The sequence below is a fragment of the Vulpes lagopus genome, chromosome 6, assembly GCF_018345385.1.
Source record: "Vulpes lagopus strain Blue_001 chromosome 6, ASM1834538v1, whole genome shotgun sequence".
In the NCBI taxonomy this organism is placed as follows: domain Eukaryota; kingdom Metazoa; phylum Chordata; class Mammalia; order Carnivora; family Canidae; genus Vulpes; species Vulpes lagopus.
In genome coordinates, this window is record NC_054829.1 from 115,860,259 (window position 1) to 115,987,877 (window position 127,619).

The following is a 127,619-nucleotide window of genomic DNA, read 5'->3' on the forward strand; positions in this document are numbered from 1 at the left end:
TCGCAGCTTTGGTGTCCCTAAGGGGCATTTTGAGACCTAGTTCCTTGAAGGTTAGAAAATCTGCAAACTGGATTCAATTGTTTCTATAAAAATAAAGTGTCAGAGATGATTGAAGCAATGAGATTGGTGTGATATTATCAAGATCCCAATTTGACAGTGAATAAGGACCTTTTTCTTCTTTCTCCTCCAGCTTTGCAGTTCTCTCTAGTGCCCCCTATTGTCAGAGTCTGAGAGCCAACCGGCAAAGAAATTCTGTGAGTGGAATCCAGTCCTGATATCACAAAGCAGAAATTCAGTGTGAATTTGGACCTGAGACATAATCGCTGAATAATCAGTGCAATCTACTCGTTTGGCTACTCAGCATCCATTCACACTCTTTCTACATATATTTGTCTTTTTTTTTCTTTCTACATATATTTTAACCTTCATATAGCAACAAAAGAAACTCTCTATTTGCACCTAACATGATGGAACTCTCTCTTAGACAAATTAAGGCACTCTCATCCTCTCCTCAAAATATCCATCAGTCATTGTATTCCTCTCTGAGCTATATTAATTATACTTCAAATTCAGTCACAGCCACATGTAAACGTTCTAAAGACTTAGTTGCAAAGTTTAGTTCCAACAAAACTTCCATACAATTGTAAAGAAAAGGAAAAGAAATGAAAGTATATATGTACACATACGCAAGACAATATGTATAGCCACTGCAGTCTTCATTTCTGTAATGGTCATGGTAGTTGATATTTATAAACCCTTCCTTCTACATCTCATTCCTGTTTCCTTTGTCCATATCAAGACCTCTGCTAGTCAGGATTCTCTACATAGTGAACAAAACCTTAATTTCTTTCTTTTCTTTTCTTTTTTTTTTTTTTTCGAAACCTTCATTTCTGAAGATACTAAATTTCTAGTTCGTTAAAATTTCTAGTTAAAATTTCTGTCGTTTTCTATTAACTTTTTACTCTTAGAGAAGAAGTACCAAGAAACTCCAAAGAATTTCCTTGGCTCCATATTCCTCTGCCATAGTCTGAATTTTAGTTTCCCCCTACAAAATTCACATATTGAAAATCTAATACCCAAGGCAATGGTGTTAGGAGGTGGAGACTTTGAGGTGTGATTACATAATAAAGGCTCCCCTCACAAATGGGATAGGTGTCTTTAAAGAGAGATCTTGGATCCCTGGGTTGTGCAGCGGTTCGGCGCCTGCCTTTGGCCCAGGGCGCAATCCTGGAGACCCGGGATCGAATCCCACATCGGGCTCCCGGTGCATGGAGCCTGCTTCTCCCTCTGCCTGTGTCTCTGCCTCTCTCTCTCTCTCTCTGTGACTATCATAAATAAATAATAATAAAAAAATTAATAAAAAAAATAAAGAGAGATCTTTTGATTTTCCACCATGTGAGGACACAACAAGAAGTATGCAATGCTAAAAAGAGCTCACACCTGACCATGTGGACATCCTGATCTCAGACTTCCAGAACTGTGAGAAATAAATTTCTGTTATTTATAAGCACCCCAGTGTATGGTATTTTGTTATAACAACACAAACATACTCATTGCCCCTTTGTGCAGCAGGAACTCAATTTCCTATTGGAAATCAGGATCAATGCCCCCAAACAGAATAACTTCCTTCTGGACCTGTTAATTCAACGACATGAAGATCCAAACAGTAAAGTGGCAGTCTCAACTTTTAGTTCAATAGAACCATTGTTGGGTCCCCCTTGGGAATCAAGACCACCAAACCATCTGTAAACCAGGCCCAAGTTTTGTTCCCCTTCAGTCGTAAATTCACAAGAAATTCTCCATGAAGTCATAGATATGGAAGAAAGAAAAAGACAATACAACATCAGTTAGTGTTGAAGGAGTCTGAGGTAACCTCTCACACAACTTCCTGTGCCTTTTGGCACAGGCTCAAGCTCAATTTCTTATTTGCCATTTCCATTTAATAACTGATTTCTGTTTCTCATGCCTAACTTTATAGCTTGGTAGCTCAGAGAATATCCAGTTAATGATGGAATCTTAGGTCACCTAGTCACTTGATGTCCAATGATTAGACATTGAGGCCTGATAGCAAACCTAGAGCAATTCCTCTAAAGAATAGTTATCCAAAAGAGAAAGCATGCAGGAGCACCTGGGTGGCTTAGTCAGTTAAGTATCCAACTCTGGGTTTTGGCTCAGGTCATGATCTAAGGGTTGTGAGACTGAGCCCCGTGATAGGCTCCACACTCAGCATGAAGTCTGCTTGAAATCCTTTCCCCTTCCTCTTCCCTCCCACTGCTTGCTCACACTCACACACTCTCTCTCTCTCTGTCTCATAATAAATAAATATATATTTATCTATATATATAAATGTTATAAATATATGTATATATTTATAACATTTGGGAATAGTTCTTAAACTCTGATAAACTCTGATTACTAACTGTAATATAGTTTTGTGAATTTATTGCATGGATGCTGGACCTTGTGGTATACCTGTCCCTAAATAAGTGTTGTTTCCCCCTTCAATATTACTGTAAACAATGGCACTCATTGTGGCATATTTTTTTTAACTGTTTAATATGAAAACTACAAGCTACCTTAATTTTTATATGTCTTTCCTTATTATAGATAAGCCTGTCTTGCTATCTGGACTTTTCTTGTGTATATATGTTCTACCAATTAACTACTTTTGCAGTTTTAATCTTGTATTCTTCTACTTTTTTGTGTGTAAACTGGGAAAAATAAAAACAAGATGGAATCCCTCAAAAACAAATATATAGTTAAATAATATATATAAATATATTTATATATAAATAAGAGACACAGAAAGAAAGAAAAGAAGGAAGAGAGCAAGCAAGTTTTCATTGCAGCTTGGACTTGCAGCAGTGCTTTCTTCCGCAGTCTGCATTCAAAACCAAAGACCTACAGCTTATTCAGTAGGAGGTATCATAAATAGTCAAGTATATGCTGCCTCCAAAATCCAAAAAAGTCTATCCAGTATTGTGCCTCTTTCTGTTGGTTGGTGGTACGAGGTGCAGGGAACTTGTCTTTTACCCTTGAGATGGTGTCTCAGAAATCTCATTGAGCTAGTAGGCCTCTGAATTTTTTTTCATGGGGTTTAGATGCCTTAGTAAGACATCCGAGGAACAAAAAGTGGGTCATAAACTCTTTGAGGAAGCTCCACACAGTTTTCCAGAGTGGCTATACCAGTTCACATTCCCACCAACAGTGCAAGAGGGTTCCCCTTTCTCCACATCCTCTCCAACATTTGTTGTTTCCTGTCGTGTTAATTTTCCCCATTCCCACTGGTGTGAGATGGTATCTCATTGTGGTTTTGATTTGTATTTCCCTGATGGCAAGTGATGCAGAGCATTTTCTCATTTGCTTGTTGGCCATGTCTATGTCTTCTAGAGATCTGATTTGTATCATCATACCTACATCTTCAGAGTCTTTGCTAGTGACAGTAATCCCTGCAATTTCTAAAGAGATGTGGTATTGCTTTTGTTTACCATCCTGGCAGGGAGGGGAAATTCTAGGGGCATCCATTTGATTCTTCCTAATGTCTTTACTTTACAAGCCAGAGAACCTTTGTAATGATTCTTCCAGTTGATAAATGTGCCCATTCAAGTTATACATTCAGTAACTTAGGAAAGAACCATAAGATTCTGCAGATCTATTAAGCAGACAGTAATTCAAATTTAGGCCAGAATGATAGAGATATATCACTTGACCACCATGAGCCCTACTTTGACCACAGTGGGATTTTGGTACCCTTAGATTTAGCATCAATTCAGAGCCAGTGTGTAACAATCTCTTCAAAAGTTTGGTATTTCCTTTTTCCTAGTGTTCATTCACTCTAGTAAAATGCTACAGTACCCTTTGGAGAAAGCTTGGAGGAAGATTCACATTCTGAAAATTTTTCTGACATGATTTTATAGATCAGAAATATGTGGGTTTTTGGTAAAAGCATTTTGGTAGAGCAAAAAGATGACAAAAATGTTCATTTTCTTTCATTCAAAAAATATTTGTTGAGTGCCCACTATGTACCAGGCCTCGTTAAAGTTGATGGATATAAAGAAGTATCCTCCATGATCTTGCATTTTAGTAAGAAGAAAAATAATAAAATACTTCAGGTAATTTTATATTATGATACATTTACCAAAAGGAATACACAAGATGGCTTATTAGAACTATCAAAGGGAGATTGAAGGGGAGGCATGTCAGATAGAGTGGATGGCAAAGGCCCATCTGAAAATGTGACGGAAGCAGTGGAACCATCATGACAGGAACTCAAAGACGAAATCCCCAGGCAGAAAAAACAAGTCTCTCAGAGACCCTGGGTTGGGGTGTGCCTGGGTGCTTGAAGCACTGTGACACAAAAGGGAGGTATGAGAAGAGGTTAGAGTGACAAGAGGAGGCCAACATGTAGTCCCTTAGAAGTAAGAAATTTGTGTGGTTAGTTCTGCTATAATAAAGCATATGCATTTTTCTAAAAGATTTTATTTATGTGGGATCCCTGGGTGGCACAGCGGTTTGGTGCCTGCCTTTGGCCGAGGGCGTGATCCTGGAGACCCTGGATCGAATCCCACATCGGGCTCCTGGTACATGGAGCCTGCTTCTCCCTCTGCCTGTGTCTCTGCCTCTCTCTCTCTCTCTCTCTCTCTCTCTCTCTCTCTCTGTGACTATCATAAGTAAATAAAAATTTAAAAAATAAATAAATAAATAAATAAAAAAGATTTTATTTATGTATTTGAAAGAGAATGAGACAGGCAGGGAGGGGCAGTAGGAGAAGTAGACTCCCCACTGAGCATAGAGCCAGACCTGGAGCTCAATCCCAGGACCCTGAGATCATGATCTGAGCTGAAGGCAGCCAACCAGGTGCCCCAAGACATATGCATTTCTAAAAACCACTCTGCTATGCCAAATCATATAATAAAAACCACAGGTTTTACTGGAAAAATACATGACTAAAGGTAAAACACTTAAAATTTTTGTGACACCTTAAAAACTGATTAAAACCTAAAAAAGACCACTTTGCTCTGTGGAGAATGATTACAGACCAGGATGAATGGCATGTACTGAGTTGGAAAACACTGAGAAAGGGGCAGGTTTCAAGGGAAGAGGTAGTGGGAATGACAAGTAGGGAGACGGGTCTGCTCCAACCTCACAGGAAAAGTCAGATTAGAAATATAACCTGCATCTGTGGAATAGTTAATGTAATGGAACCACCTGAGATAGTCTAGGTGGGTAGAAAGCCCAAGGCCTTTCTTATCACCAAAAGCATGAATTAGAGATACTACACAGTTCTACTTCTCTTATTCTAATTGGGTATCAGGTTTCTACATATAGTCAAACAAACAAACAAAAAAAAACAGAAAAAAGAAGATGGAAGGGGAGAGAAGTAAAGGGAAGGAAGGAAGGAAGGAAGGAAGGAAGGAAGGAAGGAAGGAAGGAAGGAAGGAAGGAAGGAAGGAAGGAAGGAAGGAAGGAAGGAAGGAAGGAAGGAAGGAAGGAAGGAAGGAAGGAAGGAAGGAAGGAAGGAAGGAAGGAAGGAAGGAAGGAAGGAAGGAAGGAAGGAAGGAAGGAAGGAAGGAAGGAAGGAAGGAAGGAAGGAAGGAAGGAAGGAAGGAAGGAAGGAAGGAAGGGGAGGGAGGGAAGGAAGGAAGGAGAGGGAAGGAGGGAGGGAAGGAAGGAAGGAAGGAAGCAAGCAAGCAAGCAAGCCAGCCAGCCAGGTCTCTGATATACAATCCACTTTATAGAATAAAGCTGTAATAACAGCACAACATTATCCACATTAGCATGACTAGTGCCAGGTGCATCGCACTTTCAGACTGAGGTCCCTGCATCTAACCCGCAGTCTTCCTTTCTTGACAGCCAGAACCACCTGACCTACTTGCTGGCCCTCCCCTTTCCATCTCTATGTACAATCCAGACCTTGGCTCTCTGGGGCAAGCTGAACTTTGGCATTCAGTATCAAGCCAATCTTGCCACCACACCAGTCCTTTTAGCCTCAGTTTGAGTCATTGGTCACTATCCCTTATCTTATTATGTCTGGTGACCTAATCTAAGACAGGTGGTCTGCCTGGCTACTACCATAAGTACCATACTATCATACTAGGACAGTGCCACTGTTAACAGAAGTGTCATATCTGCCATTTATCTTCCTTGACTTTTAATAACCACCTATTTCTAGATTCCATATCCATAGCTTGCATACCCCTGCTGAGATACACAGTTCTCCCCTAATATGATACAATCTCCCTACCTTACACCCTCACAAAGATTAATTCAAAATGGATTAACTCAAAAAGACTTAAGACTGAAAACCGTAAAACTAGACAAAAACACAACAGAATAAAAAGCTTTTCGTATTGGCAATATTTTGGATGTAACATCTAAAGCACAAACAACAAAATAAAAAATTAACATGTGGGACTACATCAAACTACAAATCATCTGCATAGCAAAAGAAATGAACAAAATAAAAAGACAACATACAAAATTGGAAAGATATTTACAAACCATATATCTGATAAGTTGTATAATCCAAGATATATGAACTCATACAACTTGATAGCAAAAAAAAAAAAAAATCTGACTTAAACACAGGCAAAGGAAATGAATAGACATTTTTCCAAACAAGTTATGCAAATGACCAACAGGTACAGGAGAAGGTATTCAACACCATTAATCATTAGGGAACTGCAAATCAAACCACAATGAACTATCACTTCATGCCTGTCAGACTTGTTCTCATTAAAAAGACAAGAGAGGGACACCTGTGTGGCTCAGTCAGTTAAGCATCTGCCTTCAGCTCAGGTCATGATCCCGGGGTCCTAGGATTGAGCTCCATGTCAGGCCCTCTGCTCAGTGGAGAGCTTGCTTCTCCCTCTAACCTCCCCCCCCACCCCACTCATACTCTCTCTCTCGCTATCTCTCTCTAATAAATAAATAAAATCTTTAAAATAAAAAGGCATCCATTTTGAGTTTATCATTGTGTATGGTGCAAGAGGGTGGTCTAGTTTCATTCTTTGTGTGGATTCCAATTTTCCCAGCACCGTTTATTGAAGAGACTGTCTTTTTTCCAGTGGATAGTCTTTCCTGCTTTGTCAACTATTAGTTGACCATAAAGTTGAGGATCCACTTCTGGATTCTCTATTCTGTTCCATTGATTTATGTGTCTGTTTTTGTGCCAGTACCACACTGCAATGTCCACAATAGCCAAACTGTGGAAGGAGCCTCGGTGTCCATCGAAAGCTGAATGGATAAAGAAGATGTGGTCTATGTATACAATGGAATATTACTCAGCCATTAGAAAAGACAAATACCCACCATTTGCTTCGACGTGGAGGGAGCTGGAGGGTATTATGCTGAGTGAAATAAGTCAATCGGAAGAGTACAACCAGTATGTGGTCTCATTCATTTGGGGAATATAAAAATTAGTGAAAGAGAATAAAGGGAAAGGAGAGAAAATGAGTGAAAATATCACTGAGGGTGACAAAACATGAGAGATACCTCTGGGAAATGAACAAGGGGTAGTGGAAGAGGTGGGCGGGGGTTTGTGGTGATTGGGTGATGGGCACTGAGGGGGGCACTTGGTGGAATGAGCACTGGGTGTTATGCTATATGTTGGCAAATTGAACTCCAATAAAAAATTTTTTTAAATTATAAAAAAATAAAATAAAAAGACGAGATAACAAATGCTGATGAGGATGTAAAGAAAAGGGAACTCTTGTTCACTGTTGGTGGGATTATAAATTGGTACAATCACTATGGAAAATAGTATGGAAGTTCCTCAAAAAATTAAAAATAAAACTATGATCCACCAATTTCACTTTGGCAATGTATCCAAAGGAAATGAAAACACTATGGTAAGAGATATCCGCACCCCTATGTTCATAGCATTATTTACAATAGCCAATACGTGGAAACAATATAAGTGTCCACTCATGGAGAGATGGATAAAGAGGATTATTTCTACACACACATGCACACACACACACATAATAGAATAGTGCTCAGCCACAAAGAAGAATGAAATCTTGCCATTTGCACCAACATGGATGGACCTAAAGGGTATAACACTAAGTGAAAGAAGTCAGACAAAGACAAATACCATACAATTTCTCTTATATGAGTCATCTACAAACAAAACAATATTTTTTAAAAAGCCCTCATAGATGCAGAGAACAGATTAGATTGGTGGTTACAAGAGTAAAAGAGGGTTAAGGAGTGGGCAAAAGTCAATCTATGTGAGTCTGTTGTCTCTATGTCTGGTGCCTGAAGTTCACAGGGCAGGCAGCTGGGAAGGGAAGATGAGCATGAAGTGGAGGAAGTGAGAATAAACTAGAACCTGCTGTCAGAGTCTAAGATTTTAATCTACTTTCAAGCTAATAAATTAGCCTTTTACTGTTCCATGGGTTCTGGTAGAAGACACTATATTCCAGGGTCAGAGAGGAAATACTTGTTACTCACAGTACAGCAAGCAGCAAAACATCATGTTTGTCTCAGTTCTTCTCACCCTCAAGTCCTATGGGTGCAACACAGAGCTTCTCAGATGGATACCGCACCTAATGGATACTGGAATTTGCATCATAGGTGAGAAACACTGAGTTTAGAGAATTCACCAAAGTAAGCACGTATAGTTTACTGTTTAGTAAGCAAGTCTGATTTTTATCCCAGAGTAAAATATTATCTAATCCTCAAGGTTACTCACAGTAACCTAGAGGGGGATCCCAGGACCCCACGATTACTCCCTAAGCCGAAGGCAGACACTCAACCACTGAGCCAACCAGCCAACCATGATGGGAATAAACACAGCCCTGAGAACTGCACAGGTAGGAGGAGCTTGTATTATCAGCATACCCAGCAAGAACATCAAGGGACACTTAGAGATTGTGAGGGATTTCCTCTTCCAATATTTTTGAGGCTGAGCTGGAACTCCTTTAGATGAACTGGAACCTGCCTTGGTCTTTCAGTACCCCCAAGTCTTCACCTTTGATGATGAATGTATTCCACAGGAGACACTGGTACCTTTCATCATAAAGCTAACCATGCATTTGGCCCAGGAGTTGGGGAGGCTGAGGCAGGAGCTGTAGCTGATGCAAGCCCAGATGCTGACCTGTGCCAATCAGATGAACCAGTGGACAAGTGACAACATGCATGATCTACGACAGCACCTCATTCAAACTTTAGAGCACAAAAAGCAAGATAACTGCTGTCCCACTTCTGACTTCCAAACCTTATACAAAATATCTCTCCTGACTCATGATAACCCCAAACCATATAGGAAAAGGAACTCTAGAAAATATAGTTTCAGGTTAGCTAAGTTAACCTAATACAATCTACCATAGTCCATAGACAAATGACCTCCATTTTACCTTCCTTCTGAGTCTCTTAAGTCTCACAGTCCATTTTTGGGCAACTCCTATAATTCTTATTTCATGGAGGAATGGCTGAGAATCAAAGGAACAATTGAAACCACTAGCCATGTTATTTCAGGGGCCCATAGGAGCACTGCCAGCTTCAATGATTCTCCAGGAGGGTTCACAAGTCTCAGCATATAATCATATTCACAGCTAAGATGGATTACAGTGAAAGGAAACAAAACAAAATCAGCAAAGGAAAAGAATGGGAAGACATGTGGAAAAAAAAGGAACAAAGTTCAACATAGACCACATTGTTTGTATAGTTTAGGCACAATAAAAAATTCTAATCAGTTGTAGGCATGATGGGAACCCTCTCAAAGTAACCAGAGGACAATCTTGCAAGCAGGCCTTTTTTTTAAGGTTTTATTTATTTATTCATAGAGACACAGAGAGAGAGAGACAGAGACATAGGCAGAGGGAGAAGCAGTCTCCTCACGGGGAGCCTGATGCAGGACTCGATCCCAGGACCCCGCGATTACACCCTGAGCCGAAGGCAGATGCTCAACCACTGAGCCAACCAGGCATCCCTAAAGCAGGCCTTTCTAAGGACAGTAATCTCAGTGCTGCTATGTTAATTGCTTTCTGTGCATATTTCTTGACAAAACAATAATCATGGCTCCATCACAACCATTGAATTGTTCTTTTTGAGTTTTGAAATACTACACTCCTCTGGGGTTCTTTTGTTGGTTGTAGGAGTTTTTGTTGTTGTTTTTACTTGTAACAAGAAAACACCCTTTCTACTCCCATTTTCCAAAAGGAGGATTTTTCTCTATGTTGCCTTGATAAACTGCCCTTTTCCCTTTACTCATACTGGTCCTCGAGAGGAGGAGGGAGCTAACTGATTGCTAGGTTTAGGAAGAATAAGTGAGTGTGCTTCACTTAGACCACCATCGGTACTGTCCTGGCTTCAGGGTAGTGATACTCCTCTGATGTATCAAGGGTTCTGCTCCTTCCTGGGGAGGACTCCTCTATTCAATACTGCTGGTATATCTGCTTAATTCTGGGGTTCAATATTAGCAAATCCATGTGATCAACCTAGAGTCCCTATCCCCTATTCCATCAATACAAGTAACTTCTGAACCTCTTCTGCCTTATTTTTTGTTGTAACTTACTGACCTGATCTAGACCAAGTAGAGAAGTGGGTTTCTGTACATTGGAATCCCCTGGGAGACCCCAACAAGAAGAAGGAAGGATTATTTTGGAAGGAAGGAAGGAAAATGGTATACATTAATTGTTAGAGTGGTATCTTTTTCTTTCTTTATATTCTTAACCTTCAAGAATATGACCCTATTATTTTATAATTATAAAATATTATTTTCATAATAACTAAATGAAAATGTTATGCTCCAAAAAAGTTCCTGATGTCTTTAAAGTCAGAAAGGAACTATAGCTCATCTTCAGTAAACGGCAAAAATCACAAGAATAACATTGAATACTCCTTAAATCATAACTGCATAAGGAATAGGATATATGTGCTTAAATGGATAACTAAAGTATAAAGTGTTATGCAGGGTGCCTGGGTGCTCAGTCGGTTAAGTATCTGACTCTTGATTTTGGCTCAGGTCATGATCTCAGGGTTGTGAGATCAAGCCCCACACTGCGCCCCATGCTCAGCAAAGAGTCTGCTTGAGATTCTCTCTCTCCCTCTCCTTATACCCCTCCCTGCTACTCCCATGCATGCATGTGTGTTCTCTCTCTCAAATAAATAAATATAATATATTTTTAAAAATAATTAAAGTGTTATATATTTTGAGGTTGAAGCAGATTTTAAAACAGATTTTAAACCTTAGTTGGCTTTGAATTCCTGCTTACCTCCTTAAGCAAGAGATCTGAAAGCAAGAAACCTTTGTAGATATGTATTGTTATCAATTGATTCATCTTTGTGATTCAATTTTTCAACCAAAAGTCCTCGCTAGCATCTTATCCAAGACTTGTTTATTCAGCTTAGCATTTATTAGAGCACTTGATATCAAGATTTAATAAAGTTCTCTCTTTCAAGCAGGTAATTTTTCTGAGCTTTGGATCAAATTGCTATTACTTCATGAGGAACCATTTTTTATGAAAAATACATGTTATTGAACATTAGAATCAGATTCATTGTGGTGGGGTGCTCAGGCTCTGAGAGCACAAGGGAATGGATCTCCCCACCCCTTCCTATTACAGGTAAAGAAGTCTTCAACGTAATGTTATGTGGAATCACCCAAAGCCCTTCTTCCCAATATTTCTCTCTCTCTCTTGGTTAGATTTGATTAGCTAAATATTCTATGATGCTATTCCCTTAATAGAGCTAGCAATAGGGAAAACAAACTGCTTTCTTATTGGGACTTTCAGGTATATGGCTGGCATCACACCCACTACATACTTTCTCCATTTTTGTTTGCATTAACACAGAATAAAAGAGAAGATGTATGTTGATCATCAGCACTCATGGTTACTATGAAAGAAACTAGCTTAAGCAGAGTTCATGTAGCTTTAGGTAGAGATGGATCAAATTGCTTAGAGCACTTCATCATGACTTTATCTTCTCCATCTCTTTGCTCTGCTCTTTTTTGTGTTGGCTTCATTCCCAGCAGGCTTTTCTCCATTCAGTGGTAATGATAGCCACCAGCAGATCCTGGTTTAAATGGTAATCTCAGCATACAAATTCAGAGAAAAGATAAGTAACCTGTTTTCCCCCAGGATCCATATTAAGCCCATTTTTCCTGGCATTTCCTTCCTTAAGTGTTTTCTAAAATCCCACTGGAATTCTCACTTATTTTAAAAAATTTTGCTACTTATTTTCACCAGCAAGGAGGTGATTTCAGCAATGATTTTCTCATTGGCCTTAGCTAACTGGGTCTCTGATGACAAAAGGAAGGTGTGTACATTGTAGGAAATTTGGAAAATAGAGTAAAATACAAAGACAAAAAACAACTATAATTTTACCATTAAGAAACAATAATTTTATGAGTAGCTTAATTTCTTTCTAGTATATCCAATATCTTTATTGTGAAATACACCTGTATCTAAGTACACATAATGTAAGTATAGAGTTTGAGAAATACTTACAAAACAAACTTCCAGTAACCATTATCCAGGCCAAGAAATGGAAAATTACCATCACCTCTGTAGCTTCCAAACATCTTTCCCCAGTTACCACCTTCTTCCTCCCCCATAAGTAATGACCAAATTAACTTTTGTGATACTTATTTCTGTTGCTTTTCACTAAAATTTTATCACCTAAGGATATATCACTAAAAATTTCATTTCAATTTTGTCTGTTTTTAAACTTTATACAGACTAAATCATATTTTATGTATTTTATATCTTGATTTTTTCACTCAATAATATGTATGGCAGATTAATACACATTATTGGATGTAGCTGGAGTTCATTTATTTTCATTGCTATATAATAATCCACTGCATTATATATAAAAATTTAATTTATCCATTCTACTCTAGATAGACATATTGGTTATATCCAGTATATTTCTTGAATATTTTCTCTCTTTGGTGGAATTATACTACCTCTAGAGTTGTATATTCTACTTTCATCTTTTAACATTGTAGGGTATTTTCTCTTGTTACTAGAAGTTATTTAGAATGATTATATCTAATTGCTGTACCACATTTCATTATATGTATGTACTATAATGTACTTAACCGTCTCTCTAGGGTTCTCATTTAGATTGTTTCCAATTATTTGTTACTATAAGTAATGTTATGGTTAACATTTTACACATAAGAATTTTTATCTGTATTTCAAAGCATTTTCTTAGGTCATTTCCCCAAAATAGAAATACTATATCAAACAGTATAAATATTTCAAAGTCGAAGTTCTTTCCAAAGAGTCGTATTAATCAGGAATGAATGAGAGTGCCTGTTTCACCTCTTCCTCACCAGCATTAAATATATGCTCATATTCTCATGCATGTTTGTGCTCACTTGTTCTCTCTCTCCCTCTCCTTTTCTCCACCCCCCCCCTCACTCCCTCCCTCACTCCCTCTCCTCCTACCTCCTTTTAATCTTCTTCAAGGGTTTTGTTGCAAACTTTGCACTAGAGCCTAATCAAGTACAAAAAAGTCTTTTCATGTACAAGAAATGACTAAATGGGTTAGACCTTCAAAAGGAAACAGCATTAGACCTAGTAGTAATTAATAATAAATTAAAATTAAAATAGCACTGTATTTTAAGAGGAGAGAAAAATAAAAGAGGAAAGGGGAATAAAATTGTAGCAGAGACTGACAAGATGTTCACCAAACACATTTCCTCTGTCGACCACACAAGATTACATTAACTAGTCTTCCTTATACCTGAATCCATAACAGACTTTTAGCCACTGGAATGTGGGGCAGTGATGTATGTCACTAGAGACTCCCACACTTCATCTTGCTTCCTCCTTCCTCATCCATTGGCTAAATGAGATGACATAGAATCACCAAATGGAAGAAGCCTTAGTTCCAAAATAATCACACTGAATACCACCCACCCAGAAATACTCATATGGAAATGAGGAAAGAACTGATTTTATGAAGTTAAGTGTCTGAGAATAGTGGGTTTGTATGCTACAGCAGCTAGGATGGTTTGCCCTAAACATCACAAAATATTTATTGGGTAATAACTGCATTCTAGTCACTTTGTTAAATAAGTTACTTATGTTTTCTTATTTAATCCATACTGTAGTTCTATACAGTAGATCTTATTAACAGAATCTTAAAGATAAGTAATTCGTCCAAGAAGAGTCAGAATTTAAACCTCAGTTCCTCTGACAACACAGCCCATGCTCATTGCATTTTCTCATGCTGTCTCCTATAAGTTTCTATATAGAGATTATACAAGATACATAGGTATTATGGTTCATTAATTTAGCAGGCAGTCATCAGGTTCCTGCTACAGAGCAGGCTCTGTATCTGGCACATACATCGAGTCATGTTACATCTTTTCTAGATTATATCTCTTTTATAAATATAGAAATAAAAAATAAATAAATAAATTTAAAACAAAACAAAACAAAAATAATAAAAAATAAAAAATAAATATAGAAATAAAAAATTTTTCATTTTTATATTCAGCTAATTTGATGTTAAATTGTATTTTTTATATTTTAAATATTAGTGCTACATATTTTAATACCTTGAGGAGAGAAAGATGAGGTGAGGACATAGAAGGGCAGGGAAAGAGAGAACCCTTCTTGACAGCTTTAAGCCTGTATCCCAGTTACAGTTCCCATGAGGTAGGCTGGAATGTGGCAAGGCCTTTGAGATAGCAGTTGATGGAGGGCAATAGGGGATAGGGAATGTTCTAGAGATGCTCCTTCGAATCAACCACCTAGCAAGCACTACAGCACTCTGTTAAATCACTATGGCATGTTCCAAAGTATCTGTCTGCCTTAATAATAACTTACACAAAGAGCAACCTTCTTTCTAAGGAGAAAATAATCTGTGAATATACACCTTAAAACTGCAAATTTACAAAGCAATGCCTATTATCAAAAATAGTTTTAAAATCTTCAATTTATGTCCAGCTTCAGTGAATCATCAGCTAAACTGAATACTGAGGATGCTCTATATGTGGCCCACAATGCTAAGCAGCAGAAATTTCATGCTATTCTCTTTTTCCTAGTCAAATTAAATACAAACTTAAATTCTCCATCTTTCATAATGATAAGAATTTCAAATCATGTTTTGTAAACCACCCCCCCCACCCTTGATATCACACAAGAAACTGGTGAGGCTTACACAATACAAAAAAAAAAAGTTTTTAAGGACTTCTGTAGTGATCACTTCATTCTAATTTTCCTGAAAGATGCTCTTTATTTAAGTGGTTCATTTGAAGGAGCAACTCCAGAACATACCCAATCTTCATCCTCTACTGCCCTCCATCAGCTGTCCCATCAAAGGCCTTGCCACATTCAAGGGCACATCCTAGGACGCAGGAGGGGAGTACAGACCCAACCCCTCAAGAAGGTTCCTCCTGTCCTCACCCTCCATATGGCCCCCTCTCACCTACCTCCACTGGAAGGCTGCCTTCCCATTCAGGACTGATCCTACATAATCTGCCCATCCCATTTGCATCCCTGCCTCCTTCATGCTGAAAACACTCCTCACAATTCAAACCTGGAGGAACACAAATGCCAACCTTCCCTTTCTAGGTTGGGAGGAAGAAATCAAACCTTTGTTCTTTCCTAGTGAGTGTTCAGCACCAACACCATAACCAAGGAAAAACAAGAAACAACTAATCATTCTCCTTGGCACAGATACATAAAATAGAACTTAGCAATAGACTTTAATAGATTAAAACTAGTCATTTTACTTTAAGATTATCTTTTAATAAAGAGCTATTGAGATCAGGATCTTTGCATTGTCATTCTCCAAAGACTCGCAAAAGATCTAGTTCATTCCTCTCATAGGTAGTGCCACATTTATTATTCAGCAAATATTTATCATGATTTCTACATGCCATCCATGGCACTAGAGGCAAGGAATATTAAAAACCTTCATGCTTGAGAACTTACTCTGCCTAAGTATATATTTATAAGTATTAACACATTTAATTCTCAATAAAGTACATACCTATCATCCTCATTTTACAAATAAGGAAATTGTGTCACAGAAATCAAGTGACCTACTCAGAGTCAGACAGCTAGTCAACAGTGGAGAAGGGATTCTAACTCAGGCAGTCTAGCTCAGGAGCCTTGCTCTTAATCATTACCCTAATGAGATAGATCATGTGTCTCCTAACATACAGCATTCATATTAGCAGATGACGTCAGAACCCTCATTCACATAGCCACTGCTGCCCCCTGGGATTTTCCTTGCCAGCAACCCTTCCTTGAAGGCCCATCTACCTGAGGTGTATCCCATCCTCCAGGATCCTCCAAAATAAGAGCCCTGATCTTTACTTTCTCCAGGGAAGAGAAAAGTCTCTAACATCCTAAGCATGTTTTGATGAGTGTCCCCACCCAATATGTATTGAAAAAAACACAATTTTATGTTTTTTTTAATGATATAAAACTTAATTATGCTATAAGAAAATAATTCTTTCCAAAATTTTTAGATATAAAACTTCTACAAGGGGATCCCTGGGTGGCGCAGCGGTTTGGCGCCTGCCTTTGGCCCAGGGTGTGATCCTGGAGACCCGGGATCGAATCCCACATCAGGCTCCCGGTGCATGGAGCCTGCTTCTCCTTCTGCCTATGTCTCTGCCTCTCTCTCTCTCTCTCTCTCTCTCTCTCTGTATGACTATCATAAATAAATAATAAAAAAAATTTTTAAAAATAAAAAATAAAAAAAAACTTCTACAAAAGTTTATTGAAACCAATCAATATCTCTTCTCTCTTTTTCCTTTTCTATTTCTTTTCTTCCTCTGTCTGTCTATCTCTCTCTCTCACTCTGGTATCCTTACACAAGTCTAATCTTCATATGAGCAATTCAGTTCAACCCAGCCCAGCACTGAGATGGAATTGGGTAGGGTCTTAAGGTCATGCCCATCAGTGGAGACTCTCCCATTGCACTGTAAGTTCTTCTTACACAGAGATAATTGCTCTCCACAAAGAGAGGTGATCTTCATTATTAACTGTTTAATACCGCAAATATATGCTGTTTATCTGTTCATGTACAATATGCATATATCTGTGCTTTATATGCAAAAGGAGTAAATTTTTTTCAGCTCCCAAAACCAATGTCTACCCTCTTAGGGATGATATTGCCCTCACTGAGGATATATAGATTGTAGGATGTGGAGAATTGGAGGGTGATATGTGAACAGATGAAAGTACAAAGTATCTCTGCTTTCCTTGTAGCAGCTCAAGCAAGCAAGAAGTGGGGAAGATGGCACCTAATGAAAGAAAATAGGTGAGGTCGAAAAAGCGGAGTAGGCAGACTGAATGAACAACAGGAAGGGCAACCAGGAGGACAAGGACATGTTAAAAACAGGTGGCCACATCAGGGACACGCAGATAGCAGCTTGCAGCTAGATTTCCAGGAGAAGGTAGTGAGGGCCCAGTGACAGAGGTGGTACACAGTAACAGGGAATCTGAGATGGTGGTCAGGGCATGCTAGCCATGATTATCTGGGAGGTGTGCTATGGTCTGGCTGGCTCACAAGACTACCAATGGACAAAGAGAGGAGACCAACACAAGCCAAATTGCTAGAAACAGAAAGAAAGCACAAGTAAAGTCCCAGGAGTCTGGGGCATAAAGGGCAGGAGAAGTCATGTCATCAGGACAAATCTGGGACTCAGAGATCAGAACAAGGACTCCTGTCTACAGCCCCACAGGGCAACTATGATCATCTTCAGCCAGGGAGGTACTGAGGTGGTTTAAATACTATGGTTGATGCTTAAAAAATGTGGGGGTTAACTGTGCTGCCTCCTGTGTAGTCAAAAATCTATACAGACTTTTGACTCCCCCCAAAACAAAAACTGATAGCCTACTGTTGACCGGAAGACTCACTCATAACAGTTGGGTAACACATATTTTGTATGTTTTATGAGTTATATTCTTATAATAAGGAAGCTAAATAAAAGAAAATGTTAAGAAATTTTCTTATTAAGAAAATCACAAGGGATCCCTGGGTGGCTCAGTGGTTGAGCGCCCGCCTTTGGCCCAGGGTGTGATCCTGGAGACCTGGGATCGAGTCCCATGTCAGGCTCCCGCATGGAGCCTGCTTCTCCCTCTGCCTGTGTCTCTGCCTCTCTCTCTCTGTGTGTCTCTCATGAATAAATAAAATCTTTAAAAAAAAAAGAAAGAAAGAAAGAAAAAGAAAATCACAAGCAAGAGAAAATACATAAACAATACTGTACTGATTCATAGAAAAAAAAATACTACATATAAGTGGACCATCTCATGAATAAATAGACAAAATATTTTTTTTAAAAAGTGGGTTCAGGCAGCCCCGGTGGCTCAGCAGTTTAGCACCAGCTTCCGCCCATGGTGTGATTCTGGAGACCCAAGATCAAGTCCCATGTTGGGCTCCCTGCCTGCTTCTCCCTCTGCCTGTGTCTCTGCTTCTCTCTCTCTCTCTCTCTCTCTTTCTCTCATGAAGAAATAAATAAAATCTTTTTTTAAAAAAGTGGATCCATGCAGTTCACACCCATGTTGTTCAAGAGTCAATTATACCTTCTTTTTGTCAGCCTCCTTGGCCTGGAAATAGGAACAGGACTGGGGCTTCTGGGAAGAGGGCACAGCAGTTGCACAAAGGGAGACAAGAACACGACAACAAGGGCATGGGGAATCAGGCAGGACCTGTAGAAGGCACCATGAACAGCATGGGCACTTGAGAAGTCATTCTAGAACATCGGTTTAAGATAGCAGTCTGAGAAATTATGGGCCCTGGACACTATTAAATAAGAGTCAAGGCATTAAAAATCTTACAATAAAGAGAACAACAGGGAAGCTGTGAGGGTAAGAGAAATGTCATCAGATTCCTGGGAAATGGAAAGCTGAAGGAAAAGTGACAGAAAGTGATGAGGTCCTAACTGAAAATACACAGAAGAGAGGCTGCAAAAAGACAGCCTTCTCTGTGGCACCCCAGGAAAGTTGTGACACAGATGTCAAGTGTCATGAAGGCAAGAATGACATGCAGGTAGGTTAGCTATGAGTTGATAAGCTGAACATCTCTATTTCCAAGTTGTAGAATCAATATACTGACAAATATAGTGACTTCACTGGGGTTATGGAGGAGAATGTAAACAGAATCAATGCTGACAATCTGAAAAGCAAAATTACAGTTGACCAGAGTTGGGAGATGGAAAGGGGAGAGGAGAGAAGAAAGGTAGAGAGTCTCTGGTACCTTAGCCTTTCAAAATGAGGGGTCTAGGGATTCTTGCTGTAATAATTGTTGGAACAAGAACTAAAAATGTAAACATATTGCTTTAAGTTACATAGATAAATATAAAAGGCACCAAAAAGAGTAACTTAAGGATGCTGAGAGGCTGTAGAAGAGAAGATGAAAGGTGACTATTTAATGACCTTAAATAGTCATTTATTATATTAGGAAACCAATTGAAAAACGTGAAGAAGGAAATAGTAGTTTTTATATGGGTGGCGGGGGTGCCTGGGTGGCTCAGTCAGTTAGGCGACTGTCTCCAGCTCAGCTCAGGATCCCAGGGTCCTGGGATGGAGCCTGCATCAAGACTCCCTGCTCAGTGAGGAGACTGCGTCTCTCTCTACCCCTTCCCCCAGCTCATGCTCATGCTCTCACTCTCTCTCTCACACACAAATAAACAAAAATCTAAAAACTTGTTTAAAAAAATAAAATTACATCCAAATAAGGAATATGGGTGGGGAAAAGGTAGGAATTGGACTTCAAAATATCTTGAGGCAAAGGACAAAACAGTGCTTTAGGGGGGGAAAGAAAAAGAATACCCTAAGCCCAGGAAGACAGGATAATTCTAAACCAAGTGACAAGTAATCAAATAGGGGATTAAAATTTAAATTGACTTTTTGTCTGTGTGTTACAGCAGACGATTAGAGGAAGGCCCTTCGACGCTGATAATTAAGTTTGCTGCTATTAAACAGAAGTGGGTTGAATGTGGTGAAACTTTATGCCAACAGCACCACCCAGTGACCATAAGGCAGACCTCTGCAGGCTTGGCAGGAGATTCCTTGGGGTGCACTGCGCTCAAGTACTCACACTCATACACACACAGAGGTGAATGAGGAAGGAAAAACTTGACCCCGGAGGGTTTCGATGATTTAAATTAAGTACTCTGGGAAATGAACAAGGGGTAGTGGGAGGGGAGGTGGGTGAGGGTTGGGGTGACTGGGTGATGGGCACTGAGGGAGGCACTTGGCGGATGAGCACTGGGTGTTATGCTATATGTTGGCAAATTGAACTCCAATAAAAAAAAATTTTTTTAATTAATTTAAAAAATTAAAAAAAAAAGAAATTAAGTACAAGTAAAAAAAAAATTTAAGTAAAGAAATGCTTTCCCTCTTTTACATCAGCGGAATTACCGAGGGTATACTACATGGCAGCTGTGTTTATACCTAGAATGTGGAGCAGCTCTACTACCTGAGCAGAGACCATGGGGTGTATATACTCCACAATCATTTCCTGAAACTATCTGTATAGTGGCCCCCACACAAAAAAATATATACATCCCTGTCTTCATCCTCAGAATCTGCGACCTCATATGACAAAAGGGAATTTGCAGACGTGATCCTGAGATGAGGAGAGCATCCTGGATTATCCAGGTGGGCCCAATGTAATTGCCAAGGGTCCTTTAAAAGGGAAAGAGTCAGAGTAAGAGATGTGAGGACAGAAAACAGAAAGTAAAGTGAATCGATTGCTGGCTTTGAAGATGGAGGAAGGACCCAAGAGCCAAGGAATACAGGTGTCTTCCAGAAACTGAGATAGACAAGAAAATGGGATTTTCCCCTAGAGCTTCCAAAAGGGAACACAGTCTTGCCAACACCTTTATTTTAAACCAGTGAGACTTATTTTAGATTTCTGACCTCTAGAACTATATGATAATTTGGGTTATTTTAAGCCACTATATTTGTGATCTATAGGGGCACCTGTGTGGTTTGGTGGTTGCACATCTGCCTTTGGCTCAGGTCATGATCCTGGGGTCCTGGGATTGAGTCCCACATTCAGCTTTCTGTGGGGAGCCTGCTTTTCCCTTTGCCTATGTCTCTGCCTCTCTGTCTCTCATGAATAAATAAATAAAATCTTTTTTTAAAAAATCTTTATATATATTTTAAAATATAGATATATATTTGATGTCTATATATTAAAAATTATATGTAGTTGATTTTTCCGTTTAAAACCTTCCCAAAAAAAATTCCAGGCCTAAATGACTTCCCTGGAAAATCTACCAAACATACAAGAAAAATTTTCATGCCAATTCTACACAAATTTTCACACAAGACAGAACAGGAAGAAACACTCCCAACTTATTTTAGAAGACTAGCAACACTCTGATACTAAAACTAGACAAAAATATTTCAAGAAAAGAAAACTACAGGTAAGTATGCTCCATCAACACAGAAAAGAATTCTCAAAAATACAGAAATAAAACAAATACAGCAATATTTTAAAATAATAATATAGCAAAGTGGAATTTATCCTGAAAATGTAAGATTGCTTCATAGTGGAAAATCAATTACTATAATTCACCTAATTGATACAGAAAAAGAAAACTCCCCACCTTCCACAGACACATCAAATCCATAACTATATATGGAATAATTTCCTCTAAAAAAAAAGAAAGAAAGAAAGAACCAATGGGATGCCTGGGTGGCTAAGTCAGTTGGGCATCTGACTCTTGACTTCAGTTCATGTCATGATCTCAGGATCATGAGACTGAGCCCCAAGTCAGGCTCTGAGCTCAGCATGGAGTCTGCTTGAGATTCTCTGATTCTAACACCTGAGATTTCTCCCTCTCCCTCTGTCCCTCCTCCCACTCATGCTCTCCCTTCTCTAAAACAAAAACAAACGAGATGAGTGACTGCTACATATTGGGCAAACAAAGAAACCCACTTGGGAATGGGTAGGAGAGGCTGGAACAATCTCACCATAAACCACATCCCTGGTGCTATAACCCACAGCTGGAAGGGAACTCACAACCCTGAACTTCTCCCTTGGAAGCAAAGGGTCTGAACCCCACATTTGGCACTTCAACTTTTAAAACCTGCCCCTTGAGGGAGGGGCAAGGTGGCGGAAGAGTAAGGTCCCCAAATCACCTGTCCCCACCAAATTACCTAGATAACCTTCAAATCATCCTGAAAATCTACGAATTCGGCCTGAGATTTAAAGAGAGACCAGCTGGAACGCTACAGTGAGAAGAGTTCGCGCTTCTCTCAAGGTAGGAAGACGGGGAAAAAGGAATAAAGAAACAAAAGGCCTCCAAGGGGGAGGGGCCCCGCGAGGAGCCGGGCTGAGGCCGGGGCGAAGTGTCCCCAGGACAGGAGAGCCCCGTCCCGGAGGAGCAGGAGCTGCACCAACCTTCCTGGGGTGAAAGGCGCCCGCAGGGAGTTAGAGCAGGACCCAGGAGGGCGGGGATGCCCTCGGGCTCCCGGGGACACTAACAGGCACCTGCCGCGAGCAGTGCGCCGAGCTCCCTAAGGGCTGCAGCGCGCACGGCGGGACCCGGAGCAGCTCGGAGGGGCTCGGGGGCGGCTCCGCGGAGGGGGCTGCGGGGCGGGAGCGCGAATCCAACAGCGCAGACCCCGAGCACAGGGCGCCGGGACACAGCCCAGGATCCGGCCTCCCCCGGGGACAGGCAGAGGCCGGGAGGGCCCAGGACAGCAAGGACGCTCCTGCCCGGAGCTGAGCAGATCAGCGGCCCCGCCCCAGAGCCCCCAGGCCCTGCAGACGGAGAGCCCCGGAGCTACTGCGGGAGCTGACTCCAGGGTCCCAGAGCTGCCCCCGCCACTGTGGCTTCCTCCCGGGGCCTCACGGGGTAAACAACCCCCACTGAGCCCTGCACCAGGCGGGGGGGCAGAGCAGCTCCCCCAAGTGCTAACACCTGAGAATCAGCACAGCAGGCCCCTCCCCCAGAAGACCAGCGACACGGACCAGTTCCAGGGGAAGTCAAGGGACTTAAAGTATACAGAATCAGAAGATACCCCCCGTGTTTTTTTTTTTTTTTTTTTTTTTTTTTTTGCTTTTTGCTTTTTGACTTGTTTGCTTCCCCAACCCTTTTTTCCCTTTCTTTCTTTTTCTTTTTCTTCTCTTTTTTTCTTTTTTTCTTCCTTTTTTCTTTTTCTCTTTTCTTTCCTTCTTTCTCTCCTCTCTTTTTCTCCTTTTCCCAATACAACTTGTTTTTGGCCACTCTGCACTGAGCAACATGACTAGAAGGAAAACCTCACCTCAAAAGAAAGAATCAGAAACAGTCCTCTCTCCCACAGAGTTACAAAATCTGGATTACAATTCAATGTCAGAAAGCCAATTCAGAAGCACTGTTATACAGCTACTGGTGGCTCTAGAAAAAAGCATAAAGGACTCAAGAGACTTCATGACTGTAGAATTTAGATCCAATCAGGCAGAAATTAAAAATCAATCGAATGAGATGCAATCCAAACTAGAAGTCCTAACGACTAGGGTTAACGAGGTGGAAGAATGAGTGAGTGACATAGAAGACAAGTTGATGGCAAAGAGGGAAACTGAGGAAAAAAGAGACAAAAAATTAAAAGACCATGAGGTTAGATTAAGGGAAATAAACGACAGCCTAAGGAAGAAAAACATACGTTTAATTGGGGTTCCTGAGGGCGCCAAAAGGGATGGAGGGCCAGAATATGTATTTGAACAAACCATAGCTGAAAACTTTCCTAATCTGGGAAGGGAAACAGGCATTCAGATCCAGGAAATAGAGAGATCCCCCCCCCCCGCTAAAATCAATAAAAACCGTTCAACACCTCGACATTTAATAGTGAAGCTTGCAAATTCCAAAGATAAGGAGAAGACCCTTAAAGCACCAAGAGACAGGAAATCCCTGACTTTTATGGGGAGGAGTATTAGGGTAACAGCAGACCTCTCCACAGACACCTGGAAGGCCAGAAAGGGCTGGCAGGATATATTCAGTGTCCTAAATGAGAAGAACATGCAACCAAGAATACTTTATCCAGCAAGGCTCTCATTCAGAATGGAAGGAGAGATAAAGAGCTTCCAAGACAGGCAGGAACTGAAAGAATATGAGACCTCCAAACCAGCTCTGCAAGAAATTTTAAGGGGGACTCTTAGAATTCCCCTTTAAGAAGAAGTTCACTGGAACAATCCACAAAAACAAGGAGTGAATAGATATCATGGTGACGCTAAACTCATATCTGTCAATAGTAACTCTGAACGTGAACGGGCTTAATGACCCCATCAAAAGGCACAGGGTTTCAGACTGGATAAAAAAGCAGGACCCATCTATTTGCTGTCTACAGGAGACTCATTTTAGACAGAAGGACACCTACAGCCTGAAAATAAAAGGTTGGAGAACCATTTACCATTCAAATGGTCCTCAAAAGAAAACAGGGGTAGCCATCCTCATATCAGATAAACTAAAATTTACCCCGAAGACTGTAGTGAGAGATGAAGAGGGACACTATATCATACTTAAAGGATCTATCCAACAAGAGGACTTAACAATCCTCAATATATATGCCCCGAATGTGGGAGCTCCCAAATATTTAAATCAATTAATAACCAAAATGAAGAAATACTTAGATAATAATACACTTCTACTTGGTGAATTCAATGTAGCTCTTTCTATACTCGATAGGTCTTCTAAGCACAACATCTCCAAAGAAACGAGAGCTTTAAATGATACACTGGACCAGATGGATTTCACAGATATCTACAGAACTTTACATCCAAACTCAACTGAATACACATTCTTCTCAAGTGCACATGGAACTTTCTCCAAAATAGACCACATACTGGGTCACAAATCGGGTCTGAAAGATCTAAATATGAGACAAGATTCCATCAAAATCCTAGAGGAGAATACCAAAAGATTGGGATCGTCCCCTGCATATTCTCAGACCATAATGCCTTGAAATTAGAACTAAATCACAACAAGAAGTTTGGAAGGACCTCAAACACGTGGAGGTTAAGGACCATCCTGCTAAAAGATGAAAGGGTCAACCAGTAAATTAACGAAGAATTAAAAAGATTCATGGAAACTAATAAGAATGAAGATACAAGCATTCAAAATCTTTGGGACGCAGCAAAAGCAGTGCTGAGGGGGAAATACATTGCAATACAAGCATCCATTCAAAAACTGGAAAGAACTCAAATACAAAACCTAATCTTACACATAAAGGAGCTAGAGAAAAAACAGCAGACAGATCCTACACCCAGCAGAAGAAGAGAGTTAATTAAGATTTGAGCAGAACTCAACGAAATCGAGACCAGAAGAACTGTGGAACAGATCAACAAAACTAGGAGTTGGTTCTTTGAAAGAATTAATAAGATAGATAAACCATTAGCCAACCTTATTAAAAAGAAAGGAGAGAAGACTCAAATTAATAAAATCATGAATGAGAAAGGAGACATCACTACCAACACCAAGGAAATACAAACGATTTTAAAAACATATTATGAACAGCTATACGCCAATAAATCAGGCAATCTAGAAGAAATGGATGCATTCCTGGAAAGCCACAAACTACCAAAACTGGAACAGGAAGAAATAGAAAACCTGAACAGGCCAATAACCAGGGAGGAAATTGAAGCAGTCATCAAAAACCTCCCAAGACACAAAAGTCCAGGGCCAAATGGCTTCCCAGGGGAATTCTATCAAACGTTTAAAGAAGAAACCATACCTATTCTACTAGAGCTGTTTGGAAAGATAGAAAGAGATGGAGTACTTCCAAACTCGTTCTATGTGGCCAGCATCACCTTAATTCCAAAACCAGACAAAGACCCCATCAAAAAGGAGAATTACAGACCAATATCCCTGATGAACATGGATGCAAAAATTCTCAACAAGATACTAGCCAATAGGATCCAACAACACATTAAGAAAATTATTCACCATGACCAAGTAGGATTTGTTCCTGGGATGCAAGGCTGGTTCAACACTCGTAAAACAATCAATGTGATTCATCATGTCAGCAAGAGAAAAACCAAGAACCATACGATACTCTCATTAGATGCAGAGAAAGCATTTGACAAAATACAGCATCCATTCCTGATCAAAACTCTTCAGAGTGTAGGGATAGAGGGAACATTCCTCGACATCTTAAAAGCCATCTAAGAAAAGCCCACAGCAAATATAATTCTCCATGGGGAAGCACTGGGAGCCTTTCCCCTAAGATCAGGAACAAGACAGGGATGTCCACTCTCACCACTGGTATTCAACATAGTACTGGAAGTCCTCGCCTCAGTAATCAGACAACAAAAAGGCATTAAAGGCATTCAAATTGGCAAAGAAGAAGTCAAACTCTCCCTCTTCACAGATGACATGATACTCTACATAGAAAACCCAAAAGCCTCCACCCCAAGATTGCTAGAACTCATACAGCAATTTGGCAGCGTGGCAGGATACAAAATCAATGCCCAGAAATCAATGGCATTTCTATACACTAACAATGAGACTGAAGAAAGAGAAATTAAGGAGTCAATCCCATTTACAATTGCGCCCAAAAGCATAAGATACCTAGGAATAAACCTAACCAAAGAGGGAAAGGATCTATACCCTAAAAACTATAGAACACTTCTGAAAGAAATTGAGGAAGACACAAAGAGATGGAAAAATATTCCATGCTCATGGATTGGCAGAATTAATATTGTAAAAATGTCAATGTTACCCAGGGCAATTGACACGTTTAATGCAATCCCTATCAAAATACCATGGACTTTCTTCAGAGAGTTAGAACAAATTATTTTAAGATTTGTGTGGAATCAGGAAAGACCCCGAATAGCCAGGGGAATTTTAAAAAAGAAAACCATATCTGGGGGCATCACAATGCCAGATTTCAGTTTGTACTACAAAGCTGTGGTCATCAAGACAGTGTGGTACTGGCACAAAAACAGACACATAGATCAATGGAACAGAATAGAGAACCCAGAAGTGGACCCTCAACTTTATGGTCAACTAATATTCGATAAAGGAGGAAAGACTATCCCCTGGAAGAAAGACAGTCTCTTCAATAAATGGTGCTGGGAAAACTGGACATCCACATGCAGAAGAATGAAACTGGACCACTCTCTTTCACCATACACAAAGATAAACTCAAAATGGATGAGAGATCTAAATGTGAGACAAGAGTCCATCAAAATCCTAGAGGAGAATACAGTCAACAACACCCTTTTTGAACTCAGGCACAGTAACTTCTTGCGAGATACATCCACAAAGGCAAAAGAAACAAAAGCAAAAATGAACTATTGGGACTTCATCAAGATAAGAAGCTTTTGCACAGCAAAGGATACAGTCAACAAAACTAAAAGACAACCTACAGAATGGGAGAAGATATTTGCAAATGACGTATCAGATAAAGGGCTAGTTTCCAAGATCTATAAAGAACTTATTAAACTCAACACCAAAGAAACAAACAATCCAATCATGAAATGGGCAAAAGACATGAAGAGAAATGTCACAGAGGAAGACATGGACATGGCCAACATGCACATGAGACAATGCTCTGCATCACTTGCCATCAGGGAAATACAAATCAAAACCACAATGAGATCCCACCTCACACCAGTGAGAATGGGGAAAATTAACAAGGCAGGAAACCACAAATGTTGGAGAGGATGAATGTGAACTGTTGCAGCCACTCTGGAAAACTGTGTGGAGGTTCCTCAAAGAGTTAAAAATAGACCTGCCCTACGACCCAGCAATTGCACTGTTGGGGATTTACCCCAAAGATACAGATGCAATGAAATGCCGGGACACCTGCACCCCGATGTTTCTAGCAGCAATGTCGACAATAGCCAAACTGTGGAAGGAGCCTCGGTGTCCATCGAAAGATGACTGGATAAAGAAGATGTGGTCTATGTATACAATGGAATATTACTCAGCCATTAGAAACGACAAATACCCATCATTTGCTTCGACATGATGGAACTGGAGGGTATTAAGCTGAGTGAAATAAGTCAATCGGAGAAGGACAAACATTATATGGTCTCATTCATTTGGGGAATATAAATAATAGTGACAGGGAATATAAGGGAAGGGAGAAGAGATGTGTGGGAAATATCAGAAAGGGAGACAGAACATAGAGACTCCTAACTCTGGGAAACGAACTAGGGGTGGTGGAAGGGGAGGAGGACGGGGAGTGGGGGTGAATGGTGACGGGCACTGAGGGGGGGACTGGGGGGATGGGGATGCGCACTGGGTGTTATTCTGTATGTTGGCAAAGTGAACACCAATAAAAAATAAATTTATTATAAAAAAAAAACCTGCCCCTTGAGAATTGAGTCCCCAAAACATCTAGCTTCGAAGGCCAACAGGGCTCTCAACCACAAGACCCACAAGACTATATAGCGAACTGAGGAGCAGTACTTAAAGGGTTCATCTGGATTCGTCCATTCTGGGACTCAGAACAGAGGCAACCAAACAAAAAGCACCCAGGCTTTCCGTGAAACAGGCCCATTTGTTTATTAAAGCATCAACCTGGAGGGGCTGGCATCTAATGTAACACACATAAGGAAATCATCTCCAAAAATGGGAGCTTGTGGGCACCACTTCTATGCTCTCCCTCTGCCTCACTCCAGGTCACCAGTAACTCCCAGAAAGGCACTTACACAGGGTCATGTGAAGTCCTGAATTTTGCATCTGCCACCCAGGGGATACTCCTCCTCATTATCTGGCTCTGGTGGCTAACAGGGCTTATGCTTGTAGGTCCCAAAGGATTGTAACCAATAGAAAAGGAGTTCTTAACTGGGTACCATGCCCAAGGTATAGCTGAGAGGCAATAGACTGGGGAGCCTAGTCTGTGAAAGAGGCCTATTAGCTAATCCTCACAGCTTCAGCCTGAGGGGAAGGCTTGTAATTAAACATACATCCTAAGGGCTGACTATAATCCTCTGTGAAGACCTCAGAGGACTGGCACTGTCTTCTCACTCTCACTCTGAGTGATCGAGATCTCTGGTACACATGTCTAGTGCCGTTTTTATGGCTGCCACCCAGGAGACACCCTTTGATCATCTGGCCCAAGTGGCCGGCAGGGCTTGCATCCGTGAGTCTCATGGGTCTGTAACAAGGGAAGAAATGGTGCATAGCTGGCTACCAAACCCAAGCACAGACACAGACTGAAACACCCTCAATCTTTCCTTTAAAGAGGCCTATTTGCTTGTCTTTTAAGCTTTGGCCTAAGGGGCAGGCTTCTGGTTTAGCACACCTTAGGTTGCTAGGTTGCTTAGTTGCTCTCCGGTGACAGAGGCCAATGGGTGCTCTTCTTTGCACCTCTCTCTGCTTTGGTCAGGTTCACTGGTGCCCCTGAGTGGGAACTTATACACTCGTCTGATTTTTATAGCTGCCACCCAGGGGATACGTCTTGATTACCTGGCTCTGCTGGCCAGCATGGCTTGTGCTCACAGGTCCTGAGGGTTGTTATAAATGGAGAAATAGCTTTTAACCAGCTACCTACCCCAGGGCATAATAGCACAGAACTAGCAGAGTGAAACGCGTGCCCAGTCTTTCTGTAAAAGAGGCCTGTTAGCTTATCTGTATATTGTGGCTCATGGGATAGCTTCCAATCAAAGATCCAGCAGGCTGGCAGGTGCCTGCTTCATTGCCTTCCTCTGCCCCACTCCACATTGCCGCACCAGTTTCTAAGGGAGTTTGTGTACATATCTAGCACCTCGGCTTTTGTGGAGGCTTCCAGAGGACAAACCAGAAAGACTCTGTTCACCAGTTCAATGGGACAGTACCAAAGTAAGAAACAGTTCTTAACTGGCCATCACCCTAGGACTCAGTGCAAAGAAAGCAACCAGAAACGTGCATCCCTGTCTTCCCCTAAAAAAGGTATTTTTGTGGTGACTCAGTCAGTTAAGCATCTGCCTTTGGCTCAGATCATGATCCTGGGGTCCTGGGGTTGAGCCCTGCCTCAGGCTCCCTGCTCAGCAGGGAGTCTGCTTCTTCCTTTACACCTCCCGGTGTTCATGCTTGTGCTATCTCTCTCTGAAATAAATAAAATCTTAAAAAAAAAAAAAAGGGGAAAGAAAAAGGTATTTTTGCATACTTTAAAAACTGCTGAGAGTCTGGATTCCAATCAGCTTGAATCTAGGTGATGACTGAGATCTCCCACTTTAGGACACTAACAGGTCTTGGTGTTCCTTCAACTCCTGGGAGCCACTAAGAATAACATAAGCTGCTTGAATAATCACAAGGCTTGAGAGACAACCCCATGTTCACTGCAGCACTATTTACAAATAAGCCAAGACATGGAAGCAACCTAATTGTCCATCAGGTGATGAATAGATAAAGAGAATGTGGTATATATATATATATATATACACACATAGATAATTCAGCCATAGAAAGGAAGAAAATTTTGTCATTTGTGACAAGGGAGAAACTTGAGGACATTATGCTAAGTAGAATAACTCAGAGAAAAGATACTGTATGATCTCACATGTAGTGTCCAAAAGACAACAACAAACCAAAGTTATAGAAAAAGAGATCAGATTTGTGGTTACCAGAGGTGGGGCATGAGGAATGAGGTAATTGGATAAAACTGGTCAAAAGGTATAAACTTCCAGTTTTAAGATGACTGTGGTTGACACTGCTTTACGGTATATTTGAGAGTTAAGAGACAGATCCAGTTATAGAGTTCTCATCAAGGAAAAAAAAATGTTTTTAATTGATATGAGATGGGGGATCCCTGGGTGGCTCAGCGGTTTAGCGCCTGCCTTCGGCCCAGGGTGCGATCCTGGAGTCCCGGGATCGAGTCCCACGTCAGGCTCCCGGCATGGAGCCTGCTTCTCCCTCCTCCTGTGTCTCTGCCTCTCTCTCTCTCTCTATGTCTATCATAAAATAAATAAATGAATCTTAAAAAAAAAAAAGACAAATAGTCTTGAAAAAAAATTAAATTGATATGAGATGATGGGTGTTAATAAAATGTATTATAATCATTTTGCAATACACACATCAATTCATTGTGCTGTATACTTTAAACTTACACAGTGATATATTTCAGTTATATCCTAATAAAACTGAAAAAATATATAGACAATTAATTCTTAACTTGGCTCTGTATCAGAATCACCTATAGAGCTTTTCTTTTTTTTTTAAACATTTTTTTTAATTTTTTTATTTATGATAGTCACAGAGAGAGAGAGAGAGCGAGGTAGAGACATAGGCAGAGGGAGAAGCAGGCTCCATGCACCGGGAGCCTGACGTGGGATTCGATCCCGGGTCTCCAGGATCGCACCCTGGGCCAAAGGCAGGCGCCAAACCGCTGCGCCACCCAGGGATCCCCTATAGAGCTTTTCAAAAAAAAAAAAAAATCACAATGTCATATGTACACACATATATAACTTTTAAGGGTCCATTCTGATTAGTAGCCAAGATTGTGACATGAACAATATTACTATTTAAAAATTTTCTAAGGAAGACATTTTATAAAAATGTCTTATTAGGGATCCCTGGGTGGCGCAGCGGTTTGGCACCTGCCTTTGGCCCAGGGCGCGATCCCGGAGACCCGGGATCGAATCCCACGTCGGGCTCCCGGTGCATGGAGCCTGCTTCTCCCTCTGCCTGTGTCTCTGCCTCTCTCTCTCTCTCTCTCTCTCTCTCTCTCTCTCTGTGACTATCATAAATAAATTAAAAAAAAATTTTTTTTAAATGTCTTATTAATAGTAATCACATGCTCTTTAAAAAAATGCATATCCAAAGTATCAGTGCAAAAAAAGAAATTGACACCAATTCAAAAAGCAGTTTGAACACAGAAAACCAAAAGGCAAATTAAGAGAAACTACTTCTAACAGATATTGCCTGCTTTTTTTTATCTCAAAGAAAGTAGCAGATGAAAATAGGAGAAAAGAGTGAATAACAGGAAAGAGAAAAGTAGCACTCTGAATTTTTAGGTTTTTTTTTTTAATTTTTAGTTTTTAGGCTGTTTTAAGATAGCTTTTCTATTAAGCAACCAGCATCATAAGCATCACTTTACCTGATGCCCAAATAAAAATGCTTCAAATAAATCAGAGGCTCCTTTAGCCTCTCCCTCATTCCACAATGCAGAGGAATGCACTTGCATTTCAAGCTTATCATCCAAAAGCCAACTGTAAATTCAGTTGTTAGTTAACACCATTGTCAATGACTAGCTTGAAAAAAGATATCAAAAGATATAATTGTTCATAGTATTATGCTCAGTGAAATAAGTCAGCAGAGAAAGACAAATACCATATGATTTCACTCATATGCGCAATCTAAAAAACAAATGAACAGACAGACAAAAGCAGCATCAGATCTATAAATACTGAAAGCAAACTGATGGTTACCAGAAGAGAGTTGGGGTGGAAGAAATGAGCAAAATAGGTGACAGGGAGCAGAAGATACAGACTTCCAGTTATGGAATGAATGAGTCACAGGGATAAAAGGCACAGCATAAGGAATATAGAAAATGATACTGTAACAGTGTTATATGGTGACAGATGGTGGCTACACTTGTGGTGAGCTTAGCATAGAGAAACTAAATCACTATATTGTACAACTGAAACTAAAGTAACCTTGTATCAACCGCAGTCAAATACAAATACAAGTAAGTTTTAAAAAATTTTTCTGAACACACACACATAATTCAGGGGGAAGGAAATGTTTATTTCTTACTAATCTTTTGAATGCAACCACCATTAATTTTTCAGGTTTAATTTAGTAGCAAACTTGATTAACACTTCCAGGATTTCATAATTTTAAGGCTAAGATTCCGATTAAGGAAATACAGTTTTCAATTTAATATAAATGAAGTTTTTTTAAAAAGGCTAAAAGCAGTCTGATCTTTTAAAAGAAAATCTAAATGACCCAGACTTTAGACTTTAATAACGTAAGTACACTTTAGTACTACAACAGACAAAGAGAAAGATCTTAATTGAACATAAGAAAGAAGCACCGTTATTTTTCTTCTGCAGCATGTATGCTTTGGTTATTAGCACACTACATGAATAAGGCAATGTGTCAAGCACTGGCATACAAAAAGAGCAGCAAGCTGTGAACGAAGGTCGAAGTGGCGGTGGCAGGCACAGCATAAGATCTCTCTCTGGCTGATGCCTCAGTCATCTTCTCCTCCACAGAGCAGCAAGAGGGCTTTCTTATAGTCCCCAGATGTATCATCCTGAAACCCAAAAGTATTCTGTTAACCTCCATGAGTCACAGAAACTGCAGACAATGAAAAACTAAATGTCTGGCAACAAGTTTTAGCCATATGACTTTTCCCCCAAGTGGCTAATCTCTGTGTATGTGACTTTCACATCAGGAATGTACTACAAAGAGTTTCCTACCAACGTAACTAACATATGTTTAACTTTTTAATTTACCCTTAAAGGCACAGCTCTAAGAGAATAAAGTATGTTCTCTCAAGTAACAGAGAGAACAAGGAAGCTTGCCAAACCTGTAAGTTACTATCACATACAAAGTGTCTGGCTAAGGGAGGTAATTCTGGGACTGTGTGGCTATTATGTTTTCTATTCAGCATATGCTTGACCTCTGCTTATCTCATACACAGATATGTATGAAAAATTAATGTTTCAAGCAGAGTGCATTTGAGAACTCTAGTGCCCTTCAATCCAGCCATACCACACACAAAATGCAAAGCTTGCTTTGTTGAGATCCTGCTTTGTATATGACCCATTTTTCCTTTTATCAAACGAAAGAAGAGAAAGAAAGAACAAAAAAGAAAGGAAGAAAAGAAAGTCAAAAGGCCTCAAACTAAATTTAAATATAGGACATAGTCTCCCTTGCTTTTAAAGGGACAAAAATGATAGTAATATCCAAGCTCTTTTTACTTATTTCTGATGACATGGTTGATCCTTTCCTGAACTATGAACTAATACCAGAGACAAGGTGATAATAGACAATAAAGAAAAATCGATGTGGAAGGTAGGAGGAACTAATAAAGACAGCTGGAACTGATAAAAGTGAGAAAGAACCAACACATTATCATCAGGGGCAGGGGCTGGGTTTGATGAGTCATCTGTCTACTAAACGATGCTTCTAAGCTCACCAAGAGCCTCTCCTTCGCCAAGAGCCAATCTTCCACGTGGGAACCATCATCTGTACTTTAGGAAACATTATATGCCAGGCTTTATAAGTCATGGCTCTAATCACACCACTAAAATTTTAAACTTTACATAGTTGGGTACTCCCATCCATGTCTTACATGCTATCTATTGGTCTGCTCTGGATTTCTGAACATAATTTAAAGAAATGTTCTACTACCTTAATCATGGAATAAAGAGAGGTGGCAAAATTCTTCCTGAACTCCTTCCTAATGTTAAACAAATCAATCTCACTCCTGGACACCACGACTCTGATGAGGGTATGATCATCTGTCCCTGTTCCCTATAAGAAAAGAAAAAGAGAGAGGCACATTGTTTCAAAATGTCAAATACAGTATCAAACTCCCCTGAGTTATGATGAATCAATAAAGTAAAACAATTTGGTAGAATTGAACTGCATATTTTAAGGAGAATAAAAAAAACCCAAAGTCTATTATTTAAATCATAAGAATACACAGAGAAAGACAGCTAAAAAGGTTAATTAATTAGATGAAATATTCAAGGTATGCACTTACCTTCATAGCATAGTAGAGGGTTTCTGCAAGGTAGGCAGGTATACTTCGAATAGATTTCACTAAGAAAATAAACAACATGATGGTCAAACGCTATACTGATAGGAAAAGAATTCATAATTAAAAATCAAAATTTACTTCATGCTTATTGCTCTACTTATTTACAAGCATAAAAGCAACATAGGCTTAAAAACTGCTCATTTGCAAGCTGATTTGATCTCCTATTCACCAAGTATTTTCTTAGAAACTGGGCTGGAATTTCCTGAAAGTTCCGAGTTCTGCAGAGAAAGGCGTGTAGGACAGGGCATGCAAGCTTTTCAATGCCCCTCTGTTCTGAGTTCCTCTCTGCTATCACAGTTTGGGCGGCCTGAGCTGTTGATATACCACAATCTTCCTCCCCCTCAGGAAGTGATACAAACATCTGGAAGTTTTTGATCCAATATATTCAAGCAAATAACACAAACTAATCTTTGACAAATCTCAGACTTATTGAAATTCTGTAATCTTAACCTAGATATTATCTTCATATTCTTTACTATCTGTGATCCACACAGAGCAGCATGAGACTTACCCAATTCAGTAGAGACATCCAGATAAACTGAGGGTGTCTCAGATACATACATCTTCCCTGAACATGTACGTATCTACTCAGTGTCAAAGCTGCTCAGACCTCAGCTCAGCTTCAGAAAGTATCTGTATGAAAATTCCTTAACATATACAGAAATTACAGTCCATGGACTGGGAGGTGGAATTATTCTCTCTTTTCCAGTGTTTAAACAAAACTTAAACAGTAACCAAAAATGTCATTATTTTAAGTGTATTTAATTATTAAGGGGCTGTCTGAAATCTTTCTAACTAAAATTAACTGTGGAAGTCAAATCAAAGGCTACTACTAGTGCCAGTTCACACACATCTTTAGCTTATTCTCCAAAAGGCATCACAAAAACTCAAGCTCAATATCAAATACTCAAAACAAAGAGCAGAAAGAGCTTCACTCCCAACCTATATGAAAACTAGGGTCACTGGGGAACTCAGACTAGATTCTCCCTGGATTTAAAGAGTATATTATCCTACAGTAAACAGCACACCTCAGTTCCCCAGTTTTTCCATATCATTCTGAATATTTAGCTAAAATAAATTTCCAAAATAATCTGAAAACAACCATCATCATATCTTCCATCATACAGAAGACATTTTTTTTCTAATTTAGATGTCAATTTCGCAGTCTGCCTCAAACTGTGAGGACAGTATTCAAAAGGATACTAAAATTTCACCAAGTATCAGAAATAATATTTACAAGCCTCTGAGATAATACCCACACTTCAGATTCATAATAAAATAGTAGCATTTTTAATACAGCTTCAAAATGATTTTTAAACAGTTGGTTTAGTATTTCTACAGGATTAGATGAACTAACCATATAATCATGCATTTCCAGCATCAAAATAGACTTTGAATTGGAAATTTGGGAGTTTGCTTCACTCAAATATCATAATAAGCCCTTCTTTTCATAAAGAAAGAAGTGGTTATTTTCAGATACCACTTCAATTGAATAAAATACTTTGGCTCTTAACACCATAAATATTATATACATTGTAAAACTACCTACCAACAGCAAGGAGTAGTTGCTCCAAATTACCAGAAGTCTCCCGGTCAATGGTTTCCTCAATTTGAAATCCTGATATAGTCATGTATTTATCAAACACTATAAAAAAGGAAAATAATTTCTCAATCATGTAAAGATCATTCTGTACAGAAAGTATTTTCTCTAACCAAGTATTGTCCTACTGAACACAAATTTCCCCTTTTTCCTTGCCGACAAAACTCTTTGTCACAGAGCTTCAATATACCAGGCCCTAAACAATGGATTATAAATGTTCTTTGTTCACTCAATTTCCAGCCTCTACTTACTAGTTACAACCAATGAGAACCAAAGGTAAATCTGCTGGACAGGATTCTGAGAAATCTTTCCTTAAGAGTTGATAAGCAGATATGATTAATTTACCCCTTTCCTTTCTTCTTGCTGTTAATATTGATAAATTTGGAGCTACAGTAAGCCACCCTATGACAATGAGGTACAGAGCATGAGAAAGAAAACCTCAAAACACCAAGGACAGTGGAACAGAAAAACAGAAAGAGCCCAGGTCCTGCCAAATCAGCCAAGGAATCTTACCTACAGAAAAAAAGTTTTTAAAGCCCCAGTTAGTAGGGCTTCCTATCACTTGACCTCATTCCCACTTGATACCACAAGAACTGATAAATATCCAGAGAGGAGATCGTGGGTACCACTATTTAGGAGGAAATACTTGAAGTGAGCCATAGCTCAGTGATTAGTGTCTAGAGGCTTAGTTGCCTCATCACCCTGATAGTAAAGGGGGGACTAAGGATCTCTAGTTTTGTAAAAATTATAATAGCAGCTAAGAGGATGATGAGATTTTTCAAGGTTACCAAAAGGAAGAAATACAAAAACTGATTCACTCAGGAAGTACCTGTTATATAGCACATATTTTAGCATACTGGCTCCTGTACTTTCAAAATTAACCAAAGTACCTGTACCAGACACATTTTTTTCACTTACCCCTTCTCAAATGAGACACACTTCGTGTTCCAAAGATGGTGATAAACTTTTCTTCATCTGTCCCCCATTTCAGTTCTCCAGCCTGAAACAAAGCCTGTGAAGATTTCAACCTCAGTTAGTAAACTGTTCCTCCATCTCCTTTCCAGGTTCTGAATGACACCTGTGTTTTACTCCCTGTACAATAATTTGCCTGATTCATCATCACATACTTTTTCCATTCTAATGTTTCCTAAACTCAGTGAGGTGCATTTGGAGCTACTTTGGAGCATGCCACTGAACTGTACCACAGAGATTAATAAGTCAAAGCAATAAATCACATCAATCTGGTGATTAAATGTTCCCAAAATGTCCACTGCATTCCCAGGCTTTCAAGGGCAACAGTGTGGTTGGTGGAAATTTCTGATTACCTCACCATTGACAAATCCACTTACAGACTGGAAAAGAATTTAGCTAAGGAGCTAAATTGTCTAGGTTTTGTTTTGTTTACTTGGCAGCTGTTCAGCAACACATGATAAAACATAAACTCCATATTTCCTCTTTCAACTGCAGTTTAATCAAAACTAGCTACAAAGAGTTTTCACACTTCTAAAAGATCACATTGAATTTTTAAAAGGTTGTGGGTATAGCACAATGCCTGGCATACAGCAGGAAATTAACATATACTTGAATAGTTTGAGTGACTATTTTTACTGTTATATATGGAAAATATATGCTTTTTAGGGTTCATATAAACAAATATTTTTTGTTGTATTTCCAGGGAATTTTGAAAAATGTGTCGTATTTTTATACTTAATTTTGAAAATAATTTATTTTAATGATAAAAATAAATAATAACAACCTTGGTCATGTGAGCATGTTCTTCAAAACTGAAAAGATTTACTATGAAAGTCATGCAAGTATTTCAACTTTAGAACTATACCATGGTATTATAGATCTGTGTTAAAATAACTTTTTAAATCTAATAACAAAAATAACACATGTTCACTGAGAAATTTTGTACAAGAGATAAAATATAAGTAAGAAAAAAATTACTATGAATGCCAATATCCTAAAGATATTGGTTATTACCTCTAGTATGTTTTCTACACATAGATAAGATATACATACATACACATTAACACCTAAAAGAGAAGGTGCATCCTCTAAAATACTGCAACCATTGCTGAAGCACTCCTTTCTTAAGAACTATTCGATATTTCTAGAAGTTCTCTTTAGTAGATATAGCAATTAAGCCTGTTATAATTTGTGAGTTGGCTATTTAAAATTATAATTTCTTCATTTTCTTGAAAGAATCATGTTTGAGATATCTATTTTAAAACTACTATGGAAATAATATGCAGTAATGATAATCTTCATGCAGAACAATATTTACAAGTTGTTTTTTTTGTTTGTTTCACTTTAATGTAAGAGTGCTTTTCTTCTAAATGAGGATTCCAAATACCCAAGGAGCTGCTCTGCAGGAGGGACCTTCACATCTGCTCACCCTTCCCCCTTCCCTCAGAGAGGGCTTTATGGTTTAGCATAGTTTGATAACCTCTGGTTCAGTGCAAAGTACAGATTTTTTGCAGTAAAAAAATCTGGGCCTCATCCTTATCTGTGAGATCTTAGATGAGTTACTTAATCTCTTAAGTCTCAGTATCTTCACCTACAGAGTAGGAATAATATTTCTACAGAGTCATTAATGGAGATTATGTAACTTATATAATGAATCCATCAATGTTATGTAATCAATAGTAGATACTCAATAAACATTGATTTCCTTCTCTTTCCCTTTTTTTCCCCCTCCTTCCCCTAAAAATTCAGGTTTCTCTCCAAGATCAGGAAACCAGGATTCGGAGGAGGAGGAGGTAAAATCAGTTTAACATATTAAAAATATAAGAAAATAAATGAATGAATGAATGAATGAATGAAAGAAAGTAAAGTGGATTATCTATAAAATGTTAAATTCCCAGGTGAACAACTCACTGTGGCTTATCAAATTCCTGAAATAAAAGGAATCCTCTTAGTGCCAAGTATCAGTAGAGAAAAAACTCTAAGAGCTTATAAAAGGGCCCTTTGGTTGTCTTGGCTTACTCTCAATTAAGAAATCTTAAATTCCCATTAGTGGTAACAGTCCAGCTACTCTTGCTAAGAAAGAAATAGCAATTTCTCCTTTTTACATAACACCAAAAGGATAATTATTTTTAATAAGCTGAATTTATTAATAATACTTTTGTTTCAAAGACTGATTTATTGATTGGTTGGAGAGACAGCACACATGTGGATGTGAGCAAGAGGAAGGGCAGAAGGAAAGGGAGAAAAAAAGAAGCAGACTCCCTGTTGAGCACAGAGCCTAAGGCCCTGAGGCAGCCCATCTCAGGATTCTGAGATCAAGACCTGAGCAGAAATCAAGAATTGGACACCCAACCAAATGAGCTAGCCAGGTGCCTCTATAATACATTTTAAAGAATCAAAAACTAATAGCCAGTGTACCATGTTCTATGTTGTTTCTGAACACTGAGAGAGTAAAGAAAGCTTGAATTCTATTCAAGGAATATCTTTTTTTTTTTTTTTTTTTTTTGTCTTCCCCTCCCCCCCCCCCCCCCACGGCTCTATTCAAGGAATATCTTAAAGTTACTTCATAAAACAGTTTTCAGATGTATAAAGTTTCCCCTTCATGGTTCTGAATGGTCACATTCTCTGCACATCAGGAAGTGACACTTATATAGCCCTGGTACCCAGGACCACAGAGGCATCATCTGAGAGCTTATTAGAACTACAGAATCCAGGGTGCCTGGGTGTCTCAGTGGGTTAAATGTCTGCCTCAGCTCAGGTCATGATCCCAGAGTCCTGGGATCAAGCCCCACATCAAGCTCCCTGATCAGTGAGGAGTCTGCTTCTCCCTCTGCCCCTCCCCCTGCTCCTGCTCTCTCTCCCTCTCTCCTTTTAAGGAGATCCCCAGGTGATTCACATGCATTTAAAAGTCTGGGAAGTGGGAAGCCTGGGTGGTTCAGTGGTTGAGCTTCTGCCTTCAGCTCAGGGCATGATCCCGGAGTTCCAGGATCAAGCCCCCCACTGGGCTCCCTGTGAGGAGTCTTCTTTTCCCTCTGCCTATGTCTCTGCCTTCTCTCTGTGTCTCTCATGAATAAACAAATAAAAGCTTTAAAAAAAAAAGTCTGACGAGTACTGCTATACACTGAGTGCTCTGTGGAGAGAAATGGTTGTTTCGTAGTGTACAGTCAACTGGAAGAGTGAATATGGCTCTTCCTTTTTTTAGTGATGTTTGACTAACAATCAGAATTGCATATTACTTCAAATATGTGACCAGAGAGACAGGATTATGGTATGTGATTCCATGATGGCAAATAATCCTTTATTACCAATTTCCATTTTTCAAGTCTCATGTTTCAAATTTCCTAACATTTATTTCCCACATTTAACTACTTATGTTTTTAAGATTTTAAAACATATTAACTACTTATGTTTTTAAGATTTTAAAACATATTTTAATCCCAGTATAGTTAACACACAGTATGTTTTATTAGTTTCAGGTGTATGATGTGATTCAACAATTCTATACACTACTCAGTGCTCATCATGATAAGTGCACTCTTTAACCCCCATCACCAATTTCACCCATTTCCCCCGCCCACCTTCCCTCTGGTAACCATCAGTTTGTTCTCCATAGTTAACATGGGATTACTTATTAACCACAGTGAGATTATACTACATTTGAAAGCCATTTAAGTGCAGAATTTCATTTGGATGTCATTAAAAAAGCGCTGACAAGAGAACAATCCTATTTAGAATTCTATCAAGGGGGTCCCTGGGTGGCTCAGTGGTTTAGTGCCTGCCTTTGGCCCAGGGTGTAATCCTGGAGTCCCGGGATCGAGTCCCATATCAGGATCCCAGCATGGAGCCTGTTTCTCCCTCTGCCTGTGTCTCTGCCTCTCTCTCTCTCTGTGTCTTTCATGAATGAATGAATGAATGAATGAATAAATAAATAAATAAAGTCTTTAAAAAAAAAAAGAATTCTATCAAAAGAAAGGTAGAAGAATTCCTAAATAGTACAGTTAACTTGTAATCTACTACATATTAAAACACCATCTATCACTAAAATACCTTATTCTTTTTTCTTTATCCCCTCCTGCCAAGGACACCTACTGCCTCACTGGCATTGGAATTAATAATATCTGTGATTCTCAGTAAAATGATCTATTTTGTGAGTTTCCATAATCGCTCCCCCCAAAAAAATCTAGGCAAAATTCACTATATATAATTCATTTTATTTCATTTCACTTTTAGGACAAAATAGTTGTCAGATCAATATGAGAAAAATACACTTACACGAATCTTATGATTTGTAAGGCATGCATCAATAAGATTATTTTTAGATACTATCACAATATATGAGTTTCCACAGCATTGATTTCACAGTTATCACATCTCACCTGAGCATCTTGTTCAACTTGTGCTTCATCAATTCCAGCATCAGGGTCTCTATTAGCCTTTAAGAGATAATGTCACATTATTGAATTACATGAGCATTTTTATTCAAAAGGAAAATTGGCTCCACTTGATGGTTGTGCACATAAAGCTTTTCTCTTAGGAATAATATGACTTTAAGATACCAATTCTACAATATTTCACATCATCACATAGCACTGTCCAAAATCAATCTGATCCTCTTTATTTTTTTTTGATCCTCTTTATTTTAAATCCTCTGAATGAAATAATGATATCTTAAAAAAATTAAAAAATTAAAAATAAGTTAGGTGCTATTAAGAGTTTAGGTCAGATATTCTGAAACACAAACACACACAGGCAACATACAGCCACAATCAAGCAAGTACCAGAAATGATTAGAGAATTCTAAATGACCTTACTTATCTAGATTCAGATCAGTCCAGCTTCAGATTTTTTAATCAAACTTTAAATAGTTTCCACCCAGTACCTGAAGGAGAACCACCAACATCCTCTGGTAGTAGCCTGAGGTATCCCCCACCACATCATCTTCCAGGCTTGAGCCATATTCTGCAACAGAATAATTTCATACTTACTTATAACTTCTTTAAGCTAAAAAAAGATATCCTACCCCATTAATCAAATGGAACAGACATAAAGGAAGAAATATTTTATTAGTGTAAATGTTCTCTACTCCAACTCTGAGTACTCTAAAGACTAAAGGCAAATACTTAAATGAGTTGCAGGTAGAAAACAGAGTCCCCGAAAAGCACTCAATTCAAGCCTAAATCCATGACTCAGCCATTTAGAAATGCTCTCAACCAATGCAGTTGTTACTCTGTAGACATGTGATCGTATGGGAAAGCCTCTAACATATAATTGATTGTAATTTTAAACTCTGTATTGCTTTTTTTAAAAAATGTTTTTCATGATTAGTTTCCAAAGGTCTTCTATCCTCTAAAATTCTCAGTTCTCTTTCTTTAGTCATGGCTATTCTTTCCCCTAATACGGTATTTTCTCCTCGGCAGCAAATAAAGTTAACTTTGAGAGACAGCAGTGATATTTTAAAATATGCCCCTTCCCACCTCTATTTCCAGTTATTCAACATAATGCCATAGGAAAGGGGAGAACGGGTATCTACAAAAGTCTACATGCCCTTTTCACCAACTCTCAAACAGCTGCTATTAAAGGCAGCTCTAAGACGTTTAAATATTTAATCATTATTTGAAAGCAGACAAACTTTAAAAGCCTAACACTTCTATTTTAAAAGGTCCATAAAAGCTGCATGCATATTTTAACCAGTTACCCAAATACAAAACATTGAAGGAATCTTCTTCTATCCCTTGGTCTACTACAAAACCTATATATGATTAATGACCAAATCTTTTGAAATAGCTCTCCTTTCTGTGATTTACTCCCCTTCCTACCTCCCACCAACCTATGGCCCCAGCTAGGTTGGACCATAACTGCCTAGCTTTCCTCCTCACATGTGCAGCTACCTAATCAGCCTCTTGATTCAAAACTCCTTTCTCCTTCAATTGTTCCTTCAATACTCCACTGCTCATTCAGGAACTTAAACTACCTCTGAATCAAGTGCCAGCTTCTCATCCAGTCATGTAAAACAATCAAGAACACAGCCTGCATTTACTCAGTTGACCTCCCACAGGAGACAAAGACATACCTCCATGACGGCCAGGTTCTTTTCACTCCTTCAATATACTGTTCTCACTCCAGTCCCCATGCCATTGCAGACATGGACTAACACACCAAAAATGTTTTCTTCACCTACCCAAAACCTATCTCATCTTGAAACTTTGACTGCACCACAGAGCCTCTCCTAACATCAAAAGCCTTGATGATCTCTCTGCTCTAAGTGAATTCTTGCATTTAAACATTTTTCATATTTGACTTTAGTTTGGGTTTTACTATCCTTTAACAACTGCAAGAGTTTCTAAGTCATGTCACCCCTAAATAGATTGCAAATTCCTTGAGGACAGGAGCTATGTTATATTTATCTTTTAGGTCATTCATGACAGCCAGGATACCACCAGACACACAGCTAGTACATAGTATGTGACCATACACCATTATTATATCCTTACAGTATCCCACTTGTCATCTAGCATACAAAGGATCACTCACAAATGTCAACATCCCTATAAAGAAATCTTTGAGGAATGCCTGGGTGGGTGGCTTAGTGGTTGACCATCTGCCTTCAGCTCAGGGTGTGATCCCAGGGTCCCGGGATTGAGTCCTACATTGGGTTCCCTGCAGGAAGCCTACTTCTCTCTCTGCTATGTCTCTGCCTCTCTCTCTCTCTCTCTCTCTGTGTGTGTCTCTCATGAATAAATAAATAAACTCTTAAAAAAAAAAGATCTCTGAATATTGTATCAAATAAAACTCACAGGTGATCTTCTCTAATTAAGTTACATGTATTTCCTCTGCTTTAATAACCAACTATACAAAGAGAAGCAGGACAAAAAGATCCAGCACTTCAGAAAGTTAATTATTTAAATTTCATACTGTTCTGATTTGCTGAGCTACAATCTTACTTCTACGATTAATAAAATAATGCCAAGATAGGGACCCATTTTCCTAGCTAAAGGCACTCAGCTTGTTGGTCTGTTGATTGAGCTGACAACTTGAATAGTCTGCTCCTCCTCAGTCAGGTAAGAGTCTGATACAGAAAGTCTGATGAGAAAAGAACACTCTAGGGATCCCTGGGTGGCGCAGCGGTTTGGCACCTGCCTTTGGCCCAGGGCGCGATCCTGGAGACCCGGGATCAAATCCCATATCAGGCTCCCGGTGCATGGAGCCTGCTTCTCCCTCCGCCTTTGTCTCTGCCTCTCTCTCTCTCTGTGACTATCATAAATAAATAAAAATAAAAATAAAAAAAGAAAAGAACACTCTACCTTTACTTTTTATTTCATTTTCTTGGTTCCACCTACAGAATATACTTTAGATTGAAATACAGATTTCTTTTCACAAAAAAAGTAAGGCACACCAAAGGGAAAAATTAAAATGCAGAGTATTCAAGCATTGCCATTAGCTACAATGACACACATTTACTCAAACATTTTTATCAACTCTGGTTTGGGCAGTTTCTTTTCCTAAATTCCAAAAAGGACTTTAAGCTAAAACTCTTAACTTCTACTAACATAAAATTGATTTTATTTTCAGGAAGAAAAGTCACCTACATCTTGAAGTTCATGTAAAAGAAAACAACCTCTATATCTCTACACTAGTTGCAAATTCTACGTAAAAGAAACTCCCATCTTCATCAGAAGCTTCTCATAAGTACCAAAATAGATATAGGTATAGTAAAAAAGGCAGTATTTTCCTTATTGAAGAAGAAAACTAGCTTGAATTGTACTTATTCATTTGCTCATTCGTTCATTTAGCAATCATGTACAGCCTGCTTCCTGTAACTACGAAGAGCTGCACTCACTTTAGAAAAATGAAAAAGTGACAGTGGAGATGAAGGGATAATATAATTCAAAACATTTACCTTCTTCGTAAACTTGTTTTATGGCTCTCAATTCTTCAGGTGTCCTTGAGGCAATTATTTCTGTCAGCACTTTTTCATTTGTCCCAGCTCCCTGTTTGGAAATTTATTTTTAATAGAGAATGGATGTCAATAAGATTAAATAAAATTATTTTCCTAGAATAGGTGTTACCCAAATTGCATAATTATATAATATGTAAATTATCCAACTTAATATTCACTTAATTGTATGCAAGTTATTAGTTATAGAAATAAAAAATTTCCAATTAACTTTATTTCCAAAGACAATGTTATCCTTTTTTGTCTATGAAAAACAATGCTTATTGCATGTAATATGACACATAACAGATTATGTAAATTTGTAATTTTATCAGTTTCGTTCTAAATAGTTTAAAAGTAAAACATGTTAATGAAACATGAAATTTAAAAGGCTGAAAGAGTGAAACTGAAAGTTTGACATAAATTTATATGGAGGAGCACTGATACTTAAACAATCTGCATCTTAAAACCCGTTGCCCTCAAATTAAGTTCTCTATGGAATTTCCAATTCTGTACCAAAGAAAATAATAAATGTAGCATTTCTTCATTATTAAGAACTGTATCAATACAAAGGAATCAAAACATGCTTTCTGAATTTTTGGAAAATGCAGATGACCCTTGAACAATGTGTGAGTTAGGAGCAATGACCGCCTCCCAAGTTGAAAATTTGTAGATAACTTCTAACTCTCCAAAAACTGAACTACTAAGAGTCTACTGCTCACCAGAAGCCTTACTGATAATAGTCAATTAAAATGTAAGTACATATGTATTACATACTATATTCTTACAATAGAGAAATGTTATTAAGAAAATCATAAGGAAGAGAAAATACAATAACTATACTGTAATGTAAAAAAATCAATGTATGTTCAGTTCAAGCCTGTGTCATTCAAAGGTCAACTGTAATTTTAGTTGGTTTTCCTTTTTCTGATTATAAAAGTCTATCTACACTACTAAATTAGAAGACAGAAGCAATACTAGAGCTGAACTTAATTTTTAAAGTATATTTAAGTCTTATTCTCTTTATATCTCTGTATCTTTTACAAAAATCAAGCACTGAAAAACCTATGCTTCTGGCAGAATTTCTGGCAGAATTTCAATTACTCCTGACATTTGAGAAGTACTCCACCAAAAGGCCATTTCCCGATATCCTGAGATTTTGTTTATTCCAAAAGAAGCACTGTAGGAAAATGAAGCCCAGAAATGCTGAATAAGCACAGAAAGGCTCCTAACTTGAGAAGCCCTCTTCTCCTTTCACTCCATAAGTAACAATCCCTGTGCTATACTATCTCCTTGTTGTTAAATCTCACTTCATTTTCAAAATCTACCACTGATTGTACTACTTCCTGTCCCATAAGTCTAAACAAATGTTTCAATGTAGTCATATATATGTAATATTCCAAACATCAGTAAAGGGAATATACATTTAGTCATTTGCTACAATGAAATTATAACCAGATTATCAGCTACTATTTTAATATTACATATATTATTTTAGTATTTAGAAGTATAGGAAAGAAGGAAAGGGTATTAGAAAATCTCTCCTATCTGAAAATTCTTTCTGTATCATTTTTTTAACTTAAAATGATTAACAGTATTATTGTTTCATAATCAGGCAGCTTTCTACTTTATTTATTTCTTAATTTTTAAGATTTTATTTTTTCATGAGAGACAGAAAGAGAGAGGCGGAGACACAGGCAGAGGGAGAATCAGGCTCCCTATGGGGAACCCTATGTGGTACTCAATCCTGGGACCCAGGATCACGACCTGAGCCAAAGGCAGATGCTCAATAAGTGAGCCACCCAGGCATCCCAGGCAACTTTCTATTTTTAAAGAGAAAATACTTAACCTGTAACATTTTTTTTAGTAATAAATTTATTTTTATTGGTGTACAATTTGCCAACATACAGAATAACACTCAGTGCTCATCCCGTCAAGTGCCCACCTCAGTGCCCGCCACCCAGTCACCCCCACCCCCGGCCCTCCTCCCCTTCCACCACCCCTGGTTTGTTTCCCAGAGTTAGAAGTCTTCCATGTTCTGTCTCCCTTTCTGATATTTCCCACTTATTTTTTTTCCTTTCCCCTTTACCTGTAACATTTTTTAAACACAGCTGAAAATTAGAAAACAGACATGAAAATAAAGTATGGAAAAAAAGAAAAGAAAAGAAAATATGGAAAGCTACAAAAAATATTAAAATTTTAAATAGCCACTATTATTGAGTTAACTATAAGTTAACTATAAGTGTAATTACCAACACAAAATAATATTATAATATTATTCATGATAGGTATGTTCCTTTTACTAATTCTTTTACCTTAAGAGCATGCTTCAGTTCATAGGCATCATAAAGCCTAGAGGGTTTCATCAGAGCCACAATTAATTTTTCAAATTTTCCAGTCAGTTCTGATTTCAGGTCATCCAGAAGGTCCTAAGTCACAGAAAATACAAATTTGTTAACCAGGCAAAAATGTTAAGGAGATTCTTCTTAAATATAAAGCATAGCCCTTTGCTCTAATGAATTATTTATGTTGCTATCTCTAAGTAGAAAAAGGGCATGTGAGTTAAACAAAACCTCACAGTTCTGAATAATGTACTTTTGACATCTGACTTATAGCTTAAGCCAAGTGAAAGCCACTTATGTGTCAAAGTATTTGTTTTTAAGAGATGTTTTTCTGAACTTAACAGTTAAAAAATGAATAAAAATAGCTTAAAGATAGTTTATAAATACTGTTCTGAGAAACATGTGTACCTTTAAAAACAATTTTCCCAAAATAGATCATAAATGCATTTTTACCAATAACAAAATCTGGCCTATCATACCTAAAGAGAATTTTTTCTCTTAATATCTATTAATATTCTAATATATAATGAATTATGTTTATAATTATGCTCCTCACTACTGAGAAACAGCTGCTACTATGGAGAAATTGTGTATATAATTATGAAAAGAAAAGCAGTATTTCCTATTCATCTCAGTTTCAGCACATAGGAAACCAGAAATTATATTTAGAATACTCTTTTTATTTGTTTGCTTTGCATATGTTCCTTATTTAAATGATGAACAGAAATTTCAGGATAACAAAACTATGTTTAAGCTTTTCATATATGCAATAATTCATTTAAGTAACAAATTTAGTTTTCACTTTGAGCTGTTAATCAAATAAAAGCATTTAAATCAATGAATTAACAACTCATTTATTAAAATACCAATCCACAAGGAACCAAGACTGTGACTCCGTCACAACAAAACAGACTATCATAGAGGTGCACATTTAGAAAATTGCTAATCAAACAATCCTGAGTGGGAAGCAGGGAAGAAGAGAGGCAGCTATCACCATGGGATCTTTTGGCACTTCTGTAGCATCAAGCAAGGAAAAAATAATTATGGAGATAAGTTGGGTGAGCACTGTAAACCCAACAGCTGATAATCAAGAAACTTGCAAAGAGAAAAGGAATAGTAAAGTCAAAATAATGGAATAATGTTTACAAAAGAATATTCATAGAGTTCAAACTAGTCTTAAGCCATAGAGGGGCTCTCACGTTCTAACTCAAGATGAGGCGCAGTCTTACCCTGCCAAATAGAGTTTTAAAAGCCGCGGCGATTTCCTGGCGCTGAGCATTACTGCGGGATGTCAACAGAGTCAAGATGCTCTCCTCATCAGTGCCTGCAATTTATGTTCAAAGAATTAAATCTTGGCTCCCACATGCCCACTGTCTCAAAAACCTTTGGGACCAGCTCGCTAGTCACTTTGATTCCTTACTTCATAAAATAGATTTCATTAAATAATTTATTAAACTACAAAATGTACAATACATAACATGTTATAGTTTCAATATAAAATACCCTCCCCCTTCCTGATGTATTTTGTGAAGTAGGAAGAAAAATACTCCTAACTTTTTAGAAACTTAGTGCACCTAGTTTTTCTTGCAACAAATAGTTCCTTAAACAATGGATATTCACAGGGCATGTATTAAGTGTTATAGGAGATTAAGAGAGGAGAAAGATATAGACCCTGGTTTCAAGTTACAATTTAGGGTAAAAAAATACAAAAACACACAGACAACCTTGAGCTAAGGCAGAATGTTACAAGTGCCTTAGGAGAGGTCCAGGTGTTGAATTGGGTTTCAAAAGAGGTTCTCTTGCTGATAGGTGGAAAGAGTTTTGGGAAAAGCTTCATGGAGAAGGTGACACCCAAAAGAGTCATGAAGGATGGAAGGGTTTTATCAGGCAATGATATAAAGAAAGACGACAGGCTTTTAAAATGAGGGAAAAGCGGGACGCCTGGGTGGCTCAGCAGTAGAGCGTCTGCCTTTGGCTCAGGGCGTGATCCCAGGGTCCCAGATGGAGTCCTACATTGGGCTCCCTGCATGGGGCCTGCTTCTCCCTCTGCCTATGTCTCTGCCCCCGCCCCTCTCTCTCTCTCTCTCTCTCTGTCTCTCATGAATAAATAAATAAAATCCTTTAAAAAAGAAAAATGAGGGAAAAGCTCAGCAGTAGGAAAATACAGGGTTTCGTGAATAGCAAATAACCCAGAACGGCTGGGTCAGAGAACACAAGGAGCGGTAATGTGAGCTGAGTCCAACAAAGTGGGCTGGGTTACTAATGAAGACCTTGCATGGCCAGAAAGCTAATCCTAATCCTGCTACAACAGGAAATCTCACAAGATGTTCAAATGGAGAGTTGATGGGGTTAGAGCCAAATTTGAAGAAAGTGGATCCCCACACATGGACACAAGTGTAGAAGGAGCCTGAGGACAGAGGATCAGTTCTGTGTAGAAATCCCCAAGATGAGAGGTTTATACATGGCTAGACAGGAGACTGGGGAAAGAGAAGATAGTTGAATGTAAGAGACTGCAGAACTAGACAGCTGATCATTCTTAGGAATGTCTGCTGATCCACTTGGTCAGCTACCTTCCAAGTAAAGCTGAAAAGCCAAAAAACAAAGAGGCCAAATTTAACTTCATATTCAGTTCAGAGGCTGAATATTAGGGATGATGAGTCATATTATTTTGTGACCTTCATGTATCTTCTCTCTTTCTATACATTTCAACTAAAAATATTCTAAAATTGATCTTACCGTAAATTAGTCACTTTTTGTTTGGAAAAACAAATGTCTTTTTTTTTTTTTTTTTTTTTTTTTTAGAACAAAAGAAAGGTTGAATTTACCCAGGCCTTTCATGGCCTTCCGAAGAACTTCTGCATCAGCCCGCTCATCAAATCCAGGGAAGGGAGTCACGGTGCCTTTAAGAACCTGAGACAGGAAACACAGTGATTAGTTCATGGCATGACTAATACGACAAAGCAAATAATAACAAAGCAACCCATTGCTCTATATCATGTTCAGTCTTTAAATAAATTTACCATTTGATAACCCCATTTAAAATGGGAAGAGGAGGGGATCCCTGGGTGGCTCAGCGGTTTAGCGCCTGCCTTTGGACCAGGGCGTGATCCTGGAGTCTCGGGATTGGGTCCCACGTTGGGCTCCCTGCATGGAGCCTGGTTCTCCCTCTGCCTACACTCTGTGTGTGTGTGTGTGTGTGTGTGTGTGTGTGTGTGTGTCTCATGAATAAATAAAATCTTTAAATAAAATAAAAATTAAATGGGAAGAGGACAACTTACAGTTTGGATTAGCAAACTGGCCCACCTCTAATACCATTAAAGGTAAGTCTGGCTCCCAAGGCCCTCTTCTCTTGGGCATCACCCCCAGTGTCTAAGCCCCAATGACACCCCTGATCCACAAAAGGCACTTCCTTATAGGATTCCTTCCATTTAAGTCTCTTGCCACTTCGATCGAGGAACATGCTGAACCTTCATTAAAACTTCACTAAAACTTCATTAAAACTCCTACCCTAGGCATTCAACTCAAAGCAATACTCTTACTACATAACTTGTCATTTACTCCTGTTTCCTTATATTGACTTAGGAATTTTAAGATAACCTGGTAGAGCCTGAAAAGATATTTGATAATTCATATGCTAAATCTTTGAGTTTAGAATTTTATATTGAAAGTATATTGGAAGACATTCTTCATAAGGTTTCTTGTTATACTGATTTTATCATGTGTAATGCTTTTAATCATCAAAATATTTTAAAGTTTCCTCCTCAAAATCTGTAATATCATTAGTTCTTTAGAATTAGAAGGCTTTATCAATACTGAGTCCTAAACTTTTATCTTATGATAAAAGGAGGATCTCAGCATTCACTTTTACTTATAAATACTTTTAAAGTCCTTCAAAACTCCTGTTAAGGTTCTATGTAATACTGAAGAGTGGCACCTCGGTGACTCAGTTGGTTGAGTGTCCAACTCTTGGTTTTGGGTCAGACTGTGATCTTGGGGTCATGAGATGGAGCCCTACCTTGGCTCCACACTCAGCAAGGAGTCTGCTTGAGACTCTCTCTCCCTCTCAGTCTGCCCCTCTCCTTGCTCTCTTGCATGTGCACACACTCTCTCTCTCACTAAAATAAATAAATCTTTTAAAAAATAAAAAAATAAAACTGAAAAAAAAAACAGCTATAAGGGAGGGAAGGTTGAGAATGCCTGTCGGGTTTATAATCATGTGTGCTTTATTATGAATGCATAGAAGCACAACCACCTACAAGGAAAAAATTTCTGGCAGTTTCATATGGTTCAACATAAGTTGATTCATATCTATGAATCTAGATTAAGAGAGAAATTGATAAGATTTGAGAAAACAGTATTCCAAAATTGGCAAGGAATAGGAAAGTCATATCTCTCAGATCACACTGTAGTTTTCCTCCGTTTAGTGGGACCACTTTAAATTGACTATGAAGACACCATCAATGTATCATCATAAAAAATGAATAAATACCACATATGCTTTCAATGTGTGAATTTAGGATTGACCGGTAACTTAGTTCCCCTGTCTGTTCATTTACTCAATAACCATTTTTTTATTGCTTTCCACATGCCAAGTATTGTACTAATAACTAGGAAAAAATGATACTCTCTAAAGTCAAAAGAACATGACAAACATGTAAATAATCTAGTACAGTAGAGTATATACACACACAGGCTTCATCAGGGTACATAAACACATAAAGGAGGTACTAAGCTGGGGAGAGTGGAAAGAAAAGATACCAGGAAAACTTCCCCAAAAAAATCTCTTGAAAGTTGCCTGTGATTTTCCAAGGCAAGTTCAGGAAAATAGAGAAATACAGGAAGGTATAACCCAGCATGCATAAAAACATGAAAGGATGAAAAAATCTTGCTTTCAACAAAGGGTTAAGAGTCTGAACAGAATGAAACAAGTAGTAAGTAGGCACAGAAAAACAAATGAGGGGAAAGTCATGGTGGGAGGTGAGGGGAAGCTGGAAAGCCATGCTAAGAAGTGCCAACTTTATCCTGTAGACAAGGGGAAGTCAGTAGAGATGTTTCAGTAGGGAAGAACAGTGTCAGCTCTGCACAGTAATATTACCAGGGCAGCAGTGGAGATGATGGAATGGACTATGCAAGAGTGGAGACAGTTAGACTGTTTTAAAGACAACTAACACAGAAGAAGATAGGACCTGATCAAAGCTAGTAGCAGTGAAAATGGAAAGAAAAAAGACAGGAATGGAACCAAAGCAGAAGGGAACCAATTAGGATGATCCCTTTTTTGGATGGGGAATAGGACGACTGGTTTTACATTTCTCCCCAGTAGGCATACTGGAAGAGAAGCAGGCTGTGTCAGTTACCATAGCACATAGGTGGTAACTGGAGCTGTGTGAGGAGGCTATCGCAAAAGGGTGGGGTGGCAAGGAGAGCCAGCAGAAAAGGGAAGGTCACCTCCAATCAGAATGGCAGCTAAGGGCTGCCTGGGTGGCTCAGTCAGTTAAGCATCTGACTCTTGATCTCAGCTCAGGTCCCCTTCTCAGGGTCATGAGTTCAAGCCCCTGCACTGGGCAGCTAATATTTGCTCCATGTGGCAATGAGCCAAGCATGATGTTCAGAGCTTCACATGGATCATCTCATCTTACAGATGAAGAAACATACTGACTTAGAAAGGTTTGGAAAATCATCCAAGGGAACCTCAAGCAAAGTAGCAGAGCTGGTACTTGAATACAGGCCAGGGGACTGCAGGCTATTAATCATGATGCTGCATAGACATGATGCTCCCAAAGGCAAAAAGAAAATCTCCAAACAGGGTGATGGCATGGAGAACCCAAAGGAGAAAAATGTTCCAGGAAGAAAGGAAGAAAAGGCAATGTCCAATATCACAGAGAAGTCAAACAGTAGGTGAGAGTGAAGAGCGTGGGCTGGATCTGGTAAGGACAAGGTCTATGATAGCGGTAAAAGCCTGATTGGAGAACACCAAAAAGTGAATTGTCAGGCAGAGCACCTCCATGAACTCGGATTTTACAAATGATGGGTTAAAAAAAATGCTTTTAAAAACTCACTCTAACAAAATACTTTATCCAGTTTATAAGTCTATGGAGTTGCTAGCAGATAGAGAGGTTAAGAACAGAGGAGACAAGAGAGATTTGCCTTAAAAAGAGATCTGACCTATGAGATTGAAGGAAATGAGGTGGAAGAGGGAAGGAAGAGGAGTATCCTCAGAATCTCGGCTACTAACTATGAAGAGGAAATAACTGCTGGTTGTATTGTTGAGAGCTTTCTAGAAATTGGGAAGCACATGCTACATTCCACACGATCCAAGTCACTGTCAAAGCGAGCCAAAGCCACGTAGTGGTAGTAAGAGACCAGATGTGAATCACAGATGTGAGTCACATGGGCAGAAACCTTGTTTGGACATCCTGTCCAAACCCCATTCCTGCCCACACAAAATTGTCTGCAGTAGGCCAATGTGACTTTCCATGACTCACACAAGAGGGCTTTTCCGTTGTCCCATAGTATCCACTAGCCTCAAGTTAAACATTTATACCTTACCAGGGTTAATTCCAACCGTAAGCAGATACTGTTCCTTCACCCAATCCTGGTCCATCCTTAATCACCTTCATTCCCTGCCACCAAGGCCTGATCAAGGGGATTATTATCCCAGACAAATATTATTCTCAGACAATACATGGCCAAAACATAGAATTTGCTTTTTTAACTCTCACCTTCAAAATTATCCACTCTGCTAGCTCTATAATTTTGTTGGCTTTTTTTGTCCGTTTATTCTAAATAAGAAAGTTCTTTCCCTTCAAAGACTAGGTATGCCAAAATAAAATGAATAAAATTAAACCAAAAAAACAAAGGAAGGGTTGCTTTCATAGACAGAATTTAAAGAAACAGGAAAAAAAATACAGAAACAACTTAGAATTTAAAGATGAAAAAAAAAATTTAAAGATGAGAAAACTTTCACTTGTCTAGAACATTTTATTTTTTTAAGATTTTATTTATTCATGAGAGACACAGAGACATAGGCAGAGTTAGGAGCAAGTTCCCTGCTGGGAGCCCAATTCAGGACTTGATGCCAGGACCCCGGGATCACACCCTGAGCTGAAGGCAGATGCTCAATCACTGAGCCGCTCAGGCACCCCTGTCTGGAACATTTTAAACTGAAGCTTTCCTGAAGGCAGAGAAGAGAACTAAACCCTCTTTAAATCTAAAACCAATACTTAAACATCTATGCAATATTCCACATAATACTAACTAGGAAGACAGAAACCATGAAGCAAACCAGTACCGCTGAGCAACTGCTAAGCAGTCACCCAGTGATTTTTAAGTACGGTTCTTCTGAGGCTCCGGTGTCACAAAAAGCCTCTGGAGAGAACACCAAGAAAAGTGGGGAAAGGGGAAGTGGAATGACAAATGAGCTCTCATTCCCCAGTCACAGGAGTTCAGGTCCTATCTGATGTACACAGTACAGGCCCATTAACATTTCCTATAATAATGGGTCCTACTGATGAGCAAAGAAAAAAATTAAAAATCACTGTACCAAGGAAAATAAAAAGAGGGGAAAATCAGCATGACATGATTATTATCTAAGTTGCAAGGTAAAATAAATAACAGGGGAAAAAAAAAACAAAAACTAGGGGCGCTTGGGTAGCTCAGTTAAGCATCTGCCTTCAGCTCAGGTCATGATTCCAGCGTCCTGGGGTCAAGTTCCCTGCTCCCTGGGGAGCCTGCTTCTCCCTCTCCTGCTCCTCCCTTCTGTTCCCTCTCTCTCTGTCAAATAAATAATTTTTTAAAAAAGTTTAAAAAAAAAAGAAAAAAAAAAACTAGAACCTCCAAGAAGACAAACAAAAACACCAGGGGGTGAGAAATAAGATCTCAAGCCCTTAATTCATACCTTTGCTCCAATTCCATCAAAAACAGTGAAAGTCAAGTCCAAAGTCTTAAATTCATACTGGCTTTGAAACATTGCCTTTGATCCATTTCTTAAAATCAAGCGTAAGGGGGAAAAGCGTCACTGTAAATAATTTAAGTTATATGCACAGAGGTAGAAAAGAAGTTTTGATAATGAAACAAAGATTTTACCAATATGATTTAGATTTTTGTTGTTCTTTAATGCTCCCATGACTATGACTCCCTGCCAGTATAAAAATGCCTTCCGTTGGCAAATACCAACAAATAGAAAGTTAAACTGTCCATGAATAATGGTGATCCCTTGAATTAAAGTAGGCAAATGCATTAGCCTCCAATGAGTACACATTTGGCGCGGGGCGGGGGGGTCTGTTTTACCTAATTGTTCAACTGAGCATTCTATGAACAGTACTTGAAAAGCTGTATCACTAACCAATTCATTCACCAATGTTTCAGAAAACAAGCTTACAGATTTCTCATTTTAGAGAAGAGTACATGGATTCACAATTTTTATCTCCTTTTATATCTAAACAAGGGGCAGAAATCTAATAAATATGTCTGGTCCTACACAAAGGTAGGAAATGTTAGCCTCAAATCATCTTAGTTGTAGGAAGAGAAATAAAACATAAATAAATGAACTACAAAGGTGACAGAGTATTTAAATATCATATAGGCAGCGCCTTCTAAATGTTTTATAAGAACTCAAATTTAACAAATCTACTGTCTTGTCCCCCACCTCAAACCTGTATTCTTTTCGTAAAAACACAAATGAACCATGCAATTAAGCAAGCCACTCTTCTTGACTCTGACCAGATCCTTCACCATCAACTATGACCCCACTCATGCATCCTATTGCCTACTCTCTCAGTCCCCTCCTATCTAAAGTTCCAACCTCAGTGTCCATGGAAAGATGAAAGGATAAAGAAGATGTGGCTTATGTATACAATGGAATATTACTCAGCCATTAGAAACGACAAATATCCACCATTTGCTTCAACGTGGGTGGAACTGGAGGGTATTATGCTGAGTGAAGTAAGTCAATCGAAGAAGGACAAACATTATATGGTCTCATTCATTTGGGGAATATAAATGATAGTGAAAGGGAATAGAAGGGAAGGGAGAAGAAATGGGTAGGAAATATCAGAAAGGGAGACAGAACATGAAGACTCCTAACTCTGGGAAACGAACTAGGGGTGGTGGAAGGGGAAGAGGGCGGGGGGTGGGGGTGAATGGGTGACAGGCACTGAGGGGGGCACTCAACGGGATGAGCACTGGGTGTTATTCTGTATGTTGGCAAATTGAACACCAATAAAAAATAAATTTATTATTAAAAAAATAAAATAAAAAAAATAAAAAAAATAAAAAAATAAAAATAAAAAAATAAAAATAAAAAAAATAAAAAAATAAAATAAAGTTCCAACCACTGCTTAGCTTGTCTTTAAGATTTCCCTGTGATCATAGCAGCAGAGTCGTAAGTAGTCTTCCAATATCCAGCTTCTCTCTCTTTCCCTCCCACCCCCCTGCACCACCATGCAGTCTCTGCGGCCCTCAGAAATGCAACGTCACACTGGCACCAGGGTGATCTTTGTTAAATACAAAGCTAACCATGGCACACCCCAACTCACAACTCCTTGATAGCTCTCCTCACCTACAAAATGGTTCATATTCTCTAGCTCCTTCCAGCATCCCTTTCCAAGACAGGGCTCCATCTACCCACCTGATGGTAGCTTCACTCCAGCAATACCATACTCCTGGCCAAGCCAAACTCCTTCATATTTCTGAGCATTCATCTTTGCTGGTGTTGTCTCTACAAATAATGTCTTTCCTCCCTGTCCCATCCTATGGCTGCCTGTAAGTAACCTCAATTTTCCCTTCTGTGAAATTGAAATAGTAATACTTCCTTCCGAAACTGTATTATGAGCACTAAATAATGCATAAACAGACTTAGCAATGCATCTGTTATACCAATAAATTTTTGTCCATTTCCTTTTTTATTTCCCACGTCTAACAATACCTGGTACGTAGTGGGAACTCAAAAACTTCATACATTCATGAATGCATGCATGAATGGGAAGCAAAGAGAATAGTTAGAACAAGTGTCCAAAGAAATTATACCAACTAGAATATATATTCATTCTAGTAAATCAATTGCATATAGGCTTACATATTATATAAACTACTAAACATACTATATAAACTACTAAAACTATACAAACCACTGAAAGGCTGGGTGGGTCCAAAAAACACTTAAAGCAAAGATCTTAGGAACACTAGTTTTTGTAAAGATCAACAGTTTTAGATAATATACAGGTTATATGAATAAAATTTATTTCAGAAATCGATCTAGGATGTAAAAATATTATATTCCTATCACTTTAAATTTCTAAGTCACTAAAACAAAACAAAACAAAACACAGATTGCCCAACTCACTAGCTTGCCACCTGTGTCCAGGGGGACTAGATCTAGATAAGGCAATTAAGGTTTACTGAATGCTAATGAACTGCCCAGTGACTTGTAAAGCAGCCAAGCAATTTGGGATCTAGATTTTTCTCAGCATCCAAAATGTAAACAGGAGTCAGAGGTATCAGGAACTGAGAGACAGTAACCCAAAGACCCATAGGTCATGGGTAAACAGGTAATCCTAATCTATATTTTACTACAAAGAAATGTGGTATATGTATACAATGGAATTTACTCAGCCACCAGAAAGGATGAATACTACCATTTACAATGACATGGATGGTACTGGAGGGTATCATGCTGAGTGAAATAAGTCAACCAGAGAAAGACAATTATCATATGGTTTCACTCATATATGGAATATAAGAAGTAGTGAAAGAGACCATAGGGAAGGGGGGAAACTGAGCAGGGAAAAATTAGAGAGGAAGACAAACCATAAGAGACTCCAAACTCTGGGAAACAAAGGGCTGCAGAAGGGGAGGTGGGTAGGGGGATGGGGAATGGGTGAAGGGCATTAAGGAGGGCACATGAGATGAGCACTGGGTGTTATACTATATGTTGGCAAACTGAATTTAAATTTAAAAAGGTTAAAAAATATTTTACTATATATAGATAATTCAGGCAATTAAAGGCTCTTTGGCCATTCCTTATTAAAGATCTTGAACTAGCTTGAACTCAAATTTAGCACAGTAGAAAATGTCAGTGATCCAATAATATAATTTATCATTCATTTAGCAAAATTTATTCTAAAATAACAGGTTCCAAATCAGATAAATACAAAATCATTCAAGTGAAGGATTTTAAAGCTATAAAAAAAATATTATCCAGGAATCATTTATATGTAAGTACATTTGTAATCCATATTTTTCTTGTGTGTCATGGAGAAGATACAGTTAACCTGTGTGTTCTCTTTGAGAAAGACTGAGAAGCCTCGTGTTAGACTACTTCTCTCCATGGTAATAGTTAACTGGTAGACCCCCATGTTTCAATGCTAGTGGATGAGGGTTAGGACCAGAAAGAGAAGGGCGGAGCCCAAGTGGTGGTTATTTCACAAATACCTCCAGCTCTGAAAGTATTTACCCAGTATGATAATATAAAGCACTTTTTTATGCAGTTCACAATATCTGTCATGGCTTTGTCTCCCTATACTGATATTATTAAGGTAAAATTTTAAAAATTTGCATTGATATGAATTTATTAATTATAAGATAAAAATTTATAATTTATATAACAAATAAACAAAAAAACATCAATATAAATATACACAAGAGTACAAAGCATCCCTAATATTTTTTATATAAAAACAGAAACTTCAATTATCTATCAAAGATCAATCAGTCAATGCTTTCTCGTAAAATTCTTAACAAGACAGCCATGGCCATGAGCTACATATATAATTGATTCCTGGATCTCTGCAGATTGGCAGGGCGATCCCTAGGTCAAATAAAAAGACAAAACACTGGTATGGAAGGTACACTTTATAAACATGAAGAATTACTGCTGTGGGAGTCTACATTTTAATCCTTCAGTAAATAAGAGATAATATTTAATGATATGTTTTAAACTGATGAAATGTGCACCTCTAAGTCTCAGGCATCCCTGGTTCCCATAACCACAGGTCAACAAAACGTGCTACCATAGAAACCATTTGAAATCTAACACTGAAACTACTTCAGCTTTCCTACAATTACGCTGGGGTCCAAGGGAATTTTTTGACAGCAGAAGTGCAAGTCTTTAATGTGGGCATCCTGCATACCATTAAATGTATAAGTATAAAAACAACAAAACTCTATCTGAATATTAAACATTTTAACAAAATGTTTTACTTTCATGATTTCCAAGGAGAACAAATAACAAAGTTATTACAAAATTCAACACTGTAGCTTTCTTAACATTATGTGCAACTTTTATGACGACTAAAAACTGGTTTTGGTAGAAAACAGTCCTGGAATTATACTGTGATAGAGAACAGACACCTAATTTTATAATGCAAACCACCATTCTCCCAGATTTTCTATATATAGCAGCCTTTAAACTTTTCATTATTTGAAATTACTAAGTTCACAATTTGAAAAACCTGTTTGTGCTATTTGGAGTCCACATAATTAAAAGGAATTGATTGAGAAACTTCAGACATCACTGGGTCAACTTACAAAAGAGATTCAAGAAACAGCCAAATGAGCAAGGATAAAGGGAATGATTCTTTGATGTTTGTTCAATCATCATGTACATCACCAAACAGCATATCAGGATAAGAAAAAACAACTCTTAGTGAAGGAAAGTTAATTCCACATAAAAAGATCCTTTACATGAGAAGAACCTAAACCAAAGTTTCCATTTGAAGTAATATGAGAATTGGCTTCTTAAGTGAAAATGAGGAAGTAACTAACAATGAAAGCACTGCACAAATTTAATAAAGTTACCAAGTCACCATAAACCTCCCATTTTCTCTTGGAAAGGACCTTGAAGCCTTACTCAATTTTGATGTCAGTTTTGTTTGGATCTTTTTTGTTGTTGTTTTAATAAATGAAGAGTATAAAGAGAGCATTGTCTGAGCAGTTAAGATACTGGTTTTAGAAAAATTATCTGGACTCTGTCTGAAAAGCCAGTTTGATTGCTGAGATCTGTAAAATTGGTTTTGCAGTGGAGTTGTTAGCACTGATATTCTATTCACAAAAGACTGTACAACAGTCTTTTTTCTTTTTTAAGATTTTATTTATTTATTCATGATAGATATAGAGAGAGAGAGAAAGGCAGAGACACAGGCAGATGGAGAAGCAGGCTCCATGCAGGGACTTGATCCCGGGACTCCAGGGTCACACCCTGGGCCAAAGGCAGGCACCAAATCACTGAGCCACCCAGGGATCCCCCCAACACAGTCACTTTTAAAAAGAATTCTGTATGGATCCCTGGGTGGCTCAGCGGTTTAGCTCTGCCTTCGACCCAGGGCGTGATCCTGGAGTCCCGGATCAAGTCCTGTGTCAGGCTCCCTGCATGGAGCCTGCTTCTCCCTCTCTCTCTCTCTCTCTCTCTCTCTCTGCATGGAGCCTGCTTCTCCCTCTCTCTCTCTCTCTCTCTCTCTCTCTCTGTGTCTCTCATGAATAAAGTCTTTAAAAAAAAATAAAATAAAAGACTGCTGTATGAATGATTTTTTTCTTTCCCGTATTTTCGATAAATATTAAGAAGAGCAAAGAAGGCCAATATTAGGTAATCAAATTCTGAAACATTCCCAAGGCAAATTCAATTTAGAACTCGTTCCACGAGTTGGTTAAGAAAAAACAGCTCTTCTGTGTAATCTTTTGCTTTGCTGGGGGGGGGGGGGGGGCGCGAAGCAGTGCCTACAAGGAACAGTTCCCTTCTGTAAAACTGGGTTGAGCAACTGGAAAAAGCTCACCAGAGCTCTACTGGAAAAAGCCATTGCCCACCCTGGGTATTAAAATAACACAGGAAATGGTAGGAAAGGAGGGGAGAGGAGGGGAAGGAGGGAAAGGAGGGGAGAGGAGGAAAAGGAGGGGAGGGGAGAGGAGGGAAAGGAGGGAAAGGAGGGGAGAGGAGGAAATGGAGGGGAGGGGAAGAGGGGAGAGGAGGAAGAAAAGGAGGGGAGAGCAGGGAGGGGAGAGAAGGGAAAGGAGGGGAGAGGAGGAAATGGAGGGGAGGGGAAGGAGGGGAGAGGAGGGGAAGGAGGGGAGAGGAGAGGAAGGAGGGGAGAAGAGGGAAAGGAGGGCAGGGGAGGGGAGAAGAGGGAAAAGAGGGGAGGGGAGAGGAGGGAGAGGAGGGAAAGGAGGGGAGAGGAGAGAAAGGAGGGGAGGGGAGAGGAGGGAAAAGAGGGGAGGGGAGGGAGGGGAGAGGAGGGAAAAGAGGGGAGGGGAGAGGAGGGAAAGGAGGGGAGGGGAAGAGGGGAGAGGAGGAAGAAAAGGAGGGGAGAGAAGGGAGGGGAGAGAAGGGAAAGGAGGGGAGAGGAGGAAATGGAGGGGAGGGGAAGGAGGGGAGAGGAGGGGAAGGAGGGGAGAGGAGAGGAAGGAGGGGAGAAGAGGGAAAGGAGGGCAGGGGAGGGGAGAAGAGGGAAAAGAGGGGAGGGGAGGGGAGAGGAGGGAGAGGAGGGAAAGGAGGGGAGAGGAGGGAAAGGAGGGGAGGGGAGAGGAGGGAAAAGAGGGGAGGGGAGGGGAGGGGAGAGGAGGGAAAAGAGGGGAGGGGAGAGGAGGGAAAGGAGGGGAGGGGAAGGAGGGGAGAGGAGGGAAAGGAGGGGAGAGGAGGGAAAGGAGGGGAGAGGAGAGGAAGGAGGGGAGGGGAGGGAAAGGAGGGGAGGGGAAGGAGGGGAGAGGAGGGAAAGGAGGGGAGAGGAGGGAAAGGAGGGGAGAGGGGGGAAAGGAGGGGAGAGGAGAGGAAGGAGGGGAGGGGAGGGAAAGGAGGGGAGGGGAAGGAGGGGAGAGGAGGGAAAGGAGGGGAGAGGAGGGAAAGGAGGGGAGAGGAGAGGAAGGAGGGGAGGGGAGGGAAAGGAGGGGAGGGGAAGGAGGGGAGAGGAGGGAAAGGAGGGGAGAGGAGGGAAAGGAGGGGAGAGGAGGGAAAGGAGGGGAGAGGAGGGAAAGGAGGGGAGGGAGAGGAGGGGAGGGAGAGGAGGGAGAGGAGGGGAGGGAGAGGAGGGAAAGGGAAGGCAGGCAGGCAGGCAGGCAGGCAGGCAGGCAACCCGAGAAAGGCGGGGAACAAAGCGGCTCTCGCCGCCCGAGCGCCAGGAGCGCTCCCCGCCCGGCTCGGTTCCGCGGCGTCTCGGGACCAGCGCGGGCCCGACAGTCCCTCGCGGCGAGGGGGCGCCCAGAGCCCGCCACGTCACCCGCGGCCGCGCCCCACGGGCCGCTCGCGGGCAGGTTCCGGCGGGCACGACGCGGGAGGAGCCGGGGGCGCGGCAGCGGGGCGGGGGGCGGGGGGCGGCGGGGGAGCAGCTGGGGCCGGTTCCCGGAGGCACCTCCCGCCGGCCCGCACTCCCGGGGCTCGGACGAGCCCTACGGCTCCGGAGTCCGCTCACCACGCGGGCGAACGCGCGCGGCGCCGGGGCGCACGGCCGTACCTGTGCCATGGCGACTGCTCGGGTCCAGGCCGGGGGATGCCAAACTGCAAGACAGACAGACAGACACGGCGGGTTTAGCGAGCCCCAGGCCGGTCCTGCCCGCAGCCCCTCCCCCGAGGCAGCCCCAGCCCCGCTGGGCGAGCACTCACCCGCGGGTGCCACCGGGACCTAAGCGCGCCGAGCCTCGCAGGGAGCCGGGCCGGGCCGGGGACGCGAGCAGAAGAGGCTCCGGGCAGCGGCTGGGAGCGCCCTGGGAGCAGCGGAAACGCCGCCCGCCCGCCGCGCCCCTCCCCTCCCTCGCACCCCGCGGCCGGCCCCGCGAGCCCGGCCCGCCCCCGCCCCGGCCTCAGTGCGCCTGCGCGGGGCGCCGCCGGTCCTGGGCCGCGCAGCCGGGGTGCGGCCGCCGCCTGGAAGCGGGAGGGGGCGCTGCCGCCCGAGGGCCGCGGGAGGGGCGTGGGGACTGCGGCGGGACTCCGGGCCGCGGGCCCCTGGGGCTCCTCCCCCCTCCGTGGCCGCGGGAGCGGCGGCCTCGGCTGCTGCGTCGCTGCCCGCGCCGGCTCACTTCTTGCAAGGCGAGACGGTCCCTGCGCCCAAGGACAGGGCGGCAATGACCTCGGGAGAGAAAACGGGTGAAGCTTTGAGGACCATTTCCCGAGTGTGTTTTTAAGCAAACAAAAAGGGTCCGTGGTCACTTCTTCGACGGGCCTCTCTGAAATGCATGCAGCGCTTTGGCAGCCTGTGTGGGAAATTTCAAAACCCCTGCCTGGGTCAGTTCCCATTTTACAGACCAAGCCTAGACCTTTAATGAAACTTAACTGTGAGCTATGGTCTGTAGTAAGTATGAATAAGGGGGCAGCCGGGGGCGCGGCGGTTTAGCACCACCTGCGGCCCAGGGCGTGATCCCGGAGTCCCAGGATCGAGTCCCACATCGGGCTCCCTGCATGGGGCCTGCTTCCCCCTCTGCCTGTGTCTCTGCCTCTCTCTCTCTCTCTCTCTCATAAATAAAATATTTTAAAAAAAAAAAAGAAAGAAAGAAAGAAATATGCGTAAGTATAGGAGAGTGAGAGACAGAGACTGACTCCGGGATACTGTACCAGGCTGGTACAGGAAAAGAAAAATAGCGCCCTTCTTAGGCTCCCTGGTGTGGGGGAGGAGAGGCCCCAGGGCAGGGGCGACCAGGCCATAGGAGAAGCTTGCAACACTAGACTAGATAACACTAGACGAGATAACATACTCTCAGATGAGAAGAGCAGTGCTGTGGAGATGTCAGGATAAGAGATTAGAATCTAGCCTGCTTTGAGGAGTTAAAGAAGTCTTGTCAAATTAAATGGAGAACTAATGTGATTTTTTTTTTTAATCTGATTCTTTGTATAGAACATTTCATTTGCTTTCACGTGTGAGCCACATGTTTAATCAGAGCCTGACAAAGTCGCAGCAGAGTGGTTGTTTACTGGAAAGGAAGGCAAAATTTAAAAGTATGTGGAGCTTGCAACATACAGGTTACCCCCGCCCCCCTTTTATTCGTTGCCTTTCCTCTTCTCTGGGAGCCTCTTCTCAACCAGGCCAACATCTCTGTATGGCCCCCAGCTCTCCACTTCACAGCTCCCATGACATTCTTGACAGGCTCGTGCGCCTGAAGGCAGCCCTTTCTCTGCATCTTTCTCTCCTCACTTATGCTTTTTGCTTTCTTTGTGCCTTTCACCACGTAGCTCCTGTAACTGGCCTAGAGCATTCTCCCCCCCACACACACACACACATCTACCTGAACTCGATTTGTTCATTGTCTCTATTTTCCTACTCTCAGAGTAATGAAATCACATGAGACCTAAAAATCTTATTGATTCTATAAGGAAAGGCCCATCATGGGTTAATGACTTGCTCTGTGTCCTGCAGCTAAGCTCTGATAGAACTAATGAATTATGAAATCCAGTGTCTTACATACCCCAGTTAGTATTCTTTTGCTTCCACTTACATTGATTTATTCAACTCCTACTCTGAACCAGACACCGTTCTAGGTGCTGGGGAAAGGATAATGCAGTAAATGAAACAAAGTAGGTCATACATTCTGATGGAGGAGACAGGCAATGAACAAATATCTATTATGTCCAGTATGATAGCTACTATAAAGAAAATAAAGTAGGGCTAGAGACTAGGGATGAGGGGAATATTATTTTTTTTTAAGATTTTGTTTATCATGAGAGACAGAGAGAGACAGAGACAGAGACAGAGACAGAGACAGAGACAGAGAGAGAGAGGCAAAGGGAGAAGCAGGTTCCATGCAGGAAGTCCAATGAGGGTCTCCATCTCAGGACTCCAGGATCACACTCTAGCCAAAGGCAGATGCTCAATTGCTGAGCCACCCAGGTGACCTAGGAATATCATTTGGCAAAGGTGATTTTAAAGCATTTCTTGAGGAGAAACGGAATTATTATAATTTAATTGCATTTGATAACTATGTACTGGGCACCCAAAAACTAAAACAGGAGACAAACTACATCATAAAAGAAATGCAATCAAAATGCAACCGGTTTCAGAGGAGGGACCGCTAATGGCTTGTCAAGGGATTCTAAAAATTGAGATGACATTTGAATTAGGCTTCTAGGGAGGATATTTTGTCATTCAATGAAGGAAAAAAAAAAAAAGATGATCTCTGGTTAGGAACAGCAAAACCAGAAGGAAAGTGCTTTTTTGTGCGGAGAGTGAAAAGTGCATAGAGAGAAACTGTGACTTAGATGCTGCTTTGAATAGTATATTTAATTGATGGATTTTGAATGAATGGTTTTTAAACTCCTGGGTATAATAAATAATGGCCAGTAAGGAAATTTCCTTTACTATCTCTTAAAAACAGTATCAATCATCCATTTCCAAAAGTCTCTGATCAGAGTCCAAAAGTCATTCTCAGAATCTCCACCAGACCCTCTGTCAGCTCTAATATTTTGATCATATATCTATTGACCTACCGTTTTCCTTGAATATAATGATCCATAAAGAGAGAGAAAAATGAGTAATGGGCTTTGCATAAGTTAGTACAAGAAAACTTTTTCCTCATTTTAGAAGAGTAGGAGTCTTGTGTTTTAAAAGACTATATATTTTCAACTAGCCTACTTTAAAACTTGATTTTAGGGGCACCTGGGTGGCTCAGTTGGTTAAGTGTCTGACTCTTGATTTCAGCTGACATCATGATTTCAGGGTCATGAGATTGAACCCTGCATCAGGCTCCTTGCTCACTGCAGAGTCAGCTTGAGATTCTCTCTCCCTCCCTCTGCCCTTTCCCATGCGCAGGCTCGCTCTCTCTCCCCCGCTTAAATAAAATCTTTAAAAAAATAAAATAAAATTGATTTTGTTTAATAAATATAGTTGTTATAAATTGTGATTACTAAAAGGAGAAAGGGAGAAGACAGGAACATGAATTATAATAGGCAGAGGAAATGAGAGAATGCCTATGGAGTAAGGCAGGAGATAGATAAAAAGGGAAAGTAGGAATGCCCTGGCTCTCACACTAGAGCTGGAAAGAGCATACCCACTGAGGTCAGGGAGAACTAGGTTCAAATCCCCACTGTGCTGCACACCAGGCATGTGATCCTAGGTTTCCTTATCTAAATTGGTGGTTACCAGGCACCTAGGTAGCTCAATTGGTTGAGCTTCTGCCTTTGGTTCAGGTCATGATCCCAGGGTCCTGGGATTGAGCTTCATATCTCTCTGCATATCTTTTTCTTCCTCTCGCTCTGCCTGCTGCTCTGCCTGCTTGGGTGCATTCTTGTGTGTATGTGTGTGTGTGTGTGTGTGTGTGAGAGAGAGAGAGAGAGAGAGAGAGAGAGAGAAATAGTCTTTAAAAAATAAAATAAATATTAAAAAATAAAGTAGTGGTTAGAAAATAAATAAATAAATAAATAAATAAATAAATAAATAAATAAATAAATAAAGTGGTGGTTGGGATTAAATGAGCTAATTTGTGAAAATGCCTAACAATTGGTTAGATTGGTTTCATTCCTCCATGGCTCTACCACCCAAAAACTTTATCACGCTCAGCTCCTATTCTGAGGACTCAGTCCCCACTCTCACAACGAAAACAAAATTAACCTCCTTGGTCCCACTGCTCTACTGCCACAGGGCCTATCCTATCACCAGCCAATTCAAGCCTGGCAGGCCTCTACTTTTGGGAGCCAACCTGATGATTCCTGGTGCCATTTCCCTTCTGCCTCCTGTTTTTCCCTCATCCAGAGTCTTCCATCTGTGGCTCCTATTGACATGCAGCTAAACTAGACTCTCCTCCACATGCAGGCCTCCGTGGTCCCCATGGGATGGTGCCAAGGACTCCAGAAGCACTACTTGAAATTTAATTCAAGCCATCTACCTGGCCTCAGCTCGTCCACCCATGAGCATCTCGGGGTGAGAAGTGCAGGTGCATTCCTCTGCAGATTTTTCCCTGTTGCCCCCCTCACTTGTTTATCCCAGCAGTGACACAGGAATGCAGCTAGCATTCTAGTGGTTTCCCCATCCTTGTACTTTAGATCTCAAGTGATTATAGTGTCCTTAGGGAAAATTGGTTCAGACTTACTTTCAGAATCTTGTCCTGAGCCAACAGTGTTAAATTATTAGAAGACCCTTTAATCTCCCCTTCCTGAGATCCATGTGCACACCAGAAATTAAAAGCAGAGACTCCTCAGGAGACATTTAGCTTTAGATGTCCTTCCACTGTTTTTATTTAAAACAATATATGAATTTATCCAGTAAAATATAAATCAACTTCCTTAGCAGGAAACTGGAATGTAGGTCGTGGATAAATAATTAGGTAAAGAAAATTCTCAGAAGAATCTTTCAGACAGGGATGCCTGGGTGGCTCAGCAGTTGAGCATCTGCCTTCGGCTCAGAGAGTGATCCTGGAGTCCCTGGACGGAGTCCCACCTCGGGCTCCCTGCATGGAGCCTGCTTCTCCCCCTGCCTGTGTCTCTGCCTCTCTCTCTCTGTGTCTCTCACGAATAAATAACTAAAATCTTAAAATAAAATAAAATTTATTTTAAAAAAAAGAATATTTCAGACAATGTTTTAGGCTTGATTGAAATCTTCAGAGTTATTAGCAATAACACACAGTAAAAATACTCAGCCTACTTATAAAAGGCTACTTTTTCTAGTTTATTACTGAATCCCCAGCACCTCGCATGGTGCCCAGCACTTAGTAGCTGCACATTGAATATTTTGAAAGAATGAGTGAATGGATGAATGAATCCATTGTGGTGTGCTGTGGGGTTTTAATGTTTAACAATGACTGCTATTAACTGCAAACCATTGATATTCAGGGTGAGGAAGATTGAAAAAAAAGTTAAAAGGAAACCTTGTAAGAGAATTTTACCAGAGAAATAGATAATATTCTCAGACAAGAATTCTGAATTCTGGAGACGACTTATCCCTGGGTGGGTAAAGTTTTGTTTTATGACATTACTAGTGTGTGACCTTGGACAATGATTTGATTTTTCCTAATTTGGGGTGGTGGTTAGCATTAGATGAGCTCATTTATTTAATGCCTAAAAATAACAGGAAGATTGGTTTCAATTTCTCATCCCTCATTCTCCTTCCAAAAATCTCTCACCACTAAACCCCACCCTCATTTTCCATGCTGATGATTCAGTCCCCCTCCCATCCCACTCAAAAACCAAAATTAAGTCCCCTGAATCCACTGCTCCAGGGCCGTAGGCCTTTCCTATCAATAGCCAACTTCTCAGCACTCACCTCCAGCTCCAACCCACTCCTACTCCTGGGGTAAGTCTATGGTCCTCTCAGCATTGGTTGCTTTATCTGGGGTTTTTCTCCACACATTCAACAAATTAATTGTGTCAGACCCTGGCACTGAGAATACAGTAATTTAAAAAAAAAAAAAAAAAAAAGATGCATAGGATCTGTCCAGTTAGAGCACGCAGTCAAACAAAGTAAAGGAGGTGACACAGCAGAATTCCACTAACATTGGGGTAGAGGTAAGAGAGCAGAAGGCAGGTTTATCCAAGGAAAGCCTTCTCAGGGTGGGTGTGTGCCTATCTTCGAAGTCAAACAGGGATCAAAGCTAGAACTATAATACCCCATTCCTCCCCCACTTTCTGCCATCTTGTTACTTGTATAAAATGAGAATGAACATTCAGAGCAGAACAACTGAGGAGGGATTTTGCCTGAGAAAGGGGAGGAAGAGGACTCACTCTCTAAAAGATGCTGTAACAGTCACCCTCACACGCTGGACACTGCCATTCTCCTCTAAAATCTTCCAATCTAATCCCCACTCCCTGACAGCTTCCTCCTGTCTTCCACATTCTCGCACCATTCCAGGCCTGTCTCCTATGACTCTCCGACATGATGCAAACCTCTACTTCCTCTCTTTACTCCCAGCCTACCAACCTTTCTCCTGCTTCTGTCTTTTCTGCCCAACCCCCAGCCTGTCAGCAGACATAACAGCCACCATCTTGTCATCATTACCCCCTTCACAGTCCAGTCTACTGTCTTCACATGCCCCAATGACCTGACCACGCCATCACGTGCCCCATATGTGGGCTGCTGAGTGTCAGTGGACATAAGCAATCATACCACAGATTGGCCCTGCAACAAATTTGGGGTAATCAGTCTCAGTGGGACCCTCAGCATTTCTTAGCAACCCTTGAATCTGTCCTTGTGCAGCTTTTTCCACCCCTCATGATACTGATTTTAGTCTTCAACTGTACTTAAGATCCTAGCCTTCCCATCTCTCCCAGCAAATGGCCTTAATTCCTGCTTAACAACCCCACTTGCCCTGAATTCTCATCCTTCTCTCGCAAATACATCATGTCCACACCCATTCTTATGGCCCTTCTCGCTCAGAGGAGGAGAAGCTCCTCTTCCTACCTGAGGTTTAAGGTTCATTCCCCAGGATTATGATCTTACACTTATCTGTATTTAAATCTTTTCCCTCCACTAGCTTCTTTCTTTCAGCCCAAATTAACAAAGCTGTTTAAATCAGGACTCTCTTAGTTTAAAGTGACAGAAACCCAATTCAAGCCAGCTTACCCTAAAAGAGGGATTTTTATAAGGTGTCCAGCAAGATCTTTAACTGTAAAAAATAAGAACCCATTCTAACTATCGGAAGCAAGGAATTATTAAAGGATTTTTAGGCACCTTGGCACAATGTCTGGCAAGACTAGGAGATCATCCTTGGTGGGCACGCAGGCTGGACAACAGCCAAATCTCACTGCCGGCTTCTCCATGCAGAAGCTACCACTGGCAAACTAATGCTGGGCATAGAACAAACCTGCTAGAACTTCAGCCCTTTGCCTCTTAGATCTCTCCACGCTACTCTGCCAAGATCTCCAGAAGGTGAGTTCCGTGGAACATTTGTGTCCTTACCTTGCTTGAAGTGGTCACACCACAGTCATACCAGGCACATCTCTTGACAAAGTCTGGGTTCCACTGTGGTTGAAGAGCCTGGAACTACATTCCCCAGAATCCCTTGCTAGAGTTTGTCAAGGAGAAGCATTTGCCAAGATTTAGAAAACAGTAGAGGTGAGAGTTGCACTGGGGGCATGGATGGACACAAAATTCCTCACAAGTTCCTGAAAAGGTCTGGTGAACCGGTGGTTCCCAGTGTAAGGCTGCGGAACAAGACAGTCAGTTGGGCTTTCTGAGGATTGCAGCAGCTCCCTGGCAATCTCCTGAGAACCCCTGCTGTCTCTGGCACTTCAGAATGAGGCATTCACTGGTGGCTTCCCTGATCTGCACTGCCATTTTTCTAGCAATTGGGGAAGCCACTAATACCTTATATTAAGCTTTTCGTAACTATATTAAACAGAGTGGCCTTTCTTTTCTCAACCAAACCCAGATTGGTTCAACTGAGTTGGAGCCTTGCCAAAAATAAGCGTGTTGCTGCATAAATTTGGCAGTTACATTAAAATAACATAAAGGAGATGCCATCAGCAAACATACCAGGAGACATCAATTTGGGAGATGTCTACAGGGTGTGGGGGGGCTGGCTTCTCAAATGTCCCCAGGCCTCACAGAAGACATGCCCAGGTTCGTGGTGATGACATTTTGTCTATTTAGGGCGAGGTCCTGCCAGATTGATCTAACCGTATCGGTGTGACCCCAACAGCATATGATCTTTCCCTTTCACAAACCACATGGATCTAACCTCTAAGCTCTGGATGATTTCTTTTTCCTGACACTATCAGGAGCCTGCTACTTTGTCCTCAATTTTCCTATGAGATACCCAGTGGCTTTGCAACTATAGGCAAGGTTTAGAAGCCAAGGGCTACTGAGTAGGGCAGGTGTGGCCCAGCCCTGACAGAGTTACCCTCTCCTGAATCAGTCTCCCATGGTCCATTCTGACTGGTACAACCTAATCATATGCTCTCTCTAGCCTCAAGGGCTTGGAAAGTAAGATGCAGTTTCAACTTTACGGAAGTAGGAAATTTCACTCCCACATTAAGTTCACAGGAGGAAAAAAAAAAAACAGAAATGCCAATAAAGGGGAAGTAGGATAGATGACATGCATATAGCTCTCTCTGTCTCTTTTTTCTCTCTCATACACCAGCTTTCTCCTTGTGGCAAAACATGGCTACCATTACCTCAGGATCACATTCTTCCAGCTTTATAAAAGCTTTCTCTCCCAAGTTGAACTTGGGAAAGTTCAACTTGGAAAGATCTGATTGGACCCTAGTCACACCCCCCACCATAATCACATGATCTGGTAGAGAATTTCCTAGAAGAGATTATTTTTGTAAATCAGGGTTTCTCAACCATGGCCATTATTTTTTTTTAAGTTTGTTTATTTATTTATCCATTTGTTTATTTATTTTTTAGTAATCTCTACAACTAACATGGGGCTTGAACTCACAAGCCCAAGATCAAGAGTCACGTGCTCCTCTGAGTCAACCATGGCACAACTGACCTTTTGGGCTGGATAATTATTGGTTGTAGGGGACAAACAGAGCTGTCCTGTGCATTGTAGGGTGTTGGGCAGCATCTCCAGACTATACCCACTATTTGTCAGTAGCACCTCCCACACACACATCGTGACAAATAAAAATAACTCCCAACATTGGCAAATGTCCCCTGTGGGGCAAAATTGTCCCAGTTGAGAAGCACAGATCTGTGTGAGGGATTTCTTGCTGAGCCATAGCTCCATGTTCCATTTGTTTCCATGTCACTCAGCCTTCAGCAAGCCTGCCCATTGCCAACTACACATCTAAATCACCACATGAACTCTAGACTCATTTGTCTACCTGTCTGTTACTCATATCTCAACAAGGATATCCTATGGCTAACTCAAAGCCAACATGTCCAAACCTAACTCATCATTTTGCCTCTAAGATTAACTCTTTTTTTCACATTCCCTGCCCTGGTTAAAGACATCAGTGTTAATCATTCATGCACAACTCTAGCAGTACTTCTACATCCTTCACTGTCCCTCACCAACCCCATCCACCACCACCTACGAAGGAGCAGATTCTAATAACAGCTCTCCTTGTCTTATATTGGCTCCCTCTCCCCACCTGGTATTACAATAGTCTTCCATTAGCTTCTCACTTTCTCCTCTAATTTACCTTCTAAATGTAAATCAATAGATTTTCAGCAGATCCAAATTGCTTATGGAAAATAGTCAGAATTTTTTTTAAAGATTTTATTTCCTTTTTTCATGAGAGACACAGGAGAGAGAGAGGCAGAGATATAGGCAGAGGGAGAAGCAGGCTCCCTGCCGGGAGAGATGCCTGATTCACGACTCCATCCCAGGACTCTGGGATCAGGACCTGAGCCAAAGGCAGATGCTCAACCACTGAACCACCCAAGTGCCCCGATAGTCAGAATTCTTTAACAACATATATAATGACTTTCTTGAACTTTTCTACCAGATTTACTCCCACTGGCTGCTTTCTTGCTAATAAACTATTTAAAAGTTCCTGGTTTTGCATTTTTATCTCCCTTGCCTGCCTCTACCTCCCTTCCCGTACATTTCTCTTAGTTCAGGGGTGAGCTCCTATTCCTCCTTCAAGACCCATCATAAGCATCTTTTCTCTCATTTTTCTTTCTTAAGATTCCTCTTCATCATACATTCTGATTTCTTGACAGCAACCTCATGAGAGACCCTGAGCCACCTCTACTCAGCTAACCAGCTCCTAAATTTCTGACCCACAGAAATGACAAAATTAAAAAATATATATTTTCTGTTTTAAGCCACCAAGTCTGGGGAATCTGTTACAGAGCAACAGATGACTAATTCAAATAGTTTAGCTACAGAGGTCAACATGAATGAAGTTCTAGATCCAAGTTCTAAGTTTAGGGGCTCAGTCTCCAACTCAAGCTTCACCTTGCTTTTGAATGATATCTATGAATTGTTTTATTTCTGCACTTTGATTTGGAAACACAGTAAAAATGATTGTGTTTAAAAAATGTGTTTGAGTTGTCTGGGTAGTTCAGTCAGTTATGTGTCCAACAATTGATTTCAGCTCAGGTCATGATCTCAAAGTTGTGAGATCCAGGACCTCGTGGGGGGGCTAGTGCTGAGTGTGGAGCCTGCTGATGATTCTCTCTCTCCTTCTCCCTCTGATCCTCCCTTCTCTAAAAATGTGTTTGGGTGAATTAGCTGCTCGATATTCATACAGTAATACACAAAGGAAGAGTTCAAAGTTCTATTATTATTTAATGTGGCTTTAAAGATTCAGAATGGAAACTGAGGGACCCACCAAAACACATTTTCCTTTACATTCCAGTTTCTATCTTTCAAAGAATCAGTCTACAGAATACGAACAGAGAATCTAATTCTGATTTTCTAGACAATCAGTTAGGAATGTAATTTTGATTTCATAAAGAAAACTCTCCACTATAAAGGAAAGTTCTAAACTTAAACAGTTTACTTATTTTAAAATTTAGTGTGTAGGAACAATCATCATCAAAATGAGAATAGATAAATAAATGGAATACTCATGTATTGGGATGGTATTCAGCAATAGAAAAGGTCACAACGTAGAATAATCTCAAAAACATGTTGAATAAAAGAAATAAGACACAAAAAGATACATTCTCTCGGATTCCACTTGCATGAAGTTCAGCAACATGAAAACTAGGCTATAGTAATAGAAACCAAGAGCCGGGATGCCTGGGTGGCTCAGTGGTTGAGCGCCTGCCTTGGGCTCAGGTTGTGATCCCAGGCTCTTGCGATAAGGGTCCCAGGATCAAGAATGGAATCAGGCTCCCTGAAGGAAGTCTGCTTCTCCCTCCCTCCCAGAGGGAGAAGGCAGATGTCTCTGCCTCTGTGTGTGTGTGTGTGTGTGTGTGTGTGTGTGTGTATCTCATGAATAATAAATAAAATCTTTAAAAAAAAAAAAGAGCAGTTCTTATAGGGGTAAAGTTGACTAATAGGAGGAACAGGAGAATTTTCTGGGAGCAATGGAAACATTCTTTACCTGATTTGGGTGACAACTACATAGGAGTATATAGTTATCAAAACCCGTGATTTAGGATTTACCTATGTTCATTTCACTTTATGTAAATTTTAGCTCATTCTAAAAAAGACAGCATTTAAAAATAGTGCCTAATATCAAAACTGGATTATGTTTCCTCACTAGAAAGATAACTTCTGCTTTAGAAGGTGTAAACAGGGGATTTGGGACACCAAATTGAAAGAGCCTCCACATCACACAAGTGAAACTAAGCAAATATTTCCAAATATTTCAGAAAGCTACCTTTGAGGAAAATAAACCCCAAGCCTCCAGAGCCATGATAAATACACACTGATTCTTACCACAAGCCCATTCCTCTCTCGAGCTGCACTTGGGTAGAAAAGCATGCAATTCTCACTTCTGAGCCTGCCCTGTTCAGCACACACAGGCAGGGGACCCTCCGCACAGCAGGAAGGCCCAGGGAGCAGGGCTCAGCAAAGGAGTCCAGGCCCTGGCCGGCTGCCCCGAGCGTGACTCAGCGTCCAGGAATCGCACACGTGCAGAGTAGGATGGGTGCTGGCACAGAAAGGAGACTAAAAGGGGAAAAACACACTGACAAATCCTTCACAGTTGTGAACTGCGACTGCAGAGGGACACATGGGAGCCGCCGTTGGAACAGAAAAGGGAGCATTTGACACACTTAGCCCAGACCCGAGAAGACCAGCGGCCTGCACCTGACATCAGGGAGAGCAGTTAGGAGCCAGGGCACTGGGCTCGCACCTAGAAAGACAAGGCAGAAAAGGCACAAACTATAGGCTCAGTGAGGCAGAAGGCATCGTTGGCGGGGGCGGGGGGGGGGTGTAGGGGGTTGGGACAATTTTGTATAGAATTCGAGCTTCTACCAATTAAATACAGACACCAGGTTCTTCACCAGGTCTCCTGGGATTCCCTTTGGCCTTGCTGCTCAACACCCTTTACGATTCACCCTTACCTCGGGAACATGGTTTGTAGGGTCTTTGTTATTTTTGCCCAACACGCATATCCCAAATGCCCCTTAATTTCTTAGGGAAATACAGCTCTACCTGCAGCCCCTCACCTCCAGCGCTGTCAGTGTTTCCCTAAATGGTGGTAGCTTGGATGTCCTGGCTTCGTTAAGTCTCTCCTAACCAACGCCCCTAATCTGGGTTAGGTGCCTTTCTCTGGGCGCCCTAGTACCAAGTACCTTGAACTATGGTAAAGTATATTGTATCTGTATATACAGATACAGTATATTTTACATAAATATATATATTTATTGCATAAATATATACTTTACATAAATATATACAGATAAAGTATATCTGTATATTGTGGCTGCCTGTTGATTTTCTTTTTAACTGTGAAATATCTCAAACTATAGAAAAACTTAAAAATGATACTTTGTTACCAATTAAAACCTTGTTACAATTAACACCTCGTTCATTACACATACTTTAAAATGAAATAAAATGTTAGACACAGAATAGTACTGCCAATGTGATTCCCTGCTTATATATCTTAGTTATTTATATTTTTAATCAAAAACAATATATAGGCTCTCTCCTTGCGGATCCTGCGCCGGCGGAGACGGACGCTGCTAACCTGGTCTCCTTCGCGCGTCCCTTACAGCCACTGGTCTCGGAGCACAATGGCAACTCTTAAGGAAAAACTGATTGCACCAGTTGCAGAAGAAGAGGCTGCAATCCCAAACAATAAGATCACTGTAGTGGGTGTTGGACAAGTTGGTATGGCATGTGCCATCAGCATTCTGGGAAAGTCTCTGGCTGATGAACTTGCCCTTGTGGATGTTTTAGAAGATAAACTCAAAGGAGAAATGATGGATCTACAGCATGGGAGCTTATTTCTACAGACACCTAAAATTGTGGCAGATAAAGATTACTCTGTGACTGCCAATTCTAAGATTGTGGTGGTGACTGCAGGAGTCCGCCAGCAGGAGGGAGAGAGCCTCCTCAATCTGGTGCAAAGGAATGTTAATGTCTTCAAATTCATTATTCCTCAGATAGTCAAGTACAGTCCTGATTGTATCATAATTGTGGTTTCCAACCCAGTGGATATTCTTACATATGTTACCTGGAAACTAAGTGAACTACCTAAGCACCGTGTGATTGGAAGTGGGTGTAATCTGGATTCTGCTAGATTTCGCTATTTTATGGCTGAAAAACTTGGCATTCATCCCAGCAGCTGCCATGGATGGATTTTGGGAGAACATGACGACTCAAGTGTGGCTGTGTGGAGTGGAGTGATTGTGGCAGGTGTTTCTCTTCAGGAACTGAATCCAGAAATGGGAACAGACAACGACAGTGAAAATTGGAAGGAAGTGCATAAGATGGTGGTTGAAAGTGCCTATGAAGTCATCAAGCTAAAAGGATATACCAACTGGGCTATTGGATTAAGTGTGGCTGATCTCATTGAATCCATGTTGAAAAATCTCTCCAGGATTCATCCAGTGTCAACAATGGTGAAGGGCATGTATGGTATTGAGAATGAAGTCTTCCTGAGTCTTCCGTGTATCCTGAACGCTCGGGGCTTAACCAGTGTGATCAATCAGAAGCTGAAGGATGATGAGGTTGCCCAGCTCAAGAAAAGTGCAGATACCTTGTGGGATATCCAGAAAGACCTAAAAGATCTGTGACTTCTGGCTTCTAGGCTGTAGAAATTTAAAACCATGATGTAATTAACTGTGAGCCTTTAGTTCTTCATCCATATACATGGATCACAGTTTGCTTTTATCTTCCTAAATATGTGAATCTGGGCTCACAGAATCAAAGCCCATGCTTGGTTTAATGCTTGCAATATGAGCCTTGAACAAATAAAATTAACTACCGTAAAAAAAAAAAAAAAAAAACAATATATAGGGCAGCCCCGGTGGCTCAGCGGTTTAGCACTGTCTACAACCCAGGGCGTGATCCTGGAGACCCGGGATGGAGTCCCACGTCAGGCTCCCTGAATGGAGTCTGCTTTTCCCTCCACCTGTGTCTCTGCCTCTCTCTCTCCTCTCTGTGTATTCTCATGAATAAATAAATAAAATCTTAAAAAAAAACAATATATAGCATTACTATATGTTTCAAATTTAATACATGTACTCCAACAATTCTTTCACTGTACCTTGTGTTTTGATATCATAGTCATGAAGGAATTAAGACATCAAAAAACAAATCATAAAAGACAAACTAACCTGGGCATGTGGGTGGCTCACGCAGTTAAGCCTCTGGCGTCAGAGCAGGTCATGATCCCAGGGTCCTGGGATGGAGCCCCACCATGTGCTCCCCTCTAAGATGGAGAAGCCTGCTTCTCGCTCCCCTTCTGCTTGCTGCTACCCCTGCTTGTGCACACTCTCTCTTTCTGTATCAAATAAATAAATAAAATCTTTAAAAAAAAAAAGAAAGAAAAACTAACCCATTTGATTGCATTAAAATTAAAAACTGAATGACAATTATATAAATGAAGTTAAAATATAAGCTGTTAAGTATAACTACTTTTTAAAATAATTATTCTTTCAAAGACATTCATGCTCATAATTCTATAAGTCAAGTTTTTTATTATGTTTAAAGTTTAAGTCTCTCCCCTTACTTGCTCCTATTATTAAGTTCCATTTTTCAAAAGTAGATTTTTTTCAACTCTTTTAACTATTTTTTTTCTAGAATTAGTCTCCATGTTTTTAAACATGTGTTTTTTTATAGGACCTATTGACTCCATAGCATTGAAGACAATGATTTATGAACTTTCTTCACACACACTCTCTCTTGCTCACTCTTTCTCCACTAGTACAGTAGATAGAACTTCTAGGCAGAGCAATATTCAGTGCTTACATTAGCACAATTATGTAAATATAATTCATTGAAGAACCATGTTAATGTCCCAATTTCGCTTTCTTTCATCTGTAGCTTTTTGTTTTCCCTATTGTCTCCACTACCCTCATTGGTATCATTGCCTGTGTGCCTTTAATTATCTTTAAATTCCTCCCAAAAGAGGAATTTCTTTAATATTTAATACATGCAAATTCACCAGAAAATACAGACACACATGTATGTTAAGTCTGAATGTATGTGTTTTCCCCTGGATGTATTTTATAGGCAACCTTTCTATTTTTTAAAAGATTTTATTTATTTATTCATGAGAGACACAGAGAGAGGCAGAGACATAGGCAAATGGAGAAGCAGGCTCCCTGCAGGGAGCCTGATGCAGGACTCAATCCCAGGATCCTGGGATCACAATCTGAGCCAAAGACAAACACTCACACTGAGCCACCCAGGCACCCCTCCAGACAACCCTTCCAAAGCAAGCTTTCCATCCTGTCTGGTCCAGTTGTTCTATATCTGCTGCCAGCCCCCTGCCTGAGACTTCTCCTCAATGTTACCCTAGATATAGGATAACCTAACTCATCCTAATTTCCCAGAGACTGGCCCAGTTTTAAAGCTGAAAATCCCACATCTCGCACACCCCTTCCTCAGGTCTAGACAAATTAGAACAATTGGTCAACCTACCTGGACATCCCTTTGCCTCATTCCTGGTTCAGGTCTTGTTTCCTGGATCCTGGATCTTCTTCTTGGTTTCTTTCCTTGTTTTGTGGAACACATTCTCCAGTATTTTCCTGAAAAGGAGATAATATTTTTTTCTTTTGTCTTTAAATTCAATTTAAGTAATATATACTGCATTATTAAGTACAGCGGTAGAATTTAGTGGTTCATGAGTTGCACGTAACACCCAGTGCTCATAACATCACATGCCCTCCTTAATGCCCATCACTCAGTTATCCCATCCCTCCACCCCTTTCCCCTCCAGCAATTCTCAGTTTGTTTCCTGTAATTAACACTCTCTTATGGTTTTTCTCCTTCTATTTACACCTTACTTTATTTTTCCTCCCTTCTCTTATGTTCATCTGTTTTGTTTCTCAAATACCACATATAAGTGAAATCATATGGTATTTGTCTTTCTCTGACTTACTTTGTTTAGCATAACACTCTCTAGTTCTATCCACATCATCTCAAATGGCAAGATTTCATTATTCTTGATGGCTGAGTAATATTCCATTGTATATATATATACCATATCTTCTTTGTCTATTCATCCATCGATGGACATCTGGACTCTTTCCATATTTTAGCTATTGCAGACATTGCTGTTGTAAAGGTTGGGGCGCATGTGCCCCTTGAAATCACTATGTTTGTATCCTTTGGATAAAGACCTAGTAGTGCAATTAATTGCTGGATCATCAGGTAGTTCTATATTTAACTTTTTTATATATATATTTAACTTTTTGATAAACTGTTTTCCAGAGCTGCTGCACCTGTTTGCTTTCCCAACAATAGCATAAAAGGGTTCCCCTTCCTCTGCATCCTCGCCAATACCTATTGTTTCCTATGTTGTTAATTTTAGCCATTCTGACTGGTGTGAGGTGGTGTCTCATTGTGGTTTTGACTTGTATTTCTCTGATGCCCAGTGATGTGGAGCATTTTTTTATGTGTCTATTGGCCATTTGTATGTCTTCTTTGGAGAGATATCTGTTCATGCCTTCTACCCATTTCCTGACTGGATTTTTTGTTTTGTTTTGTTTTTTGGGTGCTGAAGTTTGACAAATTCTCTAAAGATTTTGATTCTTAGCACTTTATCAGATAAGTCATTTGCAAATATCTTAAGGAGGTAAAAAGTCTTAAAACATGCCTGAATAAAATGTCTTTATTCTGTCTTCACACTTGTTAGAAAATTTGGCAGAACAGAAATCAAGATATAGAATAATTTTCCATCTGAATTTCGAAAAGATTACTCCACTGACTTCTAGCTTTTCATGGGGCAGGTGAAAAATCTGGTGCTTTTCTGATTCTTGATCTTTTGTATGTTTTTAATCCCCAAGAATTTGTAGGATCTTTTCTTTATCTCCAAAGTTCTGGAATGTTGCAATAGCATGCTTCAGTGTGAGTTATGTCATGGCACGCATTATGTAGGGCATAAGGGAGCTCTCTCAGGCTACAAACTCATACCATCTATTCAGGGAATCTTCTTCATTATTTCTTCAAAAGTACCCTACCCCATCTTTTGTATTCGCTCTCTCTAGAACTCCTGTTTATTAGAGTGTTGGGCCTCCTGATCGCCAATCTTTTCCTTTTCTCTTCCATTTTCCATTTCTTTATTTTTGATTGATTTTCTGGAAGATTGTCTCTTCCAGAAATCTATCTCCCAAACTTTCTTTTTTTTTTTTTTTTTTTTTTTTTTTTTTTTATTTATGATAGTCACAGAGAGAGAGAGAGAGGCAGAGACACAGGCGGAGGGAGAAGCAGGCTCCATGCACCGGGAGCCCGATGTGGGATTCGATCCCGGGTCTCCAGGATCGCGCCCTGGGCCAAAGGCAGGCGCCAAACCGCTGCGCCACCCAGGGATCCCTATCTCCCAAACTTTCTTCCAAAATTTTCTATTTAACTTCAAAGGGCAATTTTTGTTTTCTGAAGTTTCATTCTAGAGCCCTTCTCATTTTGTCCAGATGCGATATCTCTTTCTACCACATGTGGATATGAACTATAAAGTTTGTTTGTTTTTAAAGTTTTCTTCTGCTCCATACATAATCTCTATTTTCTTCACATGTTAGCTTGATTTGATGCTATTGGTCGTGGCATAGGCTTTCCTTAATTGCCTGGTAATCCTTGGCTGTCTGCTCACATCTAAGACTAAAGAAAGAAAATAACCTGCTTGGAATAGGCAGGTACACATCCCTGTAGGGTGCTCTGGCTAGGTTGTTTTATTGTTTTTGTTTGTGTCATTTTTTGTTTGTTTGTTTGTTTGTTTAGTTAGCCTCCCCTAGTGGACTCAACCACTTTCTCACCTGGAAAGTAGAAATTTGGCTGACAATTCATTTCTCTTACAGACCTGCAACTAACCCTCCCACTGTCAACACCATCTGTACCCCTATTCTGATATTTCTAAATCTTTCTGAGCTCCTGTAGTTCAATCAGCCTTCTTAGCTTTCCTGAGTTTTAATTGTTAATTCAGTTTTGCCACTAGTTCATCTGCTTTCTAGTTTCCAACATTCCATTGCTGCCATATCCTCTACTTATAAGTACCTCTCTCTCTCTCTCTCTTTGCCTTTATAGGTTTGTGCCAAACAAACAAACAACAGAAAACCCCATACTGTTACTTTTATAAAATTTGAGGTGGGAGGATGAGTAAATGTGTGTTTACTCTGCTGCTGTATTTCACCAGAAATCTTGAAACTGTCTCTTTCTTGTCTGTGTGTGTCTCCCGTTGGCTCTGGAGGCAGTTGAACTGAGGACTATATCTCATTCATCATTACAGTCTAGTGTCCAGCATTTTGCCTGGCATACGTTAGGAGCTCAATAATTAAGGGTTTATTGAATGAATGTAGTACAATCATTTTTTTTTTGAAATAGTAACCAATGCTGTGCTTTGTTTTTCTCACCAGTATTTCATTTTCCCCTTTCCAGCTAGGTTAATCTGTTATCATTGCTCCAGGGAATACATGGGACAACAGAGAGCAAACTATGCTGGATTTTGAGCTCCAAAAATGTAAGTGTTTAGGAAAATTGAAAGGATGCATAGTAAAAACAAAATATTGGGGAAAAGCATTGTGAATCATCCCTCTACCTTTGCCTTGAAATTGGGAGACTGATCCAAAAGAGTCAGAACTTAACTCCAGGGAGGCAGCAAGCCCTAGGGAAAAAAAAAAAAAAAACAGGTACAGTGTCTAGACAGCTAGGACAATCTCATTCCACTAGACTGGCTCAGGAGCACCAGAGAGTTTCTCGCATATTCAAGAATGAAAAAAAAAAAAAGGTAAATGGAGAAACACAGCAGATCTAAAAGGGGCCTTATAAAAAAGAGTGATGGTTAAGAAATGCCAGGCTGGACTACTGAATGGGGAGACTGGATTATTCTTATGTCCCTGGATACATCCTGGATAGATGACATTAAGCATTAGATCCCTCCCAACCCTGATGCTTTGGTACTACATAAGTCCCTTCTTACTTAAACACAATCTTAGGGAAATCCACAAATTAACCAAGACTAAGTTTCTGCCACCCAAGTAAAATGGAAGCCCAAGACTGAAATTAAGTTGACTTACAAAAAAATAAAATCATATTTTCATAGTATCTCTACTGGTTAGTTGAAATTCATATTACTAAATACTAAACAAATATGGTGATTATGATCACCAGATTATTAATTTGAAAATTCATTTGAAAATTCACAAGTGTTTACACATGAGATGATCAAATATGTTACGGTAACAACATGCTAAATTAAAGTACAGATTTACTTGCAGATGACGAATCATCCATAAAATCAGCCATGTGGTTTATAGAATAGGTAAATTCCTTGGCTAAACTGTTTATATGGTTGTTAATCTTCATGGAATAACTAAGGAATACAAAAACATCTATCATGAACATATGTTAGGACTGCCACCTTCAACCAAGATGAAGGTCAGCGTTCTCTCCGTGGATGTTTCCAAAAGCTGCATAAAGTACACAAAACAATATCTGCCTGAAGGCAGAGAGGAACTTCTGGGGAAACTCATCCTTGAACAACAAGATTATGGAGAAGAAAGAAACTTAGAGAGGAGAGTTGGCATTCTGCAACTGATTTTTTCCTCTGGTAAGATAGCATTTGCCTACTCTGAGCACTGGGCAAGAAGCCAAGGGCCAGGCTGTGGATGTGGGCAGGAGGTCACCAAGAGGCCGAGAAGGCAACAGAATTTTTGGCAGTTTTGGGAACTGGAGAGAAAAGTTGGATTCTTAGGAGTCTGGGATGCCAGTGAGAAGAGTGGGTGGAAAATCGAGCCTGACACTTGACCTGTTTTCCCAAATTCCGATGCTGCCTGGACAGGATATTAAGAAACTAAGCAGAATGTCTGTGAAAGTACAGCTAAGATTTTGGAGTCTCAAAAGACTCACCAGGAGGAAAGGGTCACAGTGGACACCACAGGTCCTCAATTGGAATCTTAGGAGGGTGTTTTGCTATAACAAAAATATTATACATTATTTTTCATAGTTCTGGAGGCTGCAAAGTCCAAGATCAAGGCATCAACAAATTTAGTGTCTGGTGAGAGCTGATTTCTTGGATCATAGACAATCATCTTTTCACTAAGTCCTCACATGGTGGGAAGGACAAGAGTCTCTTCTGTAAGGGCACTACTCCCATTCATGGGGACTCCACCCTCATGACCTAATTACCTTCCAAAGGCCCCACTTCATAATACCATCACCTTCAAGGTGAGAATTTCAACATACGGATTTTGGGGAGACATAAACATTCAGTCTATAGCAGAGGTTTCCTCTCTAGAAACAGGGATGGATCTGAGCTGGAAATGAACCTCACAAAAACTATAATGTGCCATGTGACATTCTGGAAAAGGCAAAACTATGAGGACAAAAATAAGATCAGTAGTTGCCAGGAGTTTGGGCTTGGGAGGGATAGATAGGTGGAGTGTAAGAGGATTTTTAAGGCACTGAAGCTAGTCTTTATGATACTGTGATGGTGGATACCTGCCATATACATTTGTCAGAACTGAGAGAATGGGTTCACTCACCTAAAGTGAGTATAATGATGCATCAATGTAGAACCATCCCTGATTAAAAAAAAAAAAAAATGCACCATTCTGGTAAGAGATGTTGATAGTGGGGAAGGCACAACATGTGTAGGGGGAAGGGACATACAGGAACTCTGTACCTTCTGCTCTACATTTCTGTGAACTTAACATTATTAAAAAATAAATAAATAAATGCAAGCTAAAAAAACCCAAAAAACAAAAACCTTGTAATGCAGCCAGCAGTCAGATCTATCTTTGATTGTGTTAAAGTGGTCAGCTCCCTAGCAGAGGAAGGGGTAAAGCCTCTCCAGAGAAAGATTTCACCCCTAAGCCTCTACAAGGCTTAAAATACAATGTCTGGTACTTTCAGGAGACATTTAACAGACTTTCCAGGAGACAAAAACTATAAAGAAAAAATAGAAACAGACATGTTGTTAATACATATATTTTAGTTATCAAAAACATTTAAAATAAGTATGATGAATGTACTCAGGAAAAACAGATGAGAAGAATGTATATTATTAGTTTATTTTTTTTATTTTTTATTTATTTATTTATTTATTTATTTATTTATTATTAGTTTAAATATAGATATGAACTGTGGAGCACAACATATATCAAGAAACTAGCATTTATTGAATGCCAATTTTGTGCCAGGCATTGTTCTAAGTGATTCTTTGATTTCTCACAACAATCCTATGAAATAAATGCTGTGCTATTATTGCCCCAACTTTACAAAATGAGGAAACTGGGGTATAAGATGGTTAAACAAAAAAAAAAAAAAAAGATGGTTAAACAAATGCTTATGGTCCAAAGACTAGTCAGTGGCAAAGTTAGAACTCAGGCCAGAGCCCTTGCTTTGAGTCACGATGCTATCTAGAGTACCCATCTTCTCCAGCTGCAACAGCCATAGATAACAATGTTTTGGTTAAAGAGATGCAGGACCTCGATGGGTCAAATTATTTAGGTCACCAAAATGTTTTGTTTTCCCATGGCCTCAAACCATAAGAATGTGAGCATTCCAGTTAAGCCAAAATTGCACGGAGATGTAGTCTTGAAGCCATGCTCCCAACAGTGCTTGTCTGCAAGTACCAAAAACTCAGAAGAAATATGTCTAATTTTAGGTAGACAAAAAATAGAAAATAAAAACATGTGAAATTTGATCAAAAATAGTGCTCCATTATTAACCACCACCTAAATTACCTTTTTACAGCTTTTGCATGGACTCACTTTAATTATTATAATTGCCACCTATGAATTCTTAGCTGCAGAACTAGTTAGTTCATTTATCCCACCTGCGGGTTGATAATTTGTACTGAAAATTCCACCACATACATAGGCCTCTACTTTTACTAGCAGTACTCCCTGAATACACCAAGTCCATTCTTGGGTACACACTGTTCTTGTTGACAGATGAGATAGATGGTTTACCATATTACCAGGTAAACATTTAAGAAATGTACTTGAAAGGACAGAGGATTCCTCAGTATGAAATCCCTCCCTGTCTCCTGCACTCCTTTTCCCAATAGTGTATTTTCACTCCCAGAAAAATTTACCATTTGATTTGATTTCATTTGATTTCTCTAAGTCTCTTCTATACAGATAAATCGAACCTTTGTCATCATTTTTGCCTTAGTATGAAATAATGAATGACTCAATCTTATGGACAGCCTGGTATGATCAGGGACATGAGAAGTTGGTGTTTCAACTGGGATGCGTTAAGTACAAGTCATGACAATTTTTGAACATAAATTATAGGACTATTGTTTTCTTAATCACTACAAGATGAAGACAGTAATACAATCTACCTCTTAGAATTATTGTGAAAATTTCGTAAGAATAATGAGCATAAATATGCTCTAGGATATTATGAGGCACAGAGTAGATGCCTAATAAATGATTATTTTTATAATTAATTATAATGGCTTTGGCAATAATGGAGAGATTTAAAGGAATCAAATATATTTTAAAAGATGGCAAGACAATTATAGCAGATCTAAATAAAGTTTAATAAAAGAGTAAAATGAAGTACTCAACTCATGAAGCTAGCTTTCACTGTCCAACATCATTTTTGCTGCTTTAGATAATATATGAAAGACTAAGATGTATCTTGTGATCTCATTGCAACCTAAATATTTGTAGATTTATAAATCCACTTAATCATTTAAGAAATTTTGTGAAATCATGGGGGTCCTGGGTGGCTCAGTCAGTTGGGCATCTGCCTTTGGCTCAGATCATGATCCCAGAGTTCTGGAATCAAGCCCCATAATCAGGCTCCCTATTGAGTCACCCTCCCTCTCTTTCTTCTTTCTCTCAGTCTCTCTCAAATAAATAAAATATTAAAAAAAAAGAGGGGCACCTGGGTGGCTCAGTCAGTTAAGCATCTGTCTTTGGCTTGGGTCATGATCCCAGGATTCTGGGATTGAGTCCTACATCAGGCTCTCTGCTCAGCGGGGAACCTGCTTCTCCTTCTCCATCTGCCTCCCCCTCAGCTCATGTTCTCTCTCTCTCAAATAAATAAATAGAATCTTTTAAAAAACAAATTTTGTGAAATCAAAATGTCAAGTTTATAGCTAAAATCTTTTCTCTCCATTTATCCAGTAACCCATGATCTCTTCATATGTCTATTTACTTGTGAAAAAAGCAATCACCTAATATAATGCTCACCCACACAAGGATGGTGCACTATTGTTTTTCTCATACGAAAATTATCTTCTTGACTTATTATCATCAGGATATGCCCATTGAGCTATTTTTTTTTCCAATAACAGCAGATTATATATAAAACTCCAACATTTTCTCACTGAGTTCCATTTGTGACCAGAAGCAAATGCTTCCAAGATTGTTAAGAAGTTTAATAAATGCAGTTTGGCTACAGATCAAAAATAAGGGTGCAAGAATTCAGGAGTTACCTCATTAATGCCATGCTTTTACCAACCTGGCTTCTCAGAATGATTACACCTGGGCTAGTTTTCTAGTTAGCTTTGTGAATGATGCAATGTTTACTCAGTCAGCTGAGAAGCATGTATATCCATGAATTAGTGTGACTGGGGAGAAAGATCTAGAAAGGCAGAAGTCTCTGTTTAAACTAGGATACCATATAGGGAGACAGGCTTGGCGGGAGTACTCAGTGAGTCACTGATCATTGGTCAGTGGCCTAATGACTTACCAAGTGTTTGATCTTGAGCAAGTAATTCATGGGCATCTTGTTTTTCTTGCAAGACAAACACTATTATTAGAGTGGAAATTTCTCAATTCCCTTTCTCACCCTAATATTCTGCTAACCTTACCTACAGAAAAGGAAATTGAAGGTAAAGATGTTTTCTTTTCTTTTTTCAACATTTTCAATATTTTATTTATCTATCTATCTATATATTGAGAGACAGAGTATTCACAAGAGTGGGAGCACAAGCAGGGAAGGGCAGGCAGGGAGAGAGGGAGAGAGAATCTTAAGAAGGTTCCTTGCTGGGCAAGCTGGATCTCAGAACCCTGAGATCATGACCTGAGCTGAAAGTAAGAGTCAAACGCTTAACCAACTGAACCTCCCCAGGTGCCCCAAGACTTTTTGTTTCTTATTAAGAGGTGTCACTCTCAAAGGCTACCATGATAACTACATATGTAGAAATAAAAGATTCAATAAAATTAAATTATAGAAACTAGCAAAATAAAATAAAATCCGACTAATTTTCTTAGAAATCACCTTCAAATGAACCTTTATGTCACATGAATGACCCACACAAATCTAGTTATTTGATTTTTACAAAGTCACAAAGGCAATTCATTGGAGAAAGGATAGTGGTTAAATGGGGCTGCAACCAGTGGGCATTTTTATGCAAGATAAAAAAAATAAAACTAGACACAAACCTTATACATTTCACAAAAGTTAATTCAAAATGGCTCATAGAAGGAGGCCAAGCATAACTCCTGATCTCTTAAGTGTGAGCTACATATAGTAGTAACTTCCTTCCAAAGAGTACAGTATGAAAAGGGGAAATAGTCACTTTATGGTGGAGAAACCTAACAAACACCACGTCAGCCAGGTGATCAAGGTCAACATCAACAGCTGTAAGTCATATTGATAGCATATACTCCTGATACAATTTGTTGTTGGTCTTCCTCCATAAAATTCAGAAGCCCAGTCTAATCATAAGGAAAAAATCAAATAAGTCTTGATTGAGAGACTTTCTTCAAAATACCTCACCAATACTTCTCAAAATTGTGAAAGCCAGCAAAAACAGGGAAATCAAAGAAACTGCCATAACCAAACAATCATAACTTAAAAACACACAATGATTTCATGTAATGTTATATGCTGGATTGAATCCTGGAACAGAAAAAGGACATTAGACAAAAACAAAAGAAATATGGATACAGAAAATACCTTGGTGAGTAATAATGTATTAATATTAGTTCATTAACTGTGTTATAGGTAATATACTAATGTAAGATGTTAATACTAGGGGAAATTGGGTGTGGGGTTCATGGAACTCTCTCTGCTATGTTTACAATTTTTCTATAAACCTTAAACTATTCCAAAATTAATGGTTTATTTAAGAAAATGAACTTTTTGTGTATTTCCATGCAAAATATTCACACCAATAATATTGCTTTGAATTTCTTTCTCTTTCCTTCCTTCATAGTAAATGATACAGCTGCTACATAATATTATTTAGTCCTTTAAGGATCCTTCAATTTTGGAAATAAGTTGCTAGATTCTATAGAATTACATCTTTGAAGGCGAAGTATTACCAACCAAAAGTAAGAAAAAAGCAGGTTGCTTTTTGTATGTATTTCATCAAACAAAACAATACTAACAAACCATTATCTTAATAAGAAAAAACAAATGGAGCTCCACTGATTTGGGGATGATCTTCTTCTGTAAAATCAAATGATATGGAGTGGATTTAAATAGGCAAAAAGCTATAGCAGGCTGGCTTCTTTGTTGTATTGTTAGTCTATCTTAGGTTAGTTACTGTTTGATTTGCTGCCCGTTAAAATGTTTCCCAGGAATGGGGTCTGGCACATACCCTGTGCTACGCTGAGTGTTCAGAAACTTGCATTTTTGTCCTAATTTACCCACCAACAACTTGTGTGACACAGAGTCTCTACTCTTCCATGGATAAAGAATATACCAATTTATGCTGCCATCAACAGTGAATGAGCGTGCCCACTTCCCTCTACCCCTGCCAATTCTGTGTTTGAGGATCTTTTTAATCTACAAATTTGATAGGTAAAAAAGTGATCATTTGTTGTTTTTATCAGCATTCATTTTGTTATCAGTTCGAACATTGATCATTTCTCTTTCTTCTTTTGTGAGTTGCCTATTCATACATCGCCCTTTCTTCTATTAGGGCATTCTTTAGTTCTTTGGTGGAATTGGGTAGAGCTGACCTCCAAGGTCTCTTCCTGCTTTGCAATTGTAGACATAAGAGTAACTTATTACCACTGGCTGACACACTATCATAGATTTGTTTTGCAGATTACCTGGTGTCACCTGGCACAGAGTGAGGACCTGGAAAGACATGTAGGATGGGCTAGAAAAAAAAAAGCCGAAACTTAATCTAGAAAAGAAGTGTTCAAGGGGATCTGACTCCAAATATTTGAAGAATAGTCATGGGGGAAGGGCCAGCACACATGTTCTGAGAAATTCCAGAGAACAAACTTACGGCCAAAAAATATGCAGCAGTAGTCTATATCTGAACGAGTATAACTTTTGAGGCTGGTGGCCTCAGTCACAGATGTCCCAAAGGAGAGTGGCTCACAGAACAAAGTTGGCTCCTCACAGCTGATAATGATAATGTAAATTCCCACTCACCTACTTGGTTTGTTTTTGTTGTTGTTGTTGTTGCTGTTTTAAACTGCCTTGCTTTCCCCACCTGCCAACCTCATCCCTCTCCTCAGTTTCTGAAACCCAACCCTGCTATGGTTTCTACTAAAAATACTTCGTATCTGCCAGGTGTTTGGGACAAAGGGAAAAAAAAAAAGTCTTGAGAGGCACTGTCCTAGTTCACTGAAATGCCTTCTGCAATGCTAAGAGTCTGTTAGTACAAGAGAAAGCATTGGCTCAGCATAGCTTCCCCGCCTCAGCAGAACTCTTGTCCCCTGATAGTCCCTTCCCTTTCCAGGGCCACCAGCAAGTCCTTGTGGAATATTTCCTCTCACAACAGAAGACCTTGTTTCATAATGAAGGCAATTTCACCATGCTTGGAATCCTCTCTTACTGGCTTTTATAAAATGCTTGAAACTCCTCCTACATATTTTAATCCAGCTACCTGGGAGATCTGCGTAAGAAGCCTCCCTAAATTCATAGTCTTTTTTTGGTGAGGCAAGGACTGCTTTGCAGATTGCAGCGTTAGAATTCAGAAGAACTCATTTCTCCCCTCAGTTGGAAGGAAAGCCACAGGCACTGAGTACACACAGCAGTTTTCCATCCTTTAAGTGATGTGTTGGTTGAAAGCCACAATGCACTCATTACAGATAGGCGTTCCTAGAATAATGGCTTTTTCTCTGAGACCACAGTTCCTTCCCAGGCCAACAGTGAAAATTAGTAGAGAACAAATCCACTTGGAAGGCAACCTTCCTGAAGTGTCCTGCCATTTCACATTTTCCCTAACAACTCACAAAACAAGCAGATGAAACATAGAAGATGGCCTCATAGAGAAAGGACATAATCTGTACCATTTCTTTCTAATTTCCTCCTGGTGAGAACAAAGCTTGAGATCACCCTATTGCAGTCTAATGCTGCAGAAAACACAGTCTCATCAGAAGATATAAACATCAAAGGACAGTACTTTTTAATTTTTGTAAAACAAGTTGAGTATCTGCTTTAGTTTATCAGTTTCATTGATAATAAGAGCAAGTATCAGCAAACACCTCCCATCTAAGTCACAGAATATTTTACTATCAGGTTTTTTTTTTTTCAAAGATAATCCAGGCAGTAAAATAATGAACTGAGTGACTGAGGAAAACCTGAATTATCTTTAGATAGGTTTCAAGCCAAGTTTATTGTGAGTTATCTGTGTCTGACCAGCCAAACCTGTTGCTGAGTACTCACAGCTACTGCAAGGCTGTTCATCTATTTAATCCATTCAAGGGGCTCCTTCCTCTCTTGGGAGGACATTGCCCAGAGAGCTGCCACGTTGATGCTTTTGTTATACTCAACACCAGCCTTTATTGTTGTTCTTATAACCTTACGTGGAAATCGTACGTTTTTACAGGTTTGTCTCCTCTACTACACTGTGAACTCCTTGAAGACTGCAAGTACATCTTATTTATCTTCACTCAGAATTTCAAGGCCTGGAGCAAAATAATTGTTCAGTGTGTGTTTGTTGAAGTGACCAAAGCGATGACCTGCCATCAGACTGAGGCCCAGTGGTTAAGAAGATGTACTTCCAATAGCAGGTGTCTGTGTTTTTCTTTTTTTTTTTTTTTTATGTCTGTGTTTTTCATCTAGGGTCCCCCACTATTCAACTGTGTGACATTGTACAAGTAACCCATTTGCACCTCAATTAATCTGTTGAATGGGGTAATAATAGGATTTCCTTTGTAAGATTGTTGAGTTATGTTGTTGAAGCATGTGGAAAATTGCAAGCACAATAATATTTGCTACATGTTTGTTGTGGTTGATATTGTTATTATGGCTAGGCGATCATAAGACCCCTATTAATACTGGAAGAATTTCTGGCATGGGTTCATGGGTCTTTGCCTCAGAGCCTTTGAGCAAGGAGGCAAGTCAGGAACATACCGCATGGTAGACAGACAGTAGATGATATATCAATGTTCTATGACATCTGTGAATGAAATGTAGCTAATATTGGGCAAGTACTCCCTGTTAGATGGTTTATATATGCAACCTCTTTTATTTTTTATTTTACTGATAGGCTTTACTTTTTAGAGCAGTTTTAGGTTCATAGAAATGGCATTGAGATTTTTCCACTCATGGAGAGCCTCCCCCATTATCAACATTCCCTGCCATAGTGCTACATGTGTTACAATTCATGAACCTACACTGACACATCAATCACTCAAAGTCTATAGTTTACATTAGGGTTCACTCTTGGTGGTATACAGTCTATTGGTATGGACAAATGTATAATGACATGTATCCACCATTACCATATCATACAGAGTAGTTTCATTTTCTTAAAAGTCCACTGTAAGTGATCTCTACATTTTCAAAAACAATTATGAGATATTACTATTATTATTCTCATTTTTAAAAGATGTGGAAAATGAGGCTCAGACAGTACAAGCGAATTGTCAGAGATTATACACCAGCAAGTGGATCACTGGCCCCAGAACCCATTATCTTTCTGTTCCAAGTTGCCTCCCAGTGGAATATGCAGAGAGCAGATGAATCACAGGAATGTAATTAAATGTTCCCTATACAGTTCCCCTGCCCCAACTTATGAGGATATAAGCCAGTGTCACCAGCCTTCCTCAGCCTAGGGTGCTAATGAGGTCTCAAAAACAGTAATATCCAAATAATGGCAGTTTTTAGGCCTCCCTCCAGCCCTGAATGTAGTTCACTGGATATATTTCTGGGAGTTAAAGTAGAATTAAGAAAAATATTTTTTCAGACAAGTCATTATGAAATTATTACATTGTCCTAATCAAATAATTAATAATGCATAAAATTTCTCCTGGGAGTCCTCAGTCAAAACTATGCTATGCCCAACTACAAAACTCTAGGGATGGATTTCCTATTTCCTCACCCACCACAGGCAACAGTTCATTTCCCAAAGAAGCATCAACATAACTCCATGCTTTTAAATCACAACACTACCCATAATGTTGCAAATACTATTCTTCATTTTCTGAGTGAAGAAGCTAAACTTTTCAGAGTTAAGTGACTCCTCCAAAGTCAGAGTTAATAAAAAGCAGAAGACTGAAACTCAAACATTCACCTTCTACACAGCCTCTCTGACAACCGGCTCTGAGCCAGGTGCTGTGGAAAAGCTTTGTGAAGGGTGCTCTGCCATGTGAGGGCTGCTAGTGGAAAACAAGACAGTTCCCACCCTTGTTCGGAAGACAGACCCATAAATAATTACAATGAAATGTAAAAATGGTGATAGAACATATACATAAAATGCCACTGGAACACATGGAATTCTTAAAAAAAAAAAAAGTGACATGTGAGCTGGGCGTCAGAGAGGGAGTCGGAGTTTGCCCAGGAAGGGAAGTGCACACTGTAAGCAGAAGGCAGTGCTTGGGCGTGGACTACGTGAGAAATGTGAGGGAGTCATTTCTTGATTTTTGCTGCATTTTAAAAGGTGAGACATTTTCAGTTACATTATTCATAATACAGCAGCAGTAATGAACCTTGCCAAAGTGTCCTTTAACATGGCTACTTGTTAAGTCCATCTACATATGGACTAATATATATACCATTGGAGTCCAAATATATATATTTAAAGTTACTTAATGCTGGTGTGCTTTGGGACTGTTATCTTAAATTTCGCCCTTTATCTCAGTGGTTCTTGTGTCTGGGGCCATTTTCACCCCCAGGGGACATTTGGTAATGTCTGAAAACATTTCTGTTTGCACAACTTGAGGACAGAGATGCTCCTGGTATCTAATGACTCTAGACCAGCACGCTGCTAAACATCCTACACAAAGGCCAGGCTCGCACAACAAAGAATTGTCCCATCCAAAATGTCAACTGTGCTGAAATTGAGAATCCTTGCTCATCTGCTTGGAAGGCCGTGATTCTCTCTCAGACTACCAGCAAAGTCCAAAGCAGGAGCTCCCCTGCTCCAAACCACAGATATTTCCATTTCAGAGGAAGTAGCCCTGGAGCTAATAAACCCATTAGCCTTGCCTCCCAACCTGGCAAAACCCTGCTCTGCATTATCTGGGCAGAGAGAGAGCACAGAGAAGACATAAAAAAGAAAGTTGATCAGGGGTCCTGAGGACAAACCAACAGTATCACTTAAAAAAAATTCACTAATTTTTACCTAACCAACAGAACCACCAACCTAAGTTTTAAAGCTTTGCCTCATTCTGTGAAGGGACACCATATATATATATATATATATATTTTTTTTTTCCTGTGTTGTTTTGTCTTTACTCTGCTTACTTCACAGTCTTGACAGCAGGTCAAGGTTACTGAGCACTTCCTGGACACCAAGCACTGAGCTGACTGCTTTATGTGAATTATCCCCCATTGCAGTATTACTTCCAGAACGTACATTTTCTCCTACTGGACACTTATCCTTATGAGAGAAAACACTGGAGTGGTTCCAGGCAGTTACATCACTTAGGAAACAGCACACTCAGGTTTCAGTTTGGGTATCAGTTTCCGCAGGGCAGGCCGGGAGGGGAAATCCAGTCATCAGAGCAGGGGGCGTTCAGTAAGCAGCTCCTGACAGCCTCTACCTGTTAGGTCGGTGCTATTCTCTCAGAAGGCTCTTACCCTCAAGGAGCTAGTGGAGAAAAAAATATGTATATTTATATTTCTTCTATTTCTTCTTCTATTTCACCACATTTCAATACCCTTATGATCGATGAGCCACTCCTATTTCTCAATGATTCCAGGCAAGAAAAGTATTATCCTGTAAGCATTAGGTGTTAGAGAACTTGGCTTAATCCAGGCTGGGTGCTGGGGTTCAGGCAGGAGGAGTTTTGTGGTGAGAGTTGCTTTGTTAGAGAACTTCGGGGTGGAAGGAGGTGGGCCAGGTGAGAACAGAGCAGAAGGAAAGCATAATGACCTCCTCCAGGGCCCCCTCTACACACCAGTCTTAGCCCTAGAGAGAGATGACTTTTCCAACATTTCTGTCTTTCACTCCAATAAGAAATGCTCCTGGCAAGTTTCATAAAACACTATTCGTAATTTCAAAAATGACACACTGATCCTTTCTGTCCTGATTCCATCCCGTTCTCTTTCATGTTGGTCTCAAACTAGTGGGTGAGTACATACATGTCCTGGTTTGTCCGGAACAGTTCCAGCTCACACCTGTTGTCCTTGTGGAATTATGAATACCACCCCCCTCCCCCCTCACTGAATTGCTATCATAAGCCAGCAGCTCATGTTTGGAAAATTCCTGCTTTAGAGAAAAAAAAAAAAAAGCCTCAAGCAGCAGGTGAAGGACCTGTTTTCACAAGGAGAAAGAGCTGCCCCGGGGCTGAGTTAGCAGAAAGGAAACAGCTCCATACTGGGCTGCCCACTCCCAGATTTCTCAACCAAGGTTTGGGGCTTTGGGAATCCAACACTCCCTTTGGCAGGGCTCACAGGCCATGGGGATTGGCGTGAGATGTCGCCCCCAAGTGGTTTCTCAATGGGTCATCAAGCGACGGGCCCTATTCCATCACTTAACAGAGATTATAAAGAAGGATTATGGGGTGCCTGGGTGGCTCAGTGGGTTACACGTCTGCCTTTGGCTCAGGTCATTATCCCAGGACTTTTGGATGGAGCCCTGCATTTGGCTTCCTGCTCAGCAGGAGCCTGCTTCTCCCTCTCCCTCTGCTGCTCTTCCTGCTTGTGCTTTCACGTTCTCTCTCTTTCTCTCTCTCTCTCTCTCTGTCAAATAAATAGATAAAATCTTTTTTTTTTTTTAGATTTTATTTATTCATGAGAGACAGAGAGAGAAAGAAGCAGAGACATAGGCAGAGGGAGAACAGGCTTCATGCAGGAACCCCAATGTGGGACTCGATCCTGGGACTCCAGGATCACACCCTGAGCTGAAGGCAAAGGCAAAGGCTCAATTGCTGAGCCACCCAGGTGTCCCAATAAAATCTTTAAAAAAAAAAAAAAGGATTATGGCCTCAACCCACAGATTCACTAAGACGCTAAAAAAGACCTTGTAAAAGGACTTGGGGTCTATAGAATACAGATTGGGGCAATATTCAGTAACATACAGTTATTTCTGATAATATTTAAGTCCAGAGTTTTAAGAAATTAATTTTCATAAATATCTGTCTAACCAAAATATGCTAGAAATAGATTAGTTGCTTAACAAAGCTTCTTATTCATAATAAGCTATTCAAACATCTTTTAAAAACATAAATTTTTGTTTCCTTTAACTTTAAAAAGAAATTTTCTCAAAGGTATAACAGTTTCAATAACTTTCCTGTGAATGAAACTTAAATTTGAAAAGAATAGCATGGAATGCTTTAAAAGTCTTTTCTTTTAAAGAATTTCCATGTTATTTTTATTTGCTGGGGCTTCTGAGCACAGCTTTAGCCGTGCTCCAGCATAAATCCAGCAATGGATGTTGTCACATTCTTCTCATGTATCGTGCTAGGCTGTAGGCTTAAAACAACAGACAGCTTCTGGCTTTTTTTAGCTTTCCAGGCAAGGGCCCAAAAACAACTTGTTAAAATAGGTGTTTTAAGAAAGATAGAAATGAAAGAAGTATAGTCCTGATTGCGTGCTTTGAAATGTCTTCAATGCCTGTGGATCCCTCCTCTAGAATACCAGACTTGCTCTGAAAATGATAAGCTGGACCTTTATTGTCAAAGTTCCAACGGGATGCAAGAACACACATGCCCTAATGCTGCATGGCATTAGGCATGGCATGGCATTTTCTAACACTATTCTAAATATGGAGATTTAAACAGTCCAGAGAACCAACCCTGATAAAAGTCCCCAAGAACTTATGCCTGGCTACTTCATTCCTTCTGTGTCTCTTCTTCAAGCACCCTGTTCACTTGGCTTCCAAGATGGCTCTCTGGCCTGGATTCTCCCATCTCTGAACTGCTCCTGCTCCGTCTCTTTTGCTGGATCCTTCTCATTTGCCCGGATTCTGAACATGGAGTGCATCTGGTTCAGTCTCTGGCTTGGTCCAACCACCACCATCTCTTACCTTATACCTTTAAGGTTACAGCCTTGTAACTGGTATCTCTGCTTCCCCCTTTTCCCTTTTGGTCTATCCTCAATAACATGTCATAGAGATTCTGGTAAAACCTAAGTCATATCATAGGATTTCTTACCTCAGGATTTTCCAGTGCTTCCTCAGTTCACTCAGAGTACAAGCAAACATTTTACAACAACTTCTAAGACCCTACATGATATGGTCACCTATCACCACTCTAATGTCATCCACTGACACCATGCTTCTCTTTCCCCACTCTTGGCACACTGACCACTTCATGCCAGGAAGACTACTACCACAGGCCTGGCACTTTCTGCTCCCCGAGTCTGGAATAAAATTACCCTAGATTTCTCTCTTCCTTTAGATCTTTACTCAAATGTCACTGTTAGGAAAGGCCTGCCTAGGCTACTCTACAATTTTAACATTCCATCCTATACTTCCCTTTGCCTCTCTGCTTTTTTTATTTTATTTTATTTTATTTTATTTTATTTTATTTTATTTTATTATTTTATTTTATTTTATTTTATTTATTTTATTTTATTTTATTTTATTTTATTTCTTATTAGCACATATCACTCTCCAAAGTCTTGGAAGATAGGGCAGTATCCTCCAGGATCCTGCAATAAACATTATCAGATGACTTATATTGTATTGTGCCCCCCAATAAGTAGACTACACGGGTCCAGGAATCAAGGGATGAAAGCAGAAATGGCCTATTTGCTATAACTCTCAGTAATCCACTTGGAGAATTTGTGCTTACTGTCCTGCCAGTTCTGGGTTCTGCAGGTTTAGAGGTCATAATTTACAAAGGGCAAACTTTCCCCACAGGACACAGCAAGAGTCCCATAAGTTATAGCTGACACTTTGGGACCCTCTTGATGAGAGACTAGCAAACAAGAAATGGAGCTACAACCTGGCTGAGATAACCAACTCCAATCATGAAGAGGAGGTAAGAGCTACTGTTACATGATGAGCTCCTCTGTGTACTCCCTTGTTCAATTTTGATAGTAAACGGACAAATATTCAAGCCACAGCCTGAGGAGGTCATGGTCACCAGAGACAAAATCATGATGGTAGGCAGGCTGTCAGCAACCAGCAGAGAAGCTGAGAATGAGAGTCACCTAGACTGGATCACAAGGGAGCAAGAGTGAATTCCAGTTGCAGTTCTAAGACCAATGACAGCAACAGGGGCTGTCATTCACACCCCGACAATCTTCCTCTTTTAAGTTTCCCTCAGGAAAGAAGCTTAACAAAATCCTGGAAGATCTGCTCCCGGAACTTTCATAATGAAATGAATCTGAGCAGCCCAAAGGGAGGATTTCAGGGGAGGCAGTGGTGTGCCATCCAGGACCCCTTTGAGACAAAGGACTTATTCCCCCAGAATTTCAGAGTGTGGTCAGCAGAGATTCGAGCTGTCAGCCCTCTGTGGGGATTACCTCAGCTAGAGAGTTGCCTTGCCTGAGGTCGTGCACCCTCAGGAAGTCCACATCTAATGACTGGTTAATGTACAGTATAAAGTTTCCACCTCACCCACAAAACCATCGCAACTTGAGACAACTCTGAAGGCCCACCCCAGTTTTACAACTCCTTGTGAGGTTGGGTGAGTCCAGACTACATTATGACTCAAATTTTCTTTGTGCTCGATCATGTTCCTTTCCCTTCCTTTTGCTTCCCTTCCATAAGTATTCACTCCAAGGGCTCTCCTTAGTAAACTTCTTATATACTCATCTCCATCTCAAATTCTTCTCTCCAGGGAACCCGACCTACAGCCCCTTGAAACCCAGGAATCTTGGCTGCTTCATCATACCATATAACTATGCTGGGAAAACTAGTTGATTAGACAATGTATTATGTGTCTGTATACCAAACCTAGTTATGGGGCTTGTCTAAAAACTTGTAGTGGAAGGGGAAGAATATGGAAAAATTAGACTCTACATATCCTATGAATACATATGTATTCAAAAGTAAAATTTAAAAAAGGATTTTGCTGAACATAATCAATGGCTACTGATCTCCAGCTAAATTTGCTTTTGCGTTGACTAATATATAATACAGAAACACTATGTGTAGGACCAACTACCATTGTTCATGGATAGGTAAAATGGCCTGATAAAGATTTCACTGGTACATCACATAGCCATTGTTAGGTTACAACAAATGATCCCAGGATCTCAGTGACTAACAAAAGAGATTTGTTTCTGCCATATAAGGATATGCTGTGGCTCTGTTTCACATGATTTTCTCCCCCCAGGATCCAGATGGAAGGAGATGTTGTTCTCATTGCAGAGGGGAAGAGCAGGGAGTAAATGGTGAGGTGGCTCTTAAAGCATTGTCTTGAATGAGGCACATGTCACATTGGCCAAAGTAAGGTATGAGGCCAAGGCTGACAGATTCAACTCCCTCCCCAGTGAGGGATTCTGTAGAAACAATGTTTTGAACAAATAATACAGTCTACCACAACTGGTAACATGAAAGTCATAGAACATGGCATTTTCAATAAACATTTGACCTCCCTGAGTTAATCCTATACTGAAATCACATGAAGAGGGGGATCCCTGGGTGGCGCAGTGGTTTAGCACCTGCCTTTGGCCCAGGGCGCGATCCTGGAGATCCGGGATCGAATCCCACATCGGGCTCCCGGTGCATGGAGCCTGCTTCTTCCTCTGCCTGTGTCTCTGCCTCTCTCTCTCTCTCTGTGTGACTATCATAAATAAATAAAAATTAAAAAAAAAGAAATCAATGAAGATAATAAGTTCCTGTGTCAGTCATGTTGACAAAGCATTCTGCAGCATCCTGCCTGCAGATATGTACTAATTCTAACATCTCAAAGATACTAGATAATAAAGAATATAAAAGGGGGTGGGGGGGAGTAAAAGAGAGCTTGAAATAAAACTATAAAGCAGCAATGCACTTCTAATTGTGCTAATGTGCTAATTCACCAAAATGTGTTTCCAGTCATCAGAGTCGTTTCTGTTTTGAGTTTGGCAAAAATTCAGGATGTCTGAAGATAAAGAATGGGCCCTGAATCAAGATCCTATGAACTAACATTCTCCCTGGCTTCTTTTCATATGTCATTTTTCATCACCATCATTATTAATATTATTATTATAAATATTAATAGTATAGTTTTTATTAGTCATGCTTTTCTCCTCTCATTTGTGATGATCTTGTATGAGAATGGTTTTAAATTTGTTCTAAAAGTCGCAGGACTGCTATATACATTAGTTATTTTTAAAACAAAAAAGTCTCACAACATGAACAGTGTGGAAATAAGAAAGTTGTCTCATCAGAAATCTGAGATACCACTGAGAAGCGGACACCCATGCAAACACGCGAGGGTTTATTTACAAGCTCGAGTTTGTGTCCAAGTATATCCGACAGAGAAGAACAAAGACTTGGACCCCGAGCTCAATCACTCATCAGGAAATGTATCTTTATGGATTTGGAAAGAACTGAGAGACATTATCACCAATGGTCCTATTATGATGTGAAGGATTCTTCCCTGAGATTCTTCCCCTGTTTCAACTGACCCTGAAGCACTGTGAAATCGTTGGAAGACAAATGTCAAGGGAAAAAATGTTAGGCATTGCTAATTTCAAATGCACTTGTAGTATGGTGTCTGTTATAATACAAGTATTTTTATCTTGAAAAAAAAATCCCGGGGGGCTTAATTTAGGAAGGAGTCTGGAGTTATCATGAAAGTAAGAGTGAGTGTAATCCTGGGAATTGAAGAAAGGGCATTACCAAAGGCCAAAATTTGAGCCCTGTTTTTGTAAGACCATGCTTATTGGAAAAACAGCCAAACTATTAATAAAAACAAATATGCAAGGCCCAGATGCAACAAATAGAAGTGAAACATCACAGAAGATAACCACCTGGAAATCCCAAGGGAGACATTCATTGAAGAGCTCCCTATTGGCATGTCTACTCTTTTCCTGTCCTTCTAGAAATCTTAATGCCAGTCTCTCAAAACTGACTGTGGGATAAGTGTGCCACATTTCCCAGCCATGGCTGTGTTCCTTAATGTCATTTTTGTAATTAAAAACATTGATATATATTAAAAACTGCACAACTTGTGAAGTGAAACCTGAATCTTCAAAGGCAGTATTTTTCCCCAGAGGCCATTGTAGGCGAGTCCACAGTTCTTGGGAGACATGTTTTCTGTCCCTCCTCTGCCACTGGGAGCAAATGTGAGGAGCACCAGCCTAGGAAACCCTAAACTATGCATTCATAGAAACCATTAGAATTAATAATAACTGTAAATCTAAGGATGTTTATGCTCAAGGGTGGGTGTGTGTAGAGTTCCAACATGTAGAAAATCTTCAAAACAGTGCAATGCTCCTGAGAAATTCACTTTCTGGTATCTTGAAATACTTAAAATGTGCTTTTACAAAAGAAATTTGGCTTTGATTTAGAAAGGTATTTTACCTATTAAAATCACAAGCAGACTATTCCAGGTGGGTCTCCACACAATTGCACTGAACCTGTTTACTGGAGAGTTCTTTATAATCCCAATACTCCCACCTGGTGGCCATAAGAGCTCATGCGCTGAATAGTTTAGATCAGAATGGCAATTTGTCCCCCAAAGGGAGGCTGCCAAGTCCTCTGGTCACAGCAGAGAGCCCCGGGACCCAAAGCCGAGTGATTTGGGGACGTCATATGCTGTGGGTGCAAAGGAGGAAAAGGAAAGCAGGTTTGGGGAAAACAATCAGCATAATAACAGCACTCTCCTCAAGGGTATTGTCAGGACTGGTAACCACAAATGAGCACAGTGCCTGCTACATGGTAAATACTTAACATTACAGACACTCGTATTATCATTCCTCTAAGAGGAAGACATGTGGTGGGTGCCAGTGGAGATCATCAAAAGACTATGCAAAGCCCATTTTTGAAGGGAACTGTGACTTTTGAGGGCAGATCTAAGGGGTAAGATGAAATACTCAAGGCAGCCTCCCTCTCCTAGCACAAAAGTTTCACATATGAAAATAGAGAGGCTAGAAATTTAATGAATGTGGTGAGAAGCTCACATCTGAGGTTTGAGCTCTCGTCTTGTTATACATCATAAATTCCTACAGGAGAAAGGACTTGGTTAAGATTATACATATGGAAAAGGTGTCTATTATAATTCACAGACTCTCTACATGAAATAAAAGCTCTAGGTATAATGAATATGAAAAACACCGCAGTCCCTGCTGCCCTTGTTCTTCATCACAGAACCTACACTGGAGAGGGCAGATGTGTGGAGACCCTGGGAGCACCTTCAGCTGCCGTGGTAGGCAGAAACCTCACAAACATAATGAGTGGATAACCCTTCAGACCCTCCCGAACATCAGAAAGTTCACACTGGAAATATTTAGAACCTAACCTTGCATCTCTCTCCTTCCTGACTACTCAGATCCTCATTATCCATGTGCCCATGTATTTTTGGCTCTTGATTATATCCAAGTTAGGTCAGAGTCTGCCAACAATGATTAAATCCTCTTAGTACTACTAACTGCTAATGGTTCATAGAATACAGGTGGAACTCTCCAAAATGTCTTTCTGTGCATTTTAAAGTTCTGGACAGAAAGCTGAAAAACCCCAGAGCACAGGATGCATTTTTATCTCGACTTCCAGATAAAAGCTGTGACTTTGCAAGATAAAGAAGGATGTGAGGGATGACCAGCCAGCTTCCTTTATGAGTAGGAATGAATTTAGATTTCTGGGACAGTGGGCTTCTGCAGGCTGGAGTGGGTTTGCATGGGGTGGAAGGAATACACTTGGCAGGAAAGTACCAATCGGACATGTGGAAGGGAAGATAAAACTATACACCTACAGAGAATACCAGGTATGACATGAGAAGGGCAATAGCATTGGAGCAGACTAACAAGTCTTGGCAAAAACAAAACAAAAAACCCACAAGATATTGAAGTGGGGACAGTACTACAAACTCACATGTCTACATACAAATTAACAAAACATAGGTTATAAATCAACTTGAAATTTCAGCAAGGAAAAACAAATGCTTGTATTAGACAAAAGCAGCTATTGTGAGATGGGGCAATCACCTAAAATAAAATGATGGAAGAAGTATACCTTGTTGAATAGAAAGACTAGCTAACATTTGTTGAGCACGTACTATATGTCACATATGGTCACATATGTTCAAGGTATTTTGCAAGTATTATTGTCTCTACTTTTCAGATGGTAAGCTGAAGCACAGAGAGGTGATGGGCCTGGGATATAAATGCAAGAGTCTGGCTCCATGGCTTGTTTTTAAGTAATACCTCTTAAACAGGTTAGAGCTACCCAATAGAGGATGAGAGAAATCCACAAATTATCACTGGGAGATCATTTAAGTTAAAAATGAGAAAGAAAAATGAAATTCTTGGGATGCCTGGGTGGCCTAGTGGTTGAGTATCTGCCTTCAGTTCAGGTTCTGATCCTTCAGTCCTAGGATCGAGTCCCACATAGGGCTCCCTGCGGGGCGCCTGCTTCTCTCTCTCTCTCTCTCTCCCTATAAGATATATGGACATATTGATTCAAGATTTATGTCAAAAAATTATGTAGCATTGTTGGTAATAGCAAATGCCTAGAAACAACTAAATATCTATTAAGAACGAGTTGGATAAGTGAATTATGCTTCCTGTAACATGGAATACTATAGAACAGCTAAAAACAGGCAGCCCTACAAACAGAATGTAAGTAAGCTCCATGAGGGAAGGAATTATTTTTTTGTTGTTCACCGATATATACCAAGTGACTAGGATTGTGCCTGGTATATAGTGAGTGCTCAATAAATATTTACTGAATAAATGAATAGGGAATATTTGTTACATTTTTTAATGTAAGATACAAAACAACATGCAAATAGTGTAGCTTCATTTGTGTGAGTAAAAAGGATATATATGCATGAATATATATTTCATAAATCCAGAAGTATACATAAGAACCTAGTGACCATAAAGAAGAAATGGAGAATGGAAATTAGAGAGGGGAGTGTGATTTAGCCTCATTGTTTTCCTATTTATAAATAAAATAACATTCTCCAAGGGAATAAAAGTAAATATCAACAAAAAATCAATAAGGAACTAAAGAATGCACCAATAGGAAGACAGGGCAAGATATGAATAGCAACTCACAAAAGAAGAAAGAGAAATTATCAATGTTGAAACTAATACCAAAATTAATGCTAATAAAAGCAACAAATAATCACTTTTTTACCTATCAAATTTGTAGATTAAAAAAATCCTCAAAAAAAAATCCTCAAAACACAGAGTTGACAGGGGTAGAGGGAAATGGGCATACTCATTCATGTTGATGGCAGCATAAATTGGTGTATCCTTTCTGGAGGGCAATTCAGGCCTTAAGAATTTGTACAATAAAGTCAGTTAGATAACTACATTTACACAAGCTATCCAACTGCCAAGAATCAAACAGATGTGAACATTGTTTGTACAGAGATTCTAAAGCAGTGTAGCTTATATATATTAACATATTACATATATATACTTGTTTATTAATACAATGTTAGGTAAATAAATGTTAGTATGTGTATTCAATGAAATATTATGCAGACATTTAAAATTATTTATTTATATACTTCTGGATTTGGAAAGCTGCTCACAACATATAGTTGAGAAAAAGAAAACAAGTCAGAAAAAAAAACAAGCATTCCCAAGAAAAAATGAAAAGGAAAAAATGATGAGAAAATATATGAAACCTGTAGCAAATATAATACTTAAAGGTTAAGCATTAGAAGTATAATCATTTAAATTAGTAATAAGATAAAAGACAAGAATGCCCATTATCACCAGTAGTATTCAACATCATGCTAGCTGTCCTGGTCCTGATTAAATGAAAAGAAATGAAATAAACTGCATTAATTCAGGTTGCAAAGAAATAAAACTCAGTATTTGTACAGTATGACTGACTACCTAGGAAATCCAGGTGAAAATCAGTGAAAAATTATTATTACAATGAACAGAAGAGTTTAATAAGGAGCCAGATATAAGATGATGTACAAAAATCAATTGCTTTCGGGATGCCTGGGTGGCTCAGCAGTTGAGCGTCTGCCTTCGGCCCAAGGCATGATCCCAGGGTCCTGGGATCGAGTCCCACATCAGGCTCCCCACAGGGAGCCTGCTTCTCCCCCTCTGTCTCTGCCTCTCTCTCTCTCTCTCTCTGTGTCTCTCATGAATAAATAAATAAAAACTTTTTAAAAAATCAATTGCCTTCTTTTATGAGCAATAACTACTAAATATCCTCTATATATTATCAACCAAAACTATAAAATGCTTAAACATAAACTTAATCGGGAATATCCAAGATTGCCCATATGAAACAAACAATCTAAGCCATCACTAAAGTATACAAAAAAGGTGTCAATTTTTTTCCCCAAAATTGAGGTAGAAATTCAATGCAATCCGAACCAAAATCCAAAGGAATTTTGTTTAACGGAAATTGATAAATTGATTCTTAACTTCTTATGTGAAACACACACACACTGCACAATAGTCAAGAAATTTTTGAATAATGAAGATAAAATTAGGGAGATAATTGTTCTACTACAGTGTATTGTTATGGAGATTAAACAGTATGTATATACAGAGGACGATGAAATAAAAAACAAAGTTAAACTGATATAGCCACTCTGGAAAACAGTATTGAGGTTCCTCAAAAAGTTAAAAATATAACTATCTTATGATCCAGCAATTGCACTACTAGGTACTTACCCAAAGGATACAAAAATATTGATTCGAAGAGGTACATGCACCCCAGTGTTTATAGCAGCATTATCAACAATAGCCAAACTATGGATAGAGACTAAAATGTCCATTGACTGACAAATGGATGAAGTTGTCACACACACACACACACACACACACACACACACACACACACACACTGGAATATTACTCAGCCATCAAAAATAATGAAATCTTGCCATTTGTAATGATGTGGATGGAGGAAGAGTATATTATGCTAAGCAAAATAAGTCAGTCAGAGAAAGGCAGATGATTTCACTCATATGTGGAATTTAGGAAATAAAACAGATGAATATATGAGAAGGAAGAAAGGAAGGAAAGGAAGGAAGGCAGGAAGGCAGGAAGGAAGGAAGGAAGGAAGGAAGAAGAAGAAGAAGAAGAAAGAAGAAGAAAGAAGAAGAAGAAGAAGAAGAAGAAGAAAGAAAGAAAGAAAGAAGAAAGAAAGAAAGAAAGAAAGAAAGAAAGAAAGAAAGAAAGAAAGAAAGAAAGAAAAGGGAGGGGAAGTAAGGGAGGGAGGAAGGAAGGAAGGAAGGAGAAAAGAAAAAAAAGAAAGGAAAAGAAGGAAGGAAGAAGAAAACTATAGGGACTTAGCTATGGGAAACTGAGGGTTGATGGAGGGAGATGGGTATTGAGGAGGGCACTCATGATACTGGGTGTTATATGTAAGTGATGAATCACTAAATTCTACTGTGGAAACCAATATTATATGTCAACTAACTAGAATTTAAATAAAAATTTGAAAAATAATAAATAAATAAAATAAACAAATAAAACAAAGTTAAAACATACACAACTCACCAGGAGAAAACAATTTCAACTTTCAACTGACAAGTGACTAATAACTGTATGTATATATTTAATTATTTGATATCTATGGTCTTTTGAAATATTCATTATATATCTGTATTATAGCCATTATATATCTGTACTATATATATAAACAACCTATTAAAAATGGGTAAAGGATTTGAATAGACATATAGAGAAGGAGAAATTAAAGTGGCCAATAAACATAAAACATGAGAAACAGGGGTGCCTGGGTGGCTCATCAGTTAAGCGTCTGACTCTTAATTTTGGTTCAGGTCATGATCTCAGGGTGGTGAGATAGAACCACACGTTAAGTTCATGCTGGGCATGGAGCCTCCTTAATATTTTCTCCCTCTCTTTCTCTCTCTTTCTGCCCCTTGCCACCCTTAAAACCAAACAAACACAAGAGGAACAAATCCCTCATAATGTTTCAAATCAAACCTATAAGGTTTTATTGTATTTTTTATTCACTATAATGGCAAATTTTTAAAAGACCCATACTGTCAGTACTGTGGAGAGTGGATTGATATATTCTGGCACAGTCATTTAGGATGGAGACTGTCTGTATCTACTGACTCTTAAGATTTCCAAACCATTTGACCCAGAAATACTTCTGTGAATACAATCTTAGAAAAATTTGCAACAGACTTAATGTTCATCAATAGCCCATCTGTTAAATGAATTGCTGAGGATTCTCTGCAACAATTTAAAACAATAAGGATGATTCTATTTTCATGAAAAGTTTTAAAACATATGTTCCAGTTACTATTGTTGTAATGAACTCTCCCAAACTTAGTGACTTAAAACAATTAGGATTCAGACAGGGTCCAGTGAGCCTGGCTGGTCTCTACTCCATAAAGTCTAGGGCCTCAACTGGGAGTCATTCATTAGCTGGGGCTCTGGAGTAGAGCACCTACACAGGGCCTCTCCGCATGGGCTTCTTCAGAGAATGATGATGGCCTCAGGATAATTCAATCTTAATGGGAAATCAGGGCTCCAAATGTGGGTATTTCATCAAACAATGGGGAAATTGCATTGCTTTTCTGACCTAGCTTCTTAAGTCAGACAGTGTCATTTCTTTCTGTTGTCACAAGCCTGCCCAAATTCAAAGAGAGGGGATATAGATTCTCCAACTCAATGTCAAATCATATTGTAAGAGCGTGTGAAATGGGAGACACTGTTCTGGTCATCTTTTGGAAAATACAACCTGCCACAACATATTAGAGAAGAAAGCAAATTGTAGACTCTCAATACTCTGACATCATCTATATTAAAAAAAAAAACCTTTTGTGTATCTGCATGCAAATGTGAATGAATGTGACTGGATAACTATGAGTGGCAAATACACAGAAACTCATTTCAAAAGATATACCTCAAGCTGTTAACAGCTAGCTCCAAGGAGGGACTGAGATTACATAGTTGGAGATGGAGGGGACCGTTCACTTTTCCTCTAATGGGTTGAGACTCTGCAGTGAGTTCCAAGTTGAGATGTGTACAGGACAAGAAGTAGTGTCTGGAAAACTGCGTGCAAGTAAAAAGGGGCATGGGTCATGGTACCAATCAAATTACCCTAGATAAATTTCTAAGACGCATGATCAGATATCCAAACATTCAAATATACCGCTGAGGTTAGGGTAAACATCAAAATGGATGTCCTAATACTGAGCCAGGCAGTTCAACCTGTGGTTAATACTATATTAATAACAAAGATGAGATTTTAGCAACACATGAACTTCTGTGCTTTGTTTTGCTTTGCATCACTTTAGCTTTCTATATGGTAGAAAATATGGTCCCTTTTAAAAGTAGTTTGCTCTCAATTCTAAAGACAGGGAAAAAAAGATATTTACTAGTTAAGCAGGTAAGTAGAAACACAAGGACATCCCTTTTCACCACGTACTACTCCAAATCTAGAATCAGGGTAGAACTAGGATCAAGAATAAAAGAAGCGTGGTATTGGGGTGGGGTTCTCTTATTGCATTTGACCATTTTCAACTGAAATTACTGGAGCCCCTTTTTGCACGTAGACTGAGACTTTAGTAGTTTATTATTAAAGTTCAGATTCGATAACATTTTGTAGTGAATACCAAGACTGATTATAAAACGACAGTAATCAAGACAGTGTTGTAATAGATGAGAATGACCCTGTGGAAGTCAACAGAGAGCCCAGAAATATTCCCACGCTTACATGATCATTTTATTTTTTATGAGGATGCCAAAGCAATCTAATGGGGAGGGAAAAGTCTTCTCAAGAAATGGGTAGAAAAAAGAATTTTAATCTTCATCTCATTCTACACAATAATTAATTTAAGATGGGTAGCAGATATAGTAAAAATTAAAGCTGTAAAGCTTCTAGTAGAGAAAAAAAGCATAGACTATTTTTGTGACCTAAAGATAGGCAAAAGTCTCTTAGAGAGCAACTAGAAAGCAATAAACATAAAAAGGTGGATACAGGGCATCCTGGGCGGCTCAGCAGTTTAGCGCCACCTTCAGCCCAGGGCTCCGTCTTGGAGACCCAGGATCAAGTTCCATGTCAAGTCTCTCTGCGTGGAGCCTGCTTCTCCCTCTGCCTTGTCTCTGCCTCTCTCTCTCTCTCTCTCTGTATCTCATGAATAAATAAATAAAATATTTTTTTAAAAAGGTGGATACATGTAATTTCAAAATTCAAGCTATCTCTTTTAAAGACATTGCTAAGAAAATGAATAGGCTAGCCACAAACTAGGATAAAATTGCTTTAAAGCATATATATCATTGGGACACCTGGGTGGCTCAGGGTTGAGCATCTGCCTTTGGCTCAGGGCAAGATTCCAGAGTCCAGGGATCGAATCCTGTATTGGGCTCCCTGAGAGGAGCCTGCTTCTCTCTCTGCCTGTGTCTCTACCTCTCTCTGTGTGTCTCTCATGAATAAATAGATAAAATATGTTTTTTAAATGTACATATGCAATAAATCAATATATCAAGAATTCCTATAACTCAATAATAAAAGACAACCCCAAACAGGGCACTGTAGAGAAACAAGATCCAAGTGATGTTTGGCATAGAAAAACAACCAGGAAAAAATTACCCCAATACCATTACCACCCTAATATTTTACCCAAACTCTGAATATGATGAAAATATTATTTAATATTTTTAAAAGATAAATTGACATACAGACATGCCCATTAAAAAATCTGATATAAAAATAAATGTTTCCTTCTGTCCATTAATCTCATCCTATCTCTTTAAAAATTATGGGTAAGAATAATTCACACACACAATAACTGAGTTACATATATTTTTTTATTTCACAGCCTTTTAAAAAATATAAACCACTAAGTATTTTGAAAAACACACATGGAATAATCATTTAGCAGCCACAATATTACAAAAATAAACCAGAATGAATTGTGCAACAGAGCAAAATGATTCCTGCTGACTCACTCTGACTAGGAACACATAATATTCACTAGGAATGTTAGGTGGACCAATACAACCACCATTTTTCCATCATCAATTGTCACAAAAATCAATCACAGGACCTATTCCCAGGAGATCATTCCATTTATACAGAAATACATACAATGTATAGATGTCAAGTTAACATCTTGAATTTAGTTCCAAGATTCCATTTTTCCTTTTCCCTGGGACACAAGTTCAAAGACCAAGTAGAATAATGAAGACCATGGAACATCAAGCACATGACTGGCTCAAACCCTTCCCAGGTGGTTATAAAACACAAGAAAAAGAAGGTTGTGTACTGTGCTGCACAACACAACAGCCACTAGCCACATATGGTTATTAACATTTTAATGTTTTAAAATTAAATAAAATGAAAGTTTACTTCCTCGGTCACACTAGCCACATTTCAAGCATTCACTAGACACACATGGCTAGTGGCTACCATATTGGACAGTGAAAATATAGAACATTTCTGTCATCACAGAAAGTTCTTTTGGACAGCCTTGGGATGTGGGAAGTGTTTCTTCTTCCTTTGCTTAGGCAGGATGTAGGCTGATTATGGAATCAGCTTTGAGAAGCAATTCTTCTCCCAGGATATTCCTAGATGGGTGGTGGAGTCACAGAAAGGAGTAAAGTAGCCTTTCTTTACACAGATTACCTTCTCCTATGTATGAAAGGGATGATCCCTTTCCAGGGATCAAACACAAACTAGACGCTACCAAAAATCTGTAAGGAAAATTAGAGATACATGAAGCAGATGGGAAAGCAGCAAGGTAGTGCATTCTTTCTCCCATTCCAAACTTCTATAGATTATGTCCTTCAAGGAAGTGTACAGGTTCCCAGGGTCCTCTTCTAGGAAATCCTGATGTGGGGCAACCATACTGGCTGGCTGGGAAAGCCAGTCCTGGCAGGTGTTTCAAGAAAACAACCTAGGATGTCTTCACTCTGCTCACCCTCTGAGCAGAGCAGTGTTGCTTGGAGTACTATTAATTGTGAATGAGCTACAATTTTGTTCTCTTTCAATCATCATGTTCATTTAAAACTGTATTTTGTAGCCAGGGCACAGATTGCTAGTTCGTTCCCCCAAAGATCCACCATCGATCTTTTTTCCTTAGATCTCCTCAGATTTTTTTGTCGAAGGCAGTCATATGTCCAGCTACAAAAACAACAGTTCTCATGCAACCTTGCAGATATGACAGTCTAGCCAATGAGATGTAAGTAAAAGTTGTCAGGCTTCTGAGAAAGCTCTTTAAGAGGAAGCAGAATCAAAATGATGCGCCCTGTTTTCCCTTTCAGTTTCCTTCAACTTCTTGGGGGAGCTGCAGCAACCATCTTGGAACCTAAGGGAAAAGCCAGAGGAACCTCAGGGGCTACCTTGACCCTGACATCTGTGAGCTAACCTCCTTGACACATGAGAACAAAACAAAACTCCTACTATACTATTCTTATATGTATAAGCTACAGTTTGGTCCAGTAACTTCCTCCTCTATTACTGAGATAGCAATCCATCTTAATTCCCAATAGGAAAGCAAGATTTCCATTTTAATGTAAAACAAACAAAACAAAACAAAAAACCCAACTTGCCTGAAGAATCTATATATATTCAATAAAGTTCAAGTAACCTCATAGAGTCATACTAATAAAACAAAAGTTAAGTAAAAAAATTTATCTTCAGGGGCTCCTGAGTGGCTCAGTGGTTGAGCGCCTGCCTTCCATTCTGGTCATGATCCCAGTATCCTAGGATCCAGTTCTGCAACAGGCTCCCCACAGGGAGCCTACTCTCCCTCTGCCTATGCCTTTGCCTCTCTGTGTCTCTCATGAATAAATTTTTTTTAAAAAAATTTAACTTCAACCTACCCATGTCTATACAACACAATGGTGGAAGAAATCATTAGGGTTATTACATAAAATAGCTACTATTAAAGGGAATAAGAGGATTTTTAGCTTAATTCATCAGGAAGTCTTTTTCTGAGTGCCTATTATGTTCTGACTATGGTTCTAAGCACACGTCTGCCCTCTGATTGCCCCCATTCCTACGTACTAAGATGCTAACTACTCAGATAATTAATCAGGTCATTATTTAATCTATAATTTTATTTTGTGTGGACACAGTAAGAAATGTAGAGTTGAGAATTTATTCCACTGATTCAAACCTCCCCACCAAAAAATTAACCTCAAAGATCTGCAGATCTTAATTTCTAACTTTCCCTTGTATGTGACACAGACACCTGACAGTGATTTGCTAATGATACCAGAGTTTTAATTGTGGTTTTAGCTTAAATAAGCACATCTACCTCAGAGTAGCTATAGAAATTAAAACCAAAGTACATATTTACTCTGTAAATATGTTCCATGTACTGCATTAGTACCATTAGTATTCTAAAAGTCCCTAGCTTAGTAGTTATGAGTTAGAAAAAGTAAACATTTCCCACTATCCTAAATGTTTTAACTAGTTACAATGTTTAAATTTGGGGGCATTTTTTTATTTGGGGGGGGGCATTTTTAAAAGTTAACTCTTTTGCACTTATTTTGAAAGTATAAACAAAATTGGAAATACAAAATGTCAAGCTATAAATGGAGATATTGCATGTATTTTACTCACCTAGTTCCAAGTTTCCACCCCTGCAAATGAACCAAAAACAAATCCTGGCACCTTGTCATTCCCAGAAAAGCCAGTGCATGGCACACTCTGGGTAAATTTTATCTCTTTTTCTGTGGAGCTGCACCAGATGGCATCCGTCCTGCATGTACAGCTGTGCCCCAAAATTGAAGTTCAAACATAGGAATCTACTTTATTAGACATTTCAGACTTTGCAGGTGTAAGTGTGATGTCATTCTCATTCAACTTAAAATGGTTATCTTTCCAAGCGGAACTGCTGATTCATTGCACTTACAGGTTTGGAAATCAGAGAAACAATCAAGATTATCTTAATAAAATTTGAAGTCATTTCAAACAACTGAAATTTAAAGACAACAATGAAATAAGGAAACTTGAAGTAATATACTAGTATTTCCTAATAATTGAATTATGGCCTATTTCCTTATAATGTAAGAAATTCAACTCAGCTTCTAACATTGCTGAAGAATCCCTAAAAACTGTTCATTGGAAATAGAACATAAGAATTTTCTATGATCAAGTTATATTTGTATAATGAGCAGTTATTTTAAACATTCCTGACTTTTGAAATGTTTTAATGTCTAGCCCACATGCATACCATCTTCAAAAATAGACTTGGTATAGTGATAGTCAGGATCAGAATGTGGTCAACAGATAGAGCAGCCAACACATACAAACTAGGAATCTAGACCATTGTGGGTGTCAGAGCATTATATCAAGAATATACAGATAGAAAAAAAAAAGTGAGGTCAAAAGTAGTTCTAATTTAGGAGATCGGTCTTTGCTGAGTTTTGGAAAAACGATAGTTGAATAAATGAATAGAAAAAGGCAGCTTATATACGGGTGTCCAAAATTCAAAAGCAGAGTGCCTAACTAAGCAAAGGCAAGGCAGGAGATTAACAGCAGCAAGTTCTGAGAGCAAATGAGAGGGACTTTAATTTTCAGAGTTTAGGGCCAAGTTCCAAGCAGAGATTGAATAACAGGAATAAATATTCTTTTTTTTCTTTTTTGGCTGAGACAAATGGGAATTTAGCAACTAATAATTAGATTACACGGGGGTTATAAAATGGCACTAGGCACAAGATAGAAAAGTGACCACTCCTTTCACAGAAAGCAGAGTCAGTAGAACCATACAGGGCTTGGCTTTATACAGGGATGGCAGCAAACTACTCACCCTGAGTTCTCTAGTCTTGTCTCTAGAAGAGTAAGGGTAGGTTTAAACCTCTGGATGCCAGCTGCACCACTGGGAAGATTAAAGTATTACAAACTCAAGAAGTCAAGGAGGTAGTTAAAATAATTTGCCTTCTGGTTATTTATAAAGTATGAAGTGACTGTTTTCCATCCTTGTAAACAGCTGTAATTGCTAATAAACTACTCCCACACTCATCTTCAATGTCCATATTAATCATCCAACACAATAACTAAAAGTCACTGCAGGGGTCTCAACCAATTAGAGAACTATTGTTCAAAATACAAGAGAGAGTCACTGCAGTTGATTCCAGGATTCAAACTGGAAATTCAAAACAAATCGTACTATGGCCCAGATAAAGAGAAGTATAGATAGGTAGATAGAGATATAGAATTATTTATATAGAGAGAATTACATATATGCTTCTATATATAAAGAGAAATATATATACACACATCCCTATGCTTCATTAAAAACACAAAAATGAAATAGAAGTAGGGAAAAATATCTGAATGTCTCAGCCAAAAAATTTTTCCCATAATCATTTACCAACATGACAGTATTTTTCCTCCCCTTGAATTATCAAAATTATCTTCCACTTCACTTTCATATTGTCAACTTAGGCAAAACTTAGTATTTTGTTGTTTTTATCCTCTCTACATGACCCCTGTACCTAAAATTAATAAATGTTTTCAATATCCAGTCATGACATGGACAGCTTATCCCACCTTAACATCACTGAACCGGAATCTTCCCTTACTGAAGACAAATTACGTCTGCATTGTGTATTTCAACTAACTCCAAGACCCCCTGTACTGTTTTCCAAAATGATTATTATAATTGTAAACATTCCTCACATCCCATCCTAGTTTCTATGCTCCTCTGCATAGACACTGATTCTTGCAGTTAGGAATCAGTAGGGTGCCTCAGTTCTAGTAGAAAGCTCATTGGGTTCTAACAGGGAGAGAGAGAGAGACTCCTTTCATTGCACCCACTTCCTCCATCCTAACCTCTCACTGTTTTAGGCTCTGGGTCTTTAGAAGTTCAGCTACAACCAGGGACGAAGTGAAATCAAGGAGGCCCCCCTGCTTACCATTGCAGAAAATGTCCAACTCGGGTGGTTGGGGTCCTCTCTGGGCAGGGGCGCTCCTTGCCGGCTGTAACTGCAGTGGCGGCCTTCAGTGCACCAACCCAGGGCAACAGCTTGACTCCAGAACTCGAGACGACATAAATTGAGGAAAAAGCATCTGAAAGATGAAACTGTTATTCCCCCCAGCTGACATTGCCTGGAGGATGCTTAGGGCACATTAACATGTTTAATGCTGCCTGCCAATATTCTGGCAAAGGGTCTAGTCTTACAACCTGAAACGACAGCCTGGCTCCTCCCTGTCCTCCTTTTTCCTGTTGCCCTACAATGTGTAAACAGCACCTCTTTTCACCACCCCATGGCATCTCCCGAATGACTCGCTAACGCTCACCCTCCCGCCTGCTCCAGATTCTAAATCCACCTGCTGTGGCAGCTCTGAAGGCATCAATGAGTCGGTGGCTACAAGAGTAGAGATTACGGGGAAGAAGGGCCACTGCATCCCCTCGGGCACCGTCACAGGAACCCCAGTTAGCGTCTAGCAAAGCGCAGACATTGAAAGCAGTATTTGGCATACTTCGAGGGGTGCACGGTTTCCTCCCGCTTCCTGTCCCAGAGCCCACACTCTCTCAATAATTTGGACATTTAGGTTGACACGCGATTTTTGGAATCGAATCTGGTCTGGCAGTGGCTGGATTGAATTAACTGAATGATTTAGTTCTCATTCTTTCCGGACAAGCTAAAACGCATGGGGCGGGGAGGAAGAGCTTGCAGGTGCCCGAAGCCATCCCGGCCCCAACGGCTGAACGTCTGTTTCTCCCTCGCTCCCCACCCCGGAAAGGCGGAGGGTCGGTGCCTGCGGGCACAGCACCAGGACAGCACCAGCCTCGACCCCCTCACCCGCCGAGCCTGGCCGCCGAGCAGGCTTCCAGCCCAGAGCCTCCCCGAGGGGCCAAGCAACTCGCCCCACCGCCGACCCCTCCCACACCCGAACGCACCTGCCGGAGTTTAAAACCCGGCCTGGCCCCGGGACCTGGCGCCGGGGAGTCGAGGCTGAGAGCCAGGCCGGCGGCCGCTCGCGCCTTAGGGTCACACCGCTTGCTCGCGGGAGAAGCCCCAGGGCTCCCGGTGCACGGAGAGACGCCCGGGCTGCAGCGCCCCGGCCGTGCTGGCCACGGAGTTCTTCAGCTGCTTGATGACCACGAAGAGCAGGAGGAAAAGTAGGAAGAGCAAGAAGAAGAAGAGCGCCAGGTAGAGCAGAAAGTTAAGCTCCCACTCCATGCTGGAGGCGCCGGCGCTCCGAGGCAGTGCCCGCAAGGCTTGCCGCCCGCTCTCCCCACCTCCCGGTCTCCTCCGCCCGCGGACGGGCCCCCCAAGTTGGGCGCCTACTCCCCGTCCGTGCTCGACCTCCCCCAGCTCGGAGGAAACGCGCCAAGGAGCTGGTTAATCTCAGCTCCGCCTCTCCCAGCAGGCACAAGAGCCTCCCGCTTCGCTGAGATCCTCTCCTGAGCTCTTGGAGAGGAGAGCGGATTTTTCTAGGAGCCAATGTAGCGGGCGGGGACACCTGGAGAACGGGTCAAGGCTCAGTTTCCCAAGGGATGTTGGGGCTGGTGGTTTGCAAACGAGCATAAGATTTCCACCCCCAACATCCAATGGGTCCCTAGGCCCCCTCCCTTCCAAATTAACTTCTTTGATTATTTTTCCCCGGTCCTGGTTTTCCCAAAGGGAAAAGCTGCCAGGGCCCAGAAACCCTAAAGAATTAGAAATAGTAGTGAAGGTGGGGGTCTAAGGGGCTATGATGAGATGACTTAACAGTGCCAGTGAATTCCAGTTCAGGTTGCCTTGCCCTTCAGAGTTGCAGATGCACTTAAGAGAGTGCTCTTCTTGTGGACAACAACAGGTCATTTAGGAAAACATTAAGAACAAAATGCATTTCAAAAGTTATATTGTACAAAGCTTCAGAACGCTGACTTGAAATTGAATTTCCTTGGTGGAAAGCAAAAACGAAACAATAAACGATTACTTGAAATGTGCCTTTAAATCCCTAACACCTCTCTGTATTTAAGATCACCCATAGCAGATCTAATGCAGCTTGTAAAGAAATTCAGTTTATCTACTGAACAAATTTGTGTAACAAATTACCCAAAACTTAGTGGCTTAAGACAACACAAAAATTAGTTCTCTCACACTGTTTGAGAAACTCTCAGAGTCAAGAGTTTGGTAGAACTTAAGTTGGTGATTCTGGCCTGGGGTTTCTCATGAGGTTACAGCTGGATGTCAGGCAAGACCATGTCACCTGAAAGTTTGAATGGATCTAGAGTATCCACTTCCACCTTTCCTAGCTCACTTATATGGCTGACAAGTCGTGCTGGCTGTTGCTGGTAGGCCTCAGCTCTTTGCCATGTGGGCTGTGTGTGTGTGCTTACAATACTGTGCTGGCCTCCCCCAGAGCAAGTGACCCAAGAGACCAAAGCAGAAATTGCAGTGCTCTTTGCAGCTAGCTTAAGAAGTGGTATACCGGGGCATCTGGGTAGCTCAGTGGTTGAGCGACTGCCTTCAGCTCAGGGCCTGATCCCAGGATCCTGGGATCAAGTCCCGCATCGGGCTCCCCATGAGGAGCCTGCTTCTCTGTGTCTCTCATGAATAAATAAATAAAATATTTTAAAAAGTGGTATACCATCACTTCTGTGATGCCCTAGTAGTTACACACATAGCCTTCCTTATTCAGTGAAGGAGTCCAAGGACATGAACACCAGGGGTAAGGATGGCTAATGGGGCCACCTTGGAGTCTGGCCATCAACACTGCTAATGCAACACATTACCATTGTCCATTCTGTGGGCCTCCGATTTTATTTCATTTTTTTATTTGTAAAGATACAGGAGGGCCCCCTGGGCAGAATTCAGGAAATAAGCCCTGACATACACTTCCCAGATTATTTACTGGTCTGCCCATAATAAATGGCTGTTCCAGGGTGTCAAAGGGTTCAGAGAAACAGGATGATATGGAATACGCCGTGAACTGGAAGTCTCAGGGACCCAAATCGAGTTTCCACTCCATCTGTCAGTGGTCACTTCAGTTCTCTCAGTTCCTTCACCTGTAATATACCTTGCTTACCTTTTCCCTGGGTTTGTTGTGAGAATAAAAAATGAATGGGATGTTGAATAAGAATATGTTTTGTTAGATAAATGTCAGATACTATTATTAATCTGTTACTGAGGATCCCCAATGAACAAAAATGTACTGTACAAAATGTCCAGGTCCTAGGCCTCTCACCAAGCCTTGCGCTGTGTAAGAAATCTCTCTCTCGATAACATTATTGATCCATCTCATAGGCAGTGGTGAGCTGGTTCACAAAATTTTTTTGAAAATTTTGCAAGCCATTTGTTAAAATATAGCTATTGTTAAAAATTAGATCATACAAATTTACAATTAAATAAATTATATTAACAAAAAAGGTAATAAATACTTAAAACTCATTACTTCTGAATTATTTTACATTTCCCTATCATCTGTGCCCTTGAAGTTATGTACATGTGCTGTAGCTGTATGGCTAAAATATTATATAATAGTATGTTACTGTACCTCTCTTCTCAACTGCGTTCAGATGTCATGCAGGTAGCCTGAAATTGGCCACAGTAGGAGTGTTTGCCCTTGGAAATGTACAAATGCTACAAATCAGGGCCAGCGAGCCAGTTGTTATTTACCATTATACTATGGCTCATGGAGCTACTGAGGAAAATTTGAAGTCTTATATAAGTAAAGCAGAGATTTGTGATTTTTTTTTTCTATGCAGAAACACCACATGTTCCTACTGGTAAGAATTCTCCATTTTATCTAATCTTGACAGAAGGATGGATTCTAGTGACTGCTTTCCACTGCCACCTCCTGTTATGGAAACCAAGAGGGTCAAATATATCTCTTACCCACTCCTGATACAGTGCAGGGAGAAGGGCAGGAAAAGCCGTGCAAGAAACTCAACCAAACATCCTTGATTCCAGGACTCTCAAACTTGGGAGCAGATAGAACAGGAGAAAATGTTTGGAGGTCAGAAGCATCCCAGTAGCAGAGGAGCTCTGAAAGCCAGACCAGTCCCAGAAGTGACTTGGGTGTGGCTCTTGTTGCCTGCCTCCGTGGCATCTTTGACTCCTGCTCTTTTCCCAAACTTGGCTCTCTGCCTGTCTTCCATTCAGTAAGTTTCCATTGGTTTTCCAGTAGATCTCCTTATTGTACAAAGTATACTGGTTAATGGCAGCTTGCATATGCAAATACTAACTGCTAAAGCATTACTTACACACTTTGCATATATTACTCAAAATCAATAAAGTGTTTGGTAGAAAAGGCATATACCATTTGGCACATTGCCATCCAAATACCTAAGCAATCAAAGGATGGAAATTGAAACACAGAGAATTTAAGTGACCTGCTTAATGCCACACAGTTAACAGGTGGCAAAACTGGGATGTGAACTCAGAGAGTATGGCTCCAAAGCTTTCTCTCTCAACTCCCATGATATACTGCCTCACAGGGTAAGCACCCCTTTCTTGTGTATGGCCATCAAATTGATGACTATATTTTTTTCCTTTGAGTGTCAAATTTAAAGAAAATAAATTTCAAGAAACCCATACCTTCTGCTTACTTGCATCTCAGCTCCTTCCTTTGAAATCTTCAAGGTCAAAACTTCAGATGAGTGAGTGTTTGCCTGCAGACATTGAGGAAAGAGGCCAACAGATGAAAGTTTTATGTCACCAAGCTCAAACTCATTTCAGCCTTTCTGACCATAACTGTTTAGATTTTTCATTTATCTAGGCAGCATAAATAGATTTATAAATATTAACTAATAAATCCTCAGTCACTCTCAATAGAATTTGTATTCAAAATAATGTTGCTATAACAAAAAATAATGTATTACACTTATTAGATGCTTTCAATGCTTTTTAGCCTCTGATCATATTTATACAACTCATAAGATGATCTGAATTTCAGTTTCTATTATATAAATGACTCCAAAGAAATAAGATGAACTCTTTCTCTACCAAGATATACATATTAATGAAAATCCATAGAAAGAAAACCCAAGCATTTTAAAGAGCAGAAAGGACACATACCAAATATAAGAGCTTGGTTGGTTCTAGCATCTAAAAAGAAAGCCCTTGTGCACAAATGGATAAAGTAGGCAGAGGGCTACGTCATTATAATCTCATACCACTGCCCTCAAATTTGACCCCACATATGCTTCCATTTAATACATCCACTACTCTTAATCAGACTTTATGTATCCCTCACCTTCTCAGTTTCCTCCTTACAAGTCTCAAAACAACTGGATATTGCCCAGGGCTGTGCCAGGTCCTGACCTATAGACAACCATGGTGTATATCAGAATAGGGTTCTCCATTCCTTGGCCTGTTGTGTTCCTACTCACCCTCTGTTAGGGATGAATCTTTTATCACAACAAGCATCAAAACTATGAGAATTGATTAAGAGTAGCAATTGGAGAGTTTGTCTTATAAATGTGCTTCTCTAAAGAGTCTAAAGACCTAAGAAAATACCAAGGAGGGGCTGTAAAATTCTATTGTCACCATCCCTGGGTGAAAACTACTGGGACTTACCCGTTGGAGGTACCTGGAGGATGGAAGCAGTTTCTGCAAGACAAAGGAAGGACAAAACTAGGAGAATAAAAAAAAAATTTTTTTTAAATAAAAAAATAAAGATTTCCAGGTATCTTTCTAAGGCTAACTCAGTTTGGTCTAAAATGAAACAGAAGAAATATTTTGTGCCATGCTCTGGCCTCAAAATGTGCTGTTGACCATGATTACTTACTTACTTACTTAACAAGTAAGTACTTGTTAGTACTTACTTACTTACTTACTTACTTAACAAGCAAGTAAGTAACTGCATACCCTTCCAGGTGTTCTGGACCTTAAGAACCGGGTTATAGGTAGATGCTTTCTGCTCAGATGGAATCTCCTGTAAAGCACTCCTGGATGTGCTGAGGATGAGATCCATACTCTATGGAAGCGTCCAGGCCCTACAAAGCTCTGTCCTATCTAATCAGGACCTGAATTACCCCAGTGATCCTGGCAATTCTTAATGCCCCCATTATCCTAGCCAATACTGTCCATATCCCTCTTCCACCCTGTCCTTTGCTTCTTCCCCATGCACAAATGTACCATTGTGTTCACTTCTCGGTGACACAAACTGGGCTTCCTTGGAATTGCCCCTTATTTACACTCTTTATAATCCCTACAACCCTGTAGGTCAGAATTAGAAAATTTATGGGAACGTTTACTGCTGTAGAAGAGCAGAAAAGTGAGTTGTTCTACCTCAAGGAGTCATATTAAGTTAACCAACAGTTATTGTAAGACCCCGACAATAGGATCTCTTTCTACACCCTCATCTCTTTTCCTGCTCCATCCCAAAAGGATGACTTCAGTTTTGCAATACTTCAAAATGAGATACTCTTCAAGAAATAAGTAAAATGTAAATGATAAACTGCTTAAATCTCTACATAACCATTTAGGAATTCCAGTGGGAAGGAAGGAAGGAGGGGAGGGAGGGAAATCTAAGGAAGAAATTTATTTGAGTGGTATGTGGGAGATCATCCTATGTGGGTAGCCTTTGAAACCCAGAATTCACCACTAAGAATAATTCTAGACCATGTCCTTGGTATAGAATGTCTTAAAACACAACAGAAGATGCCCAAGTCTGTCCAATATTGAAAAAAATTAAGTGACAGATTGTGCTAACAGCCAAACATTCTTTCTTTAATTTAGACTCTTTCCAGTAAGTTAGCAGTAACACTAGAAAAAGTCAATGTGACTGTGGCTTGACTCTAGACTTGATCAATACTATGTTATGTAGCAAAATAAAAAATCTGAGCATTATAGAGCAATATATCTTTTGTTTAGCACAACTTCAATAATGGCACTGGTGAAGCTGTCATCTCTAATGGAAGGTCTGCAAGCTTCTATATGAGTTGATAAAAATCAGGGCTGTGGGCTTGCAGGTGCATGTACACATACATAGGACTAAAATTGGACTGCCACAATAGAAAATGAAATTAGAAAAAAGTAGAATTTGTCTATAACCCATATTCCTTGTAAAATACCAGCTTCTAAGATCTGGGGACCCCAACAGCTAGGGCCTGCATTCCCAGATCTAGGGATCCAATATGCCCTCTAGATATACACAAGCAAACTGGCAATGAATAGACTTGAGTCCTAGTACCAGCCCTATATACTCTACCGTTTTCAAAAAAGAAAACTAAACCATTGTAGGTATCTAAAGCAGGGAAATTGGTTAGACAGCTGTTGAATGAGTACAAGGAACAAAAAGGAGAAGGTAAGATACCATAAGGTTATAGCCCTGTGGGCTAGAGGAGCAAAAGGGACAATGGAATTACACAGAGTCGATGGTCACTGTTACCCAGATCTCACAATCACTGTTACTCAGAGCCTGTAATCTCTGTTACCATAATTTATGTTAAAGATTCTGGGAACTGCAAGCCTGCAATAGACTCTGGAGTTCCAAAATAGTTGTATGAGACAGATCCTGCTGCCAGTGCAATTGCTGTTTAGGTAGGGAGACAGATTCTTAGTGCTTGGTAATCCATCATCTTCCCAGAATCCTCCTTCTCCTTTTATTTTTAATTGTGGTAAAACATACTTAAGATAAAATTTATCATCTTAACCATTTTAAGTGTACAGTTCAGCAGTATTAAACACATGCATAATGTTGTACAACCATCATGACTATCCATCTCCAGAATATTTTCAACTTGCAAAACTGAAACTGTCCTCATTCCACAATAACTCCCCATTTTCCCTTTCCCCTAGTCCCTGGCAACCACCATTCTACTTTCTTTCTCTATCAATTTACTACTCTAGGTACCTTATATAGGTGCAATCATACAGTATTTGTCATTTTGTGGCTGGCTTATTTAACTCACCATAATGTCCTCGAGGTTCATCCTATTATAGCATGTGTCAAAATTTTCCTCCTTCATATGGCTGAATAGTATTCTGTAATGGTTCATTTCATTTGTCAACTTTTTTGGACCACAGGATGTCCAGATATTTGGTCAATATCAATTGGGTATGTCTGTGAGGCTGTTTCTGAATGAAATTAACATTCAACTAATAGACTAAGTAAAGCAGATTCCCCTAGTTATGTATTTTAATTATAAATTATCTATCTATCTTCCTTTGGTTCTGTTCTGGAGATCCCTAATTAATACATATTTCATTGTATGCATATCTCACTTTTGTAGATATCTTTTATTTTGAGTAATACAGGAGCTTTACTATATGACCTAAATCATTAAAATAGTCTACTTTGGCTATTGGCTTTAAGAAGATATACATATATAACCCTGAAGAACTATTTCTTGTAGAGTGTAAGTATGCTTAATGCAGAAAGCCACAATGCTATTTAATATATGTGAACATTAGTTTTCCTTGGGATTTTCTGTATAGAGAGACCAATTCCACAGTCATTAAGGTATTGGTTTGGTATTATTGACTCTTCAATACGTCATATCATAAGGCCTGTTGTCATCAATACTGGTTAGAACCTAAATAGAAACTCTTGGTGAGAGGGTGAGTGACTCTAAGGCCTCCACTTGAAAATATATCTGGATATTCTTTTTATAACCCTGACCATACTCCCCACCGAAGCCTCCCTCCAGTTTTTGTATCAGCTGTCTAGAAGCCACTGTGAATCTATCCAAGGAACCTTTTCACCCTCTCCCAATGAAATCATTACTTCAGACTAGAAGCTGCTGGCTTAAAAGAGACAAAGTTTCTTCTTGAGCTTTCATTTAGTTTAATGAATGTAAGCATCTAAACACCAAGATGAATGGCACCATAGAGAGAGCAACCTTTAAAGTAGTTTTCAAGAATTCAAAAGGTATAGATTGTAAATTCAGCAATAAAGAGATTGTCCTATTATTTTCTGTGATCTCAAAAACATTGTAAAAAGAGAACGTTCAAGGTGTTTGTGAATTAGTGGTACTAGAATACTAATACTGTCTTGAGGTTTTCTTTTGCTCCATCACAGTACTGTTGGCTGAACTGAGTGATGCTATTACAGAAATTACTCAGTAATGAAAATGAAGCTTTGTGACATCTGAAGAAAATGCATATTCCTTGTAGGCTGTTGCGCACCTGGTTCTTCTGTGTGGCCCTTCATAATCATGATCTCTTCATGTGTTGTATGGCTAAGCCGGTGGGCTATGATTGAAACTTACACCATGAAGAATTTTCTTTCTCCACCTACCCCAGCTGGTGGTTGAACCATTTCTCACCTATGAGAAAAATGAACACACAACTCATTACACAAAACTCAGCACCTGCTACCTACATATTTTTTGGCTCCTCGTGTTTTCTTCTATCTTGTATATTTTGTCAGATGGAAAAAAAGTCTATCACAAGAGGAAAGCAGCCATATATCAGTTTCATCATTTTGCTGATGCCTTAGCTATATTTTCCAGTATGATTTTTCCTCCTTCTCCAGATTTCTTTAGGTTCTCTGGTGTTGTGGGAAGAACACTGGTTGAAAACTTAAGAAGCCTGGAATCTCACCATCCCATGCTAGCATGAGCCATAACATTAGGCATGTCTAACTTCTCTACGCTTCTGTTCCCTAAATCAGGGGATTGAACATAATTATCTCCCTGTCCCTACTAGTTCCAAAATTCAAATGACTTATCATTTTTCCTGCCAAAACCAGGGGTGGTGGAAGAGTGAGAGTATCTGTGTGAATTGCTCCCAGCTGCCACGACGACAGGGTAGGCTTGGAACCCAGAGTGCCTTCTATCTTGAAAAGAAGGCAATTTGTTCCCAGAAGGGCTTCTGACACATTAACAGAAGAGGTTAGTTAACCACTGCTCACTGCTCACCCCCAGCCATGACATTTTTCCTTTAAGTAAGCAGTATTCACGCATAACCTACATATCAGCTGCTCCCAAAAGCAACCACTTTTTCACTATGTGCAAACCACAAGTAGGACTCAGCACAGCATAGGTTCTTCTAAAAGAGAAAATCACTCCACAAAGCATGACTGAACAACACAGAATTTACTGAAGGAAGATTGACCACAGAGCAAACACATACCCATTAAATAGCTCTGTTGTTCCCAAAGGCCCTGGTTGGCTGTTCACACAACTTTGGGTGCTCCCTCCTTTTAACACTCTCTTCCCCCAACAAAGTTATGATTTCTTTCCTTTGCTTTCATTGCTATTCAGGAAACTTAAGCAACAATCTGAGCTAGCTCACACCTACCTATCTCCTACAGACCTATCAAATTCCCTTTTAAATAAAAGCAACCCCACTGATAAGGAATTCTACAAGCCGCCAAGAAGATATTCTCCTCCTGAGTACTACACATAACACTTAGATGTCTCTGATCAAACCCAAATTATTTCCAAGTAAGAAAGAGTATAAGAGAAAGGTTGTATTAATAAGACCTCTTAGGTGGGCTGTTGAGGATAAGACTTCATACATAGTGTAACTATATCCACTGATTATATTCTCTTTCAGATTAGAAGAAATACAACTCCACTGTGGCTAAGATCAACAACATAAGAAACAACAGGTGCTGGCAAGGATGTAGTGAAAAGGGAACCCTCCTGCACTGTTGGTAGGAATGCAAACTGGTACAGCCACTCTAAAGAAACAGTATGGAGTTTCCTCAAAAAGTTAAAGATAGAACTACCCTATGATCCAACAATTGCACTACTAGGTATTTACCCTCAAAATACAAAAACTCCAACTCAAAAGATACATGCATCCCTATGTTTATAGCAGCATTACTTACAATGGCCAAGATATGGAAGCAGCCCAAGTGTCCATAGATTGATGAATGGATAAAGAAGTGGCATATATGTGAAATTTAAGAAACAAAATAAATGAACATGGTGTGTGGGGGGGTGTGAAGAGAGAGACGAACCAAGAAATGGACACTTAACTACAAAGAACACACTGATGGTTACGAGAGGAGAGGAAGGTGGGGAGATGGATGAAATACGTGAGGGAGATTAAGGAGTACACCTGTGATGAGCATAGGGTGATGTATGGAGTTGTTGAATCACTATACTGTACACCTGAGACTAATACAACACAACATATTATATAACTAGAATTAAAATACAAATTTAAAAATCAAAACAAAAACTCCATTGTACAGGCTTAAAAATGAAGCTTTCTACATCCCACCACAAGAAAATAGCTTTATTATTTTTCACCTAATCTTGAACAAAAATTGATCTCTTCTTAAGGCTTATTTAATAATAGAGAATACTGAGCATTTTTGTTATCAAGTATCTGACAATCCATTATTTTATATCTTTTGTAACATCACAATAATCATTTCACAACAGTATTATAAAGCTAGAGCTGTTTGGTATTCATGCTCTTCTAACAAGGTTTCCCGATTTACTCTGCCAAGGAAATAATGTGACAACATTTGCTCTCAACTTCAACACAAGCAGAAAATTAATTTAAAGGACAATTGTTTGACCATCACTCCATGATAAACTATTGATAATCATGTTTGTAAAGTAATTCATGCATAATAACAGTGTGTTTCTAAAACTATTGTACACACTGTGATTTTTTAAAATACCATGAATTAAGTTGTGAAGTAAGCCTGCAAAGATGTGGAAATTATACTCTTCAGTTAGTGAAATATATTAGGGATAAAACAATTCTGTTTTTTCAGTCAACTATTAAATAAAAAAGTCTTTCTCTAAAGCTTTTCTAAAGAGAAGAAAATGCACAAGTTGTTTAAACTTAGCACTACAGATACAACTTGTCAAAATTTAATACTTATTAATCTGTATATCTAATATTTTTAAAAACACATAGAAATAAGCACTGTCTCATAGCAGAGTATAGTGATTAAGTCCCTGGGCTATAGAGCCAGACTGTTTGAATTAATAAATCTTGGCTTCCATCCCAGCCAGCATGTGACTTCAATTTTCTCACTCAACTGCTCATCTGAGAAATGGAGGTCTCAACACAGGTTGTTGTGAAGATTAAATGGATTAATACATGGAAAGAGCTTAGAACATTGCCCAGAACATTGTAAATGCTCAATACAATTTAACTATTATTATTTCACAAGTCATGATATTACACACAGTTAACACACAGTGCTGATCTGTGGGCCCTCTTGTAATTACACAAACCAGTTGTTGTTTCATTGCCTACCTCACTAATCACATCTGTCACTCTCCAGATCATGTTTCTACTATTATATTTACATGGCTTTTTAATTTTTTAATTTTTTTAAATTTTTAATTGGTGTTCAATTTGCCAACATATAGAATAACACCCAGTGCTCATCCTGTCAAGTGCCCCCCTCAGTGCCCGTCACCCAGTCACTCCCACCCCCGCCCACCACCCCTAGTTCGTTTCCCAGAGTTAGGAGTCTCTCATGTTCTGTCTCCCTTTCTGATATTTCCCACTCATTTTTTCTCTTTCCCCTTTATTCCCTTTCACTATTTTTTATATTCCCCAAATGAATGAGACCATATAATGTTTGCCCTTCTCCAATTGACTTATTTCACAGCATAATACCCTCCAGTTCCATCCACGTCGAAGCAAATGGTGGGTATTTGCCATTTCTAATATTCTGAGTAATATTCCATTGTATACATAAGCCACATCTTTATCCATTCATCTTTCGATGGACACCGAGGCTCCTTCCACAGTTTGGCTATTGTGGACATTGCTGCTATAAACATTGGGGTGCAGGTGTCCCGGCATTTCACTGCATATATATCTTTGGGGTACATCCCCAGCAGTGCAATTGCTGGGTCATAGGGAAGATCTATTTTTAAGTCTTTGAGGAACCTCCACACAGTTTTCCAGAGTGGCTGCACCAGTTCACATTCCCACCAACAGTGCAGGAGGGTTCCTCTTTCTCCACATCCTCTCCAACATTTGTGGTTTCCTGCCTTATTAATTTTCCCCATTCTCACTGGTGTGAGGTGGTGTCTCATTGTGGTTTTGATTTGTATCTCCCTGATGGCAAGTGATGCGGAGCATTTTCTCATGTGCTTATTGGC

At 39.8% G+C, this 127,619-nt stretch overlaps 3 protein-coding genes across 5 annotated transcripts; 1 reads left to right on the forward strand and 2 right to left on the reverse strand.

Annotated features, from left to right (window-relative positions):
- Positions 1-32,569: 32,569 nt before the first annotated feature.
- ANXA5 (annexin A5) lies at positions 32,570-74,703 on the reverse strand. Of its 2 annotated transcripts, XM_041759430.1 has the most exons (13): positions 63,044-63,239; positions 62,895-62,938; positions 50,289-50,373; positions 48,693-48,787; positions 47,437-47,550; positions 45,086-45,176; positions 42,068-42,147; positions 41,565-41,621; positions 37,135-37,228; positions 36,166-36,261; positions 34,560-34,618; positions 34,205-34,327; positions 32,570-33,101 (listed from the first exon to the last, which is right to left on the reverse strand). In XM_041759430.1, exons 2-13 carry the CDS (start codon positions 62,901-62,903, stop codon positions 33,039-33,041), a joined length of 966 nt encoding a protein of 321 aa, XP_041615364.1. In that variant the 5' UTR covers positions 62,904-62,938; positions 63,044-63,239; the 3' UTR covers positions 32,570-33,038. The 2 variants fall into 2 exon arrangements, with proteins under 2 accessions (XP_041615364.1, XP_041615363.1); XM_041759429.1 differs by lacking the exons at positions 62,895-62,938; positions 63,044-63,239 and adding an exon at positions 74,644-74,703.
- A 563-nt stretch (positions 74,704-75,266) lies between these two features.
- Positions 75,267-77,142, forward strand: LOC121493336 (L-lactate dehydrogenase B chain-like). The gene is made up of 2 exons (XM_041759114.1): positions 75,267-75,284; positions 75,855-77,142. The coding sequence occupies exons 1-2, from the start codon at positions 75,282-75,284 to the stop codon at positions 76,950-76,952; spliced, it is 1,101 nt and encodes a 366-aa protein (XP_041615048.1). The 5' UTR covers positions 75,267-75,281; the 3' UTR covers positions 76,953-77,142.
- Positions 77,143-109,494: 32,352 nt separating this feature from the next.
- Positions 109,495-116,162, reverse strand: SMIM43 (small integral membrane protein 43). Of its 2 annotated transcripts, none has more exons than XM_041758009.1 (3): positions 115,551-116,162; positions 114,562-114,728; positions 109,495-111,002 (listed from the first exon to the last, which is right to left on the reverse strand). In XM_041758009.1, exon 1 carries the CDS (start codon positions 115,831-115,833, stop codon positions 115,642-115,644), a length of 192 nt encoding a protein of 63 aa, XP_041613943.1. In that variant the 5' UTR covers positions 115,834-116,162; the 3' UTR covers positions 109,495-111,002; positions 114,562-114,728; positions 115,551-115,641. The 2 variants fall into 2 exon arrangements, with proteins under 2 accessions (XP_041613943.1, XP_041613944.1); XM_041758010.1 differs by having other exon boundaries at positions 114,562-114,715; positions 115,551-116,161.
- Positions 116,163-127,619: the final 11,457 nt, after the last annotated feature.

Coding starts and splice junctions, on each gene's coding strand:
- ANXA5 (XM_041759429.1), bottom strand. CDS start 74,688: ATGCTTTTCTACCCAAGTGCAGCTCGAGAGAGGAATGGGCTTGTG. Junction 50,374..74,643: donor GAGAGAGGAATGGGCTTGTG/GTAAGAATCAGT, acceptor TTCCTGTCTCAG/GTTCTTAAAGGCACCGTGAC. Junction 33,102..34,204: donor CTCTTTATTCCATGATTAAG/GTAGTAGAACAT, acceptor TTTGGGTTTCAG/GATGATACATCTGGGGACTA.
- SMIM43 (XM_041758009.1), bottom strand. CDS start 115,833: ATGGAGTGGGAGCTTAACTTTCTGCTCTACCTGGCGCTCTTCTTCTTC.